Here is a 110,312-nt window from a genome sequence, read left to right as displayed (position 1 = left end):
GATATGCACAGTTTAACTGGAAAACTGTAGCCTGCAGATTCAACATCCAAATGCCCAAGGAACAAGAGTCTTTGCTTTCTGGAACAATTAAAATTTACACTGTCCTTACTGAAAGCCAAATTTTTAAAGCTTATATTATTTCAAAGTTGACGTTTGCTTCTTCAAAGTGAAGGAAATACTTTCAGTGGTCCATTATTTCTTCTGGAACTGAAGCAGGGACTTGGAGTGACAATGCAGAGCCTTTAAATTACCAGACATATTAACGTCTTTTCTCTGCCTGTTCGCTTGTGGGGTAAATTAATGCTGGTAATGACTTTGCACGTTAATGGCTTTCAGGGGAAGCAGGCTGCACAGCAGTTCACCCTCATCCAAAAACCAGCCAAATTAAGCTATTTAGCATAAGTGGGGGAAAAATGCATCTAATCTGTTCAGGTCCCTTTTATTTTCAGAGAAACCAGCCTGGAAATTTGGCCATCTGGCTCGTTTTGCTTTTGGATCTGCTGCCACCTCGTGGACCGATGATGAATGTTAAGTCCCGAGATAGTAGATGGAAAATTAACAAAAGTTAACCTTTGGATTTGGGGGAAAAGCCCAGCTATTTAACTGGCATGAAAGCCCATATAAACATATGCATCATTTTCGTCCTGATGTGAAGAGGTTTTCCTATAATCAGGTTACGTTTGCCACTTTTCTGTTCCTTGAATTCACAATTACAGCAACAACATTAATTTACTAACTTCAAATTAAAATACAACCAGATGTATGGTTGTTTCTTATCGTTTCGCTCCATAAAGAACTAGTACAATTTAATCACTCTGTGCCAGTGTAGAGGCAGAAGACAAGACACTAAACTTATTCCATCTCACTGGAGTGTTCTCCTGCGTTATACAATCATAGAATGGTTGGGGTTGGAAGGGACCTTAAAGATCATTCAGACCTAAAGATCAGTCAGCAATGGCTGACTGGAAGGTCCCAAAGAGTAGTGCTCAATGGATTTAAATCCAGCTGGCGGCCGGTCACAAGTGGTGTGCCTCAGGGCTCAGTGTTAGGACCATTTCTGTTTAATGTCTTTATTGATGATCTTGACAAGGACATAGGGTGTATCATCAGCAAGTTCGCAGATGACACCAAGTTAAGCAGGAGTGTTGATTCCCAGGAGGATAGGGAAGCTCTACAGAGAGACCTAGATAGATTGGAGCATTGGGCCAAAATCAATGGCATGAGTTTCAACAAGGGCAAGTGCCAGGTTCTGCACTTGGGCCACAATAACCCCAAGCAGCGCTACAGGCTTGGAGAAGTGTGGTTGGAAAGCTGCCTGGAAGAAAGAGACCTGGGGGTTCTAACTGACAAGCGGCTGAATATGAGCCGGCAGTGTGCCCAGGTGGCCAAGAAAGCCAATGGCATCCTGGCTTGTATTAGAAATAGCGTGACCAGCAGAAGTAGGGAGGTGATTGTGCCCCTGTACTCAGCACTGGTGAGGCCACACCTCGAGTATTGTGTCCAGTTTTGGGCACCTCAATACAAGAGAGATATCGAGGTGCTGGAGCGGGTACAGAGGAGGGCAACGAAGCTGGTGAAGGGCCTGGAAAACAAATCATATGAAGAGCGGTTGAAGGAGCTGGGACTGTTTAGTATGAGGAAGAGGAGGCTGAGAGGAGACCTCATCACTCTCTACAACTACTTGAAAGGACACTGTAGAGAGGTTGGTGCTGGTCTCTTAATTAACAGGTAATTAATGAGAGAACAAGAGGGAATGGCTTCAAGCTCCAGCAGGGTAGGTTTAGAATGAACATTAGGAAAGAATTTTTCACAGAAAGAGTGGTCGGGCATTGGAATAGGCTGCCCAGGGAGGTGGTTGAGTCACCATCCCTGGATGTGTTTAAGAGACGTTTAGATGTGGTGTTGGGGGATATGATATAGGGAAGAACTTTGTAGTGTAGGGTAGATGGTTGGACTCGATGATCCCAAGGGTCTCTTCCAACCTGGATGATTCTATGATTCTATCATCGAGTTCCAACCCCCCTGCCATGGGCAGGGACACCTCCCACTAGACCAGGTTGCTCAAAGCCCCATCCAGCTTGGCCTTGAACACCTCCAGGGATGGGGCATCCACAGCTTCTCTGGGCAACCTGTTCCAGTGCCTCACCACCCTCATAGTGAAAAATTTCTTCCTAATATTTAATCTAAATCTACCCTCTTCCACTTTGAAGCCATTACCCCTCGTCCTATCACTACATGCCCTTGTAAAAAGTCCCCCGCCAGCTTGCTTGTGGGCCCCCTTCAGGTACTGGAGGGTCTCCCTGGAACCATCTCTTCTCCAGGCTGAACAACCTCAGCTGTCTCAGCCTGTCTTCATAGCCGAGGTGCTCCAGCCTCTGATCACCTTCATGGCCTTCCTCTGGACCCGTTCCAACAGGTCCATGTCCTTCCTATGTTGAGGGACCCAGAGCTGGACACAGTACTCCAGGTGGGGTCTCACCAGAGCAGATTAGAGGGGCTAGAATCACCTCCCTGGACCTGCTGGCCACACTGCTATTGATGCGGCCCAGGATACAGTTGGTTTTCTGGGCTACCAGCACACATAACTGGAAAACCCATCGCCTTGTTTTTTTTTTTTTTCTGGACCACTTATGAATTTGATACTGGAATTAAAGAGCACTGGTTTCCTACAGGTACTGTCTGTGGAAGACCACAGAGTCATTAATAACTTGGTAGCTTGACAGACTGCCTTTGGAGAAGGCGTTCATTGGGATTGACAGATTGAAAATGGGATATAAGCAGTTTGTGGGTTCTTAAAAATGTTCATGTTTTACTATTGCAGAAAATCTGATAATGGGATGCCAAGATGCTCATCCAAGAAGCCTAGAGCTGTCAGAAGCTGTTCCATTCACCTTGGAATGGTCATACTTCGAGGCAAAATAGTTACTAGCTATGAAATGAGCAGTAACTCAAGTTTGCTTTGACTTCATTGAACAGCTTATATTAAATTTCTCTTGAATTCTTAAAAAAAAAAAAAAAAAGTGAGATAATTTGATCTCCACAGGGAGAAGAGCCTGCAGTGGTGGCCCTACTGTAGGGCCACTGTAACTGAAGAGGTTTCTTCAGTTACAGACTGAAACAATACCTGCCCCGAGCCCTTCTGGTAGCTCGTCCCCAGAGCGAGTGGCAAGAGCTGATGCTGAATTGAGCAGTCGCAGCCTTGACAGCCTCCTCACCTGGGTACTTGTGGGGTGTCCTCACAGCCCGGGGCGTCAGCCGGTGGCCCGCGCTTTCTGCCCCTCAGGTCACTTCTCCCACGGGGTCACTAGATGCACAACGTAATTTCAAGCTGTAATTTCAAGCAGAAAACAGCATTGTACAGAGGGCTTACAACCAAGACTCCGAAAGTAGCGTGTGGAAAGATATTAATAATGCAGCTGTTATATCAATAGAAATAAACCGATTCAATGGAATCACCTCCTTCATGAACACTTTCTCCTGAACGCTGTTTCTTCTCTCTTTAGCCCGCTTTAAAGCCATACCCGCCCGAAGCCTCCCTCCGGGCACCCACTTGCTGCTCCATGGGCTGAGGCGGGGCGGGGGGGTACGGAGGGAAAGGCGGCACGGGGTGAAAGCCAGGCTACGGGCTACCTGTGCGGGCGGCGGCGAGGGCCGGGACAGGCACCACAGAGCCGGTACCCACGGACGGGACGGGACAGGACAGGACGGCCGCCCCACGGTGCCAGGCCGACGAGGCACCGCCGGTCCCGCTGTCGCCGCGGGCCCCGCCCCGGACTCAGGCCCCTGAGGGGGAGGGCGGGGCGGGCGGCGGCGCGAGACGCAACTCCCCGCGGCGGCGGCGGCTCTGGCCCGCCGGAATGTCCGCGGCGGCCGGGCGGAGGGGGCGGGGCCTGGCGGAGGCGCCGCAGCCAATGGGGAAGGCGGGAGGGGGCGCTGCCGGCGTCAGAGCCCGTCCGTCTGGCGGGCGGGGGTCGCGAGGCGGGGCCGGGCGGCGGGTTCGCGACCGGGCCATGGCGGTAACGGCCGCTCGCTGGCCCTGGGCCCTGCTCTGCCTGGCGGCGGTTCCGCTGCTCTTCCCCGGGGCGGCCGGTGAGTAGCGGGCCGCGGGGGGTGGCGGTGGCGGTGGGGGGAGGCGGCTCCGCGGGTCTCTCTCCAACAACATGGCGTAGTAGCGAGGCCGTCCGCGGGGTGCCGAGCCTTGGCGGGGGGAGTGGGGGGGCGGTGGCGGCGTGCGCGGGGATGGGGAGCGGCCCGGCGCCGCGGGTCTGGGGGTGAGGGGGGACGGCACCCCGGCAGCCGCTGCCGCCCGCACCTGCCCCGCGGGAGGCTGCGGGGCCGCTGCAGGTGAGGGTCGGGGGCGGCTCCCCGGCTGCCCGCGGGGCGATGCCAGGAAGGGGCAGCGTCGCCTTCTCGGTGTCCGTCCTCTTCCCGCTATCTCGGTGTCGGTTCCCGCTATTCCTCACCTCCCTCCCCCCCCCAACCCCCGCCCCGCCTCCCCGTGGGGAGCACGGGGCTGAAATATCGGAGGTGGGGAGGAGCGGGGTGCGGGGGTACCGTCCGTCCTTCCCGCATCCCGCCTGCCGGCGCTGTGGGGAGGGATTGATGGACCCCCTTCTCTCGCCCCACCGGGTTACTGGGATCTGTGCCTCTGGTTGTCACGACCTACCAACGGGTAGATCCCTAAGGCGGTGGTTTGAAATGGAGAAGACCTAGTGTCTGGCTCCAAATGGATAAAAACCCGACTGCGGGATTGCCACGTGAAATGTCAGAGCAGCCCTTGTGTCCCAGGGCTGGTGTTCCTTGTGGCTTTGCTAACATCTTAAATGAGAAGAATAGTACTGAACAAGGTATTGAATTTTTTTAAAAGTGAGGGGAAAGTGTTTAATGGAGAGAAGAGTAGTGGTAAAATAGTTTCCTGCGTTAAAGTTGCGATAGCAGGTAACTTCTCGACAGGACCGAAAGAGAGTAATGAAAAAAGCAGGCAGCACAAGCAGAGATATGGGTGAACAGCTTGTAATAAATGGATCGCGTTGGTCATGTTGTCATGGGAATGGAAAATGCAAAATATGTAACATTTTAAAGCAGAAGACCGTAATCACTGAGGCATTTGTGGCATTTCATTGTTGTTCTGTAGCTCTGATTTCTAATGAGGCATGGGTTTAGGAAGAAGGCAGTAAAAAGCTAGTGGAACGGAATATGACATACTCTATCCCAGCTTTCCTGGGATAAACCTACTCGTATTGCAGAGATAGCAGATCTTACCAAAGAACGAAGTGTGGATGTTTTGCAGTTGGACATGAATAAAATTGGATGTTTTTTTTTTTAGTAAAACTAGAGAAAGTGGGAATGAGAAAGTAAGGGGTTGACCAAAAGAGATGTCATAAAACATTTCAGAAGAGATTAACTGGAAAGAGAATTGAGGAATTGTGTTTGGAATGGACATTGTTGATAACTTCTGTTTCTGACTTAAGCACTAAAGATTACTCTGGGCAAGTTGTATTTGCTGCTAATTCAAGATACCATCAGTTAATCAAGATTTTGTATAAAAGGAATTAAATGACCATAAAGTTTAGTATATTGTTAGTGCATTGTTACACTCTTTGGTATAATAAGACCTGAAATTCAGCAGCGGAAGTCATTGAGAAGGAGAACTATCCTGGATGTGTGTTAGTTCATCATAAGAGGGTTGAGAGCCACTGAAAACTAATGAGTAAAAGGCCACAGAGTATTAAATAATCTATGTAAAGGAGTGTTTAATGAAATGTTACCTAAGATATTAATGAACTCAAATCGTAGTGACATACACAGTTAAACCTATGCATTGTCACCTAAGTCAAGGTAAATTCTCTTTATAGGCTGAGAACTCTGAATTCTTTGACCTCTGAAATATAGCAGTTACTCTCAATAAAAAAATTATATAATGAAAAATTTCTGGGACTGAGAGTGGAACAAAACAACAAAAAAGTGATTGAGTAGCCGGTATTTCTGTTTGTAAGTAAAGCCTATGTTTAAGTACATTTGGTTGGGGTTTTTGTTTTGTTTTTTTTTTAACTTATGAGAATTAATTTGCTGGATATTTTTTCCTTGTGAACCTGAATGTTTTCCACAGCACTGTGTCAATGTGTTTGCAGTCTGATTGCATAGGCACTGAAATTTAGAAACATTTCTGAAAAAATAAGTGCAACTCTTGCCTTGAGGAAAAACTGTTTATTCTTCAAAGTTAATAGTTTTTATTGTTGTTATGCATTTCTAATGCCATGGCTCTGTAACAGGACTAAGGAAGTGTAAAGCAAGGCTTTTCAGTTAAGTGAAGTAATAACTGAGGTTTGACCATGGTGGAGCATGCTCATGGTGAAGTTGATTTTTGGCCCAGATTGGTTTACTAGACATAGCGCAGGAAAACCTGCAACATCCCATGTGTAGCCCTCAAATCAGAAAGATTTTTAAGCCATCTGTGTCATATCTCAATCCTTTCCTGCGATGGTAGAAAATTGGCAAAAAGACATTAAAGTCAATTGTACAATTTCATTCTTTCATCGTGTCGTAAGCAGGATTTTGGTGCTGTCCTCGTTTGTTACAGGCATTTTGCTGGGCTGTTTTCAATTATTAATGAAAACCTTCACCAGTTACAAGTCTTACTTTGGTTTCTCTTCTTTCCTGCTCAGGAATGATAGATTTCTGCATTAAAATATAGCTCAATCCTGTAGTAGCTGTCTTAAATTTTGACTGTTTCAGGCAGCCTTTTCAGTGATTCCTCCTCCCCAGTTCCTCAACATTTTCAGGCTGAAATTTTCTTTTCTTTTTTATTGTCATTGTAATATTTGTGAGAATTTCGGGTTTGGTGGTGGTGGATTCTTTTGGGTTTTTTTAATTGGCCGTCTTCTCTTAACAGCTATAAGCTTTCAGATGAAAACACTTGGAAGCTGTGAAATTATCAAGTTATTGATGCCCAAGATCCCTCTTACTGTTTCAGTCAAAGTCTATTTAGTAACTAGAGATTATGAAATACAACTTTATATGTGTGGTATCATTGTACAGTATTGCTTTTATGTTTTGTTGGTGTGATGGGTAGTTCAGATCCGTTTGAGCAGAACTCTGTAATCCTTAAACGATCCCGCGTGTGAAGATGTGCATGGAAGTAAAAGCTTTAAAGGAAATCTATGTCTGTCAGTTTTCTAATACACTATTCCAAACACTGGGCAGTAAGGATGAAAATGAATATCAAGGAGTTTTGCCATTAATTTTATATCCATAGAACCATAGAATTGTCTAGGTTGGAAGGGACCTTTAAGATCATCTAGTCCAACCATCAACCTAACGCTGATAAAAAAACCTCATCACTAAACCATGTCTCTGAGCACTATGTCAACCTGTCTTTTAAATACCTCCGGGGATGGTCCCTCAACCACTTCCCTGGGCAGCCCATTCCAATGCTTAATAACCCTTTCAGTGTAAAAATTGTTCCTAATATCCAATGTGAACCTTCCCTGGTGCAACTTGAGGCCATATTGACCAACTTGAGGCCATACTGACCAAACTTAACTCTGAACTAAGAAAATATTTGGATGCTAGGGGAACCAAAGCACAACAAAGTGTAATGTTAGAAATGCTGCTTTAAACCTTGGTGTTCTGTGACATCTCAGTATTTCAATTCTTGTTTGAAACAACAGTTTCTTGTTTTTGGTATGTTCATATCTGGGTTTGCTCGATGACTTCCACCTAGTCAGGCAAAACCACTCTTAATCATCACAGAACCACAGAATGATACGGGGTTGGAAGGGACCTCTGGAGATCATCTCGTCCAACCCCCCTGCCAAAGCAGGTCCACCCAGAGCAGGTCACACAGGAATGTGTCCAGGCGGGTTTTGAATGTCTCCAGAGACAGAGACTCCACCACCTCTCTGGGCAGCCTGTTCCAGGGCTCTGCCACCCTCAAAGTGAAGAATTTCCTCCTCATGTTTAGATGGAACTTCATATATTCAAGTTTGTGCCCATTTCCTCTTGTTCTATCTCTGGACACCACTGAAAAAAGACTGGCCCCATCCTCTTGACATCCATCCTTTAAGTATTTATAGGCGTTGATCAGATCCCCCCTGATCCATCTATCACTAGTGGAACAATTAGCAGTTTTGATTCAAGTTTTTAAGAAGACAGAGTTCAATGAGCAGCTGTGTTCCTGCTCCGATTTCCTTTTCCACCTGTTCCTAACTGGTTCTTGCACTTTTCGGATTCTGTGAGAATCATCTCACAGATGGGCTCTTCTGTTCAGAAGTGATAGTTGAGTGCTTCAAGTCTTTTAAATACCTTTTTCCCTCCCCCTGCTTTTCCATAGGCTTGTCTTGTTGTTACCATGCAAAGGAGAACTTAATGTGCCGGGATGTCTGTGAACAGGTAAGCTTGTTTTAAATTTGGTTTATCCCTCAGAGTTAAAATCATGCCTCTAAACAATGTTGTAGCAAGATTAGGGTTATAAGGAAATGATTTTCTGTGTGAATACTATGGGCTATTCATGAGATGTAGTATTATTGTTATTTAAATGAGAACTTAAAGGTTTAAAACTGTGGTCCTCATTCCTTTCATAGTGGAAAATAGGTTCTGCTGAAGTCCAGGAGAAATAAAGATAAGAATCTGAGGTCAGGATTTGGTCAAGAAGTGATAAGCATGTTAGGAAATGGGAGGGGTGAAGGCATTTTACTCAATTTCTGGATCTTGTGTATTTCCAAGTTTTTGCGAGTTTAAAATGAAGAACAAGACGTTGGTACTGTTCTTTCTCCCTGCCACTTCTTATTTCTTAGCTAAGCATCCAAGATACTCATTATGATATATAGCTTTGTGAATCCAGCAAAAATTTGCTTACACACTCTGTTCACAAGGTAATAACAAAGAGCTGTTTGTACTTAAATTCAAGCTTGGAAAAATACTTTTCCACAGCTTATGTTCAGATTTGTACCTTTGGGTAGTATGTTGTACAGCTTCGTGTGTATATTTATATAAACTTATATGTGTAAAAAATTTTACATCAGTAAAGCATACATACATTTTTATGTTAAAATTGTGCCCTGAAATCATACCTGCCCCCTTTTCTTGTCTTCGTTACCCGCTTTGAGGCTATTCAAAACCGAAACCTGGTTATGATTAAATTTATATTTATCTGTGATTGTACTAACAAAGCTTTTAGCTTAAATTGCACTTCTCCCTCCCTGATATATTTATAGAATGCAACCAAACCCCCTTTCAGCTTTCCTGTTGTTAGGCCAAACAAGGAAAAGTCTTACAGTCTCTTTGCATAAAATACTCTCTCAATTCCTATAATTATTCTTGCAGCCCTTCCAGCATAAGTTTATCTCTTTGAATACAGGTAAGCAAAACTGTACATGGTATTATGAACAAAAGTATAGCACTCTGTCTTAAAAATTGTGTTAAAACTTATATGTGAGAGAAAGAGATCCATTACTGTACATAAACAAATTTAATTGGCAGGTTTAGTAGCTGCATTGAGAGGGCATTTGGAATAATCTGTCCAGTTCTTTCTTCTGTTCCATTGGTTTGAAGTTCCTAGTTTGTCATGTGAAGTCATGTTAGCTCTTAATGAAAGGCCTTGAGCTTTATATTGTCAAATTTCATCCCATTCCTGTTATACTAATTCTAATTATTGCGTAGGGGTTTCTGTGGTTTTTTTATAAGATATTCTGATCTTGCATCATCTGGATGATCTCTCTCTACTCAGGTAATCAGCATATTCAGGGTCTTCGTGGTGAGAGGTCTAGAACATGTCTAAAGTAAGACTGGTGCCCCTCCAATTGTTTGATAAGGAACTTAGTTACCTCAGGCTGGCAGCATCATTTTGTGAATGACCCTTTGATACAGGCCAACAAACTGGCTGATGGGGCTGTCTACTACTTTTTTTCCTTTTTCTCATGTTCTGTAACTTAACCATTTTGTTCAGCATGATTCAAATGCTTTGTCTTTGTTGGAATACGTTCCATTTTGGAATGTATTATTTGATGCTTACCCCCTTGTCTTAAACGTAAAATTTATAGGATGAAGGTTTACGTACATGGAAGGTGACTGTAAGGGAAGAGTTGGCTGAAAGAGTTGCCTTTTTCTGACTTTCCAAACACCTTCTCTAAAATATTTGCCATGCACTTGTACCTTGTCTATACCACCACACTGTACCATCCTGACATGATAATTTCTTTAATAATAACACAAAAATTGTTTTCCTCCTAGACTTGGTAGTTTGTGCCATAAAACATTTAAGTTGTTTGCCAGGGCCAGCAGAGAAAGAGAGCAGGCTTGTGCCCCATATTTCTATTCAACCAATGCTTAGGGAATGCCAGTGACCAGGGTGGGGTGCGCAGACAGGAATTTTGGTGTTAACCCGGCTGTTTGTTGTGGAGAGGGCCAGCAGGAGGTGCAGATGTACTGCTTGAGACTGTGTGCACCTGTATGTCCAGAAGGACAGTCTCTGGCACTGGCTGGGACAACCACTCATGACCGTGTTAGAGGTCTTGACCCAGAGGGAGCTCTTGAGGAAGAATGTGTCCATCCAAGTCTCGGACTGCAGGGAAAGGATGGTGTCTCTCCTTGAGTCAATGACACTTAACCTGTGGGAGTCGTGCTCTGGTCAGCTTCCTGAACTGTCAGATGAAGCAGCTGGGGATAGAAGCATTGCCTCAGTGTAAATGGGAGCTAAACAAGCTCTTCATGGAGAATCTTCAAGGGCAGTAGCCTGAACTATGCATTTTATGGAAAGAAGGATGGCCAGAGTCTATGCTTAGTGGAGACTTACAGTTGGTGACTCCTGACAGCAGGAAGAAGTTTCTTGGCCTGTCTTTCGATATGCGCTGACAGAATAGATTTGGGGCCTTAGAACAGGTAAGGAAGAACAAGGAACGTCAGGGAGTCATCTTGACCTGGTCAAGTGGTTGTAAACAGTGCCACCAGGAGAGAGACTTTCTTCTGCAGGGGATGGAGGCACTTGCTGTCTAAGGTGGTTTGTTTTTTAGGGACTCAGATCTAGGGTGTTCCAGAAATTGCAAGGTTTTTTTTGACCCTCAGACTATTACCCATTGGCTGCTCATGGACACCAGTAATACCATTGAGGGAGGCCTTGCCATGGCTAAAAGGTAACTACAGCCAAAGGACAAGGGTGAAGGGCACAGGAGACCCAGTGGTGTTCTCCTTGATCCTGCCAGTTAAGGAAGAAGGCTTGATTAAGGAGTTCTGCTAACTTGTAATTCAGCTACTTTAAGAGAGCCCTTTGAAAAAGAAAACCTGGATTACAGATTTGTTTGCCAACTAACATGATTCAAACCTCTAATTATTTTGCATTTTTAGCAAGTATTATTCCAAGCTTAGTTTCAGTATCACCTCCTTCTCGTGATTATTTGATTGTCTGTCAGACACTGTAGCAAGGAATTAGTGTGCCTGTCTTTCTCTAATTGATATTTTTTTTCCTAAGTTTATTTCTGGGAAGTTTCACAACAATAAGGTTCCTGGCATCATTCATATCTGTACCACTGCAAAGATCTCTATCCGGATCCTCCTCCAAGCGTAAGAATAGTCCATCCCCGTCCTCAGGAAAACACGTTAATGTTTCAAGAGTCTGGCTTGGCTAAACAGAGAAGTTGTGAGCAAGCTTCGATACAGAAAGACAGTATAGAGAAGGTAGAAGCAGGGAAAGGTTATAAAAGAGGATTTTTGAAAGTTTGCCCAGGCATGTAAGGTTATACTGGGAAAGAAAGCTCAACTGGAGTTGAGACTTGCAGAGGATGTCAAGGGCAACAAGACGTGCTATGGCAGTAGTTACAGGCTGAAGAAGGAAAAATGTGCAACTGTTGCTGCATGCAGCACATGATTTAGTGTCAGCAAACACAGATAAGACAGAGGTAATGAACACCTTCTTTCCTGAGTCTTTGTTAACAAGGTCTCCCAGTCCTCTGTGCGCAGAGATGGGGTTCAAGGAGGAGTACTACTGGTAATAGCTGATGGTTGAGTCGGGAATTACTTGAGAAAAGTTGACCCATACAATTCCGTGGGACTAGGCAGACTGCATCTGAGGGTGCTGAGAGAGTTGGCTGGTGTCTCTGCAAGGTTACTATCATCTTTGAAAGATTGTGGAACCTGGGGGAGGTCCCCAGTAACTGGAGAAGGACAAACAATTTACGCATCTTTAAAAAAAAAAAAAAGTAAAAAGTCCCCCAAAGGACAGTTCCTAATCCAACAGACTGCAGACTGGTCATCTCCTCTTAAATCCCTGGGAAAACTATGGACAGAGTCCTCTCGGAACACATTTCTGAGCATGTGAGGGGTAAATCATGCCTAACAGACCTGATTGCCTTCGATAATAAGGCTGGATTTCTGGATGAGGGGAAAGGAATGGATGTCATTTGTGTTGACTTTAGCAAGACTTTCAACGCTGCCTCCCTCAATATTTTTGTATTTATTTTAGGATATTATGGTTTTGATAGATGGACAACTAGATGAGTAAAAAAAAATGGCTGGATAATCAGGCTCAGAGATAGAGGTTAGTGGGTCCTACTCTGCCTGCAGGCTAATAAGAAATGGAATACCCCAAAGGAGTCTTTCTGGGACCTGTCGTGTTTAGCATCATTGTTAATGACTTGGAGGAGGTTACAGATTTCACTCCTGTTGAGTTTTCAGGCAATACCAAGCTGAAAGGAAAAGCTGATAATCTTACCAGAAGGACCATCATCCAGAAGGACCTGGACAGATAGAAGGAATTGGCCAACAGGAACTTTATGAAATTCAGCAAGGACAAATGTGAAGTCCTGCACCTGGGGAGAAAGAATTGCTTGCAACAATATGGGTTGGAGATTGATTCGCTATGGAGCGGATTTGCTGAAAAAGGACCCGGGGGTACTGGTATATACTGAATGTGAGCCAGCAGTGTGCCCCAACAATAAAGGCGGCATCCTGGGATATGTTAGCAGGAGCATAGCCAGTAGGTTTAGAGAAATAATTCTCCCCATTTAGTCAGCACTTGCTGACCGTGTCTAGAATTCTGTGTCCAGTTTTGTTCCTCCCTGCTACAAGAAAGACATCAGTTAACTGGAACAAGTTAGCAGAATCACCAAGGTGATCAGGGACCTGATGCACATGCCCTCTCTGGAGAGGCCGAGGGAACTGCCTTTAGCCTGTGGAAGAAGGAACACCTCAGAGCAGCCTTCTGATACATGTAATAAGATTGCTCAGAAGACACAGCCAGGCTCTTCACAGTGGTACGTAGTGGGAGGACAAGTGAGAGCGGTCATAAAAAAACCTAGAGACTTCCAGCTAGTTTTAAATTGGTAACAAAGCTGCCTTGCAATGCCAGTGGCTAGCTTCTCAACAGCCTCAGTTGCATCCCATCTAGTCTCATGAACTTCTGGGTGTTCAGTTTACTTAGGTTGTGCTTGATCTTGCTTTGCTCTGCTCTGGGTAGTATTCATTCCCCTGTTAGTTTTGATAGTCTCTTTAATCTAGTTTTTTTTCTATCTTTGTTCCACAAAAATTACTTGTTACAGGGTTTTTTGGAAGGAGTTTAGTTGCCTGAGGTCACGTAACATGTAGCAGAAGATTAATTAAGTAAATAAGAGTTGTATAATATTTTGATATGTGGGGCAGAAATCCTCTATGTCTTTCACACTACCTACTAAATAGAAACTTTTTGATTGAAGTGTTTGAGGAGGAAATGCGCATTCACTTCTAAATATAAAAAATTCTTCTTCATAAAAAGTGGGACATATTTGAAAGACTACAGATATATAAAAGAAAATCTTACCTTTATATTGTTTACATATTGAGTGTTAGCCAAAGGTGTTGAAGGGTAGATAGTAGCAAACCTAAAAACAAAGAAATCAATGGAAAAGAGTATTCAGTATGTAGTTACATTCTATGTGGTTTAAGGTATGTTTTGTTTCTAACAGATTTTGTCTTCTAAGAGTGATTCCCGTTTGAAGCACTTACTGCAGCGAGCACCAGAGTATTGTCCAGAATCAATGGTAAGGCTTACTAGTTTTTAATTAAAGAAACAAAAATAACTAATCTTATATTAGCAAAGTTTTGCTTGCGAAAATAAGGTTTTAAAATTACTTGTATTTTATTACTCACTGAATTTTCAGCTGGTAGAATGTGTGTGTCTTCAAGCTTCTTCTTCCTTGTTATGAAGACTAGTACAATTCTCATAATGAAATTTGATCCTCAAAGTAGGATTATTTTTTTTGTGTAAAGCCATCATATATTATGCTACTTGCAATAAGATGGGACTTGGTAATTTTGCTCAGTGTCCTGGTTGTGTAAGCTATGAAATGCAATGAAAATCTGACCGATGTTGTAAAATATTCTGCTGGGTGATTGTCACTTGGATGTTGATGGCAGTGACTTTAATTAAAGCTGTGAGGCCTTGGTTGGATTAAGGCAAGGAGACCATCATAGCTGCTCTGAATGTTTTGTGGCCATATCTGACAAACTGAAGTAATTGGATAGTTACTGGATAAGTAAGTTAATGGTTTACTAAGATTTCTGTAGTGTAGCACTAAAAAATGAAGAATGTAATCTGCTCCCTGTCTTAGTGATGATCTAATAGGGAAAGAGATAAGCAGTATCATTCAGATTGTAAATTCTGGAGTCTTAACTCTTGGCAACTTAGAATATCTCAACACATGCTGTCAGAAGGGTCTGCTTTCTTGTAATTTTTATTACTTCTAAACAGTATCAGTACTGCTTCTAGCTAGCTAAAATGTACACCCAACTCAAGTGGGCAACATACAGGAGTAGTAAATCTGAGAATAACATTTTATAAGCAACTTTGCAGGACTGTGTTTGCTTATGGATCCTTTCCTCCTCCTCAAAAGTATGGGTTTTTTCAGTGTTTTGTTTCTGTGGATTGTCAGCTCTAAGAAAGTTATAGACAGCTGATGGTGTGAGCAAAACCTGTGGCATGAAAGCATATAGAAGTGGTGAATAGCATTTGTTTTGGTACTGGTTTTCTTTATCTTTTATTCCCTGCTAGGTAGAGCAGGGTCTATCTATATAGTAGAGGAGTGCATTTTTAGAAAACAGGACTGGAGAGTACCTGAAAATGGGAAAATGATTGACACGATTTTTTTTTTTTTTTAACTCCCAATTGCCATCTTTATAAATGGCAAATTTACTATCCAGTGTGTATCTTAAATTAGTATCACTGAACTAGTAATTTTTATAAACATTTTTAAAAGACATCTAGATATAAAATAGTTAACAGTTCAACTTAATACCCTGTCTGCTGTTTTCAGATACCACTTGTCTTTGTTGGAGAGGTGTTCTCGTGACATTCCAGATGAGCGGATAAGTTATGGATTTAATCAGATGGTCTATTTTCTGGAACACTGGTTACAGACATTGTGTTGTCTATATTCTTTCAGGTGATATGATAGAAAGGGTATTGCCAGGTATTAAGTAATATAAACTGCCAACACAAGAGGCAACTTTGTCTTAGAATCATAGAGGTTTGAAAAGACCCTTAAGATCGAGTCCAGCCACTAACCTTTTCATGCAATAAAGGAAGTCAACTGAATCAATTGGGTGGAACTAGAAGAAGTAGCAGCTCTTTACCCTTTTCTTTTGAGCTGACTTTGACTTTCATCTGAGGAGGAAACTCCCTCAGATACAGACGAGGACAGTTTTAACATTTTCGATGATTAGATACAGATCCATTGCAACTTTAGAAAATCATTAATTCCTGTGATGACAGAATCATTGTATGACAGTGTGGGTCATCCTTTCAGTGTAACTGAATTGAACTTTTCATTTTTTCTTAAAGAACATGTTCAACACTCTCATTTAAAGCCCCTTGTGGTGGGTTGACCTTGTCTAGGTGCCAGGTGCCCACTAAGCCACTCTATCACTCCTCCTCTTCAACTGGACAGGGGAGAGAAAATATGATGAAAAGCTTGTGGGTCGAGATAAGGACAGGGAGATTGCTCACTAGTTACCGTCATGGACAAAACAGACTCGAGTTGGGGAAATTAACTTAATTTATTGCCAATCAAAAGATCAGAGTAGGATAATGAGAAATAAGAACAAATCTAAAAACGCCTTCTCCTCACCCTTCCATTCTTCCCGGGCTCAGCAGTATGGCTAACTGGGGAGGTCGCAGTTGAGTGGAGATTAACAAATGTGCCGCCCATCCACAAGGGCCGGAAGGAGGATCTGGGGAACTACAGGCCTGTCATTGCCTGGGAAGGTTATGGAGCAGATCATCTTGAGTGCCATTACATGGCACGTGCAGGACAGCCAGGTGATCAGGCCCAGTCAGCATGAGTTTGTGAAAGGCAGGTCCTGCTTGACAAGCCTGATCTTCTGTGATAAAGTAGCCCTCTTAATGGATGAGGGAAAGGCTGTGGAAGTTGTCTACCTGGACTTTAGTAAAGCCTTTGACACCATTTCCCACAGCATTCTCCTGGAGAAACTGGCTGCCCATGGCTTGGATGGGAGTACTCTTTGCTGGGTAAAAAACTGGCTGGAGGGCCAGGCCCAAAGAGTGGTAGTGGATGGAGTTAAAGTCAGTTGGCGACAGGTCAGAAGCAGTGTTCCCCAGGGCTCGGTATTTGGGCCGATTATGTTTAATATCTTTATCAACGACCAGGACAAGGGAATTGAGTGCATCCTCAGTAAGTTTGCAGATGATGCCTAATTAGGTGGGAGAGTTGATCTGTTTGAGGGTAGGAAGGCTCTACAGAGGGATCTGGACAGGCTGGGTCGATGGGCTGAAGCCAATGGGATGAGGTTCAACAAGGCCAAGTGCCGGGTCCTGCACTTGGGTCACAACAACCCCATGCAGTGCTACAGGCCTGGCAGAAAAGGACCTGGTGGCACTGGTCGACTGTCAGCTGAATACGAGCCAGCAGTGTGCCCAGGTGGCCAAGAAGGCCAACAGCATCCTGGCCTGTATCAGGAATAGTGTCCCTTCCAACCTAGACAATTCTATGGAGTGATTCTAACTTCACTCCTGACAGAACCTGTGCTTGGAAGCAGAAGTGCTTTGCAGTCAGTGTGAACCCAACAGATCCCCATTGTAAATTTTCATGTTAGTAAACTTCACTTATACAAATCTTTCTTACGTGTATCTGTCTTTCCCTGAAGCTACATTTCATTTGTTTTGCGGGTAGTTATATAGGGTGTTTAGGGTTTTTTTTTTTTAAGCTGGTGGAAAGGAGTGCTAGGGAAGTAAGCTTCTCCACAGGTCCTGGTCCTAGATAAATCTTTTTTTCTTTGTCTGAACAGTTGCTGCTTAGTTCTCTAAACACTGGTGGAGAAAGCTGACTAGCTAGCATATTCCAGGTAATCACAGCATGTTCTGCACCTACCATACACTGCTCTTGATTCCATACTCTGTAGGTGGCAGCCTTCTTGTCAAAGCAAGTGGTACTCATATCACATAGCCCTTCTTTAAAAGATGTTTTAGACATAAGAATTCTTCCAATAGCATACATAAAACCCAGGGCAAAAATGGTGAAAATGCTGGTTTATGTCTGCTAGAAACTCTCTTATTCTGTAGACCTACTTTTGCTTAATTCCATTTTACTTTTCAGGGAGAAGTGTGGGGTTGTATAAATTCTTCTTTGCCAGGTAAGAAATCTTAGTTTACTATTGAATTGTGTTGCTTTTTCACCATAAGCATGTTTTGATGTTATGTCTACCACCTGCACCTATAGATTTTGTGCTAATTCAACTTTCATTATGCTTTCATTATAAACTTCATTTGATGTCTAATTTCCTTTAGTCTGAACTGGGTTACCTGTGTGGTTTTTTTAACTTTTCTTTTTCTGGTGAGAAAATGTTTAATATGTTTGTATGATTAAACATATCTGCTTCTGTGACACATCCAAGGAATATCAAAGTTTCTTTCCTTTAAAGATTTTTCTATTATTTCTAGTTTCAGTATGCTTTAGTCTAATTTGTAAAGTCATGGATTATTGCAGCTTTGCTCTAGATGCAGTGTAAGTTGGGAAAAAACTGAGTAACAGGGAGAAATAGTAAGAACTAGACAAAAAAATTAAGAAGTGCAGAGGCTCAGATCAAGAACTAAATTGCTTGGTGCGGGTGGATATAGAAAATTAAAACACAAATCGGAAGACAGGACTGTTAGGTTAATAGAAGAGATCAAAAATAGATTAAATTGGACTTAACTAGTACTATCGTATCATATGTCATTTCTAAAAGACCTTGAGTGAAATTACCTTGCTACCATTGAAGAGGTGGTAGTGAGGAAAGAGGAGGCTGTAACAGTTTCATGGCATCTGCTCCGTCTTCCCCCTGACCCTGCTTCAAAGGCAAACTGTTGATTCCAGTGTGTGCAAAGAGATTTGCTGTCTTATGTTTTGCTAGTTTTACTTAATAATATCTTTTGGAGTTGCAGTGCTTCTGTCTTATCTAAAACCTGATAAATTTTTAGTTGGAGACAATATCTAATCTTTACTGAAGCTCAGTAGCTATATACATATGAGTGGCAATGCTTTTACTGCAAGTGAGAAATGCATATTTTATTTTGAATGTCAGGTTTGTGTAAGCAAGTGAAAAAGCATTGGAAATCTTTCTTAATGAACCACTTTGAAATTGTCTTCCTGTACTTTCTGAACTGGTGTGAGGCCTCTTCAGTGCTTTTATGGTAGGATTCTATTATCCTCTGATTTATGGGGGGAAAAAAAAAGTCACTTCTTCAGTGGTGCTGTAAATCATAGTTTAGTCCTGTGATAAAAGTGAAATCTTCCTGTAGTATCCTGAGCCTGTATCCTGAACTTTGTATTTGCACGAAGTCAAGTCAATTCTCATTCTTCTTGCGTGTGAAGTTACATTACTGTTCTCTTCTTTGATGTGAGCTACTTCTAAAATTCTTTTAAGTATTCTCCAGTGATTCCACGCACAGTAGGATTGTGTAAATTATTGATACGGTGTATATAGGACAGCATTATGGGGGAAGCTCTTACTCCCTTTCTGGGAAACCGGTACAATGAGTACCTCTGTGAGGTGCCCGTATGCTAGTGCACACAGCATGGGGAGCAAACGGGAGGAGTTAGAAGTCTGTGTGCAGTTACAGGGCTACGATTTTATTGGGGTGACAGAGACGTAGCAGGAAGGCTCCCACAGTGGGAGTGCTGTGAAGGACAGGTACAGGAAGGACAGGCCAGGAGGGTGAGGAGGGGGAAATGCTCTTTATGTGAGTGTAACTAGCACGCGTGGAGCTCTGCCTGGGGATGGACGATGAACCAGCGGAGAAGAGCACATGGGCGTATGAGTGGCATAGTATGGGCGTATTAACATGTGAGTGAGCAGTTCAACATGAGTGATGTTGTGCGTGTCAGCTACGGACTGACCTGATCAGGAAGAAGTGGTAGATGAGGCCTTCTTCGTACAGCTGGAAGAAGTCTCATGTTTACAGGCCCTGATGTTCATGGGCAACCATAATCACTCTGGTACCTTTTGAAGAGACAACACAGGAGGACACAGGCAATCTGCTTGGAAGAATCCCATGGGATATGGCCCTGGAGAGAAGAGGGGTCCAAGAGAGCTGGTTGATTTTCAAGGATCACCTTATACAAGCTCCAATTATGCATTATGGGGTTAGAAAAGCCAAAGCCTATCACAGAATTGTAATGGTTGGAAGGGACCTTCAGAGATCATCTGGTCTAACCCTCCTGCCAAAACACGTTCACCTAGAGTAGGCTGGCCAGGAATGCATCCGGGTGGGTTTTGAATATCTCCAGAGAAGGAGACTCCACAGCCTCTCTGGGCAGCCTGTTCCAGTGCTCTGTCTCCCTCAAAGTTAAGAAGTTTTTCCACATCTGGAGTTGATTCTGGTGAGTTATATGAAGGGCAGCCAGAAAGCTGCCCTGTTTCTTTAATTACATCAGCAACAAAATGAAGACTAGGAAGAATGAGGATCTGCTGCTGAATGGGGCAGGAAACCCATTAAATGACATTAAAAAGGCCATGGCCACCTTTGCCTCAGTCTTTACTGGTGAGATGAGCCTTCAGGAATGCCAGATCCTTGAGATCAGTGGTAAAGCCCGAAGCAAGGAACACTTGCACTTGATAGAGGAGGATTGGGATAGGTAATATTTAAGCAAACTGAATACAAGTCTATGGGACCTTATGGATACCCTTGGGAGTGCTGAGGGAGTTGGCTAATGTCATTGCAAGGTCACTCTCCGTAATCTTTGAAAAGTTACAGTTATTGAGAGAAGATGCTGAGGACTGGAAGAAGGGAAATGTCACTCCTGCATCTAGAAAGGGCAAGGAGGACCTGGGGAACTACAGGCTGGTCAGTCTCACCTCAAACCCTCGGAAGGTAATGGAGCAGATCTTCCTGCGAACCATTTCCAAACACATCAAGGACAAGAAGGTGATTGGTTATAGTCAGCATGGATTTCTGAAGGGGAAATTGTGCCTAACCAACCTGATAATCCTCTATGATGAGATGACTGGCTTGTTAGATGAGGGTAGTGGATGTTGTCCATCTCAACTTTAGTAAGGCTTTCAGCACTGTTTTTTATAACATCCTTATAGACAAACTGATGAGCTGTGGGCTGGATAAGTGGAAAGTGGAGGTGGGTTGAAAACTGGCTGAACTGCTGTTCTCAAAGGTTTGTGGTCAGTGGCACAGAGTCCAGCTGAAGGCCAGTATCCCAGGAGCGTACTGTCAATGTATTTGCAGATGATACGAAACTGGGAGGAGACATTGCTAGACCAGATAGTTGTGCTCGCATTCAGAGGGATGTTGACAAGCTGGAGAAATAGGCAGACAGGAACCTCGTGAAGTTCCAAAAAAGGACATGCAAAGTCCTGCACCTGGTGAAGGCCCAATGTTCCACAGCACACAGGAGGCCGACCATCTGGAAAGCAGCTTTGTAGAAACAAAGCTTTTTGGACAGCAAGCGGAACGTGATTCAGCAATGTGGCCTTGTAGCAAAGGTGGCCAAAAGCACCCAGACTGCATTAGGGAGAGTGTTCCCAGCAGACCATGGGAGGTGATCATTCCCCTCTACTCAGCATGGGCGAGACCACATCAGGTGTACTGTGTCTGGTTCTGGGTGTCTCAGTACAAGAAAGATATGAACATACTGGAGCAAGTCCAGCAAAGAGCCACTTTAAGATGATTAAAGGATTGGGACATATATGAGGACAGTCTGAGAGAGCTGGAAGGTGACTCTGCCCCTCTACTCCGCTCTCGTGACGCTCCACCTGGAGTATCCAGCTCTGGTGCCCCAAACACAAGAAGGACATGGACCTGTTGGAGTGAGTCCAGAGGAGAGTCACAAAGATGATCAGAGGGCTGGAGCATCTCTCCTATGAAGACAGGCTGAAAGAGTTGGGGTTGTTCAGCCTGGTAGAAGAGAAGGCTCCAGGGAGACCTCATTGCAACTTTTCAGTACTATTTCCTTTTCACTTTCTTCTTTTTCCATCTTCCTTTTTTGTTTTCCTCCCCGCTTTCCTTGGGGTCACGGTGATTCAGGGTTTCTCAGATGTTTTCAGAATGTAGAATGTTTCTCTCATCACAAAATAAATGTATTGGAGATGACATTCTCATTGTTCGTGTTTATGCAGCTTTTTACTCCTGTTTCTGACTTCAATACTCTCAGTGGAGACTGCCATAAAATGTTTATAAAAAGGAAGAAAAATGTGTGTATGTCTTAAGTCATCTCACTAATGTGATGTGGCTTTTGGAAACTTTTTGGAGGAGACGTGGAACAAGAGCCTGTGTTATGCAAACAGATGATCTTTTATTTTTTATAGTTCAGGGATCTGTATTGTGCTTCTATCAGTTAATTTGGTGAATAGTCAGAACTATGGACTCCTATCAATTAATTGTGCACTGAAGGTGTATTTTTCATCTAGAAATGCATGTATTTTAATTACCTTGACTACAAAATTAATTTATAAGTTACTGTATTAAAATCACAGTTCAATGTTTTTTGGAGATGTGACTTTTTTTTTCTATGCTAGTTTGTCTGCTACTCATAAATATTCTGGGGAGAGGTCCACTTGCCAAAAAATCTCTAACTGTGGCTGAAAATTATCAGCGTTCTTAATTTGGCATGTATTTGTAGCTTGCTTCATTCTTTTAGCACAGTTTAGTTCCAGTAAAAGTATGTCTGAAAACCACAGGCTCTGTATTGCACAAAATATGGATGCTTGATTATTTCATGGTGATTCAGTGGCGACATTGCCCCTAAAGCTGGATAGCTGTAGTTATCATGTGTTTCTCCTGGATATATCTGGTTATTGCAGCAGAGATTTCTGGAAGTCTTGTTTTTCATATTGCACGTGATATTTCTTTTATGTTTCTTAGATTGCTTACACCTTGCAATATCAATCCTACTAATAAATATTCTACCAAACGTTACTGTTTTGATTGAAAGGAGTTTGTGTGTATCTCCACATAAGCAAGTTATGTAAAAACAACTGCTACATTATTTTTAGGCCTAAAATAGAAAGTAGTGGGTAGTTGATTTGGCGATTAACTGTATATGTAGTTAAACACGTGGACATTACTTTCATGTAGACATGCATTTACTTTTGGAATTAGTTTAAAACAATGCATCAAATCCCAGCTTTTTGAGCATTGACAGTGTATTTTAAAGGCAATTTTGTTTGTGATACATACCTACTGGTGATAGTTTTCCATTGATTGCAGTGATTTTTAGTGATTTTATTTTATTTTTTTTTTTTTCCCCAGTATTTTCTTAGCATTGGAATGAGCATTAGCTCACTGGTCTCCTCACTGTTTCACCTCCCTTTTTTAAAGCTGGACATTCCATGTGACTTTTCTGAATAGGCATTTCTACTAGGCTTAAGAGCAGTTTTTTTAAATTAAGTGGTTGGTTCTTTCACTTCATAATTTTTATTGCTACATAAAGAATATAATCTGGGCATGTCCTAAAATACTGCTTTATTTAAAATATTCATAACAAAACTGAATGGTTCATTGAGCTAAATAATTCTACCTTCCACCCTAAGAAAAAAAAAGTGTAACAAATTTGCCACAGCTGCTGGGAGCTGCATAGGTTAAACCTTCCCTTTAATTATTTCTGCCTTTAAAGTTATGTGAGAAATAGATACAGGAATGCATTCTTCTTTTATTTGATTTCTGATGTCTTGAAAACATCTATATTTGTGAGTAGATTAAGAGGATGAAACAATTTATGGCAGCAATTTGCTTTTCTATGTAACTTTATGGTAAGAAATGAGGATAACGTTGTATAGTGTAATAAATGTGAAAAGAGAGAGAGGGAGATGGGAAACTTTTATTGGAGATGATTCTGGATGTGAAACCACATTATTGCAGGGGGATAAACTAAGGGTCACGGTTTAACCCTGGCAGGCAGCTAAGCACCACACAGCCACTCGCTCACTCCCCCGCCAATGGACTGGGGGGAGAATCAGATGGGTAAAAGCGAGAAATCTCGTGGGTTCAGATAAAGACAGTTTAAGAATTAAAAAATGGGGCGGGGGGGAAACAACAACAAAAAAGGGGAAAAAAGCAATACAAAACCAAGAAAACCAGATGATGCAAAAGAAAACATTTGCTCACCGCCAACCTCCACCCCCTGCAGTTTTGTTGCTAAGCATGATGTCATATGGGCTGGGATATCCCTCTGGTCGGTGGGGATCAATTGTCCCTGCTGTGTACCCTCTCAGCTCCTTGTGTGCCACCAGCCTACTTGGCTGGTGGCACAGTACGAGAAGCAGAAAAGGCCTTGACTCTGTGTAGGCACTGCTCATAATAACTGAAACATCACAAATCCAAAACACAGCCCCATACCAGCAACTGTGAAAAAAACTTACTCCATCCTAACTAAAACCAGTATAGGAAGCTTGAAGAAAAAGGAAAAAACATACTCATAGAATCATAGAATGCTTTGGGTTTGAAGGGACCTTAAAGATCATCGAGTTCCAACTCCCCCTGCCACAGACAGGGGGGACACCTCCCACCAGACCAGGTTGCTCAAAGCCCCATCCAGCCTGGCCTTGAATACCTCCAGGAATGGGGCATCCACAGCTTCTCTGGGCAACCTGTTGCAGTGTCTCACCACCCTCACAGTAAAGAATTTCTTCCTAGTATCTAAACTAAATCTCCCCTCTTTCAATTTAGAACCATTGCCCTTTGTCCTATCGCTCCACTCCCTGATAAAGAGTCCCTCCCATCTCTCCTGTAGCCTCTTTCAGGTACTGGAAGGCTGTTATAAGGTCTCCCCAGAGCCTTCTCTTCTCCAGGCTGAACAACCCCAAGTCTCTCAGCCTGTCTTCATAGGACAGGTGCTCCAGCTTCTGATCGTCTTTGTGGCCCTCCGCTGGACCCGTTCCAACAGGTCCAGGTCCTGCCTGTGTTGAGGACTCCAAAGGTGGAGACGGTATTCCAGGTGGGGTCCACAAGAGCAGTGTAGAGGGGTTGAATCACCTCCCTGGACCTGCTGGCCACACTTCTTTAGATGCAGCCCAGGATGCTGTTGGCTTTCCGGGCTGCCAGTGCATGTTGCTGGCTCATGTTGAGCTTCTCATCCACGAGCACTCCCAAGTCCTTCTCCTCGGGGCTGCTCTCCAGCCGTTCTCCACCCAACCTGTATTTGTGCTTGGGATTACCATGTCCCAGGTGCAGGACCCTGCACTTGGTTTGGTTGAACTTCATGAGGTTTGCACAGGCCCACCTCTCAAGCCTGTCCAGGTCCCTCTGGATGGCATGCCTTCCCTCCAGCGTGTTGACCATGCCACACAGCTTGGTGTCATTGCAAACTTGCAGAGGGTGCACTCTATCCCACTGTCCATATCTCCAACAAAGATGTTAAACAGCACCAGTCCCAGTACTGACCCCTGAGGAACACCACTTGTCACTGGCTTCCACTTGGACATTGAGCTGTTGACCACAACCCTTTGAGTGTGGCCATCCAGCCAGTTCCTTATGCACAGAGTGGTGCATCCATCAAATCCATGACTTTCCAATTTTGAGACCAGGATGTCATGTGGAACAGTGTCAAACACTTTGCATAAATTCAGGTAGACATTTGCATAAGTCCGGGTATTCTGGGTTGACAAAGTTGATAGAAAAATATACTATCGAAACCAACGGAGGATGTGTCTGTGGGAGATAATGTTGTTCATTTTAATGAGTTTTTTTTTCCCTTTGGTTCCTGTTAGCTTATATTTCAGATTAGATAAATCAAATTCTCCAACTCTGATACTTCCAGTGAACATATAAAATAGTTTGCCTAAAGCATCTCTAAACTCGGTGTATAGAAGGTACTTTATAATTGCCAAGTTCAGCATTTATTAAGGCACAGACTTGCTTTCTTCTTGCTTGAAGTTGATTTGGAATGACTTCATAAATTCCAACGAAAATGTAATCTGTAAATAGGCTTCTTGAATGAGAACAGGATTATCAAATTTGAAGAGTAACTGACTCATGGGGAGGGAAGGGAAAATGAGGGCATAGTTTCTCTTTCTACTGTAATATTTACTGTCATCTTATTTTCAAAGGAGTTTTGAAGAAGTCTGACGGGTGGGTTGGTTTGGGTTGCTGTGAGCTGGCTATTGCTGTGGAATGTCGGCAAGCATGTAAACAGGTAAGGCTTTCCAACTGTTTTTCTGTGGTTAGTGTCAGATGACGCTGTGTTGAATTTGTTGGTGTATTACTGTTTATGAACTTCAGGCTTAATGCATTTTTTACATCAAAATTAAATTAGCACGTAAAAACTTTTTAAAATTGCAAAATATGACTAGATACTTCCCAGGAAATACCACTAGGGATAAATGCCAGCAGCCAAAATCAAGAAACCAAAACAAAGACTTTATGTTTTTTAAGTGAATTTGCAGTAAAAAAGGGACAGTTGAAGTCTACTGAGATGAAAACCTAGTTAAAAAAAAGTGGTGGGGTGGGTTTTTTGGGTGGGCGGGGGGAGTTTGGGTATGTAATTTCAACTGTTCTGTAGGACTACACTGCTTCTTTTGTACTTTCTAATGCAACATTTAATTGCTCAGTAATGAAGATACAGTTAAGATGGAAATCTTACCGTGTTTATAACGTTGACACCACAGAAGTTCTTGTGCGAGAGCTGGCGGCAGGCGTGTCCTAGCACCACTGCACTTGGCAAATGGAGCTAATCCACTTAGTTTTGTTTTGCAAACCGTAGGCGCCTGATTTTTGCTGATGTGCTCTAGTTTGTTACTTCGTAGTAATTTATCGACTGAATCCATAAAGATTCTGAAGCTCTCTTTGGTTATGCTAAACTTAATGTCTTGATTATTTTGGGGGTTTTTTTTGTGTCACGATCTCTACCTGAAAGTTGTTGTTATAAAATAATGCTGAGTAGAAGGCAATGTGTGGCTGTTTCTAAGCTCTCTTTTTTCGCAGCATAATGTTCAGTGATGCAACATTGTGGTTACAGCCCCAAATAGATTTTTGAGCCTCTTCAAAGAGGTTTTTGTTCATCAGATGGAAACAAGTTGGTTTTGGTGTTACTATATCACTATTTTTGTCAAGTGACAATTTTAAGCATAATACATAAATTTAGCAATGGCCTTTTTATTAAAAATCTGTGAAGCATTTTGTCCTTTTTGTTTTTCCAAATATATGCCATAAAAACATCTTCAAAGTCAAAAAGCATATAATTTATCATAATCCTTGTAACTCAGTTCTGGAGCACAGATGTACTTAATATTCACTGTAGTATAGAATAATTTAGGTTGGAAGAGACCTTTAAGATCATCAAGTCCAACCATTAACTTGGCACTGCCAAGTCCATGACTAAACCATGTCCCTCAGCACCACATCTACAGGTCTTTGAAATCCTTGCAGGGATGGTGATTCCGCCACTTCTCTGGGAAGCCTGTTCCAATGCTTAATAACCCTTTTGGCGAAGAAATTTTTCCTTATATATAATCTAAACTTTCCCTTGTGCAACTTGAGGCCATTTCCTCTTGTCCTATTGCTTGTGACTTGGGAGAAGAGACCGACTCCCACCACACTACAACCTCCTTTCAGGGAGTTGTAGAGAGCGAGAAGGTCTCCCCTCAGCCTCCTTTTCTCCAGGCTGAACAACCCCAGCTCCCTCAGCCTCTCCTCATAAGACTTGCTCTCCAGACCCCTCACCAGCTTCGTTGCCCTTCTCTGGACCTGCTCCAGCACCTCAATGTCTTTCTTGTAGTGAGGGGCCCAAAACTGGACACAGCCCTCGAGGTGGGGCCTCCCCAGTGCCAAGTACAGCGGGACAATCGCTTCCCTAATCTTGCCAGCCACACTATTCCTGATACAGGCCAGGATGCTGTTGGCCTTCTTGGCCACCTGAGCACACTGCTGGCTCATGTTCAGCCGACAGTCGACCAGTGCCACCAGGTCCTTTTCTGCCAGGCAGCTCCAGCCACTCTGCCCCAAGCCTGTAGTGCTGCATGGGGTTGTTGTGACCCAAGTGCAGGACCCGGCACTTGGCCTTGTTGAACCTCATCCCATTGGCCTTGGCCCATTGATCCTTGTATCTTGCATGTTACCTGTGTAATCTTAATCTTGGACCAGCAGTCTACTGCAAATTGTTGTCACACCAAAAAAAAAAAAAGATGCTACCTTCATCCCAAAGCATAGAATTTAAATTATTTGACAAGAAATGAGCAGTGAGTACACAAACTGAGTAGTGTGAAAGAGAGATGAGGAGCAAGTAAACAAAATTCTGAAAAGAAGATATATGTAGTTGTTTCCAAATGCATTTCTTAGCAAAGTTTTCAAATTTATCCTAATGTTTAAATGTTTTCCAGACGTGATAAAAACAATTCCACTTATTGCATGTCCTATGAAATTCTGTTAGCTTAGTTTTCTGATTATTATATCATTTCTCATTATTCTCACAATCAGATGCTGTATTGTTTGATTGCAGACTGTGCTGTCTCAGATTCTTGGCTGTGTTTTGTACGTTAGCTGACTGATACATTTCATATGTTTTTCATTTAAACTAAAACTAATGTTTTGCGAAACATTAGGGATAATGGGAATTATTTGGATTTTAATTTTGATTCTTGAAATTTGAGGAGGTTTCAGAGGCATTTTGAAGAAGAAGTTATGATAGGTCCAAGGTCAGACTTTACCCTTGTATTTTAAATTACTGGAGGATGAAATAACTAATGTTAGTGTAATAATAATTTTGAATATCTGTCACATGAAAAAGGAGCAAGAGTTATTCTACAGGAAAAACTGATCTGCAGTTGGAAAGGAGAATTTCTGCAACTCAGTTTAAAATAGGAACTGTAGGACTGCATACAGACTGCATACAAGACGGAGGAGAAGGGAAAGAGGCATAAGTGATATTGGGCATGCGGAATGGGGAGATTTTTATGCTCATGTTCTTCCATTTCCTAATTATTCCCTGTATTCTGCTCTATCTGGTAAGCCTTTCACAAAAACAAAGTTGCTTTGTGTGCTTACGGTATCAGCTAACTTGGTGCAGAAATATGAGGGTTTGGTTTTTAATTAAGTATAGTATAGTAAGTCACGGTTTCTGCTTTTTTTTCTTAAAGCTCTACATGGATTCTTTAGGTTCTTAAAAAGGAACATCTAAATAGATCATAAATGCATGGCTATGACAGTTAATATAAAGATAGCATCGTCTTTATTTTGCATAATGATTTTATTATTTTCTACTACAAATAGAGAAACTTATCTGTCTTTCAGGCTTCTGCAAAGAATGATGTTTTAAAGGTCTGCAGGAAGGAATACGAGGTATGTGTATATGTGTCTGCATATATCTTATTAAAAATCAACTGTTTTATAAATTCTGTAAGAAGTATCCTGTAGAAGAGGGAAAGTCCAGTCGTCTTATAGTAATTTTTTGGATATACTCATTTTCATCCAAATACAAATTATCTCCCTCCACAGTTTTTGTAAAAGTACAGTTGTTTTCTGTAAAAAGGGCTTGTCTTTTTTTAGACTTGCATATATATATCTTCATTTGAATGAAAAAGATGCAACTTCCAAAATGGAGACATGGATTCTAAAAAAGTTCATTTCATAGGAGTTCTGATGAAAGTGAGCATTCATTGTGAGCATTCATTCCGTCAGAAACATTTTGGCTTCTATAGTGGGAGGATCAGCTTAAAAGTGACCTGAAGAAATAAACTCAGGGAATAATAAACTTTTAAGTCTCCTATTCTAATTTAAGTAATTTCAAATTAATAATTTTTGTGACATCAGTGAAACTATGAATGCTTTTTACTGTTCTGCTCTTAAAATTAATCATCAGGATATCTTCAGAAATCTGCCTTTACCTATGTTCTTTTTAACACAGTTTGTAGAAATGTTGTTCTGCTAGGACTTCCTCTCTTTCAATCTGTTTCTTAATTAAAAGCCAGATTCCTCCTCCCTGCTTTGTCTCATTGCCTCCTACCCTGGATTAGGTAGCCCTGCATAAATTCTGCTCATAATCAACAGTTCAGGATATCACACCGTTTTCTGTTCTCTTGATTTGGGCAGAAGTGTAGGTGGTTTCCTGTTTTTCCAGGAAACATTAAATCCCATTCCCCTCCACTTTGGTCCTTTTATCTAAACAATCTACAGAGTATTTTCCTGGATTCTTCACTGTTGAAATTACCATAACCTGTTCTCTTGAAAATGAATTTTCATTGTAAGTAGTTCTGTCTTCTCTCATGCTGTGATGTGCTATACTGTCAACACCTGTAAGCTTCTCCTCTATTATGCTGGTCTGTTTCCTTCTTTTTTTCTGGATTTCTGCATTGCTGTAGGAGGTTGGCCAATATGGGTTGAAGGAGAACGGGAGAGGAAAGGTAAGAGATTAAAGAATGTCTACAAAATGGTGATAGTCATCTTACTGACTTTTTCCAGTTTTTATCTGGAATTTTGGAAAATGGGTCCCTCACTCTTTTCCAAGAGTGATCTTGCTGTTATAGTACAGAAAACCTTAACTCTTTCTATCTGTGCAACACTGAAGGAGAAGGAGAAAAGTGATGGAAGAATGAATCAGTCTTCTGCTTGGTGAAGAAGGAAAGAGCCCTTCTTAATGAGCACCAGGAGTAGTAGCAGGGACAGAAGTGAAGTATCTGATGTGGTAGATCTTCAGTTATTACAGAATTTTGTATTACAATGGGTTTTCCTGTGTATCTAGGCTTACAGATACTCATGAAAAATAGTACTCTCAATGCTCTCAGGAGACCCATTGGTTATATAAAATTCAAGGAAGTTTTGCCTAACATACGAGATCGCAAAAAATACTTCTGGAGGGAACCTGCACTTTTTAATACCCTAGTGATTCTTTCTCCTTTTCTTAAAAAAAAAAAAAATACAATTCTTGGTGCCTTGGTGAACGTGTCCTGCTCCCTCTGTAGTCTGTAAGTAGTTTATGTGCCTGTGACCTGTGCCATACTTTGTACTCAGTTGGGTTGGCTGTGGAAGAAACAACAACTGGGAAGAGAGTGGCTGATTAAAACTGAAAGAGGTGACATAAGATCAGAAATAGCCTGTGAAGCACAGAAATGCAATGTCATTCATGTTTGCCTTTGTGTTTAAGAATTCATACTTCATTCACTAAAAATGAGGATCCAATTAGATCTAATTGGAACCTTATTAGGATCCAACTGAGAAATAATTTACAATGTAGATCATAGTGCTTGTTCATCAGCTCTCAAGTCTGTTATTGAGGTATTGAATACATAAGTACATGACATGGAAGTAAAAAAATAGCTGAATTAAGAATATAAAGAGTAATTCCGTTTTTGTCAACACTGTCATAGCTTACATATATATTCACGTACAGATTTCCCAGAGGATTTTCACAAGCTTCTTAACAATAGTTGACTGAACTGTGCATAGTACTTTTCTGTAATATTTTGAGATTAGGGAGGCAACTTCATGAGTTAACCCTGAGCTTCCCACTAAGTTAGTGAGCATGAAGAAAGAGGTAAGTCTTCAAGGGTAGGGCATAGGGTTCAGAGCAGCGAAAAAACCCCAAATTCCAAGCAGGAGGTGTCACAAAGTTTGAAGTTGCTAAGCAGAGTCTTAGGTTGTACAGTAGCAGGATCACTTTAACATTGACATGACAGTTTTCACAAAATTAATTGAAGATGCTTTTTCTGCTGATCATATGTTTCTGGATTACTTTTACTGTAAATATTTTTGAAGCTTGTGATTCTTCTAATATGGAGATTTTATACATTTTAGAAATCAATTGTGTTATTATAACCTATTCATTTTTGATCAGTGCATTGAAGATTCCGTGTCCTATTAAACATATTTTGATTTTCAAGTAGCAGTGCATACAGAAATTAGGAAAATTTATCACAACTTGCTGAGTGTTTTTGAGTGTTACTGAAATGTACTTTATTTGCCTTCTTTTGAAAGACTTTATTGTGGTAGTCCTTTTTCCTATCTTCTGCTTCTCAGATACTCATTTTGTCATCTTCATTTTTTCTCTAGTTCTGTGCATCTCAACTCTCTTATCTTTCACTGCTTCTTCCAGCTTTCTGCTATCCTGTTCATCTTCCTCTAAAAAAGAAGGTAGGTAATAGTCTAAGGAAGAAGAAAAAGGAAGTGGAGACTGTACGGATTTTATGTAGGGTTTTCTGATTCTCCTATTTTTAAAAATTTGTGTAAAGTTGATGTTCATTTTTTGAAAAGACTGCATGGAGTGCATGCTTGGAAGAGTAACTGAAAATAGCTTATAAAGCTTGAAATAATGCCTTTTCTTCTGTACGTGGAAAGGTTAGTACTAAAATTTCCACTAGGCTGCAGCTCCTGAGTCTCTACGCTGCATACTGTGAGTTTACCTCTCTGCACATTAAGAACTCCAGTTCTTATTTCATGTGTGCTAGACATTCAGACTTCTCTAGTTAATTAGCATTACGAGAGCTTTGCTGCAGCTGAGTGCTATTAACATCTGCCATGAAGTCGAAATATAATTGGAAATGTTGGCAGTTATTTTGCTTCTGCTCTTAAAACTTTTTTCAACACACAGTAGTGAACACTTTTGATGTCCTTGGACTGCTTAAAGGTATTTTTGCCCTCACAGCTTTGAGCACTGTTTGGCTTTATCTGACTTGGTTTTCTTACAGTTTTTAAATACAGCAGCTTCAAATGCAGTGCCTGCAGTTTCAAATGCTGTAGTAGGATTCAGAAAAGTATTCACTGTGCTACAGTATTGGCTTGTTTTGTCTTCTAGGGTCATCCAGGTCTTCTAGGATCCTACTTTACGCTGAGGTTTTAGTGAGTGCTAACTACTAATTACCCCTTTTGAAAAATGCAGTCAGCAGCTTTTAGCTCTTACCTAGTTGTTTGTACTCAGAGACAATAGATTATAACTCAAGGAGCTGTCTAGGACATCATTTAGGAAAAGGTTCCGAGACCGTTCTAATGAACTCCTAAGGCGCATGGCTCTGTGCATCCTCTGGAAGTACTACTTCATGAATTCAGGGTGGACTCTGACCATACTACACATTGGAGCTAATATTATTATCTTATCTTCTGGTGCACTTTGTCTTTATTCTCTGCTGTTTAAAGAAGGTTTATAGAATACTCAATGGTCTTGCCAAAATTTAAGTTCCGGTGATTTTGTTCTTCCTTACTATGCAAGTGTTCTCACTTCTTTATTGGTTTACATAATTGGTTAAAATCTTGGCCTTACTTCGTAATTACTACAAGCTTTTAAAGTTCTTAACAGATGTGCACCATCATTTGAAACTTCAGCTGACTCCACTAAAACTTAGTGTGTTACCTTCTGACTTTATCTTCCGTTGATAAATTTGAAGATTAAATGAAGTCAAGGAGAGATTAACAGGACTTTCATTGCTTTTCTCACAGACTGAAACATTTTGTTTCCTAGTGTATTTTCTAACTGTAGGTAATATTTCTAAATTAAGATGGCCTTAACTGGGTAGGACCTATATTCAAATATTTAACATGGTTGGGTTGCCCAAGACAACCGTACCAAACTTCTTTTTCTGCCAGAGTTAGTAGAATACAGATACCACAATAATTTTTAGGGAGGAAAATAATCTTTGATTTTTAGCACAATGCTCTTAACTTCTGGTATGAAAGAACAGCTTCACTGTCACTTTTCATTCAAGACACAGAGGCAGCCATTTAGAAAAAATGTGCTTAGAATATAAAAGAACGAAGTCTTACAATGAAGAAGACTTCTTCCTTTAGCAAAATGTTCTGCTTTATTTGTGTTTGTGTGCATGCATTTTGGTTTTTGAGCCGTTACCTGCAGCTGATGAGCTCCAAAAAGAGCGAAACCAGTTAGGTCCTGCAGTACTGGCTAAAATGGTGAGGAAGATTAAATAATGTTCTCTGCTGGATAAACTTCAATTGCCTTTTTTTCAATTTCCGTAATACCAAAAGATCTTTGAGACTGTTTTCTGTAAGGCATACATAGTTGTGTTGCCTCTGCCTGCCACTTTCCTTTCCTTTCCCTCTGCTTAGAGTCTCACTGGCTTTAACCACCAGTTTCAGCAACATTTGGTTTTAAAAAAAGAGAAGTCTGAAAGATGAGATTAATGCACAAGTAAAATAAATCATTATGTTTGTGTTTTATAAACGTCAATATTGTTCACTTAGTATTTCATTCACAAGTTGAAAATGGAGTGTCAGACCCTGTGTGTACACGGTATTGCCTTTTTATCCTCATTTTCCCAGATCTTGATGACTTAGTTCTTCCTTTAAAGAGAACATCCTTTTCTGCTCTTTTGTTTTTTATGGGTTTTGTTTAGTTTTTTTTTTCCTTTTGCTTTGTTTTCTCTGTCTTTCTCTTCTGACAGTTCACTAGCGGATTCAGAGGGAAGCTTGTGTGGGCAGGAAAGCTGCTGATTTCTTAAGTATGAGTGCTGCTCTGCTAGAGATGGGCATTAGCCTTGTGTTCTGTAACGAAGCTTTGGTTAGTAATTCTTTCTTGTCTGTATAACTGCACTCCCCACGTGTGTACCTGTACTTTCTGAGAAACTGAACAATTATCCAGACCAACACCAAAGAGCAAAGTCAGCACCCTAACTAGCACTGTGTTCTGTGGTGGCTACAGCCTCTACAGTTTCATGAAATACGGTGAGTTGCTTTAACAGCTCAGTGCAGCTGAAGTTCTTCCTCTTCCTTCCTGCAACTGCCCTTTTTCCACACACATTCCCTCCCACTAACCCTAACCCTACAAATACACTTCCCCTTACCTTACTCTGCCTCTGGCATCTGGCAGGTCCATCTAAAAGGTGATATCTAAAAGGTCTATTCTAACTTAGTATTATACCTGTTGAATTCGCTGATTTCAACTCCTAGGAGATGAGAAAAAGGAGATTTCAGTGGTATTACTGAGAAAAATCGGGTCATGAGGAGTTGATTAGTGCCACAGCTGGGGTAAAGGTATACACAAGACTATACAACTGGGAACAGGGAGAGAAGAGCTGAAAACAAGGTGGAAAAGATAAGTAAAACCACCTCCTCTTAACAGCAATACAAGCATTGTTACAGTCACTCAGCAGTCGGTGGAGCTGTAGTTTCAAAGTACAGAAAGACGTTTTATTATCTGGTTAGGGCATCCTGCCTGTATAAAATTGGTGTGTAAAATTGCTATAAGAAGATAATTTTGTCTCATCTCCTCTTTAGAAGAAGAAAGTTGATAGACACCATAATCTTCTCACCATTCTTCTCTGTTTTGTGTGTAGTTACAAACTGCAATCTGAGCTAACAGCGCCAGTGACACTATTATTCCTGAACCTCTTTTTAATAACTTTTTTTTGTAACATTGAACTTTTAAATGACATGACAATTTTTAGCTGAATTTATAGCAGCATTACATTCTAAGTATTGTTTGTGCTAACAGTATGGTCAAGTACTTGGGTATAACCGCGACAGACAGGAGTCTTTAGGCAACAGTATAAATCTGTTTTTTACAGCTCTAGGATGCTGATTCTGTCTGCACGTTCTGTTTCCATGAGTTCTCTTGCCCCTCGTCCGTGCTACACGGATGAATGGGTAACAGGTTTTGCTTTGTTGGGTAGTAAAGAGGGAAAATCTGAAATGAATCAGATGAAAACTTGCTGCTGGGATGAGGAATGTTGCTGCAAATTCATTCTTGGTCTCAGAGAAATTATGCAGAATCTTTGCCCTTGGGAGAAAAGATCTAAAATTTCGTAGAGGATATTAGAAAAAATGAAAATAAAATGTCTGAATTGTTACTTTGTGAGGTTTTGGACGTTGTTTTATGTAAGGCAGACTTTTGAGTTTGTGTGTGATGTGTTCTCAAAAGACCTGTGCTTTCATTCATGATCACTAAAATTATAAGTGTTCATGGAAAACTAACTTAGATTTTCAAGTTAGATTAGCATTTATTCTTTTCAGGTCATTATTTCAGTGCCACATCTGCCATAGTTTAAATTGATTTCTGACTGAAAAGAGGAGAAATTGATGCTGCTTACTACAATATTGGGACTGTCATCTTTAAAATCTTGTGTTTGACTGTTAACATATTTCACTACCCAAAAATATATTATCCAAAAGATGGTATAACTGCGATACTGTAGAATACAGGATTATGGCACTATGATTTACATGGCATGAAGAGTAATTAGCAAGTTTTGTGATTTACATTACAGCACAAAATAAAATCATGAATGGTATGATACAAACTGAAACATCAAGGCTTGAGGCTTTTCAAATTTAAGTTAAAATGTGAGTCTTCCATCTTGTGGTACAGTAAATAATTCTTTTGGCTCTTCAGGTTTTCATCAGAACTGTCTAGGCAGGAATACTAATTCATTTGAATGCTAATTAACACGTGGAGACCCAATCTGTGTTCTGAAGTGCCTCTTAAATGAACAACAGAAAAGAAGATAAAGATAGCTATGGAAATTACTGACAACATTTAAAAAAAGAATCAAGTTTAGGTATTTAAAAGAACTTTCGGGGCGGGGGGAAGGGAAAGTCAGGTTGTAGAATCCTCCGGTTCTTTAGTGGAATATGTCTGCTTAATGAGTAGCATTTCAACAAAATAATAAGTCGGGACTCTAACATTTACTGCTTCTAGTGTCAGGATTTAAGGCGTCTCCGAAGGCAAGTAGGTAAGGGAAGGGATGCAGGAGGTGTGGGTTATACACTGAAGCTGCCTCATAGAGGTGAGAGTGCCTGCTTGTGCCGCTCCTGTGAACAGAGCTGTGTTCTGCACTTACCCTTCCCTGTGCAGCGCAATGGAATGGGGGCAAACTGCTTGAGAGGAAATCCTCAGCCTTCAGGTGTTGTAGTTACTGGTGTTTTTATGGAGAGATAATAATATCTGAGAGATTTGATCACTTCGATATTTACTTGGCTTTTCTCTGTAATCCTACTCCTACCTAGATTGGGGGGGCGGGGAATAAGGATGCTGCCAAAACAGATCAATTGACTCAAGTGGTCTCTGAGAAGAAAGCAAGTAGAGAATATGAACTGAAAAACAAACTCCTGCACTCTAAACAGTCTCTAAGACAAAAAGAAAAACAAAAACATCAAGATGATTCCTAACACAATTGTATTTTCTTCACTTCAAAAATGTAACATTTCCATCTGTTTGCAGGAGTAGAAATTTTCACAAAAATACTCCAGTAATTATTTGGGGTACCCACTTCTCTGCAGTGCAGTAAATGCTAATAACTAACATAGATGAAGGATCTAGTGAACTACTGAGCTTAAGTTAGATCTGCCTTTTGAGTTCTCTTCCTTTTCTTATGTAAAGGTAGTAGCACATCTGATATTTTGGTGTACTGAAGCAAGATTTTAATCCCACAGCAATGTTTGTGGATCAGGATGACGGTGTTTCTGTTTTCTTCTGTAGATGCTGTGTAAAATACAAATTTATTTCATGATGGGGATAGGGGAAATGAAAGGGATCATGAACTTTGTGAAGATGGGGATTGTGTTTTGTCACTATGTTAATGTATTTGATCACTTTTTATAATCTGGTGCTCTGATGTGTGGAGGGGGTTCAAATTTCTCTTTTTCACAATCTGTAAAGTCTTTGATAATTGGCAACTACATTTTGGAATTTCAATCTCATGACTTCATGTTTTCAAGAAGTTCTGGAAACCTTGTATGCAGTATCTGTTTTTTTAAGAAGAAACGTGCTTTTTAAGTGTGGGGAAGACTCTGGTTGTTTTGGGCAAGAGTTCAGTAGTCTTGAGGGAGGTTATTCTTCCCCTCAGCTCTGGTGACACCCCACCTGGAGCACTGCATCCAGCTCTGGGGCCCTCAGCACAGGAGAGACATGGATCTGTTGAAGCAGGTCCAGAGGAGGGGCACCACAGGGCTGGAGCACCTCTACTTTGAGGACAGACTGAGAAAGTTGGGGTTGTTCAGCCTGGAGAAGAGAAGGCTCTGGGGAGACCTTATAGTCCCTTCCAATACTTAAAGGAGGCCTACAGGAGAGATGGGGAGGGACTCTTTGTCAGGGAGTGCAGTGATGAGAGAACGGGTAATGTTTTTAAACTGAAAGAGGGTAGATTTTGCTTAGATATTAGGAAGAAACTCTTTACTGTGAGGATGGTGAGGCACTGGAACAGGTTGCCCAGAGAGGTGGTCAATGCCCCATGCCTGGAAACATTCAAAGTCAGGTTGGACGAGGATCTGAGCAACTTGATCTAGTTGAAGATGTCCCTGCTTATTGCAGGGGGGTTGGACTAGATGACCTTTAAAGGTCCCTTTCTACCCAAACCGTTCTATGATTGCTCTGTGGATTAGAGTCCTCTGAAACAAAAGAGCTGGGTGTGTGTGTTTCCCTCCTGTCAGTGTACATGCTGCATATCCCCCAACGGTACCTCTTGGCTGCAGTTTGAGGGAGTTGATAGCATGCTTTAGCTTTTAAGGAATATTGTCATTGAGTTAGTTTGTTGAGATTTTCTGTTTGAGTATGTGTATCTGAGCATAGTCCTTTTTTTTCACATAGAGTCTTTGAAATTGCTGTCATTAAAAAAACCATTTGGGGACATGCTGTTACAGCATGCTGTTTCTAAGTTAGTCCAGGAAAGTCTTCCTATTTACTTGCTTGAATATTTTATTGCAAGTGCACACAGAACTCAGTTGACCCCTGATCTTCTAATTTCCTGCTTTCAGTGGTTTTGTATAGGGTTTTTGTTTTAATCCAATTTAATTGAAAAAAATAATAACAAAGTTAGATTTATTAGCTTATCATAAGAAATTACTGGACACAAATATTTATTTGAAGTTTTCTGGCTTGTAATGCTATTTTTGTTTTGATTTCAGAATGCTCTCTTTAGTTGTATTAACAGAAATGAAAGTAAGTATGAAATGAATAGTTTGTCCTTTTTTTTTTTCTTTTCTTTTATATCATTCTATCCTTTTTTCTCTAAAATGTAAGACATTCTGTGGGTGTACATATACACAAATCATGTGGATTCAGTTCCATAGAATAACAAACCACGTGCATAAATTTTCTTGCTCAAGTAATAAGGGGATTAGGTTGTTCATATAATTTATATCAGTTTTTAATTTGTGTATTTTAATACACAAATTTTGATAATTGCTTAGAAGCTCATTTTTTCCTTTTGCTTTGTTCGAGTCTTAAGTAACAAAATTAAATGCATAGATGAAATCTTGTACCATGCAAGTGTAAAAAGTCTATGTAAAATGAAATCAGTGTCTCAGAATTAATTCTAGGAGAAGTATTTCACGAGAACTGTATATTTAATAACATATCAAAAATGAGTGAGTCATGACACCATCTGTCATGCTTCATTTCTTCATTTCTCTGTGTAGGAACCCATAGATTTTCTGTTGTTTGTTTGTTTCCCCAGTGGGGTCAGTCTGTTGCAGTTACGCAGGTCACCATACAAACTGTCGGGAATACTGTCAAGCAATTTTTCGGACAGATTCTTCTCCTGGTCCTTCACAAATTAAAGCGGTTGAAAATTACTGCGCATCTATTAGCCCTCAGCTTATACACTGTGTGAACAACTATACACAGTCATATCCAATGAGAAATCCTACAGATAGTAAGTACAAAAAAAATCCTTCTTTACTGAAAGTTATAAAAAATACTGAGAATGTTTGAGGCTTTATATAAAAAGTGTGTTATTGTACAAGTCTATTGTATAAGTTGTATTAATGTATTGCGATATTGTAATTATATGAATTTATATAAGGATAACTTTTGTTTGTAGGGGCATTATGGATTTTTATTTATTTTTTTTAATTCCACATATTGGTGTTTTTTTTCCAGAGTTGATTCTGTTTGCATTTAAAAGAAGCAACGTTATTTGAGATTATTTGTGGGGGGAAAAAAGCCCTCCTTTATAACACGTTTTCTCTAAGGGCTATTATGTCACGCATCTTGGTGGTTGTATACTTGATCATTAACTATTTTTAATTGTTTCTAACAGGCTTGTATTGCTGTGATAGAGCAGAAGACTATGCGTGTCAGACTGCATGTAAAAGAATTCTAATGTCAATGAAAACAGAGCTTGAAATTGTTGATGGACTTATAGAAGGCTGTAAAACAATGCCTCTCCCTCAGGATCCGCTTTGGCAGTGTTTTCTTGAGAGTTCAAGATCTGTTCACCCAGGAGTCACTGTGCACCCTCCGCCTTCAACAGGCCTCGATGGAGCTAAGCTCCATTGCTGTTCTAAAGCAAACTCTTCCACATGTAGGTCAGTATCTCTCTACTTTCATTTCCAATTGCGAAAATGCTTCAGAAGTTGTCTCTTTGCCTGAATCCTGCTATGTACAGCAAATATAGGAGTTCTGTAAATTCTTAGAAAAAACACAGGGTTAGGTAGTCAGATGGGTGTCACATTCTGTCCAGTACTTACTTTGTATCTCAAAAAAATACTGTTCCATAAGAGGAATCACACTTTTCTCACTTTTAACACTGGTTTATTATAGCAGACACGCTAAGTTAATGAAACCTATACCTTACTTGTGGTCATAATAGCCAAAATTGCACGAAGATGAAGAGGCCTTAACCAGATGCTAAAGAGAGCCTGGGGGACAATGAACTGCACCAACCCTCAAGTACCTGGTTGCTGCATGTTAAAACCTTAGCAGTATTCTTTACTAGATGCTATTCAGGTTTTTGTCAATGAAAAATAACTTAGGTTATATAACAATTAAATAATGGAACTAATTATTCCAACATTTGGGAAAAAAAAAACCCAAAACCAGATAGTTGCACACTTGCAAATAACTCTAATTTTAGCATTTTTAGTTTAGGGTGTTTATCTGTCCACTTTAACAATAGATCATTATTGCATTTTAAATGCATCAATATGTGAAAATAACTTGCAAACATTGATTTTTGAGCTGTTACTTCCTTCAAGGAAGTAACTTCAAGGAACTTCAAGGTATCCAATAACAAAACAACAGTAACAACAACTCATCTTATAATGAGTTTAGAAGTAGAGCCCTGGAGTTATGTTATTTCTTAGAACGTTGTAGCATAGGGTAGTTGATACAATATCTTTTAGTTGCTTTTTTTGACTAGTTCTAAAAATGGATCTTTCCCTCACATTTCCAGTTTGCAGTAGATTTTAATAGTGCAAGTGAAGTTCCATACCTGCAATTGGGATGGGAACAGTTGTAGTTTGTAGGATATTTCTCCAGTTCAAGAAGGACAGGGAACTGCTGGTGAGGGTACAGCAGAGGACCACAAGATGATTAGGGGCCTGGAGCATCTCTCTTATGAGGAAAGCCTGAGGGACTTGGGTCTGTTTAGTCTGGAGAAGACTGAGGGGGGATCTGATCAATGCCTATAAATACTTCAAGGGTGGGTGTCAGGAGGATGGGGCCAGTCTTTTTTCAGTGGTGTCCAGGGACAGGACAAGAGGTAACAGGCACAAACTTGAATATAAGAAGTTCCGTCTAAACATGAGGAGGAACTTCTTCACTTTGAGGGTGGCAGAGTTCTGGAACAGGCTGCCCAGGGAGGTGGTGGAGTCTCCGTCTCTGGAGACATTCAAAACCCCCCTGGACAAATTCCTGTGCAACCTGCTCTGGTTGGACCTGCTTTGGCAGGGGGGTTGGACGAGATGATCTCCAGAGGTTCCTTCCAACCCCTTATCATTCTGTGATTCTGTGATATTGCTGTGAACAAAGTGGCATGGATATTGCTGACACCAGGAAACATCTCAAAATCAAGCAATAAACAGTACACCTGCTTCAAACATCAGGGCAAAAGAAGAAATGTATTTTGCTTGTCAGTCATTTCTGTAGGAGGAGGAGGTGTGGTTTGAAGTTGAAAGATGGGATTAGAAGTTGTTCATTATCATGTGAACCTAGATTTATTACAAGTAAAACCAGTGTCTCACGTCAAAGTCATTAGTTAGGTTTCCAGCTATTAAATTTTCATTGGGTATTGAAGCTTTATTTTCTGAAATAAAAATTTTATTTTTATTTTTATTTCAGTCTTACAATCTTAAAGATTTGCTAGCATTATTAAGCAAAGCTGGAAAACTTGGAAAACAGTGAAGTGGGGTTATATGCTTTGAGCACAATGTTTGGATGCTCTTGCAGACTTTGTGGGCACTAACAGAGTCTTCTACAGTGAGTGTAAGCTGTGGTGATCAGCATAGAAATGATAGGCTCTGCTGTATCTTAATGACTGCTATTCTTTTAATTTTATTTTGTCTATGGTTTGTGGTTTTTTTTTTTCCAGAGAGCTCTGCACTAAACTTTATAGCACGAGCTGGGGCAATTCACAGAGCTGGCAAGAATTTGATCGTTTTTGTGAGTATAATGCAGTTGAAGTTTCCATGTTGACCTGTTTAGCAGATGTACGAGAACCTTGTCAGCTGGGCTGTAGAAATCTTACTTACTGCACTAATTTTAATAACAGGTAGGAGAGAGACACTGAATATTTTATAAAGGAATTCCTGTGCTTTGATTTTTAAAAATAAAATGTTTTTCAGGCTTATTTTGAGATTGTATGTAGCTATCTTTCTGCAAATGTTATTTTAGATAATTTAAAAATAAATAGTTTTTCTTTATAATAAACTTTTGGGAATGTATTTAGCAAGAGACGTAACAAAACTTACAAAAATAAAAGCCTAACCCATGAACTTGTAAAATGTCATCATGTATTAGCAACATATTCCTCTGTCTTACTGTATACACAAGTAAGCCATGCTGTGTATTATAAATAAGGTAAAAATTTTTGTTAGATTTACATGTTACTCTTTTTCAAAATTGCTTTTCTTTCAGAGATATTTTTGTGGGTTTATACTCTATAGGACAAAATGCGTGATTTAAAAGTGGTGTCTGAATTAGTAATTGCAAGGTTACAATTTAAATAGTTTGAGTTTCAAAAAAACATTTAAAAATTTGTTAGGTATTAGAGATCTCTGGCTTTTCTTTGAAATAGTGTACAGTGGCATGAATGTTATTTGGGTATGTGATAGGTGCAGCCTGGGCAAATACATATAAATGATAAATCAACCTGCATTGGTGATTCACCAGGAAACATTCACACAGATATTCAGAATATCTAAGATATTTGCTTTTAAGTCAACTGTCTTCAGGGAAGAAAGATTGAAGTGGTATTTGATCTAAGAGGTAGAGGTGAGAAGGGAGTTTCAGCTTTGAGTCTTAAAGAGCTTATTTTCCTTAAAGACAGAATTCAAATTGATTTTGATCTTGCTTAACTGCTGAAGGGATTAATTTCTTTTATATCACGAAAAGCAAGCCATATCAAGGTTGTAGAATTCACGTGGTGAATGGTAAAATGTGTGGTGTTTTCTTCTTCTTGAATACATGCCATATCTTAACTTCTTCTTTTAAGACCAACAGAGCTTTTTAGGAGCTGCAATACTCAGTCAGACCAGGGAGCCATGAATGACATGAAGCTGTGGGAAAAAGGGAGTATTAAGATGCCATTTATAAATATTCCCGTGCTTGATATTAAAAAATGCCAACCAGAAATGTGGAAGGCAATTGCCTGCTCACTGCAGATTAAACCTTGCCACAGCAAATCTAGAGGAAGTATTATCTGCAAGTAAGTACTGGGGCGGAGGGGGGAACAGTTTAGAGTTTCTGCTAAGGATTTTAATGAGAACTAAAAAGCTGCTGTAGGACTGTGTTTGACTTACGTTAGGAAAACATGGCAAGGCAAACAGAAGAAATATGAGCTTGCGTAGTTTCCGTCGCTTTAATCTCCATCACTGTAAATGGAAGATGCTTGCCTGTTAATGAGATGGATGTAGATGCTGCCGTTGTAAAGTTGATTTACTGTTGAGGTTTCTTTGGCTTTTTGTGGTGTCTATAAAGCCTTTCCCCGTTTTCCGTTTTGGGACATACTGATGATTTTCAGCTGACAGAAAGGTCTGAAAAGAAATAAAGTTTATTTTTTTTAAAAAATAAATTTTGAAAGTAGGTGATTGGGTAAAAAAGAGACCAGTTAATAGTACAGGTAGTGAAATAGTGTTCAACCCATTAAATCGAAGAAATGCTTGGTCTCGAAAGATACATGCTTATAATGCCATAAAGATCACCAAGCCTGAAGTAGAGGAAGAGTAGCGTAAGCAATAGTTCCTGTCTGTCACAAATTTGTTCCTCCCCTGTACGTAAAATGTAGCATGTCCATATATATATAGATATATATACATATATATGGATAGATGAGGCAGAAGGGGAAAGTTGTGGATTCGAGTAAGGGGAAAATGTGGAAAGAAATCTTTTTCATACAAGACCGTTTTTTCTTCAAGTCGTGTTCATGAAGTTCTGTTCCTTTATTTATCTGAAGATCAGATTGTGTGGAAATACTGAAGAAATGTGGAGATCATAATAAATTCCCTGAAGGCCACTCGGCTGAAAGTATTTGTGAGCTCTTGTCTCCAACAGATGACTTGGAGAACTGTATCCCTTTGGATACATACCTGAGTAAGTATCAACATACCTACACGACAAAATTAGAAACCAAGATACTTTGAGTGATTATCCTTGTTTTTAAGAACTCTCATTATTTCTCTTGAAGAAAATTGTATTAATTTGAGACGTTGTATTTAGCCTATTAGAGAAAATTGGATTTTTTTTCTAATTGCCATGGCTCATTACATTTATTTGTTCTTGTATTGGTTGTATATGGCAAGGTCGTTCTGGTAGCAGCGGGGGCTGCAGGGGCTGTGTGGGTAGATGTCAGGGACTGCCAGCTTGGCAATGGGCCCCTCTAGGTCAAAGCTGAGCCACTCAGCAAAGTTTGTGGTGCCTCTGTGAAAATATGTTTCAGAAAGGGCAAGAAATGGCAGGCAGGTGGAGAAGAAGGGGAAACAGGAAGAGTGAGAAACAACAGAGGTAACACCACAGTCAGAGAAGCAGGAGGAGAGGAGGTGCTCCATGGCAGAGCAGATATCCACAAGATGGGCTGTGGAGGACCCCATGCCACAGCAGATGGGTATACCCGGAAGGAAGCTGCATCCTGTGGAGAGCCTGTGCTGGAGAAGAGGAAAGGTGTGACAAGGAATGAGCAGCAGAGCAAAACTGCTGTGTACTGATCATAGTCACCATCATCCCCCACTTCCCAATCCCAATACATCACTTGGGGCAGGGGCAGAGAAATCTGGAGTGAAAGAGTGAAGGTGAGCCTGGGAAAAGGAGGAAGAAAGAAGTTGCTTTAATGTTTGCCTTTTGTTCCCATTACCTGAATCTGTAATTAGATATTTATTTTAATTGGCAATAGATGTAGTTAATTTTCCCCAAGTCAAATCAGTTTTGCCCCCAATGGTAATTTTTTCACAATCTCCCTGTCTTTGTCCCAACCCATGAGCTTTTCTGTTCCTGTTTTACCTATTTTCTACCCTCATCTCGTTTGGGCTGGGGGGACTGGGTGGGAGTTTGGCTGTTAGCCAAGGCTAACCTACCACACTTCTCTTTTGGGGACTTCATGTATTCAGTACAAGTACACTAATCTTTATCATCTAATAATCTGGCTTGTTGAATTTCAGTGTTTTTTACCTACTTGAAAATGGACTAGTTAATCTTGCTATAAGAAAACTCTGTTCTTCAATAAGTCGTCTCACATGCCAAGAAAGCGCTATAATAACAAAACCACTAGCACTATTTATTTACAGGACAAAAGCTGGATCATGCTTGGGAGGACTAATCTCAAATAAATGTCACTTAAACGATATCATGATTTAGAGCACAACTTCTTGATGCACAAAATTACACTTTTCCCTGATGCATAAACTCTGTTCTTTAACTGTGCGATTAGAATAACCAAAACCAAATTAACTCTTGGTGCAATAGAACTTGAGTTTAGTAGGTACATGGAAGAATGAAGTTTTTGTGATTCTGTTTTCTTCTAGCACTAATACAGTTGTATTAGTAAAACTTTGTCTTGGTTCTAGATTTCATTTGAATGCATCTTTTTACATTATTTTCCAAATCTGCTCTACCCTATTATTACTTTCTATTGAATATTTATCTTTGTAGGACTTAGACCTTTTTAGCTTTATAGGATTTATGCATTTTAGACCTTCTTCCAAATTAAATTTTGATAGTTCTTTTTCAGAATCCTAGAAACTTTGAAAATAGTAAAATTTTGGTTAGCAAGAGCTGTGACTGAAAGCCTGCCTCAACAAATAAATTGTTCCCAGAGAGACAATGTATTGAAGCTTTGGGTGGTTCTTTGCATTGAGCTGCTACTTTTCTATGTTGCCTTCCCCTTCCTTCATCTTGTAACGAGAGAACATTACTAGTGAGTTAAAGGGAAAACGGAAACAGAAGTTTATCAATGATAGCAAACTTGGTTAAATTATCAAGTGTGCTTTAGACCTCCAATTTGCTAATTGCTGACTATGGGACTTCTCTTGATTAAACTACTGGTCATTGTTATTTTTTATTTTCGTCATGTAGAGAAAATTATTGGGAAAAGAAGGTAAAGGATATATATTTGGTTTTGAAGACTCATCTGGGTCATTATTTCCAGGATTGAGGACTAAATTTTTGAAATAAGTTAACTACCTTGTCACGTCAAGCCTCTACAAGTACAGTTAAAAAAACCCAAAAAATATTTCACAGAATTGTCAAAAATATGATATTACTGAATGTAAGACACGCCATGCTTTACTGATAAAAAATAAACCATTTAAGTCAATATATATTCTGTATGTTCTGTTTTCAGGCCCGAGTTCTTTAGGTAACATTGTAGAAGATGTTACACATCCATGTAATCCAAATCCATGCGCAGCTAATCAGTTATGTGAAGTAAATAGAAAAGGATGTCAATCTGGAGAACTTTGTCTTCCGTATTTGTGTGTGCCAGGTAAGGGGGTTTGGACTTCTGTTTACCTGAATGTTGCTGGTAAACATATGTAACTGAAATTTTGTTGAAAGTTTTAAAGTGAATTGCTGACATCCCAAAGGAACTATTATCACAATTATCTTCTGTTTTCAATTTTATCATTTTTTATTATTATAAATAATAATAATTTATTATTATTCAATTTCTATTTTATTGTCCACTGAAACATAACATTTTTTTAGACCATATGTTACTTATTTTTCAGAATAGGTGTCCATATGTGGTCTCTAAGCAGCCTGCCTGCTCTTTAAAATTACAACCATGCAATACTGCAAATACATTGCAGCTCACTGCTTATTGCCATGTATTTCTGTACGTTATTAGCCATATCCTCATTGTCTTCCTTACTGGTGAAATAAATGGACATTATGTCTTGCCTTGAAATTAATGAAAATCACAAATCAGGCTGTCAGTCTTGGTGACTTGGTGGCATTTTGAGAGCTCTGAGAATCTTATCAATTGGTAACAATTCCAATGTTATATTAAAATTCAAGATGGTATCTTACATGGGTTTGTCCCAAATCCTTCTTCATAGGCCAGGTCAACTTCTTAAAATCTCTCCAACAGCTCGTGGGTAACTAGTTCCGCTCTGAGTAAATTAATATCCAAACTTTTTCTTAAGAGCTTCACTTTTGCTGCTTTGTTGGATTCAGAGTGCCCAGGTTTGGGGCTTGGGAAGGAGCTGGCATGGTACATAGTTTAATATATGCCATAATCCTTTCTTCTCTCTCCTACTTGAGCTTGCAGCACTAATGCAACATCTCTGCACTTCATCGTTAATGAGTGACAGTGCTATGAGCCTCATTGACAAGAAAAAGGCAGAACAGCAAGGCAAGGCAGATGAGCTCTGTCTCTCCTAAATCTGAATGTAGACTTACAGGTTGGAGGAAAAAGACACTGGTGTCGGGAAACAACAAAAATATGAAAAATTAATCTTGTGCTGCCCTGTCCTCCTATGAGAACAATGGTACCACTTCTCATTAAAGACGATGTCTGGAGATGCAGCAGTACACAGCTGACTGCATTTCTACTGCTGCTCCATTGAGTGATACTTTTAATGTTGATGCATCACACTAGGAAGGCATTCGTGGTCATTCGGGAACTACTCTTTTAGAACATAGGTGTTTTCTAACTTTTGCACCATGCATAAACGTGAGCTGACTGGGGAGAGAGCCTCACGTAGGATGAATTTCAGCAATCTAACTTAGAAATGGCAGGCCCGGATGGTGTTGATAACAAGAGTCAAATCTGCAAAAGGAGGTAGGAGACCGTGCAGTGTCCAACTTCTCCCTTCATTGTTCTACCCTAAACACCAGTAATGCTTGCCACAATTTTTCCCCTTTCTTTAAAGCAAAAGGTATCATCTGGTGCATGAGGGATCACCTGTGGTTTTTGAAGCAAAGAGGAAAGCTTGCATTTGGTGACCACTTGAATGCGTGTGTTAAGAGAGCCTGAGCCACTGGGAGCAACACTGATGTTTAAACTGAATTGCAGGAAGAAGCCCCCTTTCTAGGGGGTGATGTGAGAACGTTGCCGTAACTGTCTCGCATCAGTTCCCTGAGTCTCTTTTGTTCCAGAAATTCTGATCAGCCGTTTCTCCAGCAATTTTTAATTGCAAAGAGGAAAACTGGGTTTTGCTTCACTCTTACATCTGCTACACTTGTGCTCTTCTAAAAGTGAGGATTACTTCAGCTCATTTTTTTTGGGAGCCCTAGGATGTTGTTTTCATTGTGTTTCTATGACCCATACAAAATATTCTTGTTTTTCTGAAAAGCTGAGCATTATTACTACAGAGGTTGTATTGTCTTCACTTCTGCCAAAGTCGTTCAAAGTGATCTGAAAACAAGCTTACCCAGAGCTTTTGAAGAGATAGTTTGCTTCCTGTAAAGGTTGTAAGCTGACTTTTATGTTTGAATTCAGCCTTTTTCTTGGTTGCAAGTTTTTGGGGGATTTGTTGCGGTTCATCACTTCTAGGGTAATTTTAATCTACTATTCCTTTTATTATTGTTTCCTCACAATTTTAAAAACCATTTTCCTTCTTTTCCATTCTTCTTTTTTTAATCCAGTTTTACTGCTTTTGCTCCCTTTACCTATAACAGTCCTTCGGTTTTCACATAAGAGGTACAAGTAGGGAAAGAAGACACAATAAAATACATGACAGAGGGGACGTGTCTGGGCTTTGCTTCTGAGACCCTTTAATTCAGTTTGTGTATTGGAGAGAGTGAAACCTCTGTGGTGTTTATTATATTACATACATTTCATACTACTACAGAACTGTGGAAAATGAGATTACTTGAGAACTTTTGGAATTAACCACTCTCGTTCTGTAAAGTGACATTTCTAGAGATACTTCAGAACATTGTCTCAAGCAAATATCTTCTATGTCTGCTACTTGCTGCCTGAATGAAATAAGTGATTTTGTCTAAAGGGTGAGAGCAAGGCTTATTTAGGAGCACCTTAGCTTTTTCACAAGTCAAAGAGTAGTAGCTATTTTTGGTAGTGGCAGTTGCCAAGGTATTTACTAAATTTGAGCTAAAATTTCTCCTTGTATATAGGTTGCAAACTGGGAGAAGCCTCAGATTTTATTGTCCGTCAAGGTACACTTATTCAGGTTCCATCCTCAGCTGGTGATGTTGGTTGTTACAAGATTTGTACCTGTGGACACAGTGGATTGCTAGAAAACTGCATGGAAATGCATTGTGTTGACCTCCAAAAATCATGCATTGTTGGAGGACAAAGAAAAAGTAAGTATTAGAACAGCAGTTATATCTTTATACAGCACGTGTTCCTTAAGTGATTAATTTTGAAATACATATGGAGACCCAGAGGATCTGAATGCAGATTTTATCAGAAAATACAAAAGTTAATGTTTGCATCCCTATATGTAATACTTGTTTAATTCTTATAAATGCTGGAGGGTTCCATTATTTAAATCAATACTGAACTGCATCTGTCTCAACCTAATGAAAGTCCTGTGTGAAGTGTTTTCTTAGTACACCATTTTTCAACCGAAAGGTCACTGACTTGCCTCACGTCCCCTGTATTTTACAATAGTTGATGATATGTGCTAGAAAAACTTGCTGGTGGGAGCTCTGAGGATAGAGGAGGGAAAAAGTTCTGAGGGGAGCCAGCAGGCCTCAGGGATGAAGCGAAAACAGCAAAACAAATTGATCTGCTTTCAGTATGCTGTAGTTCTGAGGTTTAAGCACAGTGTAACTGACTATAAATGGCTGCCCATTTCCTGGATTCCAGCTTTGTGGGTACTCTCAGTCTACTTTTAACAGCATTGGATATCCGGTGACTGATAGAGCTGTCTGGGGAAGAGTATGAGAAAAGGCAGAGATTTAATCATATTTTACATGAACATTCTACCAGAATCTGTTCTGTGCTTCAAACCACAGACCCCTTAAGTGGTTTCTTTACTAGCCCTAAATGGTCTTGGGTTTTTTGGTTTTTGTTGTTTTTTTGGTTTTTTTTGTCTTCCATGGATTATAAATATGGGTTAAAAAGTAGTCAGAAACTTTTATCATGAGCCCACATGTTAAAATATGCGTGCCTAAAAACTGTCCATTTTTTTTTCTTTTGGTGGGGTTTGCAAGGGAGCCTTGATAGTTTTATCTGGTTCCCATCCCTGGAGGTGTTCAAGGCCAGGCTGGATGGGGCTTTGAGCAACCTGGTCTGGTGGGAGGTGTCCCTGCCCATGGCAGGGGGGTTGGAACTCGATGATCTGTAAGGTCCCTTCCAACCCGAGCCATTCTATGACTCAAATTATGAAATGATTACTGATGAAGAGGACAGTTTTCTGTGTGCACTCTTTGATAGTGAAAAACAATAGTCATGCAAAATTTTCAACTGGATCCTAAGGCAGTAGCTGTTTACCCTGAGGAATCACTTAAGAGATCCAGCACTTGGCATAACCTTCAAACGTTGGAAACTCTTCTTCTTTCCTGCTGACAAATTCCTTCTTCCTTAGGTAGTACTGTGATTTAAACAGAGCTTTTTGTACTACAGAGTCTTTCTCTTCCATCCCCTCTTGTTTTGCAATCATTTGTCTAGGAGTACCTCTTCCAAATTGCTGAAATGCTGGGAGTTTTCCTTGTGCCCGTTACATTTTTCAAAAATTCTAATCCTTAATCTCAACCCTTTGAAAGGAGATTTGAGAGAATTGCCTTATTTTGTAAGGCACAGTTGTTCTTACATTTTCCTGAAGAGCTGTGTGTTTGCTGGTAGTCTTTAACAAGTGACCTGGTTATGGGTAGATTGGCTGTCATCAACATTAATTGAATTTACATAGAATCATAGAATTGTCTAGGTTGGAAGGGACCTTTAAGATCATCTAGTCCAACCATCAACCTAACTCTGATTAAAACCCATCACTAACCACTGTGTCAACCCGTCTTTTAAATACCTCCAGGGACGGTGCCTCAACCACTTCCCTGGGCAGCCCATTCCAAAGCTTAATCACCCTTTCAGTGTAGAAATTTTTCCTAATATCCAATCTGAACCTCCCCTGGTGCAACTTGAGGCCATTTCCTCTTGTCCCATCGCCTGTGACTTGGGAGAAGAGACCGACCCCCCCTGGCTACACCCTGCTTTCAGGGAGTTGTAGAGAGCGAGAAGGTCTCCCCTCAGCCTCCTTTTCTCCAGGCTGAACACCCCCAGCTCCCTCAGCCTCTCTTCATAAGACTTGTTCTCCAGACCCCTCACCAGCTTCGTTGCCCTTCTCCGGACCTGCTCCAGCACCTCAGTGTCTTTTTTTGTGGTAAAAGGGGCCCAAAACTGGACACAGCACTCGAGGTGGGGCCTCACCAGTGCCCAGTACAGGGGGACCATCACCTCCCGAGACCTACTCACCACGCTGTTCCTGATACAGGCCAGGATGCTGTTGGCCTTCAACATAAAACATACAACACAGTGAAGGGCAGTCATGTGGGCGGTTCACAAAACCAAACTGGAAGTGCGAAATTGAAGAAAAATTCCTGCAGTTTGCAGTTTGAGTCTTAGATTCAGGTGTGAGGAAGTTACTCGCAAAATGCAAAAATTAGGCAGATTGCTCCACTCTCAAAAAGCAGCTGTGGTGGTGTCAGTGGCGTTATCAAGGGCTCCTTCCAGAAAGCCAGGGAGTGACCGCAGACCCCTGTGTTTGTGTCTGTCTTGTGCTGAAGCTGGATCTGGGTTTCCTATCAGCTTCGCTATGATCTTTCTTGCTCCCTGCTTTGGAGAAAGCTGCATCGTAACTTGTCCTGCTTGTTGAGGTTGAAATTACGACTATAATGGATGTTGTAAAACAATAAAGACTGGAATGAAGCATTGGCACTTTTTATTTCTTGACAAAAAGTACAGGCAAAGGAAAGAAATGAGAAATAGAGGAATTTTGCATTGTGTATGAGACTACGGCTGAAAGTTTAGCAGTCTTATGTAAAATTAATTTAGGGGAAGAATGTATCTTTACAAAAGCTTTACCTTTAAAAATAATAGCTTGCGACCCAGAATTTTTAAAGTACTATGTACTATGTCACCACTTCTTCTGTTTTCTGAGTATATTTCTTTTTGCAGCTTTCAATTGTTCTTAGGTTTTCTTTTTTTTTTTTTTCCTAACATGCAGGCTTTGAAAGGATAAAGTGCTTGCTTCCTTGTTTACCTAATTAATCAAAACCACATGTGAACGGACTTTTGCTTTAAATGAATAAAACAAAACTTGAAATCTAAGAAAAGATAGACATTTCAATAGGAAAAGAAACTGAATAAAGGAAATTACAGGAAAAATATTTAAATTGTAATATCTGTGTAATAAATACAAATATATAGTCTTCTGGTATATTTGCACTAATTGTACACAATTTACTTAATTTCTTTTATTTTAAGGCCATGGAATGTCCTTTAATATAGATTGTAATGTCTGTTCATGTTTTGCTGGAAACTTGATATGTTCTACGCGTCAGTGTCTGACTGAGCATAGTTCGGAGGATGAACGTCGGAAGTTTACAGGTAACTTTCCAAACTCTGGAAACTATAAGCTTCATATTCTTAGAGCAGGGGGTTAGCATCGAAGCTCTTTCTACAGTATTAATGGAAAATACCTGATAATTTGTTATTAATATCTTCTTTTAACTATTTATTTTTCTCATGTCCAACCTGCACTTCAGAAAAAACACGAACCTTTAAAAAAAAAAAAAAAATAGTACTGAAAAATAAAACCTCAGGTAATATGTAAAAATAGGAAGAAACAGGGTAATGCCACTGGGGACAAGAGATAAGGAGATTGGGGGAAAAAATGGAGAAAGTTGAGTAGAATTAGCAAGGATGCAGAGCATAAACTTCCCTTCCTACTATTTACCAAGTGCATATGTGCTACAGCATTGCTAATTTACAGGAGGGAGGAGGTGGTTGAAGAGACAGCATTTTCTGGAAGTCAGAGATATCTCAGTGACCCCTTGAGTATCTTCTGTCATGGAAAACAACTGTACACCAAATTCCTGTTTTGTGTGTTGCTTTTACAGGTTTACCATGTAACTGCGTGGATCAGTTTGTACCAGTGTGTGGTCGGAATGGACGCACATATCCAAGCGCATGTATAGCTCGCTGTGTTGGGCTCCAGGACAATCAATTTGAATTTGGATCATGTATTTCCAAGGATCCTTGTAACCCTAACCCTTGTAGTAAAAATCAGAGGTAAGAGCAGAATATGTTTTTAAGCTTTTATTTGGCATCATCTGCTTGTGAAGAAGATTCACTTTTTCTTTGAATGTGTTGTATACTGTAGTGACATTCTACTTTCAGGATACTCCAATAAAAGTAACTGTTTGAAGTAGCTATTTTTATTTATCATAGTTAGTAATGGACTGTGATAACTGGCAATTCTTGATTCTGTCTATGTAGTGCTGTATCATTTAAATTAATTATTCAGATCTCACTTTTAGCAATAAGAGAACTGCTGTATACTTTCAAAAACGGGGAGAATCAAATTTTGTTGAAACAGCAAAAGTGTCATTTAACTACTTCTTTTTTTTTTTACACCTTCTTCTAGTAGTTAAAAAAAAAAACAACCCACACCAGAATTCAAGACTTGGATTCAGTCTTGCTTATTCGGTCAACAGTCTGTGCTTTTTATCTCTAAGACAGGAAAATATCAGTCAGTCTGGAAGACTTGAGTTTCTCTTAAATAGGCTGATATCTTGTGAAAACCATGTCTGTACAATCTCTGTTTTTCAAGGTCAGAAAAACCAAAATCTGTAGAGATGAACATATTAAAACAAAATATGCTCTGTACTAGTGTCAGGAGAAAAGAAAATCTGACCTTTCTTACAGAAATCAAAGTCTGTGGTTCATAATATTGGTCTCTGTCTTCAATTTTCTCAGTGTTGTGCAATACTGCAGTCTCCTTTGAATTTGTGCATTTTTCTGTTTTGAAAGCAAGCCACCATAAGAAGTTGTGTAATGCTGTGCTTTCATGAAAACTGATTATAGCAATTTTATTTTTTTCCTTTTTTCTGCACTTTAAATGCATCGATGCAGAAAACTGCAGAGAAAACGCTGTAGTTTTGTGCCTGTAATTGCCATTATGGCATTGAAAACTGCCATTTCAAAGCTGCATTGTGGATATAGACTTTTTGCCTTTTGTATTTTTAATTTGGAAAGTATGGAGAGGTTTTTCGGTTTGACAGAATAACCATTATGCTTAGAACCTCAACCTGTAGTTTCAGTAAAGGACCGTACACAATGCATTTTTTCTGGCTCAGTTTGATAATGTAGCATAAACTAAACATGCTCATTTTAAAACTGAACTCTCTGAAGTGCTTCAAGTCTGTTTAAGATCTTATATTCCACTTGTAAAGTGTTTAAATCTCAGAATTTCTGAGTCTTCTCTAATACAGAAGGAAAATGCTTAGGACAGCAGCACTCAGAGAGAATAAGGATCCATTGTCCATAATCCAGTGGTAGCATTGTTGTCATTTATAGAAGGAGGAGATTGTTAAAAAAGCCATTTGACCTTTCATCAGTCTATTCATCAGATTCTACTGGATGGCATTTCTCTAACAGAGGGATGTCTTGCAGGGTAAGACCGTGGAAGGTAGATATTTAATATAGAGGGGAAAGATTTTCTGCTGTTTATTGCTCTGTACTTCTTATTTGTGATGGCTTGAGAGGGATGACATGCCAAAAAAGGAAATTGTGTTAATACTAGATTTTTTCCGTTTGTTTGAAGTCATCCCCAAGATTGGATGCAATATAATATACCGAACGTACAAAGCTAGAATCCAATTAGGTATTTGTAATTGAAACCATATAATCTTGTAAGTCTTGGTTTCGCTACCTTCTCAACGAAGGGTGAAGCTAGATCTCTGCAATATAAACTTTTTATCTTGCAGTTCACTATTTTCATGTTCTCGTTTCCTCTAGTTTTCCTTAAATATGCATTTGCAAAACGAAGCTTGGGAGTCGGTAAGAAGTTTATCCAAGCCTTTTTCGAAAATCCATTGAAAAACTTGGTAAAAGATTAATTTTAGTGGAAACTGTAGCTGTGTTCACGTACATTGCCTAAACATGGTGTGAGTGAGTTTCAGGTTTGTGATGAGACCCGAAATTTGCTATTCAGAATGTTTTGTCACATGTTTTTCCTGCAGCTCTGCTCAACCATAGTTAGCTCTGGAAGAATTTTTACTGAAAATAGTTTCACTGAATATTTTGAGAACTTTAAAAAAAAATTCCTATGACATGATATGAAATTATTATTACTTTACGCAGGTGCATACCAAAGAAACAAGTTTGCTTGACTAGTTTTGAAAAGTTCGAATGTAGCCAGCATGAATGTGTGCCAAGGCAGTTAAATTGCGACCAGACACGGGATCCTGTTTGTGACACAGACAATGTGGAATACAATAACTTGTGTACTTTGTACCAAAAAGGAAAAAGTTTAGCATACCGAGGACCATGCCAGGTAGGAAGTGGTTCTAGCAATAAATATCAAATCTTCTTTGTTCTTTAATCTTCAAGTTTGCAATATTCTGGTTTTTATAGCTTACAAAATGTTTTCACTGAAAGTAATCCTTTAAAAATGTAATTTTCACTAGTATAAAAAAATACTCTCACAAAATTGTATTCAGAATTTTGTCTAGTGTGTCTCTGCTTTAGTTAACAGTTAAAAGTAATCAAAGGCGTTACTTACGCTTTCTTGGGGGTAATACTCTGATATTTATATTAAGTCTTCCTATATTTTTCACTATTAAAGCTTGCACTGAAGTACGTTTGCCGTAATTAGTGCAGTTCCTTGGTTAGCTAAATGCTAGTTTTCACCAATTTGAGCTTGTTTTAAATAAAAATTAATGCCTGGTCATTTAAAGTCTTTAGCGTTTTGTGTGATTGTGCCCAGGTTTTCCAAGTTCGTTGTTCAGGATCTATAACCTAAGTTTTGTTGGTGACTAGACAGTCTGCAATATTTTCTTTAGTTAGTCTGGATTGGATTAGTCAGATTAATCCCTGAGAAGGGATTAGGATTAGGTTTAGTTCTTACACCCCACCACTCCTTACAATGTTAGAGAAACCTATTTCTGTCGTAGAATCATAGAATGGTTAGAGTTGGAAGGGACCTGAAAGATTGTTGAGTTCCAACCCCCCTGCCATGGGCAGGGACACCTCCCACCAGACCAGGTCGCTCAAAGCCCCATCCAGCCTGGCCTTGAACACCTCCAGGGATGGGGCATCCACAGCTTCTCTGGGCAACCTGTTCCAGTGTCTCACCGACCTCACAGTGAAGAATTTCTTCCTGATATCTAATCTAAATCTCCCCTCTTTCAATTTAAAACCATTACCCCTCATCCTATCGCTCCACTCCCTGATCAAGAGTCCCTCCCCATCTCTCCTGTAGCCCCCTTCAGGTACTGGAAGGCTGTTATAAGGTCTCCCTGGAGCCTTCCCTTCTCCAGGCTGAACAACCCCAACTCTCTTAGCCTGTCTTCATAGGAGAGGTGCTCCAGCCCTCTGGTCATCTTCATGGCCCTCCACTGGATGCGCCACTTCACAAGAGAAGTCAGGAGCTAGTCTTTTCAAAGTTGCTGGTTTACCATTGACACGCTGTTCGTCTCCAGGTTTTTCTCAAATGATCAAGACCTCAATTTCTCAAATTTAAGACCTCTCTTGGTCTCAACTGACGGATATTCTTAGAAGTACTGAGAAGTACTGAACATTTTTTTCAGGGTTTTTCTGTATTCTAAATGCTCTTGCTCTTTTAACCCACTTTTAGTTTCTGCTTTTTCTGTCTTTGTACCTTCTTTTTCTCGCCCTTTTCCAGCAACCTCATTAAGTACAGATAATTCCTCTCGTTGCACATCAGATATCTCGTGAGATATCAGAAAATGTTCAGCCCTTGAACAGTAAGAATCAAAGGAATATTGCATGGCTGTTTTTCTTTTTTCTCCAGCAGTTGCATGTCTAGGTTTATCCATGTTCATGAAGTCTTTGACACATGTAGCTTTTAAGTTTTCACTCTTCCTTTTATAGGGAAGATGTCTGCAAGATATGAAGTTGTTGGGAGTGCTCACATTTACTTGTCCCCTATCTCTTTTGTCGTTAGCTTAGGTGTGTAACATAGAAACTGTAATTGTCTTGGTATTTTAGAGGATATACAGTGATCATACAGCTATGGTGACTTAGTTGAATTATTAGTTAGTTGGATAAAATATTTAGACGTTAGGAAGAAATTATGGAATGAGTTGTGTCATTTCACAAGACTTTGGACAAAAGTATTTGTCGTACCTTGTCTGCAAGGAGTCAGCAATTCCATTTGCTTCTATCCGTGTTCAGAAGCTTACTTTCATTGGCATTTGACCTCTTGAATATACTAATATACATGCACAGGTGGGATAGGAGGAAACTATATGACAATTTTCTTCGGTTTTTACATGTGTTTGAATCAAGTGACATACTAGATATGTTTTTCTGAGAGAAAACGGACACAAATGTATTTTTATAGATGTAAAGCTCAGTAATAAATATTTTTGACAAAGGTGTCTAGTAATGGATTTTATTCTTCTGAAATAAATTTAGCTTTTCAAATAATGTATTATAAATACATAGAATCATAGAATCCTTTAGGTTGGAAAAGACCTTTAAGATCATCAAGTCCAACCGTAAATCTAACACTGCCAAGTCCACCACTAAACCATGTCCCTCAGCACCACAGCTACACAACTTTTAAACACCTCCAGGGATGGTGACTCAACGTGAGTGTACACACTAAACTTTAAGAACGCAAAAACTGCACTGAGATGAATGAATAAATATATTATTAATGTCATTAAAATACTAATCAATAAATACTACACTAGCAAATATTTTATTAATCAATTTTATTAATAAAATGATATTTTATAATGATACCTTATTATAATAAAATTATAATAATCTTTAATTAATTTAATAAGTAAGATAATTTAAATGACATGGTCATTTTATGTAAGCATTAGCACAGGACAAAAAAAAAAAAAATGTTGTTTCCCAAAACATGTCTTACTGTATATTTCTCAGATTCCAACTTACATTTTTCTGTCACCTTCTTTAAGTATTTATTCTTTGTGTTTATTACCCATTCATAAATAATAATACTGGCAGAGCATTTACTCTTTTTGGAATGTTTAACAATATTATCAGCAAATTCCCATTAACTTCGGGTTTGCTAATGTTAAAACTGCTCTGAGGTTTTGGCTGTAGCATCAATAACTTGACCTTTGAAACATTTCTGTGTGTTTTCAGCTGTTTTGCAAATCAGTGGAACCTGTTTGTGGACATAATGGAGAAACCTACAGCAGTGTCTGTGCTGCCTATTCCGACCGTGTGGCTGTTGACTATTATGGCCACTGTCAGGCTGTGGGTGTGCTCTCAGACTACGGTTTCCATACGGAATGTGCCTTTGTTAAGTGTCCCCAGCTTTCTGCTACTGGCTGCAAACCGGTTATTGCACCAGGTATGTTAACTCGCTGTTGAAGTTTTACGGCAGGTAGGAGAGCGTCTCCAGGCTACGTGTATAAATCAGTGTGTATTTGGAACAAAACGTATGCTTTAAAATATTGTCTTCCATAATGTCTTTGAGACATCTAAGAGAAAGGTTGAAGTTAAGAGATCTTTACTTAGGGCTAGAACAAGCCGGTATCAGGACTCAGCTGAGTAATTCTGAAGTGGAAAGGCCATGGTTTTAGGAGACATACTCCTTCAATCTTTAGAAACTTGCAGCTGTGCCCATAGGACTGGTGTGGGAGAACCGAATGAGGCCTGTGGTGTCGAGGGTAGAATGGCACTGGGAAGCGGATGAGCAATTTTTCGGAAGTGGCAGCAGAGATACCACACTGGAATGCCACACTGTCGTCAGAGTTCCCAGAAGAACAAAGATTATATTTAATTAAAAGACGAAGTAAGATACCGTATGTATTTACAGTACTGTGAAAAGGGAAGACAGGATGGGTAGTTTTGCCATTGTGCTCTTTTGAATTTTTTTTTTTTTTTTACTATTTTCACAAATACTTCCTTTATGAAATAGTCAGTAACTAATCACAGATAATACACAGAGCAAGGAAAGCTCAGCTTTTAAAAAAAAAAAACAGGTTAATGAATTTTTCTCATTCACTGGTTTGAAAAAGGGTCTTTGTGCTTTGGAATTACATTTAATATTGTAAAAGTCACAAATGAGTATTATATATAATAAGTTGGGAGGTGTGAATTAAATACACGGTCATGGGTAGAAAGTTGAAATATTAGCCCTTTGGTTTCTGAGATAGTGAGGAAAGACTGTGGGAGAAATATGACATGCTTCTGTGTTAAACACAAATCTGTCAGACAAGCCCTTCCCCCTCTCCTCATTAAATAAAGATTCTAAGCTCCAAAGTGGTATAACTGCATAAATTAATGTTTGCAGCGTGCATAATTGCTTCTGTCATGTCCTAGCTATTCCAGCTCTTGAAATTCATCGTATCAGTATTTGCGCATACCTGCATCCGTACGAAACCTTGCCTTGTAGTACACACAGTGCCTGCGGTTTTTAGCTTACAATAGTGTTATCACCTGGAAACACAAAAATTCATCTTCTTCCTTCGTGTTGATAGTAGTAAATGTCTGCTGAAAGGTTACTGCTTTTGCATTATAAATGTTTTTCAACATTAAGTCTTAGAAATCGTGCAATCCTGTTACCAGATTGAAAGCTTTACTTTGCTTTGGTAGTTTTGCTGTTTTCATTCTCAGTCAGTCTTCAACTTTTGACTTACTCTGCTTACTTAAAAAGACTATTTGCTTTTATTTCTGAGATATAGGGGTTTTTTTATTCACATAGGAGCCTGCTGTCCACTGTGCGCTGGAATGCTGAGAATCTTGTATGACAAAGACAAGCTGGATACTTTCGCAAAGGTAAAGAGTTTAATCACGCCTTATGTTAAACGGTACATGGAAAAGTCAAGTTACTGTATACTCTCTCCTGAGGAGTTAACACACAAAACCAATTATTTTTCAGTAGATAGTGTGTGATTTGATTTATTTTTTTCCCTTTATACTGTTCGTACTTTCCTTTATTTCTTATTATCAGGTACAGAAATTGAATTACAGTGCAAGGCAAAAGCAGAATTAGAGTAAGCACAAACAAGTACATTCAGGCTTGCAGTTTAAATGACTTGTCATAGTAAAGACAAATGGTACATGAAATGTATCTATTTCATGGTAGTAATACAGTGGATATTTGTTATTTATGGCCTCGTTTTTAAGATTATTCTTCTAGCTCACTATTTCTTAATGCAGGTAACTTAGTTCTGATACTGTCTTATGTTGAAATTGGATTCTTTTACGCTCTTGGGGTTACCTAGGTAGTCGTCACTGATTTTGTTGCTCAAAATGCTGGGTTTTAATTTAACATCTCTGTAAGTTAAGACACCTGCATCCTTCACTGCTGCCCTTTGGAAACCTTCAGTGCAAGATGGATCTTCTGATGTTGATTGTCTGTCACTGGACACAACACACTAGACCCAGACTCCCCATGTGGTGTATGAAAGGATTGCACTTTATTGACCCCTGCTTTTATGCTTCAGTACGTGGCACAGAGCAGAACGCTTGATTTTTGGCAAGACATCACAACAAAATAGAGCAATAGGACTGTGATGCTTAGTGAAGCAAAACAATTCATGTTTGCATCTGCACACGATTTTTATTTTTTTTAAATATCAAGAAGAAAGAGAATTTCCCCCAAACAGTATAAAATTACATTAACCTATTTATACGTTTAGAAGTAAAGACAGTTAGCTATTGTTGTAACACCAGAGAAAAAAATCAGCTTGAAGAGGACCCCTGGAGGGGTCTAGCTCAACCCCCTGCTCAAGGCAAGGTTAGATTAGCTTGGCCAGCTGAGTTTTTAAAACCCGCAGGAGTGGAGATTCCACCAGCTGAACACTGCTGGGGTCTCTCTGGTTCGTCAGTGTGGCCAGGGGGGAGGTGGGGAGTGTGTAAATAAAGGGGGACGATGACTTCTGCTGGCTCTGTTCTTCCTGTTGCAGCCCCAGCGTGTGGTTGGCTTTCATCTCAAGGGTGTGCTGCTGATTGATGTTCTGCTGATTTCCTCTCAGAGATTCTGTGTGTGTGTGTGTGTGTGTGTGTGTGCACATGTTGACCAATTTTGCTGAGTAACAGCGTCTCTTAGGTCACGACTGCATCCTGGAATGTCCTCCAGTTGTCACCTCTCTGTATCAGGGACACGGTGGCCACTGCAGCCTCCCAGTTCATATGTCGCAACATGTGGCTGCGGAGAAGAATTTTTAATTTTAGTTAGAAGGCAGCTTTCTAGCTAAAGACGTTTCTTGGACTTACTCAAGTAGTTATTCAGGTAGTTGGTGATAACTACTCTGCTCTCACCTACTGAGTACCCTAATACCTGCATTGGGGTACCTTGAAGTTGCTTTTTTTCTTCTTTTTTCCCCTCTCTTTTTCTTCCCTTTGCCACCAGAGTCTTCAAGTTTTCAGAACTCGTATATAAATATATGTATATATGTCTTTACGTTTAAAATATGTCATGTCTCAAACTTTCAAGTGCTTAGCAAATACTAGAAATTACAGAAGTTTGACTGAAGCTCTGTTGTTTGGAAGCTTCAATCAGAAGAAGTCATCCAATAAGCCCCCAGAGCTGACCTCTAACTGGTCACAGCCACCCAGAGACTGTGCATGGTGTGACACTGCCCTGAGCGCACAGAGTTAGAAGCTCTGTGCCTTTGTTACGCCAGTGTGAGTCAGAGGCCAGATAGATGGTCCCAGATAGATGGAATCGTTGCTAGAACTGCTAGCATACACTTCAACCAGCCCGAGAAGGCGAGATGTAGTAAAGTATCCCTTATTTTAGTTCAGACAGGTGGTTCATGTGAGAAAAAAACCTGCTTCAATTCCCAAAGAGTTCTATAAATCTGACGTTTTTTTTTTTTTTTTCCCCCCCCCCACCCCTCTGGCCTTTTTTATAAGAAGCATTAGAGATCTGCTAAAATTCTAATCCAGTCTTATGCCTTTGATTTCTAATCTAAGACATTAAAATCGAAGTTTGACACTACCGGTCACCCTGTAAAGTATCCACGTGCTTCCATTTTAAGACTGTTTAACAGGGTTTGCTGATCAGTCATCACATCAGGCTACATGTTAATGGGGCTATGACAAGGAGATCCTTCAAAGATGCGGTAAAAGAAGTGTTGTGTGACACCTTGCAACTTTGATTCATGTAGTCTACTTGGATTTCCCAGATTTCCATTCCTGTACCAATGGTCTTAAACGAAGCTACAGTAGGATAAAAAGGGTGGATCCTTTGTAGCTAAAGCTAGAAAACAGAACACAACAGAATGACCAGAAGTCACAAGTAAACTATTTGTGTTGGTGTCTGTACTGTTCCAGAAGTGACCTGGAAAAGGTGAAAAACCTTTAAGCTGGGGCAGTCTTTAAATAGACTGAGCATCTACAATCAAATAATTATTTGTCAGATACACCAGAACAGAGACAAGAATTAACTTTAAGAGAAAAGTATATTTACCTGGTCGTTACGTAGTGATCTTGAAATGTCACGTGTTCCCATATATACAGACATATATCCCTGTCTTCATAAAGCCGTAGCTTTTCATTTCTGGTGGCTCCAGGAACAGGTTCTGTGATGGCAAAGGAGTGCCAGCTGGTAGGGCTGCTCTGCCTCTTTGTTTCCCAGCAGGGGAATACAAGCTGCTGTAAAAGAGAACCATTTACATGATTTTGAGGTACGTGGTACATTTACACACTAACCATGGAGATGGAGAACAACACATATCAAAACCGTGGTTAATTTAAGAAGTAAAATATTTTCTCCGCTTCTTCCTTTCACATCTTTTATGTTTGGAGTGGGGGGGGTGGGGGTGGTTTTGGTTTGTTTTGGCTGAAACAAAATTTCTGGCATGACGTAATGTTATTAAAACTGAAGAGGGATGTGATTTTGAGTAATATCACATCATCTACGAAGTTCTTTGTTTTCTTCTAGGTAACAAATAAAAAGCCTATAACAGTACTTGACATACTTGAAAAGATCCGCCTGCACGTCTCAGTGCCACAGTGCGATGTGTTTGGATACTTAAGCATAGAATCCGAAATTGTGATTCTCATCATTCCCGTGGATCAGAACCCCAAGCCACTGCAGGTAGACTGTGTTATTATTTTGTTTACCCAGCATGGATTTACTTCATTTTTATATGTGTACACTTTACTGTACACTTTACTGTTTTCAATATAGCAGTTTTAAAACTGTGTGTTTTCCTGTGTACTGAGTATACGGGAACTTCTCTAGTGATTCAAATCCAAATAGCTAAGATTATGGATGGTAAAATGTGTCTTGAGAATCCTGCTTTTCCGATAAGAGGCTTTTGAGTGTGGGTAATTAGAGGAGAGAGGTGAAGGAAGGCCAAGGATACAGTAGTATGATTTTTATTTTAAAATTAATAAACGCAGAACCCTCAACTTTCTATCCCTAAAATAACAGAAAATGCAAATTGATGAAAATAAATAAATTACTGAATGACCTCTAAATTTAATATTAATTGTATATTAAATGCATACCTGTGTATGAAATGGTACTCCTTTGCCCCCAGTGGTGTAATGGTTAAAAGTAAATTGAAGTATATATGATATTAGGCTGAAGCACATCCTACATATAGATACCACGTTACTACATTGTGTGTGGCTTGATATTAAACAGTAGTTCGTACCAAAGAGGATGTTCTGAGACCATCCTGGTTTGGATACTCCTTCCCACCTTAGGGTAAAAAGTGCTGGGAGATCCCAAAACGCTGTTTCGACCTTAAAAAGGAAATAATGTTACAATAAGCTGCCCGGCTTCCTGTGTCACAGCAGGTTCACGCTAGCAAACAAGAACCTAACCCTCACAGTACTAAACTCTAAAGGTAAACCAAAAGTGCAGCTCAAAGTTCTTACAATGTTTTCTGGGGAGCAGTTCAGAGCAATAGAAGCAGTGATTTGGCTGCGTATTGCGTTATTATTATTGTCTTGGAGCTGTTGCTTCATTTTTACTTTCTGCTTGTTAACCTGGAAGACCAGTGAGGTGATCTACTTCATATTAAAAGGAACACAATTCCTTGCCATTTTATAGTTGTTTCTTGCCTGGCCCTGCTGACAGCACTTTATAATTGAGTCCCTTTGGAGAGGAGGTGCTCTGACTGTCACCTGACAGTCATTCTGTCTTCATTCTGTCACCTGACATGTTGATGTAAAATGAAGGATTTGGCTTTGAAAAGGAAGGGGAGAGAGAACCTGCCCACACTCTCTCTTTTACAATACAAACAGAATTCAGGCAGGTTCATTTCCTTGTTGTTTATTTTCTATTGACGGCTGCTTTCCATTTCCATTTCATTTCTCCAGTCTAATTTTCCATGCTCGGTATTGCTTCTGGGAGGGGGCTAAAGTTACGGCACAGCGCGAGGGGATCGAATCACTGCCATAAACTTTGCAAGCTGCCGTATCCAACAGGGTAGTTGTTTCTCAGGCAGACATATTGTGTGTATTTTGCTTTGCCCACGCTACTGGAGCGACCCTGTTACGGCCAACTCGCGTCTCCTTCTTTAGCAGAAATAGCCCAAAATGTTACCAGGGCTTAGGAAACAAGGTGTTGAGCCTCGCCGACCTGGTCAGCTCTCACTCCATCTGCAGCAGACTCTGATTTCAGAGAGTCCTCCTCTCCCCAGGAGAAGCCACCTGAAACCGGGGAGGAGCTGCTCATCGCGCTGGTGACACCCCTTGCTGACCTAAAGTTCCTCAACTTTTCAAGCTTTGGGCATCCAGATACAGAGTTTGTCAAGTTAAAACTTCACCAGAGGCAGCTTCCAAAGCTGTCAAAGGAGACTTAGCACTAAATTGATTCCTGGGTTGCAGTAGAAAGTAAAGTGGAAAAAATGGATTTTTCTAACATAAATTCATAATTATCATCACGTCAGCAGGGGAATGGAAAACCCTCAGTTTTCTCAGGTTTTCCTATTGCTTCCGTTCTTCTCTTCCCTTCCCATAAAATAAATCAGTTTTCCCTGATTTAGAAGAAAAAGCCCAATAAGGAGAAAATTCTGATTTTTTTCACTGCTGCAGCCTTCGAGGCAGGATCTTGGTCGATCAGGAAGGAAGTCCTCAGTTTTAGAGGTACTTACTTTAGTTATAATTTACTGTGAGCTTTTTGGCATCAACATTCAAAACACATCACCCACAATAACTTGTGTGGAGCTTCCTTCCTTCCCTTTTGCTACTGCTTGGCGCTTCCACACTAGTTCTCATAGTACCAAAATCTATGAGAAGAGCTCCCGTATGTTTTCTAAGAAATACTCCAAAAAATGATATAAATCTTACGTGCTGATGGGAATAACTGAGATTTTTTCTTTCCTGGATTTTGCTATCTAGCACCGTTTTCGCATTGGCATGGCAAGAAGAGAAATAATAACTTCCTCTTTTTTTTTTTTCTTTTCCTTAGATTGAAGCCTGCAATAAAGAAGCAGAAAAGATAGAGTCACTGATAAATTCAGACAGTCCAACGTTAGCATCCCACGTCCCGCTGTCAGCTCTAATTGCATCTCAAGTACAAGTTTCTTTTAGCATTTCTTCTCCTTCTGTTAAAGTGGTGCCTGTTCTGCACTCCCTCTTCGTAAGCCTTTTATTCACCTTGTCAGGATTAATATATTATATATAAACTGCTTAGAAAATATGCGTTAAGTATTGAGGTGTTTTATATTGTGAAGGACATTCAGAATTGTTGCTCACTGAACCAGAAAACACAAACTACAGAAGATCAGATGAACTAATATTTTTCAATGAAGTACTAGAAGTATTTGGAATAATGTGAAATGACGATTCTTTTATTCCTTACTAGTCAGATGACTGTTTCAGAACAATTAGATGGTTTTCCATTGATCTTGGAAACATAAAAAATACTCCGTAAGGTTCTAATGTTATGTATCTATAATTTTTGCAAGAAGGGATCTTATAGAGGTTTTTTTTCAGCAATGAACAGAATGGTGGTTTGAGTTTATTGAAGAATGTTAATTTTATATTATTCAGATGCATATCAGTGACAACAAAAAGCATGCACATATTTTAAACATCATTTTTGGAAGAAAAAAAAATTGCTGCTACTTAATTACCTTACCAAAAATTTAAGAGTTTATTCTCGTGTAAATATGCTTTCATATTTTATTATGAAGAAAACTAACTAGCCCTGGGCCTATTTCAGTAGACGTCTTTACTCGGACTAGTGAAGATTCGCAGGACATGGGGCTCAGTGCTTGTAAAATGACAATCAAGCTCTATCCTAGTACCTGACTTCAGTGAAGAAATATGTTCTTTTTATAGTTTTGTACATTTCAGAATCTCATATTGGATGCAAAAGTATAAAGAATCTCAGTATCTGTATTTAAGTGCCATTTAAAATATTGCAGTATTTGCATGTTATCTAATGAAATTTATACTTTAAAATGTTTATACAAACAGTATGTTTTATTACTTATTGTATTTTATGCACCTGACCTTAGTCTACATGAAGTATTTTATATCAGTATTATGATAGCCAACTTTGGAAGTATATAAAGAAAAACTTATTTTTGCCAAAATGCTGAACTTTGAAAGAAAGCACTGAAAACTTTTTCAACATGTATGTTGTTGTAGCATGTTTGTAGCAATTATTTTCTGCTAAATCTTCTAAATGCAAAAGTATTAAAGCTTTTTATTTTAATAAAACACTTTGTCGTGTGTCCTTGTATACAAATGCATGTAATTATATATAGAATTCTGCAATACAGTATATATTTTCTCTCTATATATTCTCTATTTTCTTTCTCTCTCAAATCAACACTTAAAATTAACTGTGGTTACGTCCATCGGTGACTCACACAGTTTAGTGTTTCCAAATAAACTACATTTCAAGGGGGCATTTACCAAATCTGTGTCACACGCGTGTAAGCTAATCGTCTGACACTCACAGCATAAACTATGGAAGAATGTTGACGTCCCCTGCCATGGGCAGGGACACCTCCCACCAGACCAGGTTGCTCAAAGCCCCATCCAGCCTGGCCTTGAACACCTCCAGGGATGGGGCATCCACAGCTTCTCTGCAACCTGTTCCAGTGCTTCACCACCCTCACAGGAAAGAATTTCTTCCTGAGATCTAATCTAAATCTCCCCTCTTTCAGTTTAAAACCCTTTAAAAACCTCATCCTGTCACTACAAATAACGCCAGGAAGACTCACGCACACAATCATCACAGTCTGGACACAAAGAACTTGTCGGATACCTTGATAATCCATCTGTTTCTGGAATTTCTTCTATAGATTCTTTAGAAACTTGGATGGATTTGAAAAGTTCTTTTTGAGCTGAAATGGCCTTGGATGATCTCACCAGAAACTGCAAGCAATTCAGCTGGTCTACTGAATTCCTTAATTTTTCCAACTCGTTAGCAAGTTTCTCTTCAACATGCAGCCTGTTAGCTTGCTTAGCATTTAGCTGGAGCAATCCCATGACTGCTAAAATGAAAGGAATTTTAAATGCCTTAAGAAAATACATATATACATGCCATACTGGAAAAATAAGTTAGAGTTTAAAAATACACTTTTGTGGAACAGAATATTCACAGCTCTAAAAAAAATAAATATCAGTATATATTTTCTTCAATGAAAGACAATACCAAAAAAGCCGCCTCAATATTGTCATCTGGAAAAGGCAGAATTTAAGCCCAGAGATTTTTAAATTCACGTGGGAGCGTCCAGCACTTGCTAGAAAAAGAGGGAAGGTTTTGACTGGTATCTAAATGTGTGCAGAACCAATGAGATTTTGTATCATTCTAAATTCTTGATCGTTAAGTCCAGCATCCAAAGTGTACGGGGCTGAGGTTCCTTTTCCTGGATGAACAAAAGTCCTTCAGTATTTTCTAGGTTTTCTCAAGATCTCCCGACTACTTCAGAGGAATGAAGAAACTATTTACTTAACGGTTTAGAATTCAAATGAACCAGGAGAAAACACGGAAGAAACCAGTTTTTACTGGAAAGTAAAAAAGTTTTTACTTTTTTACTGGAAAGTAAAAGCCCAGTTTTACCGGAAAGTTACGAAATTTGTACCTAATGGGGACAAATTTAATACAGGTTTCAGATGAGTTTTCCACAGAAGTGCTAACGATCTGCCCCCCCCCCCCCTCTGTGTGGCAATCTGGGTTGGCTTAAGAAGGAACGGAGACAGCACGAGGGCACTTCAAAGCAGCACAAGCCTCTTTGTTGCTTTTATAACAGGACTCAGCTGAAACATTCACAAAACATTACTTTCGTGTCTGCTTAAAAGCAGAGTTAAGGTCAGGAACTGGCTGGGGAGAGATGCTTCGGTTTGTTTAGTTTGGCCCTTCCCAGCAGAAGGGGCAGCCATGCCTGTTTGCACACCCCCAGCAATGGATCGACCACGGGGGAAAATAACCTGAGCCAACGAGAGCGAGGGATTCCAGGCTCATGCTTCTTGATGAGTTTTGAGTCCAGCAGGAGCCGGGATCTCTGAAGGTAACAGTTGTGTGAGAGGGCGTGAAATCGGCACTTACAGTATCACAGAATCATGGAACGGTTGGGGTTGGAAGGGACCTTAAAGATCATCGAGTTCCAGCCCCCCCTGCCACGGGCAGGGACACCTCCCACCAGACCAGGTTGCTCATCACCCTCACACTTAGAAGCCCAGTGTCACATCATAGCCCCGCTCTTCTTTCATGCTCTACTTTTGTGCTACTTTACCCAGTGTCATAAGGTGGAGATTCGCGTGTACGTATCCTGACTGAAAGGTGAAGTGTTATTTATTCATCCTTACTGAGTTTTATGACACTTTTCCAGGTCTTCCTTTCATGCATAACAAAGTATATTTCAACACTTTTCAACGCAACCACTATTTCTAGGAAGCCCTGGGACCATTTCCCTCTTCAGACTGCCTTTTTCACAATATACACATTAGAGCCTTTAGAATATCTTTAAATACTTCACAGAATCACAGAATGATACGGGGTTGGAAGGGACCTCTGGAGATCATCTAGTCCAACCCCCCTGCCAAAGCAGGTCCACCCACAGCAGGTCACACAGGAACGTGCCCAGGGGGGTTTTGAATGTCTCCAGAGAAGGAGACTCCACCACCTCTCTGGGCAGCCTCTTCCAGGGCTCTGCCACCCTCAAAGGAAAGAAGTTCCTCCTCATGTTTAGATGGAACTTCTTACGTTCAAGTTTGTGCCCGTTACCAGATCCTCCCTCAGCCTTCTCTTCTCCAGACTAAAAAGACCCAAGTCCCTCAGCCTTTCATTGCCTTGCACTGATACAGGTTTTATTTAAATAATGAACGATAAAATAGACTTCTGCAAGCATAACCTAGCAACAGCTTTTATGATCAATAAGTTCTTTAGCTTCTACAAGGAAGGGAAAAACAACCAAACCTTTACATTAGTCCATTATTCTCAAACTAACGGCTACTGTTATTTAGAGAGAGACCCGTGTATTTTAAGTACATCTAGTTTTAGCACATCGCTGCCACGCAATCCCGGGCACTCGAGGCCCCCTCCATTCTGCATTCTTCAAAAAGAGCAAAGCTACGCTCAAAAACATTCATTCTAGACACTTTGAAGGAGACTTACCCGACGGGCAACAGTCGAATGTTGAAACAGGTAAAGCTCCTGTAAAAGGGTGGGGTTTTCCTTACGATTCCTAGGACATAAAAGAGAAGAAAAAATTAAAGGATAGCCTTTCCTGAGGATGCAAGAACTCATGAAATACCTCATCATAACCTCATCGTGAGTTATATAAAGAAAGGTTGTTAACTGTGAAATTTTCCTTAAATGATCAGAACTGTGCTCTTCAACGTATATGTAAGAGCACACAGTTATGATTATCATATATAGGTATATATAACACATCTATGAACCTATAAATGACTTTCCAATCGGTTTGATTAACAGGTACCTGTTAATGAGATCTCAGCCCATTCCTAAAACAGAATAAATCTGTTCTTCCCCGAAAGCAGTCTCTGATTTGCTTACCTCAAAGCCCGTTTCTGCTTCGTTTGGCCAGGTCCCGTGAGGAGAGTAACCTGAGCCAAAGGGTGTTGATGGTTCTGTAGCTCTGGCGGTACCTAACGATCCCATAGATTCTCGCTGTAAAGAGCCACCCTTGTGTTTTGGCAAACGCTTTTTGTCGTATCTGGCAAGTTGTCTCCGTTTACTTCTTCGTGCATCAGCTGCGATACATCCCAAGGCTTTCCATCTGGTTTCTTCAGTTCCGATTCTCCTCCTAAACCAGCATTCCTCTAAAGCACTTCTGATCCATCCTAGAGGATTAATTTATTTAATTAGCAGGTTAGGATGTACAGCAGCACCAGAGGGGTTCTTTGCAGAGCCTTCTCACCAGTGCTGGCGTGGTGTGGTTTCAAATGGAAGCCTGCTCTTCAACTCGGTGACAGCGGAATGAGCGGACGGGTACTGTCTGGTGTATAAATTTACTTCTTAATCAATTTTTGAACTGCAGCAGCAGGAGTAACGTTAGTAAATATATATAAGGATATATTCACATGCACATATATACATGCACGCACATATATACACACAAATATACCCATATATGTGTATAAATGTATTTATCTCACAGCGCCCCGTGTCAGGGTCTGCATCGGCCTCTTCAGGAAGAGCACATTTGGCCACTGGGGAGAATTTAGTGATTCGTTTTAGCAAAGAATCCAAATTCTGGGAGTTAATACTTTTACCTTTGGATTTCAAGCGCAAGCAGCAATCAAAGACGCAGGACGAAACTGTCTGATGTTGTATAATTCATACACAGCCCTGCCCGGCTATACGCGTGCGAAAAGGTTAGAAGGATGTCTGTGGATTGTTGCATTCCAAAATGCACCCCCATCGGCAGCGGTTGATTTTCCTCTGGTTGAGCAACACCCTGGTTCCTCCTGGTCAGGGCACTAGGAGCGGCTCCCGAGTTAGTCATCGAGGTTATCCACCGCCGACCAGCAGCAGAAGTTCCGTTCCTCTGGCAGGAGAAAGCGAGTTTCAGTATCTACAGCCATTAATGGCTTGCAGAAGCTGAGCTGTGGCTGTGCTGTCATTAGCCATGGCTGCGTGCGCTGCCAGCTCATCCCGGCACTGACCTCACCCGGATCATCCCGACCAGCACCTGACCGCACGCTCCCCACTTGGCCGGAATACCGGACCCACTGGGCAGCCTGGATGGGGTTTTTATGCCGGAAAACAAATGTTGTCACAAACACATGTTTCTCTGGGCGTGTGCTAAATCTGTTAGGCTGTGCATTTTGCTTTTTTTAATCAGATTGGAAGTGGCAAAGTAAACTCTGGATCAGCAGCTCATGGCTTTTCCTGGTGTTCTCGTAGGTGCTGCTCAGACCTCTAATGCTGGACTTAACCATGTGCCTGGAGCTCACTCAAGACCCAAAGATGAGTCAAAGAAGATGTGAGAAATGCAAAAACACACGCACACGAAGACAAAGTAACTTACATTTTACTTACATTTAGGGCTACAAAGATGATGAGGGGCCTGGAGCATCTCTCTCACGAGGAAAGGCTGAGGGACTTGGGTCTTTTTAGTCTGGAGAAGAGAAGACTGAGGGGGCATCTGATCAACGCCTATAAATACTTAAAGGGAGGGTGTCAAGAGGATGGGGCCGGTCTTTTTTCAGTGGTGCCCAGGGACAGGACAAGAGGGAACAGGCACAAACTTGAACACAAGAAGTTCCATCTAAACATGAGGAGGAACTTCTTCATTTTGAGGGTGGCAGAGCCCTGGAAGAGGCTGCCCAGAGAGGTGGTGGAGTCTCCTTCTCTGGAGACATTCAAAACCCGCCTGGACACGTTCCTGTGCAACCTGCTCTGGGTGGACCTGCTTTGGCAGGGGGGTGGGACTTGATGATCTCTAGAGGTCCCTTCCAACCCCATGTGATTCTGTGATTTTAATTTTCCCAAGCGATATGGAGAGGATGTGTGTCTTTGATCTCTGGCTGCTGCTACTACGGTCTAAGACAACACGGCTCCTCAATTCCAGAGCTCTGCTGCGTGGGTTTTATCCATAGTAGCACCCTCTGCAGCTCTCAGCATGGAAATTGTCACTGTCTGGTCACGTAACTCAAGTGTTGGATAGAATAATATATTAAAAAAAAAATTATCAGATGCAGCCTTCTCTGTGCAATGGAAAACCAGTAGGTTTAGATTCCCTGTTTTCATAAATCCCATTTGATTGAAACTTCATTTTCTGAAAGGCTCAAGGTCACAAAACCATAAGCTGGCATTTAGAAAGCTTTTATAACTGAATTTTCTAGGGTTTTTTGTTGTTTGTACGCCCCAAAAGAAAAATGTTATTTGGAATTGCTGATTATTTCTTCAGCTTACGGTTAACATAAGGCACTATGTAAAATTAAATTACATGCAACTAATTAATTAAATTACATGCTCCTCCTTGTTGCTGTGTGCTTTGTTGCAGCACAGGGAAGACTAGGGGCACTGGAAAAGTTTAGAGAGCTGCTCACAGAGTTCGGTACAGTCATTTTAAGAATATGAAAATAGATGGATATCTCTTTTTCCATATTCTTGGAATCTTTCCACAATTTCTAACATGACATAGCTCCCCACCATCATTTCCAGGTTACTTTTGGTTTTTTTTTCTATTAGTTGCAATGACTCTGACTTGAACATTTAACTGTCATTACAAATGAACATTTCTTACAGGACAAGAGAAAATGGGCACAAACTTGAATATATGAAGTTCCATCTAAACATGAGGAGGAACTTCTTCACTTTGAGGGTGGCAGAGCCCTGGCACAGGCTGCCCAGAGAGGTGGTGGAGTCTCCATCTCTGGAGACGTTCAAAACCCACCTGGACACCTTCCTGTGTGACCTGCTCTGGGTGGACCTCTTTGGCACCGGGGTTGGACAAGATGATCTCCGGAGGTCCCTTCCAACCCCGTATCATTCTGTGAGTCTGTGATTACACAGCACTTAAAAATTCCAAACAAACTTTGGCTACGTGGTTTTTGTGGCAATTTAGAAAAACCCGTTCTTTAAAAACAGAAATAAGGTTTTGATCTCCTCTCGGGCAGAGTGCACTCCTCTGATGACAACGCAACTGTGCGCACTCCATTACTTTGTCTTACGTGAGTTGCTTGACGTTACAGCACAAATAATGGACATCCCCCTCTGCCTCTGGCATGGGTGAGCGCTACCTTTCTCATTGGGTGCACGGCAGCGGGTGGAGAAATGTTTTATTTCCACAGCAGCTCTTTTCTTGCGTCCCATTCAACTAATTTGAAAACTGCAGAATGTTTAACTGAATGTAAAATACCCCTCTTACCTCCAAGCTGCAACGTGAGCTCGCGCGTCGGCATCACTAGCGCATCCGTGGCTGCGTGGCTCGGCATATTCTCCTGATGAATCCCACGTTGCAAGTCACAAACTAAGTTTTCCAAGTCCGGAGGTTTTAGTTAGGGTTGTGGTTGGTTTTTTTCTCCAAACAAAACAACTGTTGTGGTTTCACAACTTTCCGTTCGAATTCTGAGGCCAGATGTAAACTTCCCCTGCTTATAATTAAAAAAAAAAAAAAAAAAAAAAAAAAAAAAGAAGGAGGAATTCAGTTAGCTGACTTCCAGTGTGGATCTCAACGCAGCTAGCAATTCCTGAGTATTTAAGTATTTAAATACTTAAAACGTAGTACCACAGTAACAGATACCCACCTCTTCTGCGCAGTACGAGGTTTGCCCTCATTATTTTACAGCTAATGACCACCACGGTATTAACAGGGCACATAGAGCTGTGACCCTGCCTAGACACCCCGACCAGAATGTCACCCACGTTCAGCTCTTTGGTCAAAGTCAGTGAAATTATGGTCTCCAATCATACCACGAAATGTGTTAATTATGAAATATTGCCTTTCTAGCTTTAGAAGGTTGCAACAGGAGAAACTGTACAGGCAGAAAGAGTCAGCGGCGTGAAACTGGGCCCCTTACCACAAAAAAGACATTGAGGGGCTGGAGCGGGTCCGGAGAAGGGCAACGAAGCTGGTGAGGGGTCTGGAGAACAAGTCTTATGAGGAGAGGCTGAGGGAGCTGGGGGTGTTCAGCCTGGAGAAAAGGAGGCTGAGGGGAGACCTTCTCGCTCTCTACAACTCCCTGAAAGGAGGGTGTAGCCAGGGGGGGTCGGTCTCTTCTCCCAAGTCACAGGTGATGGCACAAGAGGAAACGGCCTCAAGTTGCGCCAGGGGAGGTTAAGGAAGGATATTAGGAAAAATTTCTACACTGAAAGGGTGATTAAGCATCGGAGTGGGCTGCCCAGGGAAGTGGCTGAGGCACCATCCCTGGAGGTATTTAAAAGACGGGTTGACATAGAGCTTAGTGATGGGTTTTAATCAGAGTTAGGTTGATGGTTGGACTAGATGATCTTAAAGGTCCCTTCCAACCTAGACAATTCTATGATCCTATGAAACCATATACAAATGCTTATTACAAAGGCTAACAGAAAAGAGAAATCCCCATCCATATGTGATGTAATGGGGATGCACCACCACCAGCAAGCTCAGGTGTTGAGGGATATTAGTTGTTTAGCATAAATACTAAGTTTTAGTTAGAATAGATTACTAAGGATCATAATATGGTTTGATTTGTGCTGTTTGCTTAGTTTTACTTAGCAGGAGTAGCTAGATTTGTGAAAGCCTGTAGCCACGATAGACCTGTTTTTCTTAGTAATTTTCCTAGCAGCTGGTTCAGTGCTGCTTTTAATCTTTTAGTATGGGGAAGATGTTTCTATCACACTGATGTTTTGGTACTGTTTCTCCCAAGACTGGGACTCTTCAGTTCTCCACGTTCTGCCAGTAAGTGCGGGTGCACAAGGAATGTAAACCGGAGGATAAGGAGACTCCAACCCTCGGCTGAAACTGCAAATCAACAAGGTAAGAGCCCGCCTGCCCAGACGCAGAAAAAAGAATCCAGTAAGGTGTTACAAGACCCCAGACCAAAAGTCACCACTGGACTAAAAGACACATGGACAACACATGAAGAGTGCATGAGGGGCAAATGTGAGGGGCAAATAATCACCCCAGGATTTCTTTGTTCATGGTCTCTCTCTTTGGAGGTGCCCAGCCCAGGCTGCCCTTGCCGCTGTAACTTCAAATTAAATTAATTATTTCATACAATCCAACTCCTGAGACTCGGCAGTGAAATTCTCTTTTTAATCAACAAATGCTTTCTGGTAGCACTGCTCAACAGTAGCAACTACTAGCCCTGAAGCTGGATTAACCCACCTACTGTATTCAAACCGCAGAGGTCGGCGGCTGAACTAGCCACCTATGGTTCCTACATTGCCCACGGAGAGAAATAAGGAGAGCCTCATTTTCTGGATGAGTCATCTGGTGCATTTTAAATAGGCGTTGTAGGGTAAGAAAGACTGGACTTACCCAGGTTAGAAAGAATGCCTGTCTGGTCAGAGGAGAGCTGCTCTCGCTGACCTCAGGAACAGGGCATGGGGTAACTCCACGTAACCAGGAGACATTTCATTATTCTTACAGTGATTTTTAGCCAGGTTTACGCATGCTCAAAAACACGCAAGGGCCTGATTACAATCTGGTAATACGCATCCGTCACATTCACGGAGAGAAGTTTCTCTTGGCAAGTGTGTAAAAGCTTCAGAGGCAAACAACATGGGTGTGGGCAAAGGCCAGAGACTCAGAAGTTCTCTTTGAACTTTTCGCTTCGTTGTTATTGCATCCAGGATCTGTGCCTTACAGAAGCGCTGCTTGAAGCGCAAAATGTCACCGTGACTGTGACCCTTCCACCCCGTATTCATTTTCTGTTAGGCGGTTCGAAGCAGCACGCTCCCACTCGCACTTAAAAAATGAACAAAATAAAATCGAAAATACCCACATTAGCAAGCAGGCTGAGTTAACACCACCGGAACAAACTCTGGACATGAGCTAATTATTCAGTACTTGTTCTCAACGCCATGATAAAAATTTCCAAAACTGAATAGCTCACCTGAGTTTCCTGTTGTACATCAGCCATGAATGGATCCAGATGAAGATGAGGATGCATGGAGCAACTGCGTCCTCCCAGGACACTCTGATTTTTAGCGGCAGAGGAGATGCTTCAGACCAGCCCACAGCAGGAACATTTATCCTTAGTAAATGCACGTGCAGCTGCTGGTTTGGCACGTGCTCCCTGCTGTTTGGTAACGTTTTACTGCGTCCTGCAATAGACTCACATTATTATTGACAGATGTCACTTTTCCAAGGACACGTTCAAAGGATGTGAAGGGCAACCAAAAAGGTTTCAACAAGTACATAAAGAGTAAAGGGAAGACTGGGGAAAATGTGGCCCCTCTGCTAAATGCAGCAGGGAGAGGCTGGTGACGCAGGACACAGACAATCACAGAATCTTCACGGTTGGAAGGGACCTTTGAGATCATCCAGTCCAACCATATACAAAAAAAAAAAACCACCACCACCAAAACCAAAAAACAAACAAACAAAAAACCCACACACCAACACAACACCAAACACAAAACAAAACACCCAACCCAACAATCTCGGGCACTAGAGCATGCCATGTCTACACGTTTCTTAAATACCTCCAGGGATGGCGACTCCACCACCTCCCTGGGCAGGCTGTTCCAGTGCCTGACCACCCTCTCAGTAAATTCTTCCTAATATCTAATTTAAACCTCCCCCGCCGCAACTTCAATCACTTCCTCTGGTCCTGTCATTATTCACTTGGGAGAAGAGGCCAACACCCACCTCTCTGCAACCTCCTTTCAGGTAGTTGTAGAGGGCAATGAGGTCCCCCCTCAGCCTCCTCTTCTCCAAACTAAACATGCCCAGTTCCTTCAGCCTCTCCTCATATGACTTGTTCTCTAGACCAAGTCTAGAGAACTTGTCTCTTGTCTGCAGACGAGGCCGAGGCCACCCTCACCCCAGACTTCACTGGTAAGACCAGGCTTCAGGAATCCCACGTGCCTGAGACCAGAAGGGAGGTCCATAGCAGGAAAGACTTACTCCTCCTTGGGACATCCCTTCAGCGTGTCTGAATACTTGACAGGAGGGAATGGAGAAGTGGGAGCCCAGGGCACCTCAGCAGAGCCTGCTGACAGGAAGAGAGGCCGTGGGCACAAATAAGAAACCTCAAACTCCACCTGAACAGAAGGAAACACTTTTACTGTGAGATTGGTCAAACACTGGCACAGGCTGCCCAGAGAGGCTGACTGTATCTTCCACCCTTGAAGACATTCAACACAGGAATGGACACAGCCCTGGGCTCTTGGTGGCCCCGCTTTGAGCAGGGGTCGGATTAGATGATCTGAAGAGGTCTCTTCCCACCTCAACCATCCCGTAATAAAGCTCTGAGAAACTGAAAAGTAGCACTCTATCTGCTAAGCATTTTGCTGGTCTCCTCACTTATCTTGCATTTTAAAAATGTGACTATTTCCAGTATTTGAAGCTCTAACTCATGCCGTATTTTCTCTTTGCAAGTCAATTCCAGATCCACAATTCCATCACAGTGACACGAATCACCTGGCAAATATCGGGTACCGTTGACCTGCTTTACTTCGTGCGTCCAACCCACCTGTAGCCACTCCGCAGCGCCGCGCAGCATCCACCAGGAAGGTACTTGACACCTTAGAAAAAGAAAATGACACTGACTCAGCAAGAAGGTTGAGTTTGTCCACTCGGAATACACCTGTCAGAATAAAAGAGGCTAAAATTCCAGCTGCCCCCTCGTGGCTTGAGCATCGTGTATTGCTTGGGGAATTCAAGACGCAGTTTAACGACGAGAGCTCTGTGGTTGAAGAGAGTCAAGTGGGTTATACACGTTATAATTATACACATTATACATGTATATACATGCGTAATTATGCACCTATTACCCGTTTCTCAAAGGTACGTATTTTTCCTCATGTATTACGGCCGTTCCTGCGTTGTCAAATGAAAGGTCCTGCCTCAAATTCACGGGTCAGGGAAAGGCTCTCAGCCAAACCCCCGGTGTCTCTGCTGTGAGCAGGTAACACCCACATCGTTTGTCTGGAGTTTAGCGTGTTCACCTTGGACTGTTTGTGTTAAAGCTTCGCATTTATTTTTTAAGGTTTGTTTTTATTTATGGCTTCAAAACACTAACCTTTTAATACAGAAATCTTCTGCTCTCCAAAACATGTATCATTTTCACAGGTTCAAAATCACTGCCGTTATATCTTCAGTAACACAGAAGATTTTTCATAGATTGTATTACTTTGATGATTTTATTATTTATTTTTTTTTACAAGACAGATCTAGCAAATGCCAAGGGTCTTTTTAGAAATGCTTCCGTGGACCCACGTAACAGGAGCTGAAAGTTCAGCGGTTCCGAAGTTGTACGGGGTGTTTGGCTCAGATTTGCATTTGCTGGAGGCAGTAATACCAAATTTCTGAGAAGGAACATGACTTTCCTTGAATTAAATTCAGAAATAGCTAGGCACAGTGTGGGAAACATTTCTTTTGACAGATTCAGGGAGACACCATGCTCTTGCGGTTCTAAAACAAAACTTCAACCCTACAATTAAAAATATATAAACACTGGCCGGGGTTGTGTTCCCCCCAGAAATCCCGTAGGTGGCATCACAGCACAAGTTCAATTACATTTCAGCTGCTTTTAATTTAGAAGGAATGCAACTGGTTTGGGATTTATTTTTTTTTCCAATTTTTTTTTTTTTTTTTTTTAAAAGCTTGTGCTTTCCTACAGCTTCAGCTCTATCTTCTGTGCCACATCATTCTCAAAATCAAATCCGCACGGGCCTGATAAGTCTCTCTGGCTTTACATAAATTTACTTTCTCCTGCCGATGGCCATGGGGAAGTATTCAGGACCTCTGCAAGAAGGTAACTCTCCAGTACCATGAACTGGAATGTTGCTTTTGAAGGGTCTTTTGAGAAGCACACCTGACACCGAGGACGTGTACGGATGTATTAAATAGTTGGCACGGAAGTAGGCCAAATCCACAGGGATGATTTTTGTCAGTAGCAATCTCTATAGTTCGTTTAACTGGGTATTTCAAGAGGCTAATCAGACATAGACATGGAGATATATATTAATATATATATACACACACACTCTCTCTCTCTCTCTCAAGGTTTCAACCCTTGTAGGCAAAGAAACGAGTATTTTTAAGATTCTTGGAAAACCCTGGTTGTTCAAGGATCTCGTGTGCACAGACGTGAAAATATCACAAACTACAGTGAATTCAGCATCATCGCCTTAACTCAGAAGAGGGAAATGAGAAAAGCACGTTATAGCTGGAGATGCCACCGGAGAAGACCAGAAAGGACAAGAGAAGCTGAAGCTTCTGCAGTGTGTTTGGTGGCGTCCCAAGGCGCTGGACCATTTGTCTGTCATTCAGAAAGGACATCATGTGTTACTAGTACATTAACGGCAGAATAATAACCAGTAGATGTCAGCACTGTTGCTTTCTCTGGTATCGGTGGTCTCCCCAAGGGGAGGACTGAGAAGACAGGCAAGGCACCAAGCTGCGCACCATGCAGGCTGTTGGCTCTGAAACCCCCCCAGATACACACACAGAGAGGCTCAGACTAAACCCAGCACCCAGTATGGCTCCCGTGATTTCTTCAGGCACGTTCTCCAGAAAAGGTCCCTCCTTTCAGGGACCTCCGACCCAGCTCCCGGAGGTCTTAGGCTGCACACCCCCCATATTACGGGCTGCAGCTCAGACCCCTCACGGACATGGGATAGGTGAGCAGTAGCTGACTTGCCATACAAGCACAAACAGTATATTTTTATTTGGCTGTAAGGAGGGAAGTGAAGGGGGAAAAAAAAACAAAACAAAAAAACACATCCCTGCAGAGTTTATCACTCTCAGGGTGATAGGGTGACAGGGCTTGTCACCAAGGTAGTATTTCCAGCACAGCTCATCCCTCCTATCTCAGCTGGGTCTGACTCTGAATTCCTCTGTCCAAAACTGCCTCAGTAAATCTTTGCCCTTTTAATTTCTTTACAAGTTCACCACCTTCTTCCACCCACAGAGAGGGAAGAGGGGCTGGCCCCACCAGCTAAACATCTCATAATGACGTGCCTGCAATCAAAAGTTTTATGGCTGCAGATTTCCCAAAGAGAAATCTGTATTTCTCAGCATCACAGAATCAGAGAATGATATGGGGTTGGAAGGGGCCTCTGGAGATCACCTCCTCCAACCTCCCTGCCAAAGCAGGTCCACCCAAAGCAGATTGCAAAGGAACATGTCCAGGGGGGTTTTGAATGTCTCCAGAGACAGAGACTCCACCATCTCTCTGGGCAGCCTGTTCCAGGGCTCTGTCACCCTCAAAGTGAAGAATTTCCTCCTCATGTTTAGATGGAACTTCTTTTGTTCAAGTTTGTGCCCATTACCTCTTGTCCTGTCCCTGCGCACCACAGAAAAAAGACTGGCCCCTTCCTCCTGACACCCACCCTTTAAGTATTTACAGGTGTTGATCAGATCCCCTCAGTCTTCTCTTCTCCAGACTAAAAAGACCCAAGTCCCTCAGCCTTTCCTCATCAGAGAGATGCTCCAGGCCCCTAATCATCTTTGTGGTCCTCTGCTGTACCCTCACCAGCAGTTCCCTGTCCTTCTTGAACTGGATGTTGTCATATTAAGTCCCAGCCCTCAAGTTCTTCAAATACGACACTGCCTCTTCTCTGCACCAATGCTGCCCCACAGCTTTTCTTCCACTAACAAGTTTGGCTCCAGAAGTAGGTCCTTACATGCCAAAGGCAGTATCTCACAGAGGCTCCTACAGCATCCCTTCTGCACCACCTTTCCTAAAAGGTGCCACTGCTGGCATACCACGTGCTGACAGCGGTAACAAGCCCAGTCCACAAGTGAAAGCCTCGCACGTCCCATGACACGTTTTGGGATCCGGTATGGAGGTAGAAAGCGAAAGGGTCACCACTGCGGCGGGCCCGTCAAGTCAGAACTGCTGAAATGAGAAACGTAGGCACTAAAGCAAGGTGTCAGGTCAGATTTTAAATGCAGCACCACAAAGTTCTGCTTCATTCATGAGTACCCTCAATTTGTCAGGTCAGATTTTAAATGCAGCACCACAAAGTTCTGCTTCATTCATGAGTACCCTCAATTTGTCCTTCTCACTATTTTGCAGAGGAAGGAGTGAAAATTCTTCTTTAAAACAAGCCCATGCACATTTTCTGAAGGTTTTTTTGGTGGTTTTCTTTTTTTCCCCCTTGCATTAGACTGCAGCTTTTTTCTCCATTTATCTGGACTTTGCTGCTTGGCATCAAGTATCTTTCCTTGAAAAATGTCCCCACAGTTAAGTTTGACAAACATATATTTAAAAATGGCACCGCCAGCTACAGTAGAATTACAGTTTTATAAGAGACATTTTTAGGGAATTGCACACCCAAAATTATATTTAACAGCTACTAAGCTTTCCTGAACAACCTAAAAACAATGGGGGGGAAGGGGGGAAAGGCTTGACACAGTGGTGAACTGTAGTATTCTACACAAGAATACAGTACTGAAAACCAGTCACAAGGGTGTTTGAGCTTTTGTCCCCTACCAAAACATCAGTTTATCACACAGTAACTTAACCCCCAGCACGTGTGTACAGAAGAAACATGACTGAGTCACATTATAATAACACTCTCTCCTGCTACGTATTCAAATAGCGTTACCAGACTATTTCACAAGCACAATTTTTCTGCTCAAAACCCCAAGATGCCCCAACAAAATATTTCTCAAACACAGAGGCTTCTCCAGACCAATACACTCCAGAAGCAGAATACATGCAAGTTATTTCCCTTTTGTTCCCATAAGGAATGATAAGTAAGCAAGTACTTGCTTACAATCATCCTGCAAAAACCAACCAACCCCTGTTCTTCCCAACTGGACATCTTTTACAGTGGAGCAGAGCTTCATCCACGTGCTGTAAGGGCTTGCATTCGGGAAGTCCACGGCACAGGGCAGCTCCTTTGGTAGGTTCCACATCAGCAGATACCAGGAGCATACAGGCTCTGCCCGAAGAGAAGTGCCAGAAAGGCATTTCTCACACACGTAGCCCTAGACAGTATCTTTCCAGACTTTAAACTCTCTAAGCGAATGACTTCCCGTGTGAGAAGCCTACGGCAAAGGCCCAAGTTAAAGACACTGATTTAACTTGGCTGTTTTCAGGCCCTTCAGCTTTCCTGAAAACCAGGACCACACTGTGTCTCAGTCACTACTTTCACATTTCAAAATTCATCTGGTTTTCGTTTGTTTCTACAGTTCTCATTTAATGAAAGGAAGAGCATTTAGCGATAGCAAATTAGCAGCAATATTTAAGAACATCAGTCTCTAGGAAAATACACACCTGCCAGTATCTGAGATAATAAAAGATATTGCTATAACGCACTAAGGTCTACCTAAACCATCTGGATCTAAGTTCTTAGTCTTACTGCCCTTTTGTGTCTTTTAACAGCTATTTTGCACCAAAAGAAACAGTCCATCTGGTTCCCTGAATATGTTAAGAAATGGCGGGGGGAAGATAGGTAATCATTTGCACACACACCTAAGAGAAAGTCAGAAGGCTGGTTTATTTGAAACCGCAAAATCAAAGTCCAATAAATAGAACGCTTGACATCACCACTGGACACTGTAGGAAAACTCTGGAAAGGCTGGACTGCTGCTGTGGTGCCCCCAAGCATGGATGAACCCTGAAATGACTTCCCCACTCCACCTCACGCTGTTGTCTCAAGAACAATCTCTAACCCTTCATGGCAAGCCCTCTGCATGCTGCCACACTCCTCCCTGCCGGAGCTTCACCTATACCCGCAGAGCTGCCCCAAAAATGACAGGGCTCACTCACCTACCAAGGTTTTAGGAGTGAAAAGGAGTACCTAGATTTCAGAACTTCTAGGGAGCATCCCTTTTCCTCCCTCAAAGTCCTTCAAACTGGTTCATGAACTGTGCTATGCCCAAATATCTTCTCTTTTCTGTTGTTTTTAATGAGCTATTCTTAGGGTCTAAGAACACACACTGCTTCTTACTCACTCTCACTCTTTGGGGTGAGGCATGTGGCCAATCCCATAAATGGTGCTTCTGTTTGTTCAACACTGCTATTAAATGACTGGGTTTTTCCAAACAGCAAGATTCTCTCCATTTAAGTTAACTGTATGTTACATACGCACATCAAAATTCTTTGAAGTTATCAATATGAAGATACCAAGACCATATCCAAAATAGAATTTCAAACCCCTTATAGAACAGTGGACAGTCACCAAATTCTCGTAAAAATGTCATGCCCTTTTAGAAACGGTATAAAAACCAATTCTGTATCTGCTTTAAAAACTATTGCACAGGGAATAAGTATGCTTACCACTTAAGAAAAATGGAAATAAGCTTGGGCATATGATATCACCCTTTCCTTGTAACACTGGCGCAAGTGAACTGACAAAAGAGCCTGCTCTTTTTTTGTTTTCTTCTGGGAAAGAAGGGTGGGAAAAGGGGGATGAGAGTATGAAGAAAAAAATAATGCAGATTATAAATGGCTGTTAATATATTGGAGGCGATGTTTGACAAGGCAGATAAAACAAAGCATATGCAGAAAGAAAGGATCATACTAAACAAGGATGGAAATAAGCTTGGGCATATGATATCACCCTTTCCTTGTAACACTGGCACAAGTGAACTGACAGAAGAGCCTGCTCTTTTTTTGTTTTCTTCTGGGAAAGAAGGGTGGGAAAAGGGGGATGGGAGTATGAAGAAAAAAAAAAATAATGCAAATTACAACTGGCTGTTAACATATTGGAGGCGATGTTTGACAAGGCAGATGAAACAAAGCATATGCAGAAAGAAAGGATCATACTAAACAAGGACTCTTGTGGCCACCAGCACCATAGTTTGCTCTTCAAATGAAGCGAACCTTCCCAACAGCTCCTCTGCAATTTTTAATAGGGATGGTAGCTCATACTGAGCAAGATGGTCTATTTGGGTTTTATACTATTCTTATGCTCCCTATAGGACAATAAAAACCAATCCCGACACGAGTACCATCTGTTCAGGTACTCTTGATGCTACCAATTTATCCAGTTTCAGTTTGTACAATTTCTGACTCAAGCCACATATCTAGTTTTCCATGGAGGAGGCACTGCTCAGTTACTACCTCATGCAACAGCAATTTAAAGTAAAACCCAGATTATTCACCAAACTTTGGTGATATTTGGATAGGGCTTCTACAGCTAAGTGATGTGCACAGAAGTCCCATAACTCCAAAGCAATCTGACACTCTCCAGAGCAGTTTTGGCTTTTGGAAAAGAAACCAAATGCTGGTAGCAAGCTTTGAACAACAGATATTTAAAACAACCAGGCTTCAACACCCACAAAAAAGAGTGAACACTTCTGATTAGCAGATCTATTTGACAGATAATAACACAAGCATTTCCAGTCAGTTCATTATAACACTTCAATAGGCACTCCCAGCCCCTCAATCCCCCACCTTGTTAATACCAGTTAAGAGACTACAGGTCACCAGACTGAACTGGCACAGGTATTTTTAACTGAGAAAAGAAAATAAAAGATTGCCATGTATTTTATTGCTACCAGTGCACTGGGAATTTGAACGGGCAATGGATGTAAAGGCTACAATCACCTCTTCAGTAGAGAAAATAAAAACAGGGTTAAAAAAATAATTAGGACTTAAAACCACAAAAAAAATATTCAAATAGATGCTTTTCACATAGTTTACCTCAGTATTTTAACCAACATTATACATTTTATTGTTTAGAAAAGATGACCACATTGCAGAAAAATAAAATAAAATTTGTTTTTAACAGGACAAGTGTTTTACATGGTGGTATAAAAAGTGTAATGGGAGCCTGGAGGAGGAGAAAGGGGAACAGAACCAAAAAAAAAAAAAAAAACCAGAACCAAAACAAACCAACAAAAAAAAAAAATATACCCCACTAGTCCAGAAAAAGTAAAAAGCTAAAACAGATTCCAGATGGGCAAGTCTGAAGGTTTTAGCTTTTTCAAATACACAACTATGTGTGCCTTTCACAATAACAGTCACAACTGAACGAGACGTTTTGTACTACTGCACCCTTCAACAGGCCAGTCTACAAGTTAAAAAACAAATAATACAATAAACTGCTAAATTCGTAAGTATGCAATTATGGATCACTTTTAGCTGTTACAAAAAGCTCGTTTACTTTTCTAATGGTTCATCTTGTATCTTCAAACTGTGCTTAATATTTTTTAGTTCAGACATACTGAAACCCAGCAGCACAGATGGTTTGTGATTATTTATCGCTTTTAAGCATATATTCCTCCTTTTTCCAAAGAACGATGCAACATCAATTTTCCACGCATATAGCAGCGAGGAAAGTAATTCCATCTCTTTTTTAGAAGGATATGGCCTCTCGTGGAAGTAGTCTGTCAAAAACTGGGTTTGAGCCTCATATGAGTTGTGATCATACTGTTTAGGATCTACTGCTAGAATGCGAAGATCCTCGCTAGAAGGAAGCTTCTTCATCTCAGTCCTGCTATTAATCTTCTGTCGTTTGAAAGGCACTACCCCTGAATTCACTTCTTTTTCTGGAGACAGAGCTATGCCAGTACTTAAGCTCAGAGGCTGCTGTTCCTTATTCCTTTGGTCTTCTGCAACAAAGCAGGAATCCGATTGCTTTCTTTTCAGGATCACAGAGTCATGCTTTTCACCATTCACAAACAGTAGCTCTTTCTTCTCAGTACACTCAAGCTGCATCTTCACGCTCGAGTTGCTGTCTTTGGGAGCACTTCTACAACGGAGCAAATGTACAGCAATAGCTGTGAGAGTCATATTTCCAGTGTACACACCGCAACAGTGGATGCACTTGAAAGCAGGAGACTTCAAAATTGTATGTACAGTTGGCATGATATGATGCCGCTCTTTCAAATGCATTTCATAGGTTTCTTTACTAACAAACGTACCAAAGCAAAAGGGACAGGTTAACACTTTTTTGGTGCATCTGTTGTTCACTTCTGCCGTCTGAGGCTTCACTTTGATGTAAACAGGGACGAGTGTCCTTGAATTTAGCCCAGCAAGCACCGCCAAATGCACTTCTCTTTCACCAATGTCTTCTTTTGGTAACACTGTACTGAAATCAAAGTGTGGAAATACAAGGTCACCCTGAGCATCGTTACCTAGTTGAAATCCTCTGTTGCTATAATCTGCATGTAACTGCTTTTTCCCATTGTGTGTTGTTTTGTTGTGCTCCATGAGGCTTTTTAAGTCATGGAAAGTAACTGTGCAAAACAAGCAAGCTAAGCCATGCATCAAGAGATGTTTCATGAGCTCTTCCTCACAGAGAAAACATTTACAAGAGAAACACCGGACTGTCTTTTCCGTCATCCACCTCAGAAAGGGTGCACAAGCTGCAAGTTTGTCAGGTTCCAGGGCTTCCTCCATTTTCACTTCCCCATGTTTGTGGGCCACCTCCATGTGCACCTGGTAGACATTTGATGGGAAAAGCTCATTGCAAACAGGGCACGTCTTCCACTGTTTGGCCTGTCTGACAGCCTGACTTGTTTCAGGGCCAGGTGGGGAGGCTTGTAATGATATATTTTGAGAGGTTAAAACCACTGGAGGAGACGGTGCACCAGCCAGTGGCTGGGACAACTGAGTTACTGGCCCAGACTGCATTAGTTGGATGGGCACTTGTGGTGGCGTAACAGTGGCTACTCCACCATCTGGAGGTACAGGCAAAGTAACTGAAACTGGGGCAAGCGTGTATGTAGGTATCCCATTAACCTGCTTACCAGTTGGAATCAGCTGCCTAAGTATAGAACCTGCTGTCAAAAAAGTTGCATTTTGAGAAACTGCAGGTTGAACTGGCTGATTTACTGGGATAACTGCTGGGGCAACGGGTTGATTAAGCTGAAGAAACCCAGGCCTGACAGGCTGCCTGACAGGAACAACCCCAGAGGCAACAGGCTGGTTAAGCTGGAGAACCCCCGATGCAACCGTCTGCCCCACAGGAAGGACACTGGGACCAAGGGGTCTATTCACATTCCCAAGCGACTGGTTGATGGAAAGAACTCCTGGCGCAACCGGTTGATTCACAGGGATGACTCCTGGTGCAACCGGTTGATTGACAGGGCCGACAGGTTGAGTAACAGGTAACGTTCCAGCTGCAACCGGACCATTTATAGTCCCAATGGGCTGATTAATAGGAAAGAGCCCGGGCCTGACAGGTTGATTAAGAGGAAGAACTGCAGGGGCCACATTTCTACTTACAGTCCCAACAGAATGATGAAGAGGAATAGCTCCAGTTCTCACAGGCTGATTAAGGGGGAGCCTATGGGAAACAATGATAGGCTGGGAAGGTGATGGCTGAATATTAACGTTGTTCTGACCTACAGAAAGATTGCTAGAGACAAGAGTAACATGCGAGGGGGTAGCAACCGGAGCAGAAGTTGTATGTGGAAGGCTACCGGAGGCACTTGGAACAGTCAGTGATCTGACTGTGTTTTGAACTGCGTTTGGCTGCACCACGCTCTGGTTCTGATTATTCTGTGGAAACGCAAGCTGGATGCAAGCTGGAGCTGTGACAGAACCTGCTGGGGCAGCAGGGGGTCCTGCAGGTGGAGCAGCCACTGCCGCATTCTGGGGAGGCTTTGGAGCAATATGCATTTGTTTCACAAGTCCTGGTTTCTTAATATGTTCTGAAATCACCGACCGAAGCTTGTTCTCCAGGTCTCGATGTGTTTCAGCTGTCAAGACATGATACATTAAAGAATCTTGGCTGTTTGCAGAAGCATTACATTTTTTACAGTAGTGCTCAACAGAATTCTCTTTACTTTCATCGGGTTTCTGGCCAAAATACGTACTTATTAGATTTTGAAAATGGTTCATCAGCACATGTTTCTTCATATTATAATACAATGTGTCTGTAAAGTGACATTTTAGACATGTAAAGTTTATGATGTCACTCCTGAATTGTTTCATGCCATCCAAAATGCTGACTGTATAGTTCTGTATTCTTTTATTAGATGAATGAAACATCCGGATATGTTTTCCCACTATTTTGGGATCAGAAGCAAACGCACATTTTGGGCAAGGAACCACCAGCTCTTGGTCCATTTCATCCTCATGGTAACGGTGCAAGTGATTCTTGAATGAAGTGAGCAATTTTGACGAGAACTTGCATAAACTACAGCAGTACGGCTTTGTTCTGTATCTCTGCAAACAAAACACAAACATCCACTTAGAAACTGCCAGTTCCTAAATCCCTGTTATCTGTTTGTAAGCAAGTCTGCACTATCACCTGTCAAAAACGCCTTCATTGGATGTATAGCACGTGTCTTCTCAATTTCATGGAGATCTGTTTTTGAAAAGCAGACTTAACAAAATGAAATACTTAGAGGGGGAAACATTTATGCCCTTTTTGCTTCTTTCTAATTTATTAAGCCTTAAGTGAGTTCATTTCTACTCCGGTTCACAAGAAGCAACTCTGACGCCGGTTTTTAAAGATGGGAATCACAGAACAAGCTAAGAAAATTTTGTATGCCACTGTACATAGGAGGTGAAGCCTCAACAATTAGGAATAGCAGCCCTTTTAATATGACACCTCAAAAGCTTTATTTAATTCAAGGCCACTTCCTATCTACTGGAGAAAAAGACAGTAAAGAGAAGGGGTGAGGTTTATTTTTGTGTATTTCAATACCCCACCCTTCACTGAAAGTTCTCCAAAAGTACCTCTCCCAGCAAAGCCACAGAAGAGTAATATAATAACATTCTTTTGGAGCCAGATTAATAATAGAAAGGAATAAAAACCCCTTTTATGATAAAGCAGCAATGACCTCTTCATATCATCTCAACATACTGGACTTCCCATGACAGTGATTTCATGAAGAAATTTCCTCTAGCACACTCACTATAGACTGTACAGATTCTTCTCAGAAAAATACTTTAACTGTGTGAAAATAAACCTATCTTCTACTCAACAGTGGTTTGCTCCCTCAATTACAGGTCACTTGCAGCATTACTTTTTGTATCCATACAAACATTATTTGCTCTTTCCAAAATACTGGTAGCCCTATCAACCGTTTTTTCTCACCAGCTTCCTAGGAAGTTAGCCCCGGCCCCTGCAAGAAACTACAGCATCAGTCACAGCAACATCCAGGTGACAAATCTGCACTCTCAGACATCTAGTGGAACTTGTCTGTTGCATCAGATGTGTTTGTCACCTTACTGACTTCTGCCCCTTGCCAAACACCATCCAAAGGGAACAAGCTGTCTAGCTAGATCACCCACATACATGTCACAGACACATTATGGAGAACTGCAGCAAAAATTTGTGCTGTTATTTTTTGTCATTTCATACAGCCATAAAGGCGTCATAAAGAAGTACCAGAAGAGTCTCCTGATAACCAAAACCTAACTTCCAAATTCAAAAGACGGGGTCAGATAAAGCCATTGTCTGGCTAAGGCAGCTGATGAATACACTGTGGAGGTACCAGTGAATTATCCCCTACTTACACTCTTCGGGTGTCCGGTCTCAGCTGCTAGTAAACACCACCAGAGCAAATTAGAAGAAGCTTCAATCTTACTTTTAAAGGTATACCGAGTAGAGCAAGGCCATTGACACTATTGAACTAATGAAGCATCCAGAGCATTATTAAAAGCTGCACCTCGCTAGCCTCACTTCTGAAGGAGTCAGGTGACAAAAAGAGGTGAGCGCCTACTTTGTCTGAAGCTTAGAAAAGCTTATAATGCTTTTAAATACTGGCCCCACATGCTCTTTACTTTGTCCCCCTTCCCCCCATTTCTGGTTTGGGTCTTTCTGTCCCCACAAACTTATACCCCAATATAATACACTGCCTATACTTCCTTGTTGCCAAGTCTGAGCAATTGTTATTAGGTGTAGGGAGAACACTCTACTTTAGAAGTAAGCGGTCCAAGAGCTGAATTAATTTATTACTCCATAGTACTGATGTTTTTATTTCTTATATGAACAAGCATTGCAGTATACCACTAAGAAACTGCCCCAGTACCTGCATACTGATAAGTTTTGGGGAAATAATGTTCTATGCCTTCTTACATCATTTATTTTTTGATGGAGATAGAAATGATGAGACTTCAGCAAAAGAAAAAAAAAGTTCTGTACTTTAACTTCTAACAAATGAGGATGAATCCCAAGTCTCACTAGGCTCAAAAGACCCCAATAATAAAAAAATCCCCAAAAACCTGTTTCAACGGAATAGAAAAGTATGTGGAAGTTTGCTACTTTGACATTTTCTGTATGAAACACAGCTCTTCCACACAGATACCTTAGAAAATCATTTTGTCACCATGTTCTCCTTGCATATGCATGTAAGCTGCTATTTATGTCTGCAAGTGCTACTACAGTCTACTAATGGCATCTCAGTCTTATAGCAGATTTGACAAAATAAGAATTCTAAGCCACTTAGGAAAAATGAAGCATCTTGGAGACTTACCAACACAACCCTAAAAGGTACAAATGGAATCCCAAAAGGCTGATTAGAGACATTTAAGAAAATTCAGATTAGTCCCGCTCCAAAGAACATACCCTAGGATGCAGTAACACTTTCTGTTGTGTAGTCTCACATTCTGCACAACTTACAGGCAAGCAGAAAGACATCAAAAACTACAGCCTCCAAAAACCAAAGTTCTTCTAGAATTATTAACGTCTCCCTAAAAATAGTACTGATGGTAGAAACCACCAACTCATCTAGACACCTTCTGCAGCCTACTGAGTTTCCAGTGTAGCTCAAACAACTTATTTTCCCCTTATGGCAATAGCTTTGGAATAGAACATCCTGAAAGACAGGCTTCTTTTCTCCCACATCTAGGCAGCATGACACCAAGATACATGAATGATAATTATCAAGGAATCATGGCTGTTTAAAGAAAAGTTTAGTATCCAAAAGGCAGAGCTTGGCAAATCTGTTTCAAAGCAACACATTACAAACTCTACACTTATCTTATTTTTAGACAGAGACAGATACTACTGGTCACGATAACTAGCCGAGTCAGGATCTGTATTCCTCTCTTCTGGTAAGGGATCAAGTCTCTCTGCCTCGTCTCTCTCTAGATAATAAGGATTAAAAGCAGATTCCCTCTCTAGTGTATGATTTTTTGTTCTTTTCCATTTTCACTGAAACATCTAATAATTTTTCCTGAAGGACTGTGGAAGGAAGACACAAAAGAAAATGACCTTCATCGTAAGTTTTAGACAGGAGGCTTTATTTGCTTTGTCTTCATCCTCCTCTTCCCTGTTTCATGTCTGGGGAGGAGGGGGAGCCTCCCCTGCTCATTTAGCACAGCAGATCTCCCAATGCTAAATTTTAGTCAGAAGGTAGAAAAGGCAAAAAAGACTAAATCAGGAAGGCTGGAGCTCAGACAACCTGCTGGTTGGAGGCAGGAGATGTGGTAAAAGAAGTTTTACATGTGCATAAAGAAGAAATTAAAAGAGGCAAGACCATCATAAGCATTAAAGGAATTTATTCCCTTCACCTAAACTAAAGATAGTCTTGACTAAAGGTAACTATAAGCCTCATCTGAAGTGGTGCTAAAAGGCAAGCAGCAATCTGTCTCCAGACATAGTGAAACAAGTCACATTTGACTCCTTCATCCACAAATTCCTGTGAAAAGATGGAACCTCCAGTCTTAAATGTGTGAAGCTAAATTCAGGGAAGAACTACTGCACTCGATAGCCTCAGTTTATTTTAAAGATGGCAAAGGCAGATTAAAAGAAAAAAAAAACACTAAAAAAAAACACCTTCTGGCAAACCACCACCACACTATTCTAAACCATTATCTTTTGATTTGGGATGAAAAGAGCAGACCCACCACTATTTACATGCTGTTGACATGCCTTCCTCATGGAAGCAATCAGGAACCTTAAGACTCTTCAGAAAGATTGAGAAAAGACCACTTTTTCTTCTGGATATACTCTTATGCTCTATAGAGCATAAAAAAACCAAACACCTAGAAACCTGCTAGAATATAAAATTAATGAAATCCTTTGGTTTGTTCATCTCAACCCTGCCTTTCTCAAAGATTCTAGCTTCACACAAGATTCCAGCTATATAGAACTAAAAGCTGTTTCACATACAGAAATCTAACAGGAATATGTTTTCCACTGCAAATCTATCCCAAGCCGCTAATGATAATTTCAGTTTAACCCACTCACATCTACACAATCATATTTTCACCCTTCAAATGAAACAAGATGCATGTTGTATACAAGAGCACGTTAAAAATACACACAAGATTAGGCTAAAAAAGGCAGAACATTAGTGTGACATCTTAAATACTTATGTTCAAGGTTGTATCCTTAGAGACAGCAAAAAGTATATGTAGTCCTTATAACCAGCTACATTACAGGAAAGAACAGAGAGGAAATCAAAGATTATTCCCTGACTAACAGTACTTAAAAACCAGATATTAAGATTTTTTTTTTAACCATAAAAAAAAGTGTATTTTAACTTCTCTGGGACTTCTGAAAGTGGTGAAATTCAGCAACTCTACACGCACGTCTATCTGGAATTTTTAACATTAATATACGTACCTTCCTTTTGCCCACAGACTCCCAAGGAGAGACATCACTCCATGAAGTGTTACAAAAGTGTTTTTCACCCGGGTCAAAACTTTTAAGATTCTAAAACAAAAAAGAAAACAAATAATCTGCTTTTGCAGTCTGTTCTAAATACAAAAATAGTCTCAATACAGAGCAAGAAAAAAGGAAAAACCACACAGAGGATGAATGGAAAAAATTCATTCAGTATTCAGATACAGGTCTCAAAACTCAGTTCAAAGAAATTACTTCTTTGATTGACTTTACCTCAAACACTTGTTCATATGACTGTCACATAATATAGCTGGAATTCAGAACGCTTCAGTTACTGAAAATAAAATAGGAATGAAAATATTTACACTTTAACTCCATTGCTTCCAGCCAAGTTCCCAGTGAACACTGAAAGATATTTTCTCCTTCTACTTTCTTTCTCTTGAATATGTAATACTTTGTTATTTACTTCTACTTATTAACTTACCACTACAGTTCACTTAGCAACAGTATTAAACCTTCATAGCATTGCTACACTTTTAGTTTAGAAAAAGGAAGAGGTTCCCAGAAGCTTATTTCAAAGAGCAGCAGTATTTCTTCCCAAGCTGTAAAAGCAACAATATTACCACTTCTGGAGCAGACATGTCAGGATAAATAACTTTCTTCTAATAGCATTCTTCTAATCAATCACATCAGAGCTGTGGACGTTCCTCAAGCCAAAACCAGCTACTGCTCTAAAAATCTTAAGTTCCTCTCCAATTTTCTGAGGCTCACACATACCCAAACACAAACTTCATGAAAAAAAAAAAAACTAGATTCCCGTTTGCTAGACATTTCTGAAGACCCTAGGCTAGCTTCAATAGCACACTGGAATGTCTTAGATGAAACACAGGCTACAAATCCAGGCTTAACCCAGAGAAAACTAGCATCTCTTCTCCCCTGACATTCTCCTTCCCTTTCACAACCTCCTCTTCACTGAAAATTCTGCAAGATGCTAGAGAGGGCAAGATGATTTGACCTCTGCACGGAACCCCACTGGAACAGCAGAAGCAAGTGAAGACCATTTAAGATTAGATCATCACGAGGAGTGAAATTCATAAATCTAACAGTTTGTGGTCAAAAAAGCCTAATGCAATACTTATATGAAATTTACAAGCAACACAGGATATACTCAGCAACAAAAAGAAACAAAGCCTCTAGTAATCTAACAAATACACAATCCTACTTAACACAAGCTCTGTCTGCATTAGGCTCCTGTCCACACCCTGCAAATGCAAGCATCCCTCTGCCAAAAGGTCATGCCAGTGATAATTTAAATCAAATTAAGTTATTCAAGAACTTAGAAAAACGTAGCTAAGTTTGCAATAAGCTGTCTAGCTTTTTCAGCCTTCAAATTTCCCCAAGGAAGAGCTCAAAGTAATTAATAAACTCTTTGCATTCTAATCAACACCTAGGCACTGAATGCATCATCTATGTGCCCCTCAGCCAAACCTTCTTCAAAAAAAACCACCTGAGAAAGAATATTTGCATGTAACAAGGGAAACCCCACAGCCTTAGAGAACACGCTCTTCTTTAAAAAAAAATTTCTTTTTGGTAGAGAAAATGAAGAGACTCTAGATTTCCTAACTTTCTTCAGCCAAACACACTGGAGGAAATTACACACTGTTAACGTTTTCTTGGAAGTTTATGGCCTACCCCAAACATTTTCTCCTTTTGGTTTGAGTACTCTCCACCAAGAGAGGCTCCTAGACTTGAACACCAGTGTCCCACAAGCCAAACGTGTGTGATAGTAGGTCTAGGTAATTTTGCTGACACGGCTATTACCTACAGAGAAAGATTCACCAATAAAGATGAGCATTCTTATCACTACAATTAGTCAGTGCTGCTAACAGCTCTTCTGAAGACTTGCTTATAGCAGAGATCCAAGCCGACATCCTGGAAGCAAGCTTTGATGGGCTAACTTGTTACATCCTTCCCACATTCCTCACTTTGACAAGGAGAAGAAAACAGAACAACAGAAAGGTAAAAAGAAGGGAATAAAAACCCTCTGAAAAGCCCGATTAACCCTGACGCATAGTGGGTATTTCTAAGCTTAAAACATTTTAAAATTTAGAATGGTTCTCCCCTCTGTATCAGTTACCATAACAGCCTTCCAATACCTGAAGGGGGCTACAGGAGAGATGAGGAGGGACTCTATCTGGGAGTGTAGTGATAGGATGAGGGGTAATGGTTCTAAACTGAAAGAGGAGAGATTTAGATTGATATTAGGAAGAAATTCTTTCCTGTGAGGATGGTGAGACAGTGGAACAGGTTGCCCAGAGAAGTTGTGGCTGCCCAGTCCCTGGAGGTGTTCAAGACCAGGCTGGATGGGGCTTTGAGCAACCTGGTCTAGTGGGAGGTGTCCCCTGCCCACAGAAAGAGGGTTGGCACTTGATCTTTTAAGGTCCCTTCCAACCAGAACCATTCTACAATTCTATAAAATGCCCAGAGCTTAAAATGAAGACTTAAAAGATCACAGTATACTAAGGAAGCTAAAATAGTTTACTAAAAGAAAGCCTGACATTACAGTGTATTTAAAAGTACTACTTTGAGACTCAAACTAGTAATCTTGCATAAAAGTCTCATGTTTTCTACCTAGCAGAGATCAATTAAAAACTTGTAGCATAAAACCTAATCCATTTGGTCTCCAAGCTACAAAGAGATACTAGTTGTATGTGAAATCCCTTCACCTTCCTAAAAAACTACTGTCCATTATCATGCCTTATTAGAACAATTTTAAACTAATTTTAAGATCAGATGGCAGGTCAACTTTGTATCATATCATTTCATACCTTTTCCTAAATTGTCCAGCCTCCTCACAAAGACAATGCCCAGAAATAAATCATAATATTTCAGGGGGAAAAAAACCAAACCAAAACTTAAGCTACTTCTCACCTATTAGAACATCACACACCCTATTTTACCAAAAAGAAATGCCATCATCATATAAGCCAAGTGCAAATCAGGTTCTAAAAATCATTCTTCTTGCTGGCAAAGCAAGAAGAAATCAGTCCCAGATTACCTGGAAAAAACAAACTGAAGTTATGCGAGGGAGAATTACTTGCGAAAATTAAAGGGTGGGTTTTTTTGGCCCACATCTCATCGAGCTATTTCCAGAATGGAAATGTTCACTGGGTTCCCCACTAGCAACATTTACTAAAAATGAAACAAAAGCAAACAAACACACATCATCCCCACCCCCAAAAAACCAACCAACAACAGAACACCTTATTGCTCATTCACGATTAAACCCCATATTGCAATTAAAGTTAGACTGCAATCAATTTCATAGCAAAAAAAAAAAAAAACTAGCATCATGACAACATTTCTACTTCAAAGGGTGAAGACAGAACAGCTTTTGACTTAAAAGGTTTCATTGCAAAACAATATACAAGACAATAAAAACAGTATGAAAATGGAAGTTACTAGACAAACACACTATTCCTTGAGCTCTTATTACATTTATTTAGATATACCAAACATTGTTCAACTGCAATAACCAAGAATGTTCCAGAATTAGTTATGCCTGTAGATCCTAAGAAGTTTTTTCCCCAAATCGTGCTTAGTAGATCCAGAAAAGACACCATAGCACCCCTACAGAGAGTTAACTTGCTTTAGTACCACCATACAGAATTAATCCAAACCCTCAACTATGGTCAGTGTGAGGTCATGAACACACTGAACAGACAAAAAAGCTTGTGTAGCAGTTGGCTGAAATACAACTGGGTGTCTAAACGATAGTGTATTACTATGTTGCCACCTTTCCTGGTATTAGCTTGCCAGTCCGATGGTGTGAATTCCTCCCGCTTGCTGTGCAATACTTTCTCCTGGAAGTGGCAACAATGGTACTAGGTTCACCTCGATGGCCCCTGTACACTTGCAGATACTTTTTAAGGTGCAGAACTGAACTACAACTCAGTAGGCCAGGTTTGGTAACTTTTCCCTGGACACAAAGTTTAACAGCCTGCAACAAGATTACTGGGTGTAATTGCTCGTCTGTTTTCAGAAACACTGGCAATTTGTATATCCTTCAGAGGCTTGCCCTTGGTATGTGATGGGATGCCTTTGAGTTGACTCAAGTCTTCATCTGCTTGTGATTTAATTTAAAAGAATCACAAAAAAGCTGCAATGTATGACATAAATAGCATTTCGTTAGTCTGTGGTGTTTTTCCTAAAGCTCTAATGTTTCTTTTTGCTGAAATATTACTAGCAGAGAATATGCAGCACCATCTAGAACACATCTTGTCGAGAAACAGTTTCTTTCAATGTTATGTTCTACAATGCTAAATTCCACCCTGGCATATAGGTAGCCAGTCAAGAGTAATCCTTCAAGTAAAGGCCCCACCATAAAGATCTATGCTAGAGGAGTATCATATATATACACTAAAAAGTGAAATATTTTTCAAAGGGTTTACATTTCAGATTGGTTTACATTATTTCAAATGCTTTACCTTCAACAGTTCCCTGCAGCTGTCAAGCCCAAGATCCACAAGAATGCCCTTCACCTTTTTTCGAGCCTTCCTGATATTATCAAGATTTTGAACAGGAATTTGAAACATTTTGCACTTTTCCTGAAAAAGAAATACAAAAAAGTGATGGAATACTTGAACACAGGCACTTGCATTTAACACTGTTAGAACAAAAACTATAGTCTTTAAAAATGTACTCTTAAATATGAAAACCCAAACACCTGAAGCCAAAGAATTTCTCATTAATATTCCCCAGTGGATCACTTGCTTCCTCTTAAAGAAAAGAGAATCAGATTGGGGGGACAGGAAGGGGAGAGAATCCTTTACATTTCTTTTCTCCTATCTAAAAAAAAAGGCCAAATTTTTCTTTCAGATCTCTTTGTGTCTATATGGCAGCTATACTGTGTTTAGTGGGGGTTTTGTAAGAGAACATGAACATCAGAATTTTACTAACTTCTATTCATCCCATTTAGGAAGGAGGAACTCAACACCTTTCACTTGGAAAGTCAGTGTCAAGATGAAAAGCCTCTTTGATAATCTGGTTTGTTGTCATGTATATGCTTAAAAATATGATTGATAGTTAAATCTAAATTTCCTGCAGGAGTTCCTGCTGCTGTAAGGTGATATGCACCTTGGCATAAAATAAGCTACTACAATATTAATGCAGTAAAAAGAAAGTAAAAATGCAGTAAAAAAAAGTAATTCATGTATGGCACTGATAGCTAAGTATGTGAAGTGAGACAATTTTTTAATATCCATATGCTTTTACGTCTCCTCCTCTGAAGAAGCGTATGCAGCTCAACCACCTTCTACTCCAGAATTTGGATTTATGCCCTACTCTGCTCCCTCCAGCAAGCTGTGATAGCTGGAGTCCCACATACCAAGGAGGACGATGACTACAGCAAGACTGTAGACAGACGGATTATCTGCTGCGGGTCATCTGTTTAAAGGGTTGTTGTGCTGCACAGATGCCCATCTGTCTAGAACATCAGGAAGGGTCTGGAGCTTCCCCAACAGCTAGGCTTTTATCACTCCTCATGCAGCTGGGCTATGGATCCATCGGTTGCTTATCTTCAGCTCCCAGTACATCATAAGGTATCCCCATTGGCTTAGCTTTTGAAGTACGTGCCTTTATCACCCCCTCCCTACGTTACAGCAAAATGCAATTTAGACTGAGATTTAAGAAACTTTAAAAGGCACAGAATGCAACAGAACTACCCTGGCACTGAAAGAGGTCACTAGGAGCTTCACAGGTATTTCTTTGTTCTTAAATAGCTGGCAGAGGATCCAATAGAGTTTGAAAGATCTCAGTCCTCATTGCTAAGCAACTCATCCATCCAGGACAAGTTCTAATGAGGAAAAAAAACCACAAACACACAACAGTACATCGGCCTTGATGGTCCTGAATGTCTTGAAAAGCTATACTTCTCAAAAAAAAAAAACACGCAAGATCACTGTCAACATGAAATCTTTGCCTCAAAAGGCAAGACCTTCCTATAAACAGTTGCAAAAAGCCCTCCCACATAACAGAGAAGCTACAAGCTAAGTCCAACCAAAAGAGAAAAACAAAAACAACACACAACACTTTCTATGCTGCATGTCATCACTCAAGAGAGGAAAAAAATCAGACCTTAATTTATGTACAAAACATACAATTGAGTTTTCTTTAAATTAAAATTCAAACAACTCACATGCTATGCTCCTCTTCTTCTCCCCCCAAAGGAAAGGTGTGTAGAGAGAAATGGAGAGGGAGCCCCATTTGACAGATGCTAGTCTTGTTTTCTAGTATTTTCTATCAGTAAGAACTCTGGAAGACATTCTGATACCATTGGTGTGGGTGTGGAACAGGAACCTATAGAGAATGAAATAGATCAGAGTAAGTAGTCTGGCATTATAACAAAATCCAAGGAGTAAAATTGAGACATCTTATTCCTCTTTTTACAGTGAAGTGAACCAGGAATTTGTATAGTCTCTGTTTATGATCAGTCCCTCTATGATAGCAGGTTATAGGTAACAACAGAGCTGAGAGGATGTCACCACGCTCAGATCAGTCAGAAGGAGATGTGGTTCACAGAATCATAGAATGGTTTGAGTTGGAAGGGACCTTAAAGATCATCGAGTTCCAACCCACCGCCCTGGCCAGGGCCACCTCCCACCAGACCAGGTTGCTCAAAGCCCCATCCAGCCTGGTCTTGAACACCTCCAGGGATGGGGCATCCACAGCTTCTCTGGGCATCCTGTTCCAGTGTCTCACCACCCTCACAGTAAATACTTCTTCCTAGTATCTAAGCTAAATCTACCCTCTTTCAGTTTAAAACCACTACCCCTCATCCTATCACTACACTCCCTGATAAGAAGTCCCTCCCCATCTCTCCTGTAGGTCCCCTTTAGGTACTTGAAGGTGCTATAAAGTCTCCCCAGAGCCTTCTCGTTTCCAGTCTGAACAACCCCACTCTCTCAGCCTGTCCTTATAGGAGAGGTGCTCCAGCCCTCCGATCGTCTTCACGGCCCTCCTCTGGACTCTCTCCAACAAGTCCATGATCTTCTTATGTTGGGGGTCCCAGAGCTGGACACAGTACACCAGGTGGGGCATCACTAGAGTGAAGTAGAGGGCTAGAATCGCCTTCCTGGACCTGCTGGCCACGCTTCTTTTAATGTGGCCCAGGATGCGGTTGGCTTTCTGGGCTGCCAGTGCACATTGCTAGCTCATGTTTAGCTTCTCATCCACCAACACCCCCAAGTCCTTCTCCTCAAGGCTGTTCTCAATCCATTCTCTGCCCAGCCTGTATTTGTGCTTGGAATTGCCCCAACCCAGGTCTGGGACCTTTCACTTCAATTATTAGGCACCACTGGAAACTGTTGCTTCATCTCAGTTCTTTAACTGAGACACTGATGCTACAGAAGACAATGAAGCAGACCTCCCTTGAGGCATGTCTATCTCACAAAAAAGAAACACTACTTTACACAGGTGGTATAGTATGTAACATCCATGTATCTCAAGAGTCTTCTTAACCAGTAAGCCTTATGAAATGGCAGTCACTAATCCAGAAGAAAAAACCACACCACAGAAAAACAAAAAACAGCAAACAAAAAAAATACTGAATTTTCCAGTTTTCAGGTAGCTGGTCTTCAGTCCAAAGAGATGTCTATTTCTGTGTCATATACAAGATTATTCAGCCGGTCTTTAAAAAAAGGCTGCTTGGGAGTAAGACTCCACATTACTCATCTAACATTCTCTGTATCCGTTAGACCAGCAATGCCCCATCATAAAGGTCACAAAATTTCAACCTTCTAAACTTATTTTCTCAAGCCCTCAGTTTAATCTCCCGATTACTATACAATTTATTATCCACACTCTTTTACTACTCATTTATTTCTCTTGCATTTTGGACATTCTTCAAGCCTTAGCTTGCACTTTGTTTCCATGCATAATTACAGTCAATCTTTTGTTAGTACACACCCCATTCCTAACCAGCAAATTCAACATGAAAGTACCACAGTAAAATTAAATTGGAGTTATTCTAGCCCAAGAGTCTTGATCATTTTACTGCACTGGCTACCTAAAAGACAAATTTATCTAACTGTTTTTGATTGTAGTTTCCAAAAGACTGATAATCCATTGACTTTTCACAGACAGTACCTTTTCATAAACATAACCAAGGCAAGTTAACAGCAAAATAAAAATATCGTTGCAGCAGCTGATGTTCCAAACTCGGTTCTAAAAAGGTCATTCAACCCTTGCTCAGGCATTTTTTCCATCAATCTCCTCTTGCAATTACTGTTCATTTAGTAACGCCTCCATAACAATAGAGCAAACTGGAGTTTACGCAACACTAAAGGTTCCCTCCATTTCTACAACGTTTGCAATCATATATTATAACATCCAACTATGTTCAGCTATTCAACAAAGATCACAAATGTGACACTTCCCTTCTAGTAGTACTGTAGTATTTTAACACTAGTCTAAACAACAAGGTAACAGCCTGGAGAGTATCTCGCTAGCCAAATACTACTAGTTTGCCAAGTAACTGTGCTTGACTATAATTTCTCTGCATTAGAAAAATTAAAATACTAACATTTCACCTTTTCGAAGAAGAAAGTCATCACAAGATGGAAAGTTTCTATTTGCCTTCATTTTAGTCTACTTCTTAGAACAACCATCGTTAATCTTGGAAGGGACCTCAAGAGGACACCCAGTCCAGACTCTTACTCAAAGCAGGCTCAATAACGAATCGCAACCAGGGCACTCCACCTCTTGGCCAGTCAGGTCTTGAAAACCTCCACAGACAGAGGTTTGACAGCGTCTCTAGGCAACCTCTTCCACTGATGGGCTGTGCTCACAGTGAAAGGGTTTTTTTCCTTACATCAAATCAGCACCATTTCAGTTTGTGTTCCTAAGGAAGCCAGGCACATGCAATCAAATTAAATACGGAGCTGGAGCAAGGAAGATGCACAAATGTGCCTTCCATGTGCGGGCAAATACGCCCAGCAAAATCCAACAGTTAACTAGATAATCAGGTATTTCTAGAGACTTCATGAAAACAGGCAGCTAGAAAAAAAAACTTATTAGAAGGCCCAGAGAGAAAAAGGCTGCAATGTAACCATTGCTAAGACACCAGATAACCTAAACAGAAGCCAGATCTCCAGACATGTTCCTAGGAAGCAGGCCTTCACCAGCCTCTAGCTCATAGAGCCACTTATATTATGGGAATTATAAGAGTCTTCTGGAATTTTGTCCTTTCATATTATCTACTTTGAAAATTCAATCATCATTAGATTTTAAACCTCTTTATCTAGTAACCTGTCATTAGTAACTCTAGAAGAGATTTCTACAAAGACTTTCAGGTTTGAGAATACTTGGGTGGGAAGTATTTTTAAAGGTTTGTTTACCAACTTGTATTTCAGCAGTTATCAGAGTTGACAAGGGCCAATAAAAATTTTTTTACTTTCATTTTAGTAAACGCATTAGAAGTTGATAATTCGATATTAGTTGAGAAAATAATAACTGCTTCATTCCTGAAAATTAAGTGAGAGCACATGATCTACTGATTCTCAGAATCTAAAGAACAAGAACACCGGATGGCAAAGACAGCAGCTAGGAGGATGGACAGGCTGAGAAACTGCCTGGAAGAACGTGGGTTGCTAAATTTTACTCTCATCAATTTTGTTTGGTTTGATAACCTTACAAGCCCTCCGAGAAATCGTATCTGGATATCTGCTCAACTGCATCTTACACATACAGTTCCATTCCCTAGACTCTTATCTCCGTCTTCTGAGAGAGATCTAACTGGATTTAAAGGTACATTGGCATCACCAAAGCTTATCCAGCCTTTGGAGGGAGAGAGAGGAAATATTTATAGCTTCTTATCAACATCTCTAGGTGTTTTAACAGCTTTGAAAGATTGGACTCCTGGAAAGAAAATCAGTCAATTGATAACAATGGGTAATATTCTTGTTTATTACTTTATTTGTTGCAAATTAAAATTAAACTGACTACACAAAAAAAAACAGTAATAAAACTTACTGAGAGTACTTCTGGTCAACAAAATAATGCTACTTTATCTTCTTAAATTCCAGTTTCTATCCCAGTGCAACCTGACAAATCTGAGATGAAAAAAAACTGAACTTTTTTTATGCAACTAAATCAGAAACCTTTAGGGGTCTCAAATTATAGATTTCATAGTCAAGATTATATTTTGGTCTTTTCTCGGCTATATATCACATATGCATTAAAACAGCCATCTAATCCAACACAAAGACGGCCATCATTCAATAGCTGCTAAGACAGTAAAAAGCATTAAGGTATGTGATTACATAAATAGACCCAGCACATCAGCCTGCACCCTACCTAAAAAGTAAAATCAAAATAAATTTACATCATCAACTTTAGCTACTGTGGTTTAAACATGATGCTTCATTAATACACAATCAAATCTCTGTTATCCAAGAATAGTTAGAAGAGAAGAGAAGGGACTATACCATACAAACTCATGGAGCCTTTGTAGAGCCCTGTGACTCACACAGAGCTTGACTCCCTGGGGGACCAGCATCAGCCAGAAATTGAGCCCAGCAGGACCCAAGCTCATTCTAGATGACTTGAGCATCTATATGGAGCATGCTCCAATCCTGCAGGACTCATGAGCCCCATGCATATGCGAGCAAGAGTCACACACAGGGCTCTAGGAAAAGGTACAACTGCATTTGTACTGGACTAGTCAGCCTGGTGTGACTCAAAGACATGTCGTTCAGATGCGCAGAACAGTCCACAGCACAGATAACCCACAACCTGAATAACTGAGCACGGGGACAGAATGGAAATAAATTAAGGCTGTGCTACAGGTTTCAGCAGAAAGATTTCAGTGTTTAAACAGAAGGCAGATCTACCAGTGGTCAACAAGATTTAACCCAAATCAAGAAGCTCCCAGCGGTATTATAAAAATGTGTTTGCCCAAAACATGACGTGCTCTTTGCTGTGTCCAAAGATTTGCTATGTTTTGGGGTGCTTTGGGTTCTTTTTGACAAAACTTCCACAAAATTACCTATATAGCATATTTCTTATACATAGTTTGTCTAAATATTGCCCTAAAGAAATCGCCTTTTTTGTTCACAATTAAACTGAAAGTTTATTAAAAGCAGCACCAAGATTTCTAGAATACAGATTGGATTTGGGATCCCAAGAGTGAGTATAAGTATTTTATTATAAGTCTTTAAAACTTCCTGAGGTTCAAACATGTATTTTTGACGATAGAAAATTGTTAAGGAAAACAACCGATTTCCCCCTAGTAGTTCCCCCCCAGTTATCAGAACTTAAATATGTATCAGTTGAAAGTTGTTCATAATTTTGACAGTACAGACCTATGAACCGTTGCAGCAGAAGTCAAATACCTATCTTTCATTCCATTTACAAATCAGGACAAACTTCCCACTACTTCCTCTTAAGCACAAGGCAAGCACCTTCAAATGGTTTTAATCATATGCATTGTACAGGTTATGTTTGTTTACATCATTTATAAACGTCTTTTTTCAAAAATCTATGCATTGCTGAAGTACCACAAGAATACGTAATGTAATTCTGCATTCCATTAACATTTCAGTTCTAATTTTGCACACATAATACTCCCATGCACGCTACAGGTTTCCATAAACCGTTTCAAATACCCACATTGCCTAGAACTAATTAAGACTTTTCATTCACAGACTTTGAGGCAACCCGTTAAGGTGGTTCCTTGGGAACTCTATCACTTAAGTATTGACAGAAATTACGAAGGGGGGGGAAGTGGTCCTAAACAGCTGTTTAGCAAACAGTAGTCACAAAGCAGTGAGTCTTGCCCGTGTTAAAAATTCTCATTAGGCTAATTTCTGCTTCTGACCGTGGGCAAACCCGGAAGCCCCTTCTCCGCTCGAGTGGGCTGCGGGCAGGGGAAAGGGGCATCACCCCCCCACCAGCCCAAGAGGGCTACCTCCAAGGGCGCACGGCGGGCAGCGCTGGGGTTTTGCCAAGCCAGCCACGCCGGGAGCGCCCCGCAAGGCACCGGCGGTCACCGCCCCGCCGGCAGGCGGCGACCCTGCAGGCTATGCCCCATCCGCGCCCCCTTAGCCGGCTAGGTCTCCAGAGCACGCTAATGGGCACCGACACTACCCGGCTGCCCCCAGAGGTGATCGCAAAGGGGCTGACAGCCCCGGGGGCCTGACAAGAGCCGCCCGGAGCGGTCCAGCTACCGCGGGGGCTTTAGCATAAACCCCTCCGGCGCCTCCCGGGCTTCCCGGGCAGGGAGACTCGGAAACCCCGCTGTTGCGGTGGGGCAACACGCCCGGGTAGAGACACCGGCCCCACGACTCCCCGCAGCACGGCTCGGCTCACGGACCCTCGCCACCCACCCCCCAGCGAAGCCCACTAGCCCTGGGCGAGGCGGCGTCGGGGCTCCCACCTCCCCGCCAAGGCGAGCACAGCCAGCGAAGCGACCTGAAGCCAGCGCTTACTGACAGCCGCCGGCGCGACCCCTCGCCCCTACGGCTACCGCGCCTCCGCCCGCGGAGCCCGCCCTGCCCTCGCCCCTCAGGGCGGGCCGCCTGCGGGCGCCACCTACCGGCGCCGCCGCCTCACCCCGCTGCACCTACCCGACCGGGCTGCAGGGGGAGCCCGCCGCCGCTCTGCCGCCTCGCCGCCGCTCCTGCCGCCGCCTGCCGGGTCGCGAGCCCCCTCCGCAGCCTCCGCCTCCCGCTCCTCACAGCGCTGGCCCCGCCGCCGCCTCGGCCGCCGCGCCCCTACCGCGCCGTGCCCGCCGCCCCGCCCCGCGGCTGCTCCTCCTCCTCCTCCTCCGCCGCCGCCTGCTGCTGCTGCCGCCGCGCTCAGTCCGCGCACCGCGAGGGCGGCGGCGGCATGGCTGGGGCCCGGGACCGACCTCGCCTCAGCCCCCGCGCGCAGCACCCACCGCCCCGCGCCCGCCCTCCGGCCTCCGCCCGCTCCTCATCCAGAGCCAGAAAGAGAAAATGGCGCTCGATTTATCCCAGGAAGTGACGTCAAGGCTCATTTGCATGCCAGGCAGCCAGCCAATGGGAAGAGACTTTGGCCAAAGCTCCCATTGGCTCCCCAGAGGAGCTGGGCGCGGCTGGGGGCGGGGCCTCGGGCGGGGCGGGGCCCCTCCGGCCCTGGGGCTCACCTGCCCCTCCTGCCTGCGCCCGCCAAGGGGCTCCACTGGGGACTCTCGCGAGAGCTGGAGGCGTGACATCACCCTGGAGTAGGCGGAGCCTGATGTTATCGTGCCTATCACGTGAGGTCACCACGTGACCACCCAGCAGCTCTCCTCTGCTTTGCATGGCATGTTGGGTGAAGCCTCATTTGCGTCTGGTGGGGGCTGGAGGCCCCGCCCACCTCCTCCAGCCAATAGGGCGCGGGGAGGCCTGTCAGCCAGGCTTCCCATTGGAGGAGGCCCCAGCAGGCACCTCCAGGCGTGTCTCACACCTTCCCAGGTCAGGGCTGCCCTGCCAGGCCCTGGCAGCCATGGTGGGGCCTGGGCTCCAGGAGGCTGGGGCGCCCTGGCCCATGAGTCTCTGTGGGAGCTGTGGTGCGGGTCCTGGGCAGGGGAGCCCCACCAGACACCCCTGCGGGGACGCTGAGTGGGAGCGTGGTGGCAACACGCCCGTGGCGCTGGCTCTGACGAGAGGTCCATCTCTGTAGGTCAGGCCCTTGAGATGTGTCCACCAGACATCTCCGCGTCGAGCGGCAAACACAGTTGTTACGGCTGCCGTGGCGGCAGATGGTTTCTAACCAACACAAGATGGAAACAGAGCGTGTCCCCTGTGCTGGCGGGTAACAGCCATACCACAAGGACCAGGACAACCGGCGATATCAGCAGTGTGGGTGGCTCTCCACTGCTCAGATGCCTGGTGTGGCTGTGGCCAGAGCAGGAGGCAGGTCGTGGCAGGAAGTACATTGTGGTGGAGGCACGTGGGGCCGTGCCAGAGCCCATCCTTGGCCCACCAGGACCTGCTCCCTGCCATCTTCCTGGGACAGCTTTCAGTCTTCCCCTCAAGGTTGTCCTGGCTTTGCTCAGGCCATCTCCAAAGGGCTCGCAAACTCACTACCTCAACGAGAGTTTCTTCAAGTGTTCACCATGTGAATGAAATATCATGGAAGCCAAGTGGAATCTTGCCATTGGCCTCGGTAGCCATACAGTTTCGCTGGTTGTCTACACATAGCTGACATAGAATCATAGAATCGTGTAGGTTGGAAGGGACCTTTAAGATCATCTAGTCCAACCATCAACCTAACTCTGATAAAGAAAAAACCAAAGAACCACAACAACCCATCACTAAACCATGTCACTAAGCACTACGTCAACCCATCTTTTAAACACCTCCAGGGATGGTGCCTCAACCACTTCCCTGGGCAGCCCATTCCAATGCTTAATAACCCTTTCCGTGTAAAAATCTTTCCTAATATCCAATCTGAGCCTCCCCTGGCGCAACTTGAGGCCATTTCCTCTTGTCCTAAAAAGGCAAGACATGGAGGTCAATGTGTTGCCCAACTCTCATCAAAGCCTGTGAAGGCCACAGTAGTAGACTGATTCGTATCTTGTCAAAAATTAATACTAATAAAATATTCACGTTGGCAGAAAATTACTGTTTTTTGCACTAGTGGCCACAAAAGTTATTTACCTTTGTAGTCAACACTCTAATTAAAGTACATTGAAACTTAATTAGTTCTAAGGTTTTTTTGGGTGGTAACTTTCTCTTATTAAATATTTATATAATATAAATTCATTAGCCATGAACTTTTTGCACCGTTGTATATGCAGTAAGGGCTTAGGCAAGTCAAGACTCAAAAGCATTAATGGAAAAAAGGGCAGCCATCTATGAAAGGTAAATTATTCACAGTAGATATATGACCACAATATAAAAAATTGTTATTACACAGTGTGAGGAGGAATATGTCCCATTTAGTTAAAATGTAGCATTTAAAATAAAGTTATTAGCTGCTGTCTAATAATTCACAGAATCACAGAATGATATGGGGTTGAAGGGACCTCTGGAGATCATCTAGTCCAACCCCCCTGCCAAAGCAGGTCCACCCAGAGCAGGTTGCACAGGAACGTGCCCAGGTGGGTTTTGAATGTCTCCAGAGAAGGAGACTCCACCACCTCTCTGGGCAGCCTCTTCCAGGGCTCTGCCACCATCAAAGGAAAGAAGTTCCTCCTTGTGTTTAGATGGAACTTCTTATGTTCAAGTTTGTGCTCGTTACCTCTTGTCCTGTCCCTGGGCACCACTGAAAAAAGACTGGCCCCATCCTCCTGACACCCTCCCTTTAAGTATTGATAGGCGTTGATCAGATCCCCCCTCAGTCTTCTCCAGACTAAAAAGACCCAAGTCCCTCAGCCTTTCCTCATAAGAGAGATGTTCTAGTTCCCTAATCATGTTTGTGGTCCTCTGTTTTACCCTCTCCAGCAGTTCCCTGTCCTTCTTGAACTGGGGAGCCCAGAATTGGACACAGTGCTCCAGATGGGGCCTCACCAGGGCAGGGTATAGGGGCAGGATAGCCTCCCTTGACCTGCTGGTTACACTCTCCTTGATGCAGCCCAGGATGCCATTGGCCTTCTTGGCCACAAGGGCACATTGTTGGCTCATGGTCATCCTGTTGTCCGCCAGGACTCCCAGGCCTTTTTCCTCAGAGCTGGTCTCCAGCGGAAACTTAAATGTGGCTCTGCCAAAATGGAGAAGCCCAATGGCTCCCACATAATGATCAACATTAAACTTCTGTTGCAATAAAGCATCCCCAAATAATGGTGGAGTGTTTCAAAGAATGGCTATGTTAAAAAGATTAAGCGTAAGATTAAGATTAAGGAGAAACAGTTGTGAAAGGGTCTTCCATGGCTGAACATTGCAGCAAAACTGCGGAACATCTCTAGATTTTCAGGTTGAGGTGGGAAGGGACCTCTCGAGGCCATCTGGTCCAACCCACACCTGCTCAAGCAGGGCCACCTAGAGCCGTTTTTTCCCATGAAGTCAACAATTTCAATATATAAAAATAAGTGGGACGAGGACAACAGAGTGAAGAGGGCTCAGAAACACACAATGTAAAGAAGAGTAAAAAGTAGAAAGATCAATTATTTTTTCTTAGATAAAAGTAATAGCTTTGATCAACTAAGTCCAATAGGATTCATCAATTGCATTGGAAATGTGTTTCAAGACAAGTACTTCTCCAACTAGAAGACATCAAGAAATTTGGTGATTGTGTTTTAATTACTTATAGCTTTGCTGTCACATGGGACTTAAATACTTGTTTAGTTAGTTAGCCCTCTAAGTAACATTTTAAGTAACATTTAACAGTAACACATTAAGTAATATTTTTGCATATACTGTTGGACAGTTCAGGTCTGGAGGAAGTGATAACAGCAGCGAGAGAGAGCTCTGGCAGCTCACAGTGACTTGTGAGAGCCTTAGCCCTGTCTTCTCCTTCCTGTGGGCGAGATTCACAACTTCAGCTCTCTCCCATTAGCTCTCTCCAAGCAGAACAGCAGGAGCAAAGAGCACCTACCTGCAGGTGTACAGCCAAGAGCTGGGTGGGCAGAAGGGGCTCCTCAGAAGCTATAGAAAAGTCAGGAGAATTAACTTCTGTAGCTGCCTTCCAGGTCCTAGAGTAAGACCCCAGGGAGCTAATGGAGAGAGTCCAGTGGAGGGCTATGAAGATGATCAAGGGAATGGGGAATCTCTCTTATGAGGAAAGGCTGAGAACTGGGTCTGTGGAGCCTGGAGGAGAGAAGACTCAGAGGGGATCTCATCAATGCTTATAAGTATCTAAAGGGCAGTGGTAGAGGATGGGGTCAGGCTCTTCTTAGTGATGCCCAGTGACAGGACAAGGGGCAACGGGCACAAGCTGGAACACAGGAAGTTCTGTCTGAACATGAGGAAAACTTCCTTACTTTGACGCTGCCCAGAGAGATTCTGGAGTCTCCTCTGGAGATATTCAAAATCTGCCTGGGTGCGTTCCTGTCCAACTTGCTCTAGGTGAACCTGCTTTGGCAGGGGGCTTGGACTAGATGATCTCTGAAGGTCCCTTCCAATCCCTACCATTCTGTGATTCTGTGATCCCAAACCAGTACTGACCTAGATGACTCTTCTGGGGAAGTGCAAGAGGACAGAGGGGACCTCTGTCTTTTTATGGGTATTTTCAGCCAATACATTTCCTCTTCAACTCTACATTTTCTACACCAACTTATATTAATGTAACAGTAACAAAATTCTCCTTGCTTTTGGAGCATACGCTGCAGCACATACCGGTCTCATATGACCATTTTCAAAACTGCCTGTTGAATATTTCCATTGGCCTATTCTAGAAGTTTGAAGATTAATGTAATTGTTTTACAAAATCTCTTCCCAACAAACAGAAGTTACAAGTTCTCCCTTTGCAGATTCTAACATTTAATTTGTCAGAAGAAGGTGTTTCATTGATTGTTGTAGTGTTGCCATGATTCTGGAGAAACAGAAGACCTGGGAAGAGTTTCCAAAGGAGACATGCGCCGGTCTCCCACTGCCACCCCATTCTTCTGCTCACTGCAGGAGACCTTCTGTAATCCATCCTTCCTAAGTAACAACACCTTAAAAGTTATGACTCCTCAGTTCTTTAGTTCAAACAAAATTATGTATAAAGAGCGGAAGTACTTTTCACTCAAGTCCAACTAAAATAGCGCGATGTCTACTATGCTCAGAGTTTGGTGATGCAAGCTGGCACAGACCCTCCCCTTAAATCAACCCCAAATTCCACTGAAGTCTAGAAAGCCTCTTACTGAATGTGACAGATTTTCAAACAAATTTTTATCAAGAACAAAGGAGCTTCTCTTCTAGATGAAGAAAAGGAAGCCAAGAAACGTAGCACAAAGAAAAGGCAAAACACAATCCCAGACAAGCAGAAGTTACGCAAAAAGTAACCA

At 41.3% G+C, this 110,312-nt stretch overlaps 2 protein-coding genes and 1 long non-coding RNA gene across 4 annotated transcripts; 1 reads left to right on the top strand and 2 right to left on the bottom strand.

Annotated features, from left to right (window-relative positions):
- The first annotated feature begins 3,950 nt into the window (after positions 1–3,950).
- RECK (reversion inducing cysteine rich protein with kazal motifs) lies at positions 3,951–66,530 on the top strand. 2 transcript variants are annotated; one of them, XM_074146251.1, is made up of 22 exons: positions 4,011–4,089; positions 8,333–8,391; positions 13,932–14,006; positions 17,577–17,613; positions 25,516–25,601; positions 28,694–28,741; positions 29,761–29,802; positions 38,243–38,276; positions 38,794–38,991; positions 39,379–39,646; positions 41,650–41,829; positions 42,772–42,984; positions 43,732–43,868; positions 46,111–46,251; positions 48,846–49,034; positions 52,156–52,278; positions 52,791–52,962; positions 55,036–55,228; positions 58,039–58,249; positions 59,606–59,679; positions 62,795–62,950; positions 65,279–66,524. In XM_074146251.1, the coding sequence occupies exons 1-22, from the start codon at positions 4,011–4,013 to the stop codon at positions 65,492–65,494; spliced, it is 2,931 nt and encodes a 976-aa protein (XP_074002352.1). In that variant the 3' UTR covers positions 65,495–66,524. The 2 variants fall into 2 exon arrangements, with proteins under 2 accessions (XP_074002354.1, XP_074002352.1); XM_074146253.1 differs by lacking the exon at positions 29,761–29,802 and having other exon boundaries at positions 3,951–4,089; positions 65,279–66,530.
- Positions 65,273–76,049, bottom strand: LOC141463698 (uncharacterized). The gene is made up of 8 exons (XR_012463241.1): positions 75,838–76,049; positions 73,167–73,392; positions 71,333–71,411; positions 70,564–70,838; positions 69,845–70,131; positions 69,443–69,512; positions 67,091–67,319; positions 65,273–65,286 (listed from the first exon to the last, which is right to left on the bottom strand). It is a non-coding gene; the product is annotated as an uncharacterized lncRNA (long non-coding RNA).
- An 8,497-nt stretch (positions 76,050–84,546) lies between these two features.
- ADNP2 (ADNP homeobox 2) lies at positions 84,547–98,737 on the bottom strand. The gene is made up of 4 exons (XM_074146250.1): positions 98,577–98,737; positions 96,868–96,987; positions 92,381–92,470; positions 84,547–88,026 (listed from the first exon to the last, which is right to left on the bottom strand). Exons 2-4 carry the CDS (start codon positions 96,973–96,975, stop codon positions 85,012–85,014), a joined length of 3,213 nt encoding a protein of 1,070 aa, XP_074002351.1. The 5' UTR covers positions 96,976–96,987; positions 98,577–98,737; the 3' UTR covers positions 84,547–85,011.
- Between the last annotated feature and the right edge of the window lie 11,575 nt (positions 98,738–110,312).

The sequence above is a fragment of the Numenius arquata genome, chromosome 4, assembly GCF_964106895.1.
Source record: "Numenius arquata chromosome 4, bNumArq3.hap1.1, whole genome shotgun sequence".
Lineage (NCBI taxonomy): Eukaryota > Metazoa > Chordata > Aves > Charadriiformes > Scolopacidae > Numenius > Numenius arquata.
Note: the sequence above shows the minus strand (reverse complement) of the source record. Positions and strands in the feature narration are given on the sequence as shown.

Bases quoted from the DNA above. Each gene is read 5' to 3' on its own strand.
- RECK (XM_074146251.1), top strand. From the start codon at position 4,011: ATGGCGGTAACGGCCGCTCGCTGGCCCTGGGCCCTGCTCTGCCTGGCG. The intron at 14,007-17,576 runs GTAAGGCTTACT...TTTACTTTTCAG, and splicing joins AGTATTGTCCAGAATCAATG to GGAGAAGTGTGGGGTTGTAT. The intron at 39,647-41,649 runs GTCAGTATCTCT...TTTTTTTTCCAG, and splicing joins GCAAACTCTTCCACATGTAG to AGAGCTCTGCACTAAACTTT.
- ADNP2 (XM_074146250.1), bottom strand. From the start codon at position 96,975: ATGTTTCAAATTCCTGTTCAAAATCTTGATAATATCAGGAAGGCTCGA. The intron at 92,471-96,867 runs GTAAAGCATTTG...TTTTTGTTTTAG, and splicing joins GCTGCAGGGAACTGTTGAAG to AATCTTAAAAGTTTTGACCC. The intron at 88,027-92,380 runs GTACGTATATTA...TTTTGTTTGCAG, and splicing joins AGTCTGTGGGCAAAAGGAAG to AGATACAGAACAAAGCCGTA.